General features: G+C 39.3%; 1 protein-coding gene across 2 annotated transcripts; it reads left to right on the top strand.

Annotated features, from left to right (window-relative positions):
• The first annotated feature begins 3,807 nt into the window (after positions 1-3,807).
• On the top strand, positions 3,808-115,304 carry SMIM3 (small integral membrane protein 3). Of its 2 annotated transcripts, none has more exons than XM_053718670.1 (2): positions 3,808-4,005; positions 114,435-115,304. In XM_053718670.1, the coding sequence occupies exon 2, from the start codon at positions 114,461-114,463 to the stop codon at positions 114,635-114,637; it is 177 nt and encodes a 58-aa protein (XP_053574645.1). In that variant the 5' UTR covers positions 3,808-4,005; positions 114,435-114,460; the 3' UTR covers positions 114,638-115,304. The 2 variants fall into 2 exon arrangements, with proteins under 2 accessions (XP_053574645.1, XP_053574646.1); XM_053718671.1 differs by lacking the exon at positions 3,808-4,005 and adding an exon at positions 9,530-9,538.
• Positions 115,305-144,179: the final 28,875 nt, after the last annotated feature.

Consider the following 144,179-nt stretch of genomic DNA (forward strand, 5'->3'; position numbering starts at 1 on the left):
TTTTTTGTAATTTAGTGGGGTTTTTTTGTATTATAGATTAGTTTATTTAATTGTATTTTAGTTTAGCTAATTGTAGGTAATTTATTTAATTAATTTAATGATAGTGTAGTGTTAGGTTTAATTGTAACTTAGGTTAGGATTTATTTTACATGTAATTTGGTAATTATTTTAACTAGGTAGCTATTAAATAGTTAATACCTATTTAATAGCTATTGTACCTAGTTAAAATAAATGCAAAGTTGCCTGTAAAATAAATATAAATCCTAAAATAGCTACAATGTAATTATTAGTTATATTGTAGCTATATTAGGGTTTATTTTATAGGTAAGTATTTAGTTTTAAATAGGAATAATTTATTTAATTATAAGAATATTATTTTGTTTAATGTAAATTATATTTATTGTGTTAGGGTTAGAGTTAGGTTTAGGGGTTAATAATTTTATTATAGTTGCGGCGACGGTGCAGGCAGGAGATTAGGGGTTAATAATTGTAGGTAGGTGGCGGCGATGTTAGGGAGGGCAGATTAGGGGTTAATACAATTTATTATAGTGTTTGCGAGGCGGGAGTGCGGCGGTTTAGGGGTTAATACATTTATTATAGTGGCGGCGAGGTCCGGTCGGCAGATTAGGGGTTAATAAGTGTAGGTAGGTAGCGGCGACGTTGTGGGGGGGCAGATTAGGGGTTAATACATATAATATAGGTGTCAGCGATGTTAGGGGCAGCAGATTAGGGGTTCATAGGGATAATGTAGGTGGCGGCGGTGTCCGGTCGGCAGATTACGGGTTAATAATAAAATGCAGGTGTCAGCGATAGCGGAGGTGGCAGATTAGGGGTTAATAAGTGTAAGGTTAGGGGTGTTTAGACTCGGGGTTCATGTTAGGGACAATGGGGCTGCGTTAGGAGCTGAACGCTGCTTTTTTGCAGGTGTTAGGTTTTTTTTCAGCCCAAACTGCCCCATTGTTTCCTATGGGGATATCGTGCACGAGCACGTTTTGCCAGCTTACCGCTACCGTAAGCTACGCTGGTATTGAGGGTTGAAGTGGAGCTAAATTATGCTCAACGCTCCCTTTTCTGAGCCTAACGCAGCCACTCCAGCGTTGTCTTAAGGGTGCGCTGGGAAAAAAGCAGCGTTAGCTATGCGGGTCTTTACCGACAAAACTCTAAATCTAGGCGTATGTTTCTTGGCAGAGAACAATATATAATGCATGAAAAATGCAATTCTTTTCATAATGTAAACCAAAGATCTTGCTTTAAGACACTAACATTTTCTTTGCTTCCAAATCTCTTAAAGTGATGAGTTTTGAAAGGCTAGGATTTACCAGTGCTATCAGTAATGGGGAATGGTTGCCCACGGCAAATCACTATTTTTTCAATGAGGTGAAGTTTCCACCTGTAAACCAATAGTCATGCTAGCCGATTGGCATTATGCTGAACAACTAGTATGCTATTGACTAAAAGGTGGAAATTACACCTCATTGAGAAAATAACGTTTTGCCATGGGCGGCCGAAAGCATTCAGCTTGGGATATACTTGCGGCAAATAAAGGTACTTTTAGCATGAAGTTGTTTTATACTTAAAGGAATAGTCTAGTCAAAATTAAACTTTCATGATTCAGATAGAACATGCAATTTTAAGCAACTTTAACATTTACTCCTATTATCAATTTTTCTTTGTTCTCTTGGTATCTTTATTTGAAAAAGCAAGAATGTAAGCATAGAAGCCGATCCATTTTTGGTTCAGCACCTGGGTAGCACTTTCTGATTGGTGTCTAAATGTAGCCACCAATCAGCAAGAGCTACCCAGGTGCTGAACCAAAAATGGACTGGCTCCTAAGCTTACATTTTAATAAAGATATCAAGAGAACGAAGAAAAATTGATAATAGGCGTAAATTAGAAAGTTGCTTAAAATTGCATGCTCTATCTATAAGTTACATTTTGGCTAGACTATTCCTTTAATGACTGAAAGTCCCCTTTAATACAGCACTAGCAAATCTTTGCATTTCAAAAACACTAGGATTTACCATCACTTTAATTTTATCTTTCAAATTTTCATTACATTTCTGAAACCAGTACAAAGGAAAAGACCTAGTAATTGTAATTTGTAATTGTATTTTAAGGTCTCTTTTAATATAAAGAAAGAAGGGAAAGTGAACTTCAAATTAATTAGCTACTATTGCCTCTAATATTTTTACAAATCTCACTAAACTAGAATATGTCATTCTAAAAAATAACTTTTCCATTACGTTATATCTTATGGTAAACTAGAATAATTGCAGTTTAAATCAATTATATCAACAGCAGGTGCAGATGCCTGTTCTTTGTGAAGAGTTTACATCTGTTTTGCTTATTTGAGAATATATTGCTAGATAAAAAGGAACAGGCTTTAGATGTGAGCCAGAAATGCATGGTCGTTTATCATAACAAACACTTAACAGTCATCAAAAGTTTTTTTTGAGTGGGAATTAATAAAATATATTTTAGGTGGATTTAAAGACATTTTTAAAATGCTTCTCAAACAATGTCCAATAAACTAGAGTAATTTATTATTATGCATAAAGTGCTGCCATAATGTTTGTCAGTGAGTAAATGATGAGTGGATATACAAATTCATGAAATCTTTACAAAGCAATATAGATGCAATACATGCAATGCAATTCTAAAGGCACTTTTACATAACTACATAAACTACTGCAGTAAAGTGAGGGAAGCTTTGTCCTCAGAGCTAACAGCCTACACAAACTGACACATTTCAGTGATAGTACTGCAAATTAAAAGGACATGAAAGTCAAACTTAAAGGGATAGTAATGTCTAAATTAAATTTTCATGATTCAGATAGGGCATGCAATTTTAAACAACTTTTATAATCAAATTTGCTTTGTTCTCTTGTTATTCTTAGTTGAAAGCTAAACCTAGGTAGGCTCAAATGCTAATTTCTAAGCCCTTGAAAGCAGTCTCTCATATGAATGCATTTGAGATGTTTTTTTAACAGCTAGATGGTGTTAGTTCATGTGTTTCATATAGAAAATGTGCTCACACACGTGAAGTTATTTAAGAGTCAGCACTGATTGCCTGAAATGCAAGTCTGTCAAAAGATCTGAGATAAGGAGGCAGTCAGCAGAAGCTTAGATACAAGGTAATTACAGAGGTAAAAGGTATATTTCTATAACAGTGTTGGTTATGGAAAACTGGGGAATAGTAAATAAAGGGATTATCTATCTTTTTAAACAATAGCATTTTTGGTGTTTACTATCCCTTTAAAATGTAATGGTTAATTTTATAGTCAGATAGATTGTGCAGTATTAAGAGACTTTTCAATCTAATTATTTGTTCTCTCTGTAGTGTATCCTTTGTTGGAATGTATACCTAGGTAGGCTGATATAATTCAAATATGATGACAGCACTCACTGGATATGAAAAAGTAAAAATTTAATTTTATTGAGAGACATAGGTGTTAAAAAAGGTGAAAGTCCATGAGGTTTCGATGCCCAACTGGCATCTTTATCAAATGTTCCCAGAATCCCAAAACTTTATTTTATTAGTTATTTTTTAAGAAGTCAAGAGAGTGCAGATAACTTTTCATATCTGGATATCCTTGGATTGATCCTGATACCCTGACAGCTGTTCTATTGAACTGCAAACACTGTACCTATTGGTGCAAGTACGATTGGTGCAAGTACGTGGTGTTATTAAATGTATGTGTACTTCATTTTCTTCACTAGGTGGCTTTCTACCAAGACGAGAGACTTTCAGTGCTTTGTTTGTTGAGGGAGTGTGTAAGACACTTCCCCCCTCCCATCATGGTCAAAGACACTTCCCTTCTGTGATAAAGACAGACAGGGAGAAGAAGCTTTATAGGCAGCACGTCCAGTTTTTCATGAGGAGGTTTTAATGGGAACAGTCTTGGTGCTAAACCACGGAGGTCCCTCTATTTCTACCATCTCTACATAGACTAAAAGTCACACAATCCTCTGCACTCCCAGGGCACATGGAGCACCAGTAACCAGGTATGTGCGTGCCTCTAAGTACTCCTGGAATCACAGGGTATTTCCCTTCTCATTTCATATAGAGAAGACAGTTTGCTTTTAGTGAAGATTCTGCACACACGCAGATTTTGTTAGACTAAAAACTTACAAAGTAATATTTGCTTACCTCACTGGAGTTGTTTCAAAAAGAAAAGGGAAACTAAAAAGTTTGTGTAACATAATCCCATTTATTTTCTAAACAAGTAATTTGTCCTGAATTAGGATAAATGTGTTCTCACACTCCTCTTGCACTTATCAGGCACAATGTTATGAGTTTAAATAAATGAATGCTATGTGCAGTAGTATGTTTATATTAGACACAAAGAGCTTTTTTTTTCTTTTATAATACTTACATTATGGGTATTTATATTGCTTTTTATTATGGGTATTTATATTGCATTATGTTTTTTTTATGGGTATTTAAATTGTTTTTTAATGCCAAGTGATATTATTTTCTAAGTACAGGAACATACCAGTGGAGGTGATATTTAATAGCATGTATGAAAAGGAAATTGAAATTATTCATTAAATGGATAATTAACAGAAAATTATTATTACAAAATGTTTAAATATTATGTTTAATAATGGCACAAAGGAAGTAAGATAATCATATTTAATAGGCTTTTTTTTAAAGTGTTGCAGGATTGCATCACAAATAAATGCTGCAAAAATGACTGAAATGCTTTTAAAACCTGTATTTTCCAATGCATTGTTTAATTGACCTAAGCACTATACAAGTTTGTAAAAATAAAAAAAAATTACAATGATTTCCCTATCCCCTTATTACTTTTTGTTCAAAATATGTCTGTACGTTGTTGTTATGCATAACTGTTTTTCATGTTGAGCATCCATTAAAAAGGGACATGAAATCCAATTTCTGTTTCATGATTCAGGTAGAACATTCAATTATAAAATACTTTACAATTTCCTTCTACTATCTAATTTGATCCGTTCTTTTGGTATCCATTGTTGAAAAGCATACCAAGGTAGGCTCATGAGCAGCAATGCACTACTGGGAGGTAGCTATTGATTGGCAGCTGCACATATATGCCTCTTGTCATTGGCTCACCCAATGTTTTCAGCTAGCTCCCAGTAATGCATTGTTGCTCCTTCAACAAAGGATAACAAGAGAATGAAACTTTTTTAAAATAGAAGTACACTGGAAAGTTGTTTAAAACTGTTTGTGGTGTCTGAATCATGGAATACACATTTTTAGTTTTAAGTCCATTTAATTATTTATGGATAGATTGCAAGTGGAGCGCTAATTTATGGCACACCCAAAAATCGGCACATTTGCCTGTTTGCAGCAGTGCAATAAATAACCAGCCATTACAAGATCAGATCTCTGGTTAATTTTATAAATATGCCCCATATGCCCCCAAAATACAGTGTAGTGAAAACATTTTTTTTTTTGCATTTTTATTTTTTAATAAAATAACTGCACTAGGCAGTATTTTGGTGGTAAGGTTAGCAGGAGTGGGGTGTTAGAAAAAAAATGGCATTGAAAAGTTCCTTTACATTGCGGTTTATGGGAACTGTGTGCCCAGTAAATATATATATATATATATATATATATGCTTATATACATATATATTTATGTGTTAATATGTATATGCACATAACTATATATATATATATATATATGTATATAGTTATATACATATATATTTACATTTGCTTCCATCGCTGTGCTACTTAACCCTTTCGCTGAGCTTAGGTTCTGATGTCGTCTCTTACGGCATGAGAAGGAGGCTTCTATCGGAGCCTATAGAAGCGAGCTCATGTGAGCGCAATGCTTCCTAGCAATGTGAATGTGAGCTCGTGTTTGCATTGTGCTTAACTTGTAATACCAGCGCACATTAGCTTGTGCTTGTATTACTCAGTGGAGCGCCAATATCTTTTGCGTGCAAGCAATAATTAGCGCTTCACTTGTCTATCCCTTAATGTGATAGCTATAAGGTCATGAAACCCCTTATTTGAATCATAGAATCTCTCTATTTAAAACTAGGGGTCCTATGATATATTTATATGGTGAGGAGATAAGCAAACTCAACAGAACCCCCAAAATAGAACCAGTGTTGTGAGGTATTTGTCATTGTTCTGACAATCCCCTTGCAGTTGCCTAAACACATAAGCACTCATTTTATAAAGAAGGTTTTGCTGCTTTCAAATAATAGGTCTCATGTTTGCCTATGTATTGTTTAGGGCAACATAGGGGATATCACATGCTCTTGATTTGTTCCATATTTCTATTGTTCTGTCAGGTGAACATTATTTTCATGGTGACCTGCTAAAAACCACATTGGCATGCGACCCTCTATAATAGCTAACTTTCCCTGCCACTAGAAATTAACTGGTGATCAGCTTCATCCAAGGAAAAAAAAAAAATAAATTTGCAAAAGTGCATCCTCCTCTTTTAAATAATGTCAGGGGCGAAACTACAGGGGGTGCAGAGGTTGCAATTGCGACTGGACCCCCAAGGGTGGGGGCCCAGCTTAAAAAAAAAACGTTGACCTGCCACTGCCTGCACTGATGATATGTGAGTGTAATGTGATGCTTCACTGGTGTCTTTGTCTCTGACTACAGGGGTTAGTGTTTCTGTTTCACCCATTGGTGTTTATGTGTGTATGTATGTATGTGACTGTGTGTGTATTTATGCATGTATGTGTGTATGTTTGTGGAACCAGCAAATTACAGACCTTGTTACTACAGCATGGGGGGGCAGGGGGGTAAACAGTGTTACTATACAGTACCACTATATACAGTACGGGGGGGCTGGACCATGTCACAGATCACTGTGGTCACTTTATAAAGTACTGGGGCGGGTAGGGTCAGGCCAGCCATCTCACCGGCAGATTACAGACTGTGTCACTAACTCACTATATACAGTACTGGTGGGTTAAACAGTGTCACTATATACAGTAATAGGGGGTCAGATAATCTTACAGACTGTGGGCACAGGGTACCTCCTTTTGCAGACATGTAATCTGATACACATTTTTTTCTGTATTAAATGTTAAACATAAATAATAATAATAAAAAAAAGATATGTATCAAATTCACCTTTTTTGGGGGGGTGGGGTTGGCCCTTCTTAGATTCTTGCACCTGGGCCCTGTGGTTTCTAGTTACGCCTCTGAATAAGGGTTCCCTCTAGGAAAACAGTGGGAGATGATGGCACTGTAATAGCTCCCCTCTCCCCTCAGGGTAAACAGATCTTAAAGGGTCGCTGCACATTATTGTCATTTTCACCCCTTTCACATAAGGGCCCCAGACTCACTAGCAAGAAAATCCCTGCATTTGCAAGGACTTTTTTTGCTCTGTGTGATGTTATCATGCATGTACATGGGGACATCACTTGGTGTTCCAACCTCAGCTTGCGAGGGAGAAGGAGACGGCAGTCTATATTCCCCATTGCAATGCAGTGATTCTTCAGGATCTTTATTGGAAGGGGGTCTGCCAGAGGGATGACGATGTGTCTTTCTTTGCACTTAAAGGGACATTATACACTCATTTTTTCTTTGCATAAATGTTTTGTAGATAATCTATTTATATAGCCCATAAAGTTTTTTTTTTTAATTAATGTATAGTTTTGCTTATTTTTAAATAACATCGCTCTGATTTTCAGACTCCTAACCAAGCCCCAAAGTTTTATGTGAATACGCTCGACTACCTACTCCAGCTTGCTCCTGTTTGTGTAAAGGGTCTTTTCATATGCAAAAGAAGGGGGGGGGGGGGGGGGTCTTATTTCCCACTTACAGTGGGCATTCCAACTACCTTTTCAATAGAGCTAAACTGACAGCTTCTAAGTAAGTTTTTGAACTGTTTTATACTGGATTTTTATATCAGTATCTGTGCATCTTATTCTTTATAGTAGTGTCTATTACATGCAGTTATATGAAAATGAGTGTATACTGTCCCTTTAAAGGGAAGTTTGGATTGGGACAAAATATAATAATATGTACTTTAATTCATTTACCTGCAAATTTATACTGCAGTACCTCACTATTAACCCTTTCTTTTAAGTTTCTGACTTGCACAGCTCTAACTCCCCCCACACAATTCATTATATGGCTGTATCTATCTCCACCTTTGCTTTGGTAGAATACAAGACTTTAACACTCATTCATTATGTACTGGAGCATGCCTAGAAGCAAATAAGCTGCTGTGAACTCAGTGGAAATACAATGCCCGTGTTAAACACTGATAAGGAGGGGTGGATCAGACAAATCCAGACAGCATGTCTATATACTAATTTTGCTTATTTTTGAAAATTATTTTAAAATACTTAGCAGCAAATTTTTTTAAACTTTTTTTTTTTAATGCAAACTATTTTTTACTTAAAGGGTCAGTAAACCTTAAAAATAATGTTATATAATTCTGCACATAGTGCAGAATTATATAACATTACATTAGCCAAACTTTTTAAATCATAATATTCACTTTTTATTTTGTAAAAATATCGCTGTTTTACAGACCCTCTCTCTGTACTCTGCTGAGCGGGTCTGTTGTTTTTACTGAGCGCATCGGGCCAGCTGTATAGTCACAGCCCGGCCCGACCGCGCCATTAGACACAGTGCAGCTCGCTCCTGCTCTGTCTGACAGCGGGAGCGAGCTTCACTTAATGTTATGGTGCGGTCGGGCTGTGACTATACAGCTGGCCCGATGCGCTCAGTAAAAACAACAGACCCGCTCAGCAGAGTACAGAGAGAGGGTCTGTAAAACAGCGATATTTTTACAAAATAAAAAGTGAATATTATGATTTAAAAAGTTTGGCTAATGTAATGTTATATAATTCTGCACTATGTGCAGAATTATATAACATTATTTTTAAGGTTTACTGACCCTTTAATTAGTCCTTTTAGGATATGCACAAATCTCAACCTGTTTTATGGTACTTTAAGATATTAAATGAAAGATGAAATATGTGTTTTATAATTGGTATAAGAGTAAATAAAAGAGAGGGCAACAATTGTGAAGAACTGGATCGAGAGGATTAATAGTAAGATTGCAGGAGTTAGAAAGTATATCATACATACAAAGTACGTATTATGGTTATTTCTGCAGCTTGTATCTTTTTGTGAGATGTGGCCATCACTGGTGTAGTGGATAGCTGTTTTGTACCTAGTAGAGTCAGTTTTGTTTTAGATGTGGGTTGCAAAGTTTAGTGCTGAGAGGAAGAAGGTGATAAGAAATACAAGTGGGTAGAGAAGGACATTAAAAGTGGAGAGTAAATGTTTAGAGTTGACATGAGAGGTAAAACGTAGCTTAGAGATGATGTGGGTAAAGAAGTAGGAGTGTAACATAAACTTAGCAGCTAAGATGGGAGATTTTCTTCCAAAGTTTCTCAGTAGTGTGGGAAGATTCCTGCAAGTAATGTGTTAACTTAATATTTCTCAGCTTGCCATAAGTACATAGGGTGAAGGATGTGCTGGGAGGGGCCAGTTTCTCAAGGCTGTATAAAAACAGATTGCTCAGGACTGGATAATGATCAGATGGTAAGGAAAAGGGATCTTGGTGAGTATTTTAGTTATTGTGATTTAGCCTTCAATATTAGGCGATGGGAGATCAGTTGGTGTAATGATTGCTACATGTTAAAAATGATTGATAACCTTGATATTTTTATTAAAAATGTTCAGTTATGCCTAATGAGATAACTTTGCAATATATTTTAATTATTTATTTTGCTCACTTTTCATGTAAATTAGCAATAAAAATTGTGCAATTTCCATGACACAGAACTTGAAAAAACACCCTGCAAATTTCTCAAGGCTAATTGTGCTACATATCAGTCTCTAACTGTTTTTTGTTTTAGATAAAAACTGCTAAACAATGAATTGTATGTTAATTTTATGACCATGACTAGCCTTGTTGTCTGTGGACTAAAGCGCAGATTGGCTCCTCCAAATAAAGCAAATGTTGGGTGGAGTTTGGCTATTGAAAAATATTTACAGTAAAATGTTTTAAAGTTATTAAGACTTGGCTGATGTGATTCTATAGCAACACAACAGAAATATCTTGTATTTTATAAGTTGTTCACTGTCTATTTAATACAGTGTAATTTAAAAAGTCCATATTACCTAAATTCATATATATATATATATATATATATATATATATATATATATATATATATATATATATATATATATATATATATATCTTTATAACAATATTATTCAATAAATATATATTTTTAAAGGTAATTATTACTTTCTTTCAAGCTTCTAAATGCCCAAGTATAAAACACACTTTGATGATGTGGGTGTACTGCCCTCTCCATAGCTGTTAATGGTAGCAAAATCCTATGCCTCTTTAGGGAAATCCTTCACCATTCCCCTAATATTCCTATTACTACAGGGGCATGGGAAATTGCTAACTTTGGGCTAGATTACAAGTGGTGTGCTAATTTATTGCTTGCTGTAAATGGGCAAATTTGCCTGTTTACAGGCGCACGATAAATAAGCAGCCATTGCAAGTGGCTAGTTATTGCTACCGCTAGCTCATAGTAGCAATTAGCGCTCCGAAAATTAATTTTCAAAATGTGCCATAATTGCCCCCAAAATTGTAGTGTGGATTTTTATTAAATAAAAAAATATAAGCATTTTTATTTTTTATTAAAATAGCTGCAATAAGCAGTTATGAGTGGTTAAAGTTGGCGGGTGTGCGGTGTTAGAAAAAAAACGGCACTGAAAAGTGCCTTTACATTGTGGTCTATGGAGACTGTGGTATTCCTATAAATATTTGTACAGATGTATGCAAAAGTTTAGGCACCCCTGACAATTTCCATGATTTTCATTTATAAATAATTGGGTGTTTGGATCAGCAATTTCATTTTGATCTATCAAATTACTGAAGGACACAGTAATATTTCAGTAGTGAAATGAGGTTTATTGGATTAACAGAAAATGTGCAATATGCATCAAAACGAAATTAGACAGGTGCATAAATTTGGGCACCCTTGTCATTTTGTTGATTTGAATACCTGTAACTACCTAGTACTGATTAATTGGAACACACAATTGGTTTGGTGAGCCCATTTAGCCTTGAACTTCATAGACAGGTGCATCCAATCATGAGAAAAGGTATTTAAGGTGGCCAATTGCAAGTTGTTGTTCTGTTTGACTCTCCTCTGAAGAGTGGCAACATGGGGGCCTCAAAACAACTCTAAAATGACGTGAAAACAAAGATTGTTCAACATTATGGTTTAGGGGAAGGTTACAAAAAGCTATCATAGAGATTTAAGCTATCAGTGTCCACTGTGAGGAACATAGTGAGGAAATGGAAGACCACAGGCACAGTTCTTTTTAAGGCCAGAAGTGGCAGGGCAAGTAAAATATTGGAAAGGCAAAGGATGGTGGTGAGAACGGTCAAAAACAGACCACCTCCAAAGACCGACAACATCATCTTGCTGCAGATGGTGTCACTGTGCATCGTTCAACAATTCAGCGCACTTTGCACAAGGAAAAGCTGTATGGGAGAGTGATGTGGAAGAAGCCTTTTCTGCACACACGTCACAAACGCTCATTTGGACAAGCCAGCTTCATTTTGGAAGAAGGTGCTGTGGACTGATGAAACAAAGATTGAGTTATTTTGTCATAACAAGGGGCGTTATGCATGGCGGCAAAAGAACACAGCGTTCCAAGACAAACACTTACCCACGGTAATATTTGGTGTATGTTCCATCATGCTGTGGGGCTGTGTGGCCAGTACCTGTACTGGGAATCTTGTTGAAGTTGAGGGTCGCATGGATTCCACTCAATATCAGCAGATACTTGAGAATAATGTTGAGGAATCAGTCACAAAGTTGAAGTTACGCCGAGGCTGGATATTTTAACAAAACAACGACCCAAAACACTGCTCAAAATCTATCTGGCATTTATGCAGAGGAACAAGTACAATGTTCTGGAATGGCCATTCCAGTCCCCAGACCTGAATATCATTGAAAATCTGTGGGGTAATTTGAAGCGGGATGTCCATGCTTGGCAACCATCAAACCTAACTGAACTGGAGATGTTTTGCAAGGAGGAATGGTCCAAAATACCTTCATCCAGAATCCAGACACTCATTACAGGCTATAAGAAGCGTCTAGAGGCTGTTATTTCTGCTAAAGGAGGCTCTACTAAATATTGATGCAATATTTCTGTTGGGGTGCCTAAATTTATGTACCTGTCTAATTTCGCTACTGAAATATCCTTCAGTTATTTGATAGATCAAAATGAAATTGCTGATCCAAAACACCCAATTATTTATAAATGAAAGTCATGGAAATTGTCAGGGATGCCTAAACTTTTGCATATGACTGTATATGCTTATATACATATATGTGTTAATATGTGTATACACACACATATAAACACATAAATATATATGTATTTATTCATATACATAAATATTTAAATCTGCTGCCAATCACTGCTTTCCCATTTGGAGCCTAGGGAAACCATGCAATGCGAAAACGAGGTTGCGTTCCTATTGTGGGCCACTTCAAGTACCAGCACACAATTGCGTGTGCTGGTATTATGAGGGGAGCACAAAAATCACGCTCGTAATGTGGCCCTTTGAAAGGTGTGGAACTGATGGCACAGCTTTGCATTGGCTGTACCACACACATTGTCATGGAATTAAAAGTGTGTTTTATACAGGTCGTCCAGCAGCTTGAAAAAAATATATACGTTTACTGATCACATTTTTAAAAAAATACTTATATTTATTGTATGTATGTAGAGTGCATAGAGTATTATGCACTCTTTAAAATACACTATGGTGTTTAAGAATCTGTACACTGGGGCCAATTTATCAATGTCTGTCCGACATGATACCCTGTAGCGTATCATATCTGACAGGCATCGCTGATTGCCGACAGCATATGTTGTCGGCATTTAATATTGCACAAGTAGTTCACTAGAACTGCTTGTGCAATGCCGCTCCCTGCAGATTCACGGCCAATCTGCCGCTAGCAGGGGGTGTCAATCAGCCCGATCAGAGGTGGCGGACTAGTAATGGAGCAGCGGTCTTAAGACCGCTGCTTAATAACTGCTGTTTCTGGCAAGCCTGAAGGCTCGCGCGGAAACAGGGGCACCAAGCTCCATTCGGAGCTTGATAATTCAACCCCACTGTGTGAGAAAAGGGAGAGTAATCTGGAGAAGTTTGGACATTCCAAAATTATATTTTACATAAAAATAAAGATCAAATGAAAAATATTTATTTTCACTTTGAAGCAAATAGAGCATCCATGTACACAATTTATAATTTTTTTATGGAAGACTAAATGATAATATTTTACTAATATACTCCTTGAGACCATACTTAATACATTTCTAAAAGTTTCTGCTTTTAGATGTAGATATTTCTATCAGCATTGCAGGCGGTAGCATATTGTTTACCCACGGATGTTTGCTGTTTTTTTCCATGCTTCAAAAATCCTGTATTCCCTAAGCAATATCCATTGATATGTAACATCTGGAAGAGACTAAAAGACCAGAAATGTTCTCTGTAGAATAAGAATAATTCGCTTCACATAAGTTTCAGAACAATTAAGGCTTTGTTACATCTAAAAGAGAGCCTATTGAAATATATTACATGTAATGAAAAAAAGAAATGCTTCTGTTTGTGCGACTTCTCTGCACTCATAACCTAAGCTATAGGTAGGGTTGCCAGGTGCCCAGAATTCAACTGGACAGTCCTGTATTTTAGCAGGCTGCTCAGTAAAATGTTCATAAATATACTGCACACTTAATTGTCCATTTTTTTTAAAGGGACATGAAACTCAAACTTTTCCTTCCTGATTTAGATAGGGCATATGTTTGTAAACAACGGGCGAGATTACATATACGGCGCGGGTTGCAGCGCTTGCACCCTTAATTTCACCTCACACGTCGGGGTATCCAATAAACCCCGCCAGCAGCTCATAAAGTGCCGTAAGTCTGATAAACTAACGATGTCCAGAAATAAGCGTAAATACACATTTCTGGAGTCGCTAGTGACTTACGGCACTTTAGAAACTGGCAGCGCCTAAGAAAAGTAAAAAAAATATCTAATCTCCCGTAAAAGTCTAACACGCCTCCCAAAAATAAGCCCGACACATAAAACCCCTATATCCGCAATCCCCCCTCTCACAACTAATAATAAATGTATTAACCCCTTAACCAACAACTCCCCACAACGCAAAATGCCTAATTAAACTATTAACCCATAATCCGCAATTAACCCACAACTCAAACTACCTATTAAAGTATTAACCCCTAAACCGCCAAAGCCCACAGCACAATAAGCCTATCAAAGTATTAACCCCTAAACTGCCAAAGCCCACAACGCAATAAACCTAACACCCCCTAACCTAAACCCCCTAAATTACAAAATACTAAAGTTACTATTAAAATAAAAAAACTTAGCACTATTTTAAAAATAAAAATAAGCTAAGTATAAATTAAAGGGTCAGTCTAGTCAAAATTAAAATTCTGGTGCATACTGTCCCTTTAAGCTACAATTACAAAAAATAAAAAAACAAAATTACCAAATTTTAAAAAATGATGCCTAATTCCTATGAAAATAAAAACGCCCCCCAAAATAAAAACGCCCCCTACTCTAAGAATAAATTACCAGTAGCCCTTAAAAGTGCTTGTTTTTGCAGGGCATTGCCCCAAGATAATCAGCTCTTTTGCAACAAAATACACAAAGTCCACCCTTACAGTAAAAATCCCCCACCCACAAAACCCCCCAAAATAAAATAACCTAACACTAAAAAACCTAAACTACCCATTGCCCTGAAAAGGGCAATTGTTGGGCATTGCCCTTAAAATGGCATTTAGCTCTTTTACTGCCCACCCTAAACTAAATAAAACACCCCCAATTTTAAAAAAACAACAAAAAACCTAAGTCTAACCCCCAGGTTGATATTTACCATTCCTGAAGTCCGGCGGAGAAGGTCCTGTCCCATGCAGTGAAGTCTTCTTCCAAGCTGCAACCTCTTCTTCCAGGAACAATACGGCGTGGAGGGAAGGGCAGAGACCCTGGAACTGAAGACCGGCGACCCTGGGACTGTAGACCGGCGAGCCTGGAACTGAAGACTGGCGACCGCTGAGCCATGGAGCTTGGAAGATCCTCTTCGTACGATTGCCGCCGTACACTGGATAGAGAATTCTGTTTTTACTGTTAGGGGGGACTTTGTTGTAAAAGAGCTGATCCATCAGTGCGCTTATACCACCACCAGCCATGCACTATCTGTAAGAGTGAAAATAAAAATAAATTGTTAAACATTAAAGGTATATGAAACCTTAAGAGCATACCATTGTAAAACAAGTGTCTAATTTACTTCTATTATCAAATTTGCTTTGTTCCCATGGTATTCTGTGTTAAAGAGATACCTAGGTAGTTATCTCTAGACCACTGCATGGCAGGAAATAGTGCTGCCATTTAGTGCTATTGGAAATGGATAACATTCTTGCAAAACTGCTGCCATATAGTGCTCCAGAAATAGGCCAGAACCTAAGCATACATACCTACTCTTCAACAAAAGATACCAAAGAACAAAGCAAAATGATAATGAAAGTTGTTTAAAATCACATTCTCTATCTGAATCATTTTTGTTTTCATATCCATTTAACTGTTCTAATCCAATAAATAACTAACAAACATTTTATTTTTTTTAGATTGCTTTTAGAGGGGACAGAGTTATGGACTGGAAGGCTGCAGTGGCTCATATATGTAATTGCTAGAACCTGGGGGAGAAGTCAGTACTGGCCAGGGATGAAGCTGGCCATGTAGTGTGGGAGGGGTTAGACATACCAAGGTTTGTGTATTAATATGTCAAAATGTAATGTGGAAAGCAGTTCAGCAAAAAGTACAGAAGACCTGAGCTCTAAACTGTGTTATACAGAAAGCATTTCAGTATAAACCACAAAGATTGAAAACAGAATAGACTGCGCTAAAGAATATGACTGATAAAAATCCTTATTCTATATTATTGTATCAAAACATATACACACATAGTATATCTTGCTAATGATAATTTTAAAATGTAACAGAAAAAATATTAATAACAAGGTAAAAATCACAGGATAGAAAAATATATGGGCCGTTGCAAACAGTTGCAGAACAAAAAACAAATTTCAGCCTATTTACGTTATCCCTTTAAATGGTATATAGTACCTTACAGTTACTGAGTGAGTCCATACAATCAAATAATGTTCTGATTGAATCCAATCCAATTATGTTCTTTTATTGGATATTCCAAAAGTAAAAGAAGGAGAAGAGTGTATGTTGCTTTCCTTAATTTAACAATTTGTTGGATAGCTGTTTCCGTGCTGCCTGTAATCAGCTGGGCAATCCAATCCTCAGCTCCAATGCAGTACCATGTAAAAGAAAAAGACAGAGGCGCACAGGGCCAACTCAAGTGAAATATTGTATTAACAGTGAAATACACACATAAAAACTAACACTTACAAGATTCGTAAGTGCTACAAAGCACATCTGTTGAGCACTGTGTAAGTACAGCTGCTGCTCCTCCACACCAGGTTTAAGATGGAAATTTTCAGGCACGGTATCCGGAACCCCTGCTCTGATAACCGTGGATAGGATTCTAGGACAGCTGGCCAAACGCTTGCTCCTTAATAGCCTAACGCGTTTCCCCCGATCAGCGGCCGGGCTTCTTCATGAGGCAGTAGTGACGTATGTGTTTGGAATTGCGCCTGGTATTTCCCCTCTGGAGATGGACTTGTAGTAAATGTTTTCTCCGTTTTCAGTGTCGCTGTGCTTTGGAATTCCGAGAGACACCAGATGCTCTGCCCATTTTTGTGCTGAAGTACAGAGTTCCCTGCTTAGCTGAAGAGGAGGCGAGCCATGTAGCTTGCGATAAGCATTATGTGCAGACAGGAAATCCTTCTGAAACTGCTCTAAATTGCCACCTTGTCTTGTCCAGTAACAAGTACAGACTGGCTCCACCACACTGGCATTGAAAATCAGTTGCAGCAAGACGTTAATCTGTACTGAATATTTTAACACAGTTAATATATTTTATATTTTACAATAGCCTGAGGAAACAGCCCTGTGGTGGCTGAGAAAAGCGTCACTTTTATTTAAGTTTGTTTTTTATACTATACACTTGCTGCTGTTTGGAATGCACTTTTTATCCTCACAGTAGTGCAGTGTAAATCACAGCAGGGCAGAGCTCCCAGTCCCAAACTGTGTTATACAGAAAGTAATGCAGCACAAACTGCAGCAGGGCAGAGCTCCCAAACTGTGTTATATAATCAGTAGTGCAGTGTAAATCGCAGCAGAGCAGAGCTCTAAACTGTGTTATACAGAAAGTAGTGCAGCACAAACTGCAGCAGGGCAGGGCTCTAAACTGTGTTATACAGAAAGTAGTGTAGTGTAAACCTCAGCAGGACAGAGCTCCCAAACTATGTTATACAGAAAGTAATGCAGCATAAACCACAGCAGGACAGAGCTCTAAACTGTGTTATACAGAAAGTAGTGTAGTGTAAACCTCAGCAGGACAGAGCTCCCAAACTGTGTTATACAGAAAGTAGTGCAACATAAACCGCAGCAGGACAGAGCTCCCATACTGTGTTATACAGAAAGTAGTGCAGTATAAAATGCAGCAGGACAGAGCTCCTAAATTGTGTTATACAGAAAGTAGTGCAGCATAAACCACAGCAGGACAGAGCTCTAAACTGTGTTATACAGAAAGTAGTGCAGCATAAACCACAGCAGGACAGAGCTCCCAAACTGTGTTATACAGAGAGTAGTGCAGTGTAAACCGCAGCAGGACAGGGCTCCTAAACTGTGTTATACAGAAAGTAGTGCAGCATGAACTGCAGCAGGACAGAACTACTAATCTGTGTTATACAGAAAGTAGTGCAGTAAACAGGACAGAGCTCCCAAACTGTGTTGTACAACATAAACTGCAGTAGGATAGAGCTCCTAAACTGTGATATACAGAAAGAAGTGCAGCATAAACCACAGCAAGACAGAGTTACTAAACTGTGTTATACACAAAGTAGTACAACATAAACCACAGCAGGACAGAGCTCCTAAACTGTGTTATACAGAAAGTAGTGCAGCATAAACCGCAGCAGGACAGAGCTACTAAAGTGTGTTATACAGAAAGTAGTGCAGTATAAACCACAGCAGGACAGAGCTCCTAAACTGTGTTATACAGAAACTAGTAAAGCATAAACCACAGCAGGACAGAGCTTCCATACTGTGTTATACAGAAAGTAGTGCAGTATAAACGGCAGCAGGACAGAGTTCCTAAACTGTTTTATACAGAAAGTAGTGCCTCAAAAGCCACAGCAGGACAAAACTCCTAAACTGTGTTTTACAGAAAGTAGTGCAGCATAAACTGCAGCAGAACAGAGCTCCTAAACTGTGTTATACAGAGAGTAGTGCAGTGTAAACCACAGCAGGACAGAGCTACTAAACTGTGTTATACAGAAAGTAGTGCAGCATAAACCGCAGCATGACAGAGCTCCTAAACTGTGTTATACAGTAAATAGTGCAGTATAAACTGTAGCAGGACAGAGGCTAGAGCTCCTTAACTGTGTTATACAGAGAGTAGTGCAGTGTAAACCGCAGCAGTACAGAGCTCCCAAACTGTGTTATGCAGAAAGTAGTGCAGCATAAACCACAGCAGGACACAGCTCCTTAACTGTGTTATAGAGAAAATAGTGCAGTATAAACTGCAGCAGGACAGAGCTCCTATAATGTGTTATACAGAGAAAGTAGTTTAGCATAAACTGCAGCAGGACCAAGCTCCTAAACTGTGTTATACAGAAAGTAGTGCAGTATAAACCGCAGCAGGACAGGACTCCTAAACTGAGTTATACAGAAAGTAGTGCATCATAAACCGCAGCAGGACAGAGCTCCTAAACTGTGTTTTACAGAAAGTAGTGCAGTATAAAATGCAGCAGGACAGAGCTCTAAACTGTGTTATACAGAAAGTAGTACAGCATAAACCACAGCAGGACAGAGCTCCCAAACTGTGTTATACAGAGAGTAGTGCAGTGTAAACCGCAGCAGGACAGAGCTCCTAAACTGTGTTATACAGAAAGTAGTGCAGCATAAACCACAGCAGGACAGAGCTCTAAACTGTGTTATACAGAAAGTAGTACAGCATAAACCACAGCAGGACAGAGCTCCCAAACTGTGTTATACAGAGAGTAGTGCAGTGTAAACCGCAGCAGGACAGAGCTCCTAAACTGTGTTATACAGAAAGTAGTGCAGCATAAACTGCAGCAGGACAGAACTCCTAAACTGTGTTATACAGAAAGTAGTGCAGCATAAACCACAGCAGGACAGAGCTCTAAACTGTGTTATACAGAAAGTAGTACAGCATAAACCACAGCAGGACAGAGCTCCCAAACTGTGTTATACAGAGAGTAGTGCAGTGTAAACCGCAGCAGGACAGAGCTCCTATAATGTGCTATACAGAGAAAGTAGTTTAGCATAAACTGCAGCAGGACCAAGCTCCTAAATTGTGTTATACAGAAAGTAGTGCAGCATAAACCACAGCAGGACAGAGCTCTAAACTGTGTTATACAGAAAGTAGTACAGCATAAACCACAGCAGGACAGAGCTCCCAAACTGTGTTATACAGAGAGTAGTGCAGTGTAAACCGCAGCAGGACAGAGCTCCTAAACTGTGTTATACAGAAAGTAGTGCAGCATAAACTGCAGCAGGACAGAACTACTAATCTGTGTTATACAGAAAGTAGTGCAGCAAACAGGACAGAGCTCCCAAACTGTGTTGTACAACATAAACTGCTGCGGTTTATACTGCACTACTTTCTGTATAACACAGTTTAGGAGCTTGGTCCTGCTGCAGTTTATGTTGCACTACTTTCTGTATAACACAGAAAAGTAGTGCAACATAAACTAAACTGTGTTATACACAAAGTAGTACAACATAAACCACAGCAGGACAGAGCTCCTAAACTGTGTTATACAGAAAGTAGTGCAGCATAAACTGCAGCAGAACAGAGCTCCCAAACTGTGTTATACAGAAAGTAGTGCAGTATAAACCACAGCAGGACAGGGCTCCTAAACTGTGTTATACAGAGAGTAGTGCAGCATAAACTATAGCAGGACAGGGCTCCTAAACTGTGTTATACAGAAAGTAGTGCAGCATAAACCGCAGCAAGACAGAGCTCCTAAACTGTGTTATACAGAAAGTAGTGCATCATAAACCGCAGCAAGAGAGAGCTCCTAAACTGTGTGATACAGAAAGTAGTGCAGCATAAACCGCAGCAGGACAGAGCTGCTAAACTGTGTTATAGAGAAATTAGTGCAGCATAAACCACAGCAGGACATAGCTCCTAAACTGTGCTATACAGAAAGTAGTGCAGCATAAACCGCAGCATGACAGAGCTCCTAAACTGTGTTATACAGAAAGTAGTGCAGCATAAACCACAGCAGGACAGAGCTCCTAAACTGTGTTATACAGAAAGTAGTGAAGCATAAACCACAGCAGGACAGAGCTCCTAAACTGTGTTATACAGAAACTAGTAAAGCATAAACCACAGCAGGACAGAGCTTCCATACTGTGTTATACAGAAAGTAGTGCAGTATAAACGGCAGCAGGACAGAGTTCCTAAACTGTTTTATACAGAAAGTAGTGCCTCAAAAGCCACAGCAGTACACAACTCCTAAACTGTGTTTTACAGAAAGTAGTGCAGCATAAACTGCAGCAGAACAGAGCTCCTAAACTGTGTTATACAGAAAGTAGTGAAGCATAAACCACAGCAGGACAGAGCTCCTAAACTGTGTTATACAGAAACTAGTAAAGCATAAACCACAGCAGGACAGAGCTTCCATACTGTGTTATACAGAAAGTAGTGCAGTATAAACGGCAGCAGGACAGAGTTCCTAAACTGTTTTATACAGAAAGTAGTGCCTCAAAAGCAACAGCAGGACACAACTCCTAAACTGTGTTTTACAGAAAGTAGTGCAGCATAAACTGCAGCAGAACAGAGCTCCTAAACTGTGTTATACAGAGAGTAGTGCAGTGTAAACCACAGCAGGACAGAGCTACTAAACTGTGTTATACAGAAAGTAGTGCAGCATAAACCGCAGCATGACAGAGCTCCTAAACTGTGTTATACAGTAAATAGTGCAGTATAAACTGTAGCAGGACAGAGGCTAGAGCTCCTTAACTGTGTTATACAGAGAGTAGTGCAGTGTAAACCGCAGCAGTACAGAGCTCCCAAACTGTGTTATGCAGAAAGTAGTGCAGCATAAACCACAGCAGGACACAGCTCCTTAACTGTGTTATAGAGAAAATAGTGCAGTATAAACTGCAGCAGGACAGAGCTCCTATAATGTGTTATACAGAGAAAGTAGTTTAGCATAAACTGCAGCAGGACCAAGCTCCTAAACTGTGTTATACAGAAAGTAGTGCAGTATAAACCGCAGCAGGACAGGACTCCTAAACTGAGTTATACAGAAAGTAGTGCATCATAAACCGCAGCAGGACAGAGCTCCTAAACTGTGTTTTACAGAAAGTAGTGCAGTATAAAATGCAGCAGGACAGAGCTCCTATAATGTGCTATACAGAGAAAGTAGTTTAGCATAAACTGCAGCAGGACCAAGCTCCTAAATTGTGTTATACAGAAAGTAGTGCAGCATAAACCACAGCAGGACAGAGCTCTAAACTGTGTTATACAGAAAGTAGTACAGCATAAACCACAGCAGGACAGAGCTCCCAAACTGTGTTATACAGAGAGTAGTGCAGTGTAAACCGCAGCAGGACAGAGCTCCTAAACTGTGTTATACAGAAAGTAGTGCAGCATAAACTGCAGCAGGACAGAACTACTAATCTGTGTTATACAGAAAGTAGTGCAGCAAACAGGACAGAGCTCCCAAACTGTGTTGTACAACATAAACTGCTGCGGTTTATACTGCACTACTTTCTGTATAACACAGTTTAGGAGCTTGGTCCTGCTGCAGTTTATGTTGCACTACTTTCTGTATAACACAGAAAAGTAGTGCAACATAAACTAAACTGTGTTATACACAAAGTAGTACAACATAAACCACAGCAGGACAGAGCTCCTAAACTGTGTTATACAGAAAGTAGTGCAGCATAAACTGCAGCAGAACAGAGCTCCCAAACTGTGTTATACAGAAAGTAGTGCAGTATAAACCACAGCAGGACAGGGCTCCTAAACTGTGTTATACAGAGAGTAGTGCAGCATAAACTATAGCAGGACAGGGCTCCTAAACTGTGTTATACAGAAAGTAGTGCAGCATAAACCGCAGCAAGACAGAGCTCCTAAACTGTGTTATACAGAAAGTAGTGCATCATAAACCGCAGCAAGAGAGAGCTCCTAAACTGTGTGATACAGAAAGTAGTGCAGCATAAACCGCAGCAGGACAGAGCTGCTAAACTGTGTTATAGAGAAATTAGTGCAGCATAAACCACAGCAGGACATAGCTCCTAAACTGTGCTATACAGAAAGTAGTGCAGCATAAACCGCAGCATGACAGAGCTCCTAAACTGTGTTATACAGAAAGTAGTGCAGCATAAACCACAGCAGGACAGAGCTCCTAAACTGTGTTATACAGAAAGTAGTGAAGCATAAACCACAGCAGGACAGAGCTCCTAAACTGTGTTATACAGAAACTAGTAAAGCATAAACCACAGCAGGACAGAGCTTCCATACTGTGTTATACAGAAAGTAGTGCAGTATAAACGGCAGCAGGACAGAGTTCCTAAACTGTTTTATACAGAAAGTAGTGCCTCAAAAGCCACAGCAGTACATAACTCCTAAACTGTGTTTTACAGAAAGTAGTGCAGCATAAACTGCAGCAGAACAGAGCTCCTAAACTGTGTTATACAGAAAGTAGTGAAGCATAAACCACAGCAGGACAGAGCTCCTAAACTGTGTTATACAGAAACTAGTAAAGCATAAACCACAGCAGGACAGAGCTTCCATACTGTGTTATACAGAAAGTAGTGCAGTATAAACGGCAGCAGGACAGAGTTCCTAAACTGTTTTATACAGAAAGTAGTGCCTCAAAAGCAACAGCAGGACACAACTCCTAAACTGTGTTTTACAGAAAGTAGTGCAGCATAAACTGCAGCAGAACAGAGCTCCTAAACTGTGTTATACAGAGAGTAGTGCAGTGTAAACCACAGCAGGACAGAGCTCCCAAACTGTGTTATCCAGAAAGTAGTGCAGCATAAACCGCAGCAGGACAGAGCTACTAAACTGTGTTATACAGTAAATAGTGCAGCATAAACTGTAGCAGGACAGAGGCTAGAGCTCCTTAACTGTGTTATACAGAGAGTAGTGTAGTGTAAACCGCAGCAGTACAGAGCTCCCAAACTGTTATGCAGAAAGTAGTGCAGCATAAACCACAGCAGGACACAGCTCCTAAACTGTGTTATAGAGAAAATAGTGCAGCATAAACTGCAGCAGGACAGAGCTCCTATAATGTGTTATACAGAAAGTAGTTTAGCATAAACTTCAGCAGGACCAAGCTCCTAAACTGTGTTATACAGAAAGTAGTGCAGTATAAACCGCAGCAGGACAGGACTCCTAAACTGATTTATACAGAAAGTAGTGCATCATAAACCGCAGCAGGACAGAGCTCCTAAACTGTGTTTTACAGAAAGTAGTGCAGTATAAAATGCAGCAGGACAGAGCTCCTATAATGTGTTATACAGAGAAAGTAGTTTAGCATAAACTGCAGCAGGACCAAGCTCCTAAACTGTGTTATACAGAAAGTAGTGCAACATAAACTGCAGCAGGACCAAGCTCCTAAACTGTGTTATACAGAAAGTAGTGCAGTATAAACCGCAGCAGGACAGGACTCCTAAACTGTGTTTTACAGAAAGTAGTGCAGTATAAAATGCAGCAGGACAGAGCTCCTATAATGTGTTATACAGAAAGTAGTTCAGCATAAACTGCAGCAGGACAGAGCTCCTAAATTGTGTTATACAGAAAGTAGTGCAGCATAAACCGCAGCAGGACAGAGCTCCCAAACTGTGTTATACAGAGAGTAGTGCAGTGTAAACCGCAGCAGGGCAGGGCTCCTAAACTGTGTTATACAGAGAGTAGTGCAGTGTAAACCTCAGCAGGACAGGGCTCCTAAACTGTGTTATACAGAAAGTAGTGCAGCATAAACTGCAGCAGGACAGAACTACTAATCTGTGTTATACAGAAAGTAGTGCAGCAAACAGGACAGAGCTCCCAAACTGTGTTGTACAACATAAACTGCAGTAGGATAGAGCTCCTAAACTGTGATATACAGAAAGAAGTGCAGCATAAACCACAGCAGGACAGAGCTCCCAAACTGTGTTATACAGAAAGTAGTGCAGTATAAACCACAGCAGGACAGGGCTCCTAAACTGTGTTATACAGAGAGTAGTGCAGCATAAACCGCAGCAGGACAGAACTACTAATCTGTGTTATACAGAAAGTAGTGCAGCAAACAGGACAGAGCTTCCAAACTGTGTTGTACAACATAAACTGCAGTAGGATAGAGCTCCTAAACTGTGATATACAGAAAGAAGTGCAGCATAAACCACAGCAGGACAGAGCTCCCAAACTGTGTTATACAGAAAGTAGTGCAGTATAAACCACAGCAGGACAGGGCTCCTAAACTGTGTTATACAGAGAGTAGTGCAGCATAAACCGCAGCAGGACAGAGCTCCTAAACTGTGTTTTATATAGAAAGTAGTGCATCATAAACCGCAGCAAGAGAGAGCTCCTAAACTGTGTGATACAGAAAGTAGTGCAGCATAAACCGCAGCAGGACAGGGCTCCTAAATTGTGTTATAAAGACAGTAGTTCAGCATAAACTGCAACAGGACAGCACTCCTAAATTGTGTTATACAGAAAGTAGTGCAGCATAAACTGCAGCAGGACAGAGCTCTTAAACTGTGTTATACAGAAAGTAGTGCAGCATAAACCGCAGCATGACAGAGCTCCCAAACTGTGTTATACAGAAAGTAGTGCAGTGTAAACTGCAGCAGGGCAGGGCTCCTAAACTGTGTTATACAGAGAGTAGTGCAGCATAAACTGCAGCAGGACAGAACTACTAAATTGTGTTATACAGACAGTAGTTCAGCATAAACTGCAGCAGGACAGAACTCCTAAATTGTGTTATACAGAAAGTAGTGCAGTATAAACCGCAGCAGGACAGAGCTCCTAAACTGTGTTATACAGAAAGTAGTGCAGCATAAACCGCAGCAGAACAGAGCTCCCATACTGTGGCTACAGAGCCGCGAATAGTATGTGCTGGGATGTACCTAATTTTATCCATTTTTATGACTTTTATTGTGAATCAGTGGCATTTGAACATATTGACTGTCTGTTACTGTAGTACATCCGCTGCAGATGTGAAAGCAAATGTATGTTCCCTTTAAAGGAACAGTCAAACAATTTCTATCATAGAAAAGAGCAGAGATTGTTTGTATGAAAAGTTAGAGAGTCAAAGCTAAACTTTCATGATTCAGACAGGTAAGGCAATTTTAAAAAACGTTACATTTTACTTTTGCTATTAAATGTGCTTTATTCTCTAGGTATTCTTGACTGTAAAGTACACCTTGGTAGGCTCAGGAGCAGAAAACACTACTGGCAGCTAGTTGGTGATTGTTGGCTTCATACACATGCGTCTTGTCATTTGCTCAACAAATGTGCTTAGGTTATACTCTAGTAGTGCATTGTTGCTCTGGAACTGACTTTAGCGTTCTGTACTTTTCAGTTCCTTTAAAGGGACATAAAACCTAAAATGTTTCTTTAATGATTTAGGTAGTACATACAATTTTAAACAGCAACAATTTGTTTCATTCACTTGGTATCATTTGTTGAAGGAGCAGCAATGCACTACTGGTTTCTAACTGATCACATGGGTAAGCCAATGACAATCGGTATATATACTAAATGACGGTTCCTTTAAGTGACGTCATCCAAGATGGCGTCCCTTAGATTCCGATTGGCTGATAGAATTCTATCAGCCAATCGGAATCAAGGTAGAAAAAATCCTATTGGTTGATGCAATCAGCCAATAGGATTGAGCTGGCATTCTATTCGCTGTTCCAATCAGCCAATAGAATGCGAGCTCAATCCTATTGGCTGATTGGATGAAGATAGAAGATGCCGTCTGGATGAAGACTTCTGCCCGTCTGGAGGACCACTTCGCCCGGCTTGGATGAAGGCTTAACTTGAAGGTGTATTGGGTGGGTTTTATTTTTAGGTTAGGGACTTTGGGCTTGCAAAAGAGCTAACTGCCCTTTTAAGGGCAATGCCCATCCAGATGCCCTTTTCAGGGCAATGGGGAGCTTAGTTTTTTTTAGTTAGTATTTTATTTGTGGGGTTGGTTGTGTGGGTGGTGGGTTTTACTGTTGGGGGGGTTGTTTGTATTTTTTTTTTTCAGGTAAAAAAGCTGATTACTTTGGGGCAATACCCCGCAAAAGGCCCTTTTAAGGGCTATTGGTAGTTTAGTTTAGGGGGCTTTTTTTATTTTGATAGGGCTATTAGATTAGGTGTAATTAGTTTAAATATCTTGTAATTTGTTTATTATTTTCTGTAATTTAGTGGGGGTTTTTTTGTACTTTAGCTAATTTAATTTATTTAATTGTTTTTAATTTAGTTAATTTATTTAATTATAGTGTAGTGTTAGGTGTTAGTGTAACTTAGGTTAGGTTTTATTTTACAGGTACTTTTGTATTTATTTTTGCCAGGTAGTTATTAAATAGTTAATAACTATTTAATAACTATTCTACCTAGTTAAAATAAATACAAACTTGCCTGTAAAATAAAATAAACCCTAAGCTAGCTACAATGTAACTATTAGTTATATTGTAGCTAGCTTAGGGTTTATTTTACAGGTAACTATTTAGTTTTAAATAGGAATAATTTAGTTAAAGGACACTGAACCCACATTTTTTCTTTCATGATTCAGATCATGAAATATTAAGCAACTTTCTAATTTACATCTATTATCAAATTTTCTTTGTTCTCTTGGTATCTTTATTTGAAATGCAAGAATGTAATTTTAGATGCCAACCCATTTTTGGTGAACAACCTGGGTTGTTCTTGCTGATTGGTGGATACATTCATCCACCAATAAAAAAGTGCTGTCCAGAGTTCTGAATTTAAAAAAAGCTTAGATGTCTTCTTTTTCAAATAAAGATAGCAAGAGAAGGAAGAAAAATTGATACTAGGAGTACATTAGAATGTTGCTTGCTTAAAATTGCATGCTCTATCTGAATCACAAAAGAAAAAAAAAGGGTTCAGTGTCCCTTTAATGATAGGAATTTTATTTAGACTTATTTAAATTATATTTAAATTAGGGGGTGTTAGGGTTAGACTTAGATTTAGGGATTAATAACTTTAAAATAGTGGCGGCGACGTTGGGGGTGGCAGATTAGGGGTTAATAAATGTAGGTAGGTGGCGTTGATGTTAGGGATGGCAGATTAGGGGTTAAAAATATTTAACTAATGTTTGCGAGGCGGGAGTGTGGCGGTTTAGGGGTTAATATGTTTATTATAGTGGCAGCGAAGTTGGGGGCGGCAGATTAAGGGTTAATAAGTGTAGGTAGGTGGTGGCGACATTGGGGGCGGCAGATTAGGGGTTAATAAATATAATGTAGGTGTTGACAATGTTGGGGGCAGTAGATTAGGAGTTCATAAGTATAATGTAGGTGGCGGCGGTGTCCGGAGCAGCAGATTAGGGTTAAAAATTTTATTATAGTGTTTGTGATGCGGGAGGGCCTCGGATTAGGGGTTAATAGGTAGTTTATGGGTGTTAGTGTACTTTTTAGCACTTTAGTTCTGAGTTTTATGTTACGGCGCTGTACCATAAAACTCTTAACTACTGACTATTAAATGCGTTAGGACTCTTGACAGGGTAAGGTGTACTGCTCACTTTTTGGCCTCCCAGGACAGACTCGTAATACCGGCGCTATGGAAGTCCCATAGAAAAAAGACTTTACAAAGTTTCCGGAAGTCGTTTTGCGGTAAGGCCAAAAAAGTGTGTGGTGACCCTAAACCTGCAAGACTCGTAATAGCAGCGGTAGTTAAAAAGCAGCGTTAGGACCTCTTAACGCTGCTTTTTTACCCTAACGCACAACTCGTAATCTAGCCGCTTGTTTCCTAACATATTGCTGCCCTAAGTATAGAAAGCCAGAGTTGGTTACTCTGTTCTTTCTTTCTTCCACAGGTCTCTGTTAGGAGTTTGTGTCCTTTCACGCCTGTGAGCTGTCTTCCTGCCGGACAGCTAGACTGCAGGTAAGTGCTTTTTTGTCTTCTAGGCATAGGAGACTGCACTTTTAAAAGATTAATTATTTATATTCTGCAATTTTTCTTTCTGGGGTTTAGTAATCCTTTAAATAGGATTCTATAGAGAGTATGCAGGCACTATGTGATTTGGAATTTGCACATTAGGACAGGGTGTTGCTAAATTTTAATTTTTTGCAAATGTTTGTTTTGTTTGTGTAGTAACGGCTGTTGCTATGTCTGTTTCAAATTTCGCGCCTTTTTTCTTGTATGCGCTTTTCCGGATGTGCTGGTCATGTGATTCTTGTGTTTCAGTTTTATAGAGCGGATTGGCGTCTCTGTGTTGTTGCTGCAGTCTATCTCAGTTTATGTGCAGTTGCCTGTCATTCTCTGTGTCCTCTTCAAGTCTCCTGGAATTGCGGTAGGCACCTCAGTACTGCTGAGGTGTAGAGGTTGTCAAAGTTTTTAGTTTTTTTGATAACGTTTTTTGTTTAAGTTTTTCTTAAAGTGACAGTTGTCCTTTATTCAAATTTATTTCCTGGGGCTGATTTTTCTTAGCTATGGACATGGATAATGATGATATTGTTTTTAATACATGTTTATTATGTTTAGAGGCACAAATTGTTTCTCCTTTGCAATTTTATACTACTTGTTTAGCTAGAACACTGCAATGTAAAGAAAAATTATTGCCTTATGAGCCTAATGTCTCTCAGGATGATGTTGTCCAGGCAATGCCGCAGCCTTCTCCTCAAACATCCCAAGCCTCTATGGCGTCACATGCAGTGCCCTGCAGTTCCTCTCAACCTCCTTTTGGGGTATATTTGCCTGCAGATTTTGTTTCTCAGATATCTTCTGCTGTATCTGAAGCTTTATCTGCCTTTCCTGTTTTAGGAAAACACAAGAGAAAAACTAAACACTTAATAGATTGTAAAGTTCATGTTCCAGCAGTTTCTATACAGGTTGATCCTCCTTATAATTTGACGGAGGATGTTACCACAGATCCTTCTGAGGGTGACATTTCTGATTCTGACAGTGTTAATCTTTTATCTAAAGTGGAAGAAGTAAGCTTTAGGTTTAAGCTTGAACACCTTCATGTTTTATTAAAATAGGTTTTGGCTACTTTGGATGATTCTGACTCTCCGGTTAGTTTATCCTAAGAAATCTAGTAAGCTTAATAGATTCTATGATGTCTCTTCCTCTTTGGAAGTGTTTCCTGTTCCAGATCGTGTGACGGAGATAATTGCACAGGAATTGGAAAGACCAGGGATTCCATTCTCCCTGAAATGTTTCCTATTGCTGAATCCATTAAGGATTCTTGGCGCATGATGCCTAAAGTAGAAGGGGCTATTTCTTCTCTGGCTAAGAGAACTACGGTCCCTATAGAGGATAGTTGCTCTTTTAAGGATCCGATGGATAAGAAGCTGGAGGAATATTTGAAAACGATGTATGTGCATCAGGGTCTTCAATGGCAACCTGCATTTTTTATTGCCACAGTGACAAGTGCAGCATCTTATTGGTGCAATGCTTTATCTGAATCTATTTTAGAGGAAACTTTGTTAGAGGAAATTCAGTATAGGATTAAGGCTCTTAAGCTAGCCAATTCTTTTATTTCTGATACTAATATGCAAGTTATTAAACTGAGGGCCAAGCTGTCTGGTTTCTCTGTCTTGGCTCGCAGGGCTTTGTGGCTTAAGTCTTGGTCAGCTGATGTTTCCTCCAAGTCTAAGCTTTTGGCGTTTCCTTACAAGGGTAAGACTTTGTTTGGGCCTGAATTGGCAGAAATAATATCTGATGTTACGGGTGGAAAAGGTTCTTTTCTACCGCAAGACAAGAAGATTAGATTTAAGGGACGTCAAAGTAATTGTCCTTCTTTTTGTAATTTCAAAGGTCAAAAGCCTTCCTCCTCTGCTTCCAAACAGGAACAATCCAAGTCATCTTGGAGACCCAGTCAGTCCTGGAGCAAGAGGAAACATTCTAAGAAACCCTCAGCTGAGCCTAAATCAGCATAATGGGTTGGCCCTCGGTCCAGAGTCGGATCACGTGGGGGGCAGACTTTCAATGTTTTTTCAGGAGTGGTTATGAGTTATCCCAGATGCTTGGGCTGTGGAAATTGTTTTTCAGGGTTACAAGATAGAATTCAATTTTCTCCCTCCTAGGGGCAGGTTTCACCTCTCAAGGTTATCTGCAGATCAGGTAAAAAGAGAGGCATTCTGGAAGGATCTTTTCTCTCTGGGAGTGAATGTTCCAGTTCCAGTAAAGGAACAGGGTCTAGGATTCTATTCAAATCTGTTTGTAGTTCCCAAGAAAGAGAGAAGTTTTCGTCCCATTTTAGACTTAAAGTGTCTCAAAAGGTTTCTCAGGGTGCCGTCCTTCAAAATGGAGACCATTCGGTCCATTCTTCCTTTGGTTCAGGAAAGGATCATGTTGCTATGCACATGGATCATCACAAATTTCTTAGATTCGCTTTTCTAGACAAACACTTTCAGTTTGTGGCTCTTCCGTTCAGCCTTGCCACAGCTCCCAGAATTTTCTCAAAAGTTCTGGGGGCTCTCTTGGCAGTGATCAGGTCTCGGGGAATTGCAATGGCACCTTACTTAGATGACATTCTGGTTCAGGAGCCATCTTTTCATCTAGCAAGCTCCCATACAGAGATCTTTTTATCTTTTCTACGTTCCCATGGATGGAAAGTGAATCTGGGAAAGAGTTCCCTTGTTCCAGCTACAAGGGTGGTGTTCTATGAAGATTTTTCTGACGGAGGTCAGGAAATCCAAAATTCTCTCTGTTTGCCTCTCTCTTCAGTCTACTGTTCGGCCATCTGTAGCCCAATGTATGGAAGTAATTGGTTTGATGGTCGCTTACATGGACATCATTCCTTTTGTACGATTCCATTTGAGAGTTCTGCAATTATGCATGCTCAAGCAATGGAACGGAAACCATTTGGATCTGTCCCAGAGGATAGATTTAGACGTGTTAACCAGAGACTCTCTTCCATAGTGGATTTCTCAGGAACATCTGTCTCAGGGCACATGCTTCCGGAGACCTTCTTGGGTTATTGTGACCATGGATGCCAGCCTGTTAGGTTGGGGAGCAGTCTGGGAGTTGGCAAAGGTGCAGGGATGATGGACTCGGGAGGAGTCTGCTCTTCCCATAAACATATTGGAGTTGAGAGTGATTTACAATTCTCTGATAACTTTGCCTCAGTTGGCTTTAGTCTGATTTATTAGATTTTAGTCAGACAATATCACCTCTGTGGCTTACATCAACCCCCAGGGAGGAACTCAGAGTTCCTTAGCCATGAGGGAGGTAACTCGGATTATTCAGTGGGCGGAAGTTCACGATTGTTGTCTATCTGCAATCCACATTCCAGGAGTGGACATTTGGGAAGCAGGTTTTCTAAGCAGACAGACTTTTCATCTGGTCTAGTTTATCTGTTTCCTCTTCTTCCACGAGTCATTGCTCGCATCATAACAGGAGAGAGCATTGGTAATTCTAATAGCTCCTGCATGGCCTCGCAGGATCTGGTATGCAGACCTAGTGAACATGTCATCTCTGCCTCCTTGGAGGCTGCCTCTGAGGAAGGACCTTCTAACTCAGGGTCCTTTCTTCCATCCAAATCTCGTTTCTCTGAAACTGGCTTGGAGATTGAATGCTTAGTTTTGTCTAAGCGTGGTTTTTCTGAATCGGTCATTGAGACCATAATTCAATCTTGCAAGCCTGTTACTCGGAAGATTTACCATAAGGTATGGCGTATTAGTGTCAATATAAGGGCTACTCTTGGAGTAGGGTTAGGATTCCTAGAATTTTGTCTTTTCTCCAGGAAGGTCTGGAGAAGGGGTTGTCAACCAGTACTCTGAAAGGTCAGATTTCTGCTTTATCTATTCTATTGCATAAGCATTTGGCAGTCATGCCAGATGTTCAATCTTTTTGTCATACCTTGGTTAGATTCAAGCCTGTGTTTAAGTCAGTTACTCCTCCTTGGAGTCTTAACCTTGATCTTAAGGTTTTGCAGCAGGCTCTGTTTGAGCCAATGCATTCCATAGATATTAAATTGTTATCTTGGAATGTTTTGTTTCTTGTTGCCATCTCTTTTGCGAGGAGAGTTTCTGAACTCTCGGCTTTGCAGTATGATTCTCCTTACCTTATCTTTCATGCGGATAAGGTGGTCCTACGTACTAGGTTTGGTTTTCTTCCTAAAGTGGTTTCATTTAGGAATATTAATCAGGAAATTGTTGTTCCTTCTCTCTGTCCCAATCCTTCTTCTCATAAGGAGCATCTGTTGCACAACTTGGATGTAGTGCGTGCTTTAAAATTCTATTTACAGGCGACTAAGTCTTCTGCCCTTTTTGTTTGTTTCTTAGGAAAGCGTAAGGGTCAGAAGGCTACTGCTACTTCTCTTTCCTTTTGGTTGAGAAGTATGATTCATTTTGCTTATGAGACTGCTGGACAGCAGCCTCCTGAGAGAGTTACAGCTCATTCCACTAGGGCTGTCTCATCTTCTTGGGCTTTCAAAAATTAAGCTTCTGTGGAACAGATTTGCAAAGCTGAAACTTTCCTCTCTGCACACTTTTTCTAAATTTTCTAAATTTGATAATTTTGCCTCAGCTGAGGCTTCTTTTGGGAGGAAGGTTCTTCAAACAGTGGTGCCTTCTGTTTAAGTCCACCTGTCTTTTTCCCTCCCTAGTCATCCGTGTCCTCTAGCTTGGGTATTGGTTCCCACTAGTAATTGATGACATTGTGGACTCGCCACATCTTAGGAAAGAAATTTTTTACTAAACCTCAGGCACCTCTGCACCTTTATATTATTCCTTTTTCCATTTCCCTTTGGTCGAATGACTGGGGATTATGGAAAGGGGAGTGGTATTTAGCAGCTTTGCTGTGGTGCTCTTTGCTGCCTCCTGCTGTACAGGAGGACAGGAGAGATATTCCCACTAGTAATTGATGACTTCATGGACTCACCATATCCGGAAATAAATAAATTTATCAGGTAAGCATAAATTATGTTTTTCTTGTGTTCAGTACAGTGAAGTGATGAGTTCTCTGGCTGCTGTCAACAAACTTTGTGGCAAGCTTTGGTATTTTGGAAATTGTATACAAAACTCTGCAGTACATAGCAAACCTTTTAAGTCATTTCTTAATTTGTGTTAAATTGGTTTAAGATTAAGCAAGTAAATGCTAACACATGTCATATTGCATAACATGAAATCCAAAATTTTTCTTTTGTCATTCAGAAAGAGCAATTTTATTTTTAAAAAGTTTCCAATTTACTTCTAATATCAAATTTGATTCATTCCCATTGTATTCTTTGTTGAAGAGATGCCTAGTAAGGTGTCTGAAGAATTACATGGCAGGAAATAGTGCTGCAATCTAGTTCTTTTGCAAATGGATAAACAGCTCCCATATAGTGCTCCAGACACCAGCCCGCTCCTAAACTTTTTTCAACAAGGATACCAATAAAACAAAGAAAATTTGATAATAGAAGTAAATTGGAAGTTATCTGAATCATGAAAGACAAATTTGGGGTTTCATGTACCTTTTAAAAAAAATGTTGCTTTCAAAGGAACATAAAGCTACATTAAAAATGTTTTGCTTTCAATTCGCTCTCTTGCGTCACCTCACCTACATCACACAGGGGTTTGTGTTTCAGGGCACAATGATCTAAAGGTCTCTGGGCTGGCGAGATTATTTCAGAATGCTCGCTATTACTTCTATTTCCCTGGTGGCATGATCTATAGTCACTTTTTACCCTGAAAACAGGGTGTCTAACTAAGGGGCGTATACTGCATTTTCGTATGGGAAGGAGGTGCATACAATACAAAAGTGCAGAAATTAAAATTGTTAAGTTACATCAAAATTCATAACAAAATTGTTCGCCAAAAATCATATTTTATCAAAAATGTAAAATTTGTATGTAAACTACATAGGGATAAAACATATTAAATATGCACAGTGTAAATTGTAATTTAAGTACACTGGATGTGCAAACAATTTAAATTAGTGCTTATAAGTACAAAATACAAAGCAAAATTTTTTCCCCCCCGTAAAATCGGTTGATCATGTGCGTTCCATGCATGGCTTGAATTATATTATCTCTCGAATCCCAGTGTAATTATCTAAACATTTCTAAACATTTCCGCCTTACAGATCCCCCTGTTGTTTCTCGCAACTTAAAAGGAGGCAAAGTTTTATTAAAATACTCAAAATACTAATTACTCTTAAAGGAAAACCTATGCATATGAAAATAACAGTAAATTTTAAGGTACAGTACACTGAAAATAGGGGATTTTGATTTATATTAGGCGTAATATTAACGTTTAAACATACGCTGATTTCTTCCTGTGTACATCGTCAACCATTGTGAACTTTTTCTCATTATTTCTATGTGGGACAGTTTGCAACTCGCAGAGACAGCCCAATTTTTTTATATTTTCACAAAGACTGTCCCTGCGAAGGCTAAGGGGCCGATTCATCAAGCTCCAAATGCAGCTGTTTTTTGCGCGAGCCTTCAGGTTTGCCGGAAACAGGAGTTAAAAAGCAGCGGTCTAAAGCCCGCTGCTCCTTAACTCGTCCGCTGCTTCTGAGGCGGTGGACAGCAATCCGACCGATTGCATACAATCGGGTTGATTGACACCCTTTGCTAGCAGCCAACTGGCCGCAAATCTGCGGGGGCGGCATTGCACAAGCAGTTCACCAGAACTGCTTGTGCAATGATAAATGCCGACAGCATATGCTGTCGGCATTTATCGATGTGTGGCAGACATGATCGCTACAGCGAATCATGTCCTCGCTACAGCGAATCATGTCCGTTCGCACTTTCATAAATCTGCCCCAAATGTGTTTTTTCATGTTTTTGTGATCGTAATCAGCCGTTTTCAATGTTTTATGCAACTCCTTTTTCCTTATTGTTTTAGTGCAAAATATCCTTATACCTAATGTGCCAGTTCTTTTTTCTGATCACAATCCAAATTTTCAATAAAGAATGACATTTATGGGGCCTTTTTTCACTTAGTGTATTCTATAGCTAAAAGAACTTGATAAACCCCCGGACAACACTATGGGCCCCATTTATGAAGCTGCAGATATAGCTCTGAGGCACCAGCCCTTAAAACTGAAGCTACTTAGCATATTAGCCACCTCTAGGCTTGTGGAGTTAAAGGGACAGTCTACACCAAAATTTTTATTGTTTTAAAAGATAGATGATCCCTTTATTACCCATTACCCAGTTTTGCATAACCAACACAGATAAATACACTTTTTACCTCTTTGATTACCTTGTATCTAAGCATCTTCTGACAGCCCCTTGATCGCATTACTTTTTATTTATTTATTATCTATCGACTTTTGACATTTTTTTACATTTTAGCCCATTAGTGCTGTGTTGTGCTGACTCTTAAATAACTCCACGGGCGTGAGCACAATAGTATCTAAATGGCCCACATGAACTAGCAGTCTCCTGTTGTTAAATGCAAATAAAAAAGCATGTGATAAGAAGCTGTCTGTAGCGGCTTAGAAACAATCAGACATTTAGAGGTTTAAATGTTATAAAGTGTATTAATATAACTGTGTTGGTTGTGCAAAGCTGGGGAATTTGTAGTAAAGGCGTTATCTATCTTTTTAATAACAATTTTAGTGTTGACTGTCCCTTTAAATCATACAGCTCTTATTGGGATGACTGACAATTGGATGTGCTAGAGCAGGGAGGCGGATGCACAAGTAATTGTTGTGCAATGGTAAATGCAGGCAGCAGATGCTACCCTATCAGTGCAATGACGGGTGAACAACGTTCTGAGAGCGAACCTTGTCAACCTGGCAATTGGGGCTTTTGACTTTAATTAGTACCCCAATTGTTTTAACACTGGTTTTGTGCATGGCCTAAAGACATATGATTCCCCGTCATATTGAATATTAGTCGCTTCTTGCATCTGCCAAGAACAAGAGCAAAACTGTGATCGACCCCATAAGAAAAATGAATTTGTTAAAAAATAAATTCACATTACTTATGATCCTTTTATCTCCCTAATTTTAGCTTCATTTTGCTACATTTTAACTTTAATCCATCACTCATATTGATTGTGGATAAAATGTTTCAAGTGTGGCATTTTCAAGCAAGATAATATGGAGCATTTCATGCCTTGGATCAAACTAATGTTTTAACAGCTTATCAGTGCGACTATGTTCTTGACAGATTCAGTTACACCTCATATAATTATCTACGTTTCATGAAAATGAATATACTTTTATTTTTTCCTGAGCTTGCTCAATTTACCATATCAACAGCTTTTATTTATCTGCTTGACTCTTTATTGCCTCTGTAATTGCTGAGCAAACACTGGAAAAACATTAGGAGCCATCACTTCTCACTTTAATTTGCGTCTCACATATTTACTGAAGCACGTCAACTGAAGCTCAAAATATTATGCTCTTTTATTTTTTATTTTTAGATAAATTTATGTGCTTTAGAAAGCAACATTTAACTTATGCTTATGGTGTTGTCCTTAATTAGCTTTTACTTTCCTGGGCAGAATGCCCGTTTAGATATACCAGTGATCCTGCCTGTGTAAATAATGTTATCGCTGTACCTCTGGACCTAAACATTAGATTCATTTTGTTTCTGAGCTTATATTTTTCTTTGCATGTTAAAAAATTTTTTTGAGTGTTTAATTGGTTTATATTTTTTCACAAAGCAAGTTTATTTGGTCTAGTAGAGGACTGCACACACAATGTCCTGAAAGACATAGCAGGAGGTGTCTCATGGTGCAGTACAGTAGATATTCCAAATAGAAAGCAATAAGGAGACAAGTGGAAACTCACAGTTGAGAAAACACATGAAGTGCAAGTCAAACAGACTGAGACTGCAGAGCCGCTCGGCTGACTCACTCTCTTGCCTGTAAGTTCCGATGGAGCACCCGCGACGACGTCAGTCGCTATGTCACTGGCCTCACACAGGATACCAAACCCAGCTGTGGCTCGAAAGCAATTGACTTCCTTACTGTCTAAGTATCAGGAGAATTAAGAGGCACAAATACTCCAAGTGGAAAAAATCATGCAGAGCAAGGATAAATGTAAAAGGTTTAATAAAAACATATGTTAACAGACACATCCCGTGAAAACATACAGCAACGCATTTCTCTGCACAAACTGCCATTTCATCAGGCTGTAACGATTAAAAATTCAACAGAGAACAAAAAGTGCAGGCACTCCCATGTGTGATAAAGAATAAAAAATAACTTTTATTATCAAAAGGTTAAAAAATAAACTTACAAACAGACATGATAGCCTAGCAGAGGATGGTAGTCTGACGCGTTTTGCACCCCCTAGAGGCTCTTATTCATAGACTGGGGAATTGCTTAACAAGCAGCACAATTTATAGGGCTCATTAATCCTTTCATTAACACTCATTAAAAACAAACTTACATGTTAAAAACAAAACTATTTGAATTCATACTGGACAATAAATAATGGCAATTTAATATAAAGTGCAAAAATGATCACTAAAAAAACACAATAAATCGCAATCATGATTGATAATGTTAGATCATAAACACATATATATTTCATACTATGTTCATCATTTAGATTACTAAATTAGCTGGATTTTATTAAACTCTGATCCAATAGATTATCATCATCATTTATGTTTTAACCTTTTGATAATAAAAGTTATTTTTTATTCTTTATCACACCTGGGAGTGCCTGCACTTTTTGTTCTCTGTTGGATATTCCTGGCTGTTTGAGCTACCGCAGCTACGGCACTCCGGATTTGGAGAGAGTTTTCTGGGCTGCCTTTAGTTTCCCTTCCAGTGCACCCGGATGTGCTACCTTGCCTCGTGGGACTTGTGTTCATTGAGAACGATTAAAAATTCCCAGCTCTATTTAAGATTCTTTGAAGCCAATCACAATAGGGCACATGAAAACGCCCCTTTAAAATGAACCCATCAATCATTTAAAACAGAACCAATATGATTGATGGGTTCTGTTTTATGTTTTATATTATTGATTCTGTTTTATATGACTGATGGGTTAGTTTTAAGGGGCGTTTTCATGTGTCCTATTGTGATTGGCTTCATAAAATCCTAATTAGAGCGGTGAATTTTTATGGGCATATTTATCAAGCTCCGTATCAGGCTCGCCGGAAACAGAAGTTATGAAGCAGCGGTCTAAAGACTGCTGCTCCATAACTTTTCCGCCTACTCTGAGGTGGCAGAATACGATCGGGTTGATTGACACCCCCTGCTTAGGGTTGCCACCTCAGCCATGTTTTCCTGGACACTTATGAGTTACACATGCTGCAGGGTGTGCAGGGAGGAGCATGTATTGTGTTTCTGGACAGCACTATTCATATTCCTCCCTACAGCATGTGTAACTTATAAGTGTTCTGTATTTTAAGGGACGGGTGGCAACCCTACCCCTGCTAGTGGCCAAGAACTGCTGGTGCAATGATAAATGCCGACAGCGTATGCTGTTGGCATTTATCGATGTGCAGCGCACATGCTACGCTACTTCGTATCGAGTACGCTCGCACATTGTTAAATATGCCCCTATATCTGTTTGACTTGCACTTCATGTGCTTTCTCATCTGTGAGTTTCCACTTGTCTCCTTATTACTTACTGTCTGTAATATCTGCTGAACTGCACCATGAGGCAAATCCTGTTTTTTTCTTTCAGGACATTGTTTGTGAAGTCGTATCTACCTTTTGGAGAGCTACCGCAGATCCGGAATTATTTGGGACTTTTTATATAGTTCATTGGTGTTATTTATCACTAGCATATTCACATAATTTGTTATATTTTTAGAGCACCTCTTCCTTGTTAGCGATATTATTTGGTGCTCTATAGGATTTGCACGAGATGGATTCCCATTTTTGTATTTGTTCAATGTTTGTTACTAATAAAGGTTTTTAATGGTCTCCAGTCTGGCGTTTAGCTACCATCTTTGTTTTCTCATGAGCAGTTTTTTTTTATCATTAGTGCACTAATGCAGAAGCAACAAGGATAGCATTTTAAAGGGATTTATTACATTTAAAGGTATATGAAACCCATTTTTTTCTTTCATTATTCAGAATGTAATTTTAAATAACTTTTCAATGCATTTCGTTATCAAATTTACATTATTGCCTTGGTATCCTTTGTTGAATAAGCAGCAACAAACCACTGGGAGCTAGCTGCACATATCAAGTCAGCCAATGAAACATATATGTACAGACACCAATCACCAGCTATCTCCCAATAATGCATTGCTGCTCCTACGCCTACCTAGTCTGCTTTTCTACAAAAGATACCAAAGTAACAAAGCACATTAGGTAATAGAAGTAAATTGGAAAACTGTTTTATGTTGCATGCTCTATCTGAATCATGTTAGTTAGTTTTGACTTTACTGTTTCCTGTCTGATCTAATTTTGCCCCTTTATAATAACAATTGTTTTAATTGTACTTCATACGTGATGAAACAACTTTACATTTAGAATGGCTGAGAAATGCATTGCATGTTTTATGTATGAATTGTTTTGAATATGTTATTCAGTATTATTATACATTGGAGTTTGGAACCATCTAAAAGAGCTTTAGTAAAGTCGAGTCAGCAGGGGCCCCAGTTAATGCATAGGGACCAACAATTTGAAGCTCTTCACTCTTGCAAGATAATTAAAGCTATCAGCTCTGGCAAAATGATCTAAAACTGCCAGCTCTGGTGACATTATCTAAAGCTCTCTGCTCTGGTGTGAGATGATCTAAATCTCTCTGCTCTGGTGTGAGATTATCTAAAGCTCTCTGCTCTGGTATGAGATGATCTAAAGCTCTCTGCTCTGGTGTGAGATGATCTAAAGCTCTCTGCTCTGGTGAGATGATCTAAAGCTCCCCTCTCTCGCAATATGACCTACAGCTCCCTACTCTGGCAAAATGATCCAAAACTGGGAAGTATGAATACTTCTTTTACTATCTATTTGATTCTCTGGGCCCGATGATAAAAAAAAATCACTAGCATGGAAAGAAATCACACAACATCTTTGGGATTTTATTTAGATGTTATATTTTAATATAGGAGTCTCTCCTTCGCATACAGAACCCTTCACAGTGAGATAAGCTTCTCTCAAGGTAAAGTATGTGTTTCTTAAATTCTTTGAGGGACCTCGCCATACAGACAAGATGATCTCACCTGAGAGGAGAGCTTTATATCACCGGTTGAGTTGTTTTTAATTTGATCTAATATATCAAAAACAAAATCCTATATAAAAAAACCCCCATTTAAAAATACTTTAGATACAACAGAGAGAGACAAACCTCTAAAAGCATTTTTTCAAAAAGTAACAGACTGTAGTTAGAATTGTCCTCTTTTAGATGTAACAAAGTGCAATATTCCTTTAAATTCTTAGGCAAGCAAAGAACAATATTTGCGCTCCTTTCAGTACTACCAGGGCATCAAATGTTCCGCTGGTATTACAAGTAAAGTAAAATGTGAATGCGTACTCACGTTCACATTGCTGGGAAGCCTTGCGCTCATGAGTTTGCGCTTCCATAGGCTCCAACGGGAGCCTCGTTTTCATGCCGTCACACGCGGCTGAGAACCTAGCGCATCAAAGAGGGTAAGTTGCCCAGCGATGGGCAGCAAATATTAAATATAAATGAATATATATATATCTATATATATATATATTTATGTGTTTGAATGTGTATATACACATATTAACACATAACTATTTATATGTATATAAGCATATACATATATTTCTCCAACATAGGTGTGTCCGGTCCACGGCGTCATCCTTACTTGTGGGATATTCTCTTCCCCAACAGGAAATGGCAAAGAGCCCAGCAAAGCTGGTCACATGATCCCTCCTAGGCTCCGCCTACCCCAGTCATTCTCTTTGCCGTTGTACAGGCAACATCTCCACGGAGATGGCTTAGAGTTTTTTAGTGTTTAACTGTAGTTTTTATTATTCAATCAAGAGTTTGTTATTTTAAAATAGTGCTGGTATGTACTATTTACTCTGAAACAGAAAAGAGATGAAGATTTCTGTTTGTATGAGGAAAATGATTTTAGCAACCGTTACTAAAATCCATGGCTGTTCCACACAGGACTGTTGAGAGGAATTAACTTCAGTTGGGGGAACAGTGAGCAGTCTTTTGCTGCTTGAGGTATGACACATTCTAACAAGACGATGTAATGCTGGAAGCTGTCATTTTCCCTATGGGATCCGGTAAGCCATTTTTATTCACACAGTAAATAAGGGCTTCACAAGGGCTTATTAAGACTGTAGACATTTTCTGGGCTAAATCGATCATATTTACACATATTTAGCCTTGAGGAATCATTTAATCTGGGTATTTTTTGTAAAATAATATCGGCAGGCACTGTTTTAGACACTTTATTCTATTGGGGCTTTCCCTAATCATAGTCAGAGCCTCATTTTCGCGCCGGTATGGCGCACTTGTTTTTGAGAACAGCATGACATGCAGCTGCATGTGTGTGGAGCTCTGATACATAGAAAAGTCTTTCTGAAGGCATTATTTGGTATCGTATTCCCCTTTGGGCTTGGTTGGGTCTCAGCAAAGCAGATTCCAGGGACTGTAAAGGGGTTAAATATAAAAACGGCTCCGGTTCCGTTATTTTAAGGGTTAAAGCTTCCAAATTTGGTGTGCAATACTTTTAAGGCTTTAAGACACTGTGGTGAAATTTTGGTGAATTTTGAACAATTCCTTCATACTTTTTCGCAATTGCAGTAATAAAGTGTGTTCAGTTTAAAATTTAAAGTGACAGTAACGGTTTTATTTTAAAACGTTTTTTGTGCTTTGTTATCAAGTTTATGCCTGTTTAACATGTCTGAACTACCAGATAGATTGTGTTCTGACTGTGGGGAAGCCAAGGTTCCTTCTCATTTAAATAGATGTGATTTATGTCATAATAAATTTAGTAAAAATGATGCCCAAGATGATTCCTCAAGTGAGGGGAGTAAGCATGGTACTGCATCATCCCCTCCTTCGTCTACACCAGTTTTGCCCATACAGGAGGCCCCTAGTACATCTAGCGCGCCAATACTCCTTACTATGCAACAATTAACGGCTGTAATGGATAATTCTATCAAAAACATTTTAGCCAATATGCCCACTTATCAGCGAAAGCGCGACTGCTCTGTTTTAGAAAATACTGAAGAGCATGAGGCCGCTGATGATATTGTTTCTGAAGGGCCCCTACACCAGTCTGAGGGGGCCAGGGAGGTTTTGTCTGAGGGAGAAATTTCAGATTCAGGAAAAATTTCTCAACAAGCTGAACCTGATGTGATTACTTTTAAATTTAAGTTGGAACATCTCCGCGCTCTGCTTAAGGAGGTGTTATCCAATTTGGATGATTGTGATTATCTGGTCATTCCAGAAACACTATGTAAAATGGACAAGTTCCTAGAGGCCCCGGGGCCCCCCGAAGCTTTTCCTATACTCAAGCGGGTGGCGTACATTGTTAATAAAGAATGGGACAGGCCCGGTGTACCTTTCGTACCTCCCCCCATATTTAAAAAATTGTTTCCTATAGTCGACCCCAGAAAGGACTTATGGCAGACAGTCCCCAAGGTCGAGGGGGCGGTTTCTACTCTAAACAAGCGCACCACTATACCCATAGAAGATAGTTGTGCTTTCCAAGATCCTATGGATAAAAAATTAGAAGGTTTGCTAAAAAAGATGTTTGTTCAGCAAGGTTACCTTCTACAACCAATTGCATGCATTGTCCCTGTCACTACAGCCGCGTGTTTCTGGTGCGATGAGCTAGAAAAGGCGATTATTAGTAATTCTTCTTCTTATGAGGAGATTATGGACAGAATTCGTGCTCTTAAATTGGCTAATTCTTTCACCCTAGACGCCACCTTGCAATTGGCTAGGTTAGCGGCGAAAAATTCTGGGTTTGCTATTGTGGCGCGCAGAGCGCTTTGGTTAAAATCTTGGTCAGCGGATGCGTCTTCCAAGAACAAATTGTTTGACATTCCTTTCAAGGGGAAAACACTGTTTGGCCCTGACTTGAAAGAGTTTATCTCTGATATCACTGGGGGCAAGGGCCACGCCCTTCCTCAGAATAGGTCTTTCAAGGCCAAAAATAAACCTAATTTTCGTCCCTTTCGCAGAAACGGACCAGCCCCAAGTGCTACGTCCTCTAAGCAGGAGGGTAATACTTCTCAAGCCAATCCAGCCTGGAGACCAAGGCAAGGCTGGAACAAAGGAAAGCAGGCCAAGAAACCTGCCACTGCTCCCAAGACAGCATGAGATGCGGGCCCCCGATCCGGGACCGGATTTGGTGGGGGGCAGACTCTCTTCACTCAGGCTTGGGCAAGAGATGTTCTGGATCCTTGGGCGCTAGAAATAGTCTTCCAAGGTTATCTTCTGGAAGTGATTCATCCTGTTCCATTAAAAGAACGAGGGATGGGGTTCTACTCCAATCTGTTCGTAGTTCCCAAAAAAGAGGGAACGTTCAGACCAATCTTAGATCTCAAGATCCTAAACAAGTTTCTCAAGGTTCCATCGTCCAAAATGGAAACCATTCGAACAATCCTTCCATCCAGAAAGGTCAATTCTTGACCACGGTGGATTTAAAGGATGCGTATCTACATATTCCTGTCCACAAGGAACATCATCGGTTCCTAAGGTTCGCATTCCTGGACAAGCATTACCAGTTCGTGGCGCTTCCTTTCGGATTAGCCACTGTTCCAAGGATTTTCACAAAGGTACTAGGGTCCCTTCTGGCGGTGCTAAGACCAAGGGGCATTGCTGTAGTACCTTACTTGGACGACATTCTGATTCAAGCGTCGTCCCTTCCTCAAGCAAAGGCTCACACGGACATAGTCCTGGCCTTTCTCAGATCTCACGGATGGTAAGTGAACGTGGAAAAGAGTTCTCTATCTCCGTCGACAAGAGTTCCCTTCTTGGGAACAATAATAGACTCCTTAGAAATGAGGATTTTTCTGACAGAGACCAGAAAAACAAAACTTCTAAACTCTTGTCGGATACTTCCTTCCGTTACTCTTCCTTCCATAGCACAGTGCATGGAAGTGATAGGTTTGATGGTAGCGGCAATGGACATAGTTCCTTTTGCGCGCATTCATCTAAGACCATTTCAATTGTGTATGCTCAGTCAGTGGATTGGGGACTATACAGACTTGTCTCCGAAGATACAAGTAAATCAGAGGACCAGAGACTCACTCCGTTGGTGGCTGTCCCTGGACAACCTGTCGCTAGGGGTGACCTCCCGCAGACCAGAGTGGGTCATTGTCACGACCGACGCCAGTCTGATGGGCTGGGGCGCGGTCTGGGGATCCCTGAAAGCTCAGGGTCTTTGGTCTCGGGAAGAATCTCTTCTACCGATAAATATTCTGGAACTGAGAGCGATATTCCATGCTCTCAAGGCTTGGCCTCAGCTAGCGAGGGCCAAGTTCATACGGTTTCAATCAGACAACATGACGACTGTTGCGTACATCAACCATCAGGGGGGAACAAGGAGTTCCCTGGCAATGGAAGAAGTGACCAAAATCATTCAATGGGCGGAGACTCGCTCCTGCCACCTGTCTGCAATCCACATCCCAGGAGTGGAAACTTGGGAAGCGGATTTTCTGATTCGTCAGACATTGCATCCGGGGGTGTGGGAACTCCATCCGGAAATCTTTGCCCAAATCACTCAACTGTGGGGCATTCCAGACATGGATCTGATGGCCTCTCGTCAGAACTTCAAGGTTCCTTGCTACGGGTCCAGATCCAGGGATCCCAAGGCGACTCTAGTAGATGCACTAGTAGCACCTTGGACCTTCAACCTAGCTTATGTATTCCCGCCGTTTCCTCTCATCCCCAGGCTGGTAGCCAGGATCAATCAGGAGAGGGCGTAGGTGATCTTGATAGCTCCTGCGTAACCACGCAGGACTTGGTAGGCAGATCTGGTGAATATGTCATCGGCTTCACCATGGAAGCTACCTTTGAGACGAGACCTTCTTGTTCAAGGTCCGTTCGAACATCCGAATCTGGTCCTACTCCAGCTGACTGCTTGGAGATTGAACGCTTGATCTTATCAAAGCGAGGGTTCTCAGATTCTGTTATTGATACTCTTGTTCAGGCCAGAAAGCCTGTAACTAGAAAAATTTACCACAAAATATGGAAAAAATATATCTGTTGGTGTGAATCTAAAGGATTCCCTTGGGACAAGGTAAAGATTCCTAGGATTCTATCCTTTCTTCAAGAAGGATTGGAGAAAGGATTATCTGCAAGTTCCTTGAAGGGACAGATTTCTGCCTTGTCTGTGTTACTTCACAAAGAGCTGGCAGCTGTGCCAGATGTTCAAGCCTTTGTTCAGGCTCTGGTTAGAATTAAGCCTGTTTACAAACCTTTGACTCCTCCTTGGAGTCTCAACTTAGTTCTTTCAGTTCTTCAGGGGGTTCCGTTTGAACCCTTACATTCCGTTGATATTAAGTTATTATCTTGGAAAGTTTTGTTTTTGGCTGCAATTTCTTCCGCTAGAAGAGTTTCAGAATTATCTGCTCTGCAGTGTTCTCCTCCTTATCTGGGGTTCCATGCAGATAAGGTGGTTTTACGTACTAAACCTGGTTTTCTTCCAAAAGTTGTTTCTAACAAAAACATTAACCAGGAGATAGTCGTGCCTTCTTTGGGTCCGAAACCAGTTTCGAAGAAGGAACGTTTGTTGCACAATTTGGATGTTGTTCGCGCTCTAAAATTCTTTTTAGATGCTACAAAGGATTTTAGACAAACATCTTCCTTGTTTGTTGTTTATTCTGGTAACAGGAGAGGTCAAAAAGCAACTTCTACCTCTCTCTCTTTTTGGATTAAAAGCATCATCAGATTGGCTTACGAGACTGCCGGACGGCAGCCTCCTGAAAGAATCACAGCTCATTCCACTAGGGCTGTGGCTTCCACATGGGCCTTCAAGAACGAGGCTTCTGTTGATCAGATATGTAGGGCAGCGACTTGGTCTTCACTGCACACTTTTACCAAATTTTACAAGTTTGATACTTTTGCTTCTTCTGAGGCTATTTTTTGGGAGAAAGGTTTTGCAAGCCGTGGTGCCTTCCATTTAGGTGACCTGATTTGCTCCCTCCCTTCATCCGTGTCCTAAAGCTTTGGTATTGGTTCCCACAAGTAAGGATGACGCCGTGGACCGGACACACCTATGTTGGAGAAAACAGAATTTATGTTTACCTGATAAATTACTTTCTCCAACGGTGTGTCCGGTCCACGGCCCGCCCTGGTTTTTTAATCAGGTCTGATGATTTATTTTCTTTAACTACAGTCACCACGGTATCATATGGTTTCTCCTATGCAAATATTCCTCCTTAACGTCGGTCGAATGACTGGGGTAGGCGGAGCCTAGGAGGGATCATGTGACCAGCTTTGCTGGGCTCTTTGCCATTTCCTGTTGGGGAAGAGAATATCCCACAAGTAAGGATGACGCCGTGGACCGGACACACCGTTGGAGAAAGTAATTTATCAGGTAAACATAAATTCTGTTATTTATAGAGAACACACAGTTCCCTAGAGACCGCAATGTAAAGGCACTTTTCACCCCACACCCGCTCACTTTATCCCCTCATAACTGCTTATTGCAGTTATTTTATTAAAAAATAAAAATGCTGGGGGCGGAGCCTATAGCTGTTGCGGCAGGACGTGTTTGTTGGGAGCTCCTGCATTTAATCTACAGTTAAGCTATATTTAAGAACTTGTTTCAACTTTTATTTCTACCTTTCTTGCTGAGGAACCCAAGATAAACAATCTTTAATTATTGAAGAGAGTTTCAGGAATCTACGACATTTCTCGGACCTGCCTATGCTCCTCAGCTTACTCCACTACAATTAGCCACGAGGTCGAAAGGCCTCTCCTGTCTGACTGTTAGTGCTGTAGGGGCTTCCGCACTAATACCCCCCCAGGTCACTGGGTTACCAAACCAGTTTCTATATAACTGGACAATTATTATTTAGTACCGTACATGCTATATGCTTCTGATAGAAGGGGAATTGAGAGCTTTTTTAACTACACAAGCACCTATTAAAGATGGCATCTGGCGCCAACATACTTCTTGAGGCTGTAGCAAGCTTACTGCATGCGCACCATGAAAGGATACTACAATCCTGGTCTGCCGAGTGGAATGCCCTCCGTGCCCTAACTCAGCAAATTGGACATCCAAGAGAGTCACCTGAGCAACCCGGCAAAGCTTCAAGTGTTCAGGAGCTCATCCCCGGCCTGCTAAGCCCTCCACCCCAAGCCCAGGTTCCGGTTAAAGCAACTCAGAATCTGAGCGTACCCGCAAACAACCATCTAGCTGCTCACCCAGATAGTAATTTCTACAAGAGAGTGTTAAAGATACACCCCTCCACGAAGCAACTGAGGACAGGGGAACCGCAGACTGATGCCAGAGTGGGTGCGGGTGTCACATCCCTTGACCTGAAGGTGACTCACCATTCCCTGAACTTTAGAGACAATGCCAAGCTGTTGGAGAGGCATGAGGACTGGGGGGCCGATGGTCCTGCAGAGCTGCGGCCCATGGTCGAGCAGTCCACTGTTACGGAGCAGAGGATGGTGGCCAGGAGAGAGAGCCCCGTAGGGTTCGCTTTACATGAGATGGAAATGGCTTTTGCCCTGCAGCGTCTCAGCTGGTACACGCTGGAGAATGCTGGCCAGATGGCTGTGTATGGCCCCCGGGAGTTGATCCGGATCCTGGGAGAGAGCCCACAGGAGTACCTCCTTAGTGCTGGGTGGTTTGCGGAGGGATCATTTTTTCAAACGGACCTGCGGGATTGTGTTGAACTTCTGCAGTGTAGAGGGGTCGGCTGGACAACGGGTGGTGAGTCGGCCCTTGAAGACACATTTTGTGGATGCCAGCTTGACTCAGAGATGCGGAGTCGGTTGAGACATACACATTCTGAATGCTAAAACTTTTGTATCTTCATAAGGGACATGAGTCAGACGGCTCCAGTTAAAGTTTATGTCTATATATATATATATATATATATATATATATATATATATATATATTTATATATATATTATTTTCTTTAGACTCTCAATTTCCTGTCTGGTGTTTATGTTCATATTACTCAGATGTGTTGTTTAAATTCTTGCCGCTAGCACTTATACTATTAGCTGGGCTGTATACAATTTACATGCAGCTATTTAACACTCCAAGCAGAGCCGTGTTAACTTTTAGCCATATTAACTAACTCCAGAACACGTGGATAGGTAGGTATATGCAATGGTAACCTAAGGCTGGGCTTGTATGCCACTCATTATATACAGGGAAATAGTCTATGTGCAAGGGTATTACAGTAATCCTATAAATACGCTACTGAACTGCCTGTGGCCGAGGCAGTCATACCAGCTAAAGATTTTAAGCTCCCAACCCGAGAATAAACTAATGAATAATGCCCCCGTATACTTAACATATTTGTAGCAGATGAGGCGATCTTATAACATATTTATGAGTGTCCATTACTAATGTTTGACTCCAATGTACATGACTTTATTTTCACACTAGCCTGCCCACCTACTTAGCCTAGAAATGTGGTCCGATATAGCTCATCATAGTGCATTTTAGCAGCCACGGCTAAGATATTTGATCCTAATGTACCCTTGACAGGGAGAGGGAAAATAATCTTTAACTATTTTTATTATGTTACAGAGCTCCCCCCCCCCCTAGGGGTCAGCAAAGATTTCCCCTACTTTTGGGTAAGGTCTGTGAGAACTTTTTTAAGGTAGCGCTCACTATGTATATAATGTGCTGCATGGGTACTTAGTCCTTCCACTAGATGACAATGTAGTTTCAATTATAAGATTTGCCAGTGAAACAATGTTTATCTAGCCTTTACGAGACATAAGATTTGCATATTCCTAACAGACCTGTGCTGATATCCCCACATACTCTTTTCTTTCATTTACTAATAGTTCAGAACATATTCTCAGGCACTATCCTTATTTCTGGCTTGAAAACAACTGGTACCTGTTTTAGTAACTCACCATACTTAAGTGCTGGTTAATTACCATTCTAAATCACATTTCGGGCTCAAGAGTGGCCCATTTTATTATTTTCCCTCCTCCCCAGTGCCCTCCACTATGTTATACTAATATTTCAGGGGGTCCAAGAGTGACCTCTATATTCCTTTGGGGGTAAACGTTATACTTCGTATATTCTATTATGTTCTAAGGGGAACCCACTATAACATAAAGCATGAGGTTATAATTATTTTCTTATTTACATTTCTACACCTTAGTCATTGATATGATCTCTTCTTCTTGTATTTACATGTCATGCAAATTATTGCTTATTGGTTATTGTATGTATTAAATCTCAATAAAATTGTTTAAATAAAATATAAAAATAAATAAATAAATAAAAAAAAAAATGCTACAATTTTTTTTTATTAAAAACTACAACACAACTTGTGTTGGGGCAATTGGGGCACATTTTGAAAATTAACCAGAGATCTAATCTCAGGCTAATTTTCAGAATGCTAATTGCTACTGTGAGCTCACGGTAGCAATAACCAGCCACTTGTAATGGATGGTTATTTATTGTGTACCTGTAAACAGGTGAATTTGCCCATTTACAGGCTCACTTGTAATCTAGCACTGAATCTGTTAAAGCCAATATAATAACATAATTGATTTTTACTTTAATTAACCTGGCCTATTAACCTCACAGAAGCTAAAGGTACATTAAGGGCTCGATTTTTCAAGTGAGGGTGGAGAGGGGCGTACATATTCGTCCTTGTCCGCCCCAGTTTGCCTCTGGCAGGCATCAATCTGCCTCCGGAATTTACCATTGCATGTGAGCACTATTTTGCACTTGCGTGCTATCCTGCCCCCTACCCATGCACAGCTAACCACTTGCAGGCAGGAGCTGTCAATCTCCCTGGTTGGAGGAGACTAGGGAGATTAAAATTCTCCACCCAAGAGGTGGAGAAGAGGGTAGGAAGCAGCGATCTGATGACCGCTACTTGATAACTACTAACTGCAGGTTCTCTTGTGATTACAACATTGTTTTGTAATAGTGACAATGTAATTAATGTATTCATTCCTTGTTTGCTGTATTTCTTTTACAATCGCCAAACTGCACCAACTATTTGCTTGTTTGGTGGAGCCAATCCAGAGTTGCTTCTGTATAAGATTCATCTAGTACCATCCATTTTATTAGTAAGAAATGCTTTATTTTGCAGTTCTTATCTTATCCTCTTATCCTCTCTGTTGAGCACACTTAGGTGCATATATGTGGCAGGGCTAGGCTTATGCAATTTTGCAATTTTGTTGTACTATACATTGGTAAACATTTTATATTACAAGCGCAATGTTTACAATCCCTTTAATGCTGATACATACCTGATAATCAGCTGATGATGAGATATGTTATGAGATATTATGCATAAAGTCATACATAAAGTCATACAAATACAAGAGAAAGGTCATGCCAGGTAAAGCAAAATTATATTATTTTTCTATGTTATTTACATAAACCAGGGTGGAACATTATAGAGCTTATCTATATTTTACTAAACTATTTGATTCTGTTTTGCACAGCCACAGTGAGCTAATTAATAAACTTAATTATCATTGTATGTAAAAAAAAATACCATTGTATTGTATGCTTAAAATGTATAAGTGCTATTGCTGGCAGAATGTCCTGCCCCTCACAGCTCTTACTCTCTCTCTCTCTCTCTCTATCTCTATCTCTCACCTCACTCCTCCTGTCCTGCCCCTCACAGCTCTCTTACAATCCTTTCCCTCATTTCTCTTACTCCACCTTGGCATTTTACCATGTGTCTTACAGCTCCCAGTTTTCATGCATCCTGCAGGATTGTCATGGATTGGAACTTGTGTCCTGCTTTTCCTATTGTTGCCCCAGTTCATCTAATAAAATTCTAAGACTACCCAAACACTACAGAATTTATAAACCTTGCTCCTAGGCTAGGCTGTTCATACCCCACTGCCAGGCTGCCTAGACTTGAACCTACCTGTACCAGATGCCACAAAAAATACATTGGGAGGGATGATAGATTTTTCCTACTCAAATTTAATCACATTTTTATGATTCATGCTTTTTGTTTTCCCTCAGTAGCCTAACAGGAAATTTGTAATGCTAATATTTTATGAACATCTATCATGTTATACATATTAGTTCATATTCCCATAATAACAAGAGGCTGTGGGCAGAGTGAGCTTGAAAAGGACTGATGAGCTATAATTTAAGTGTTGCAAATTGTTAAAAAACATATTTTAATATTAACTGGTGGGAATAGTATTGATGCCTCACTTCTATAACCTTTTAAAGTGAGAGGGATATTTAATACAGATATAGCAACTTGGATACTGCTCTATATTTTTGTCTTCTGGCTATTTTCTATATCTCTTCTTTCTGTACTGTACAAAGCGGCATTAATTTTGTATTATTATCAGCTAAAAACAGAGATCATTTTTATTAAAGATAACGGTGAATGTTCATGCATGTACACAAAGAGATTACTGTGCCTCTCAGCAGTATTACCAATATGTCATATCTAAAGTCATTGTTTGTAACAATATTACAATGTTACTATGTGGATTATAATTCTTAAAGTGAAGGTGAATTTAGATGAATCGGTGCCCGGTTTTTAATAATACTATTAAAAACAAGGGCAATTTAATTCATCAAAATTGACATTTCACTCGTTTTCATTCAAAAACGTACCTTTTAATCCTGACAGCCGCTCCAGCGATTTCCCCGGCCATCGGAAGCCTCTTCATACTTCAGAAATCATGAATCGGTCATCCTCCAATCACGGATTCATCATTTTGGACCCGCGAAGAGGGCTTGCGACGGGCGGGGGAAGCGCTGCAGCGGCTGTCAGGATTAAAAGGTAAGTGTTTATATCCCACATGAATTTTACTACAATAATCTGTAGTTAGCCAGAAATATTAACCAATTCAATACATAGCTTATTTAACAACTTTATATCAAATCTCACAGTAAAATCTTAGCTTAACTCCCACAAATCTAATGTGATTTCCAGGGAAGATAATTCACTATATTGCCCAAAATAGTCCTATAATACTTTAAATATATTTAATATATAAAATACCCTGATCTATTCAGTGTTAATTTATAAATACAAAATACTCTTTTAAATCACTGCTACAATTTAACTATAGCTATAGAAACTATCTTTGCTATAAAACCTTAAAATATAAAAGCATCAAACCGCTTAATACATTACCAGCTCCAATGAGAGTTCAGCTTTTCCAATCAGAGTTTTTCCAAAGTCATATGTGAAGGTATCGCTATTTTGCAAACAGGTATATATCTCTTTTCACAGAGAGTTGTTTAAAGTCAGGCCCCAAAAACCAAAGTGTGTTTGTGTGTACCTTGCAGAGTGATTTTCTTGTCACAGACTCCATCTTCATTTCTAATTATTCCCATGGAAATTCTCTGGGTACCCACTTTTAGGGGCCTATCTATCAAGCTCCGTATGGAGCTTAAGGGCCTGTGTTTCTGGAGAGCCTGCAGGCCGCTGCTCCATAACCCTGTCCGCCTGCTCTGATGAGGCGGACAGGAATCGCCGGAATTCAACCAGATCGAGTACGATCGGGTTGATTGACACCCACCTGATTGGCCACGAGTCTGCAGGGGGCGGCGTTGCAATGTTGAATGCGGAGAGCGTATTGCTCTCCGCATTCAGCGAGGTCTTGCAGACCTGATCCGCACTGTCGGATCAGGTCCGCAAGACCTATGATAAATAGACCTCTATGTCTGAGCTTAGCTCTCATTGGCCACTGGGAATTGCCATTTGGTTATCCAATCCTCATGATTGAATTTCTTTGGCTGCAATTATCGTATTGAACACCGGGCGAACAACAGGAATAGGAATGAGACAATTACTTATATTTTTATAAGATGTCTATTTAATGCACTCATAATTTCCTAGCCTTAAAAAACTATTTGTTCAGTATATGGCCCATCTAACTGAGCGTGTGTTTTCATTACCAAATATGGGTATATTTTGATATCTATCAAATATAAGTATATATATATATATATATATATATATATATATCATATTTCTATTTGGAGATAATGGGTATAACTCAATACTTTCAGTATTGTTTTACCAAGTAGTTATACTATTAATTATTTGATCTTAATAGAATCATAGCATTTATTATTCTGCTATATATATATATATATATATATATATATATATATATATATATATATATATATATTAATGTAGTATATTTGGCATTTCTCCCAACCTTATATACATATTGGTGCATTCACCCAATCCTGAGTATATATTACAAATATCTGCAAATCACAGATATAAGTTAAACTTAAAATTTCAATTCTTGTGCTTTTCAGATTACACAAAATTAAATACATTCTTTGCTATATCCAATAGAGGCGCAACATCTGGATTTTTGTGTTTTTAATTCAGTGTGTACTAATTAACACTTAGATTATAAGGGCTACATTCCCTGAGATTCTGCTATATTTCGGAGGTCAGTTTAGACTGAACGTTTGCTGTCCCCGCATGGGGTCTAGTGATCTGATAGGAAATACATCTCTTAAACTGTGGTTCAAAGGTCCCTTTGTAGTTTGAGACATCCTGTCTTTGAGGTGTATCTGGTCATAGTGGGCAATCTGAAATGTATGCTAATCAGTAAGGGGTTTTGTGTCAATTCTTGACATCAGAATTGTAATACAAATGAATGTATTTAGCAATGGTCAAAGCATATCCAAGTTTAATATTTCATATATAAATTGTTTTATTTCATCATATATGTATATATATATATATATATATATATATATTTGTGTGTGTGTGTGTGTATATATATATATATATATATATATATATATACACACAAACAGTCCATGTAGAATGGCACACGCCAACCATCAATAGCAGCCCGGTGCACTACTAAATAGACATCCAATGACTCCCAAGTGTATCTAGGATCATCAGTTTCCTCAATGGGTACACAAGCAGGCAACACAGGCACAGGTTCTGTAAAAAAGCCTTTTATTTACAGGTACAATATTTTCCCAAAACCATAATGTTTCAGCTCCCGATGGAGCCTTTATCAAACGGAGGCAAGAGTAGACTTAAATTATTGCACAAGAAAACCCCTTAAAATACCCAACACCCACCAGTGATAATCAGTGATCATCTATAACAGCTGTGCCTCGCATCAGACCAAACGCTGTAACCGCAGCAAATACAGATACATATTATAAAACTACATATAGAAATTGAAAAAACTTTATATAGAAGAAAGGAACACATCACAATACCAAGGTATATAGTTAGTTAGTGACAGCTGCTAAGAAGCTAGCATATATTTAGTCAATTTGTGACAATTTAAAGCAAAAATACTTCCTACTTCGCAAAATATTCCCATCAAGATAGCCTAATGTGGTAATCTATACATTGTTGTATCAAAACCACTACCGACATCTTCTAATACGAAGAGTATATACAAAACTTTCAACTAAGTGTCTCAAGAGTATTGTAGAAATTTATTTATTTATGGAGTCAGGATATAGAGGAGGATAATACCTGGACATCCTGGGGCAAATCAGTCCCCCTGCTTCAGAGGTGACATGCTGATGGTGTACGCCACCATTCACAATTTCGCAGACATTCCATGGGTCCAGGAGCTCCACTGATAACATCACAATGCTCCTATACATCCAGATTAGTGGTAGCAACAGGCAAAATCCACCATCCTGTTCAGGCCTCTAGGTGAGACTGTATCCAATGAAAAAATCCATCTTACTTACAGTTTTAGTAAAGCTTTAGCTCTATCTCCCCTCGTTTCAAGGGCGGTAGATGGTCGATTAACATAGTCCATAGTGATGATATAGGGTGGCCTTACTGAAGCACTTAACCAATTAGTTGATGGGGTTACATATCGAAAATTGCCTTCCAACCCTAAGAGTATATTTAAGAAACAGAAAGATGAGGTACTGAGTGTGGCTTATTTGGCTAACATTATTGATGATGATGCATATAATTTTCTTACAGCTGACAAACCTATCTGTCCTGTTTTATATCTATTTCCAAACATCCACAAGTTTTTTCCCCTTCCTTCTTGACGGCCTATAGTTTCTGCACGGGGTTCTTTGCTTCAGCCGCTAGCAAAATTTATGGACCACTTTTTGCAACCAGTTGTACAGTCTACTCACTCATATCTTATAGATTCATTAGAACTAATCCATTTACTCAAGGCAGAATCTGACATCTCTGAGTCGGATTTACTCATTACCATGGATGTGGTAAGTTTGTATAATGTAATTCCACACCGATATGGTATTGATATGGTACGTTAGATACTTATTAACAACCAACAGTATAACGGACATCCTAATTACTTTATTGTTCAGTTATTAGAGTTGTGTCTGGAGAAGAATTTTTTTTCGCTTTGAAGAAACGTTTTTTCTGCAAACACTGGGAACGGCTATGGGGTCGAGTATGGCCCCTGCATAAGCCAATATTTATATGGCAATGTACAAACAATCGAATGTCTGCTTTTCCACACACACACATCTATTCGCTTTTACCGCCGTTATATTGATGATGTGTTTTTAATCTAGAGGGGTACTTCTGACTCATTGATGGTTTGGTTTGATGCCTTGAATTCACAAGAGTCTACCATTAGATTTAAGATAGTGATACAAAAATGGTTCATTTTCTTGATCTTGAGATATACAAGGAGTTTACAGCAGAGGAATGTTTTGCATCATAGCAGTTTTTATCCCCGTTTTCAGAAAGACGGGGTCAGTTCTTCTCAGTTCCTGCAGGTGGTGCGTAACAACACCGATAATACCCGGAAAATATTACAACTTGATAAAATGTCTATGAAATTCCTGAACAGAGGGTACCCGCATTCTCTTATTTTCCAACAATGTAATAAAGCTAAAGGCCTGATACAGGCACACACCACCATCAGAAGAGCTGATGTTGCTCCTGATACCTATACTCCAGCAACTAGGTTGGTGATGACAGCATTTAAGGATAACTAGCATATTGTAGCATGGATAATAGTTTTTCCTTTGGTGGTATGCCACCTTCCCGAATGGTATATGAGATCTAAAAATCTACGAGATCTTCTGGTACTGATGGATCCAGTCCATTGTTACCGTAAAGAGACATGGTTGCCCAGAGGTAAAAAGGGATGCTTTCGTTGTGGAAACTGTGTGACTTAAAATAGTCTGATTACAGGCAGCACATTTCATCATCCACACACGAATAAGCTATATCAGATCAAACATAGACTGACCTACCTCTCTGAATATGTGATTTATATGATCATCTGCCCATGTTCTCTGTTATATTGGAAAAACGATCACTACCTTCAGGGAGTGCCTAGCCAATTATAAATCAGCCATTAGACAGGCAATAAACAAGGGTGATTCTGATCAGCCAGTGGCCAGGAACTTTGTGAAAGCAGGTCACCCTATATCATTACTACGGACTATGTTAATCGACCATCTACCGCCCTTGAAGCGAGGGAGCTAAATCTTTACTAAAACTGTAAGCAAGATGGATTTTTTTATTGGATACTGTCTCACCTAGAGGCCTGAACAGCATGGTGGATTTTGCCTGTTGTTACCGCTAATCTGGATGTGTAGGAGCATTGTAATGTTGTCAGTGGAGCTCCTTTACCCATGTAATGTGTGCAAAATTGTAAATGGAGTACACCATCAGCATGTCACCTTTGAAGCAGGGGGACTGGTTTGACCCAGGATGTCCGGGTATTATCCTCTTCTATATCAGGACTCTATAAATAAATTAATTTCTATCATACTCTTGAGACAGCAATGTATAGATTACCACATTAGGATATCTTGATGGGAACATTTTACGATGTAGGAAGTAATTTTGCTTTAAATTGTCACAAATTGACTAAATATATCTTAGCGGTTGTCACTAACTAACTATATACCTTGATATTATGATGTGTTCCTTTCTTCTATATAAAGTTTGTTCAATTTCTATATGTAGTTTTATAATTACTCCTAACAGCTGTTGACCGCAACCTGTGAGTGCTGTTTGTTGTTGTATACACGACTGTTGTGTATGTGTTGCCATGGCTACGTCGGAACTTCCCGATGACGTTATCGCGATGCGTGGTTAGTTTGTATCTGTTTTTGCTGCGGTTACAGATTTCGGTCTGATGCGAGGCACAGCTGTTATAGAAGATCACTGATTATCACTGGTGGCTGTTGGATATTTTAAGGAGTTCTCTTGTGCAATAATTTAAGTCTATGGGGCCTAGTTATCAAGCCGTCAACCTCAAATACGCTGGAATTCCGCAGCGTATTTGTGGCGAGGCTGATTCGCCTTAGTTATCAAAGGCTAGAGACCGGCAAAAGTAGAATTTTGTGACGTAAGCTTCGATCCGCCGGACTCAGTCCGACACAGATCGATTCTTACGTCACTCCAGATGTTACGCACACAAGTGCGGCACAATCTGACTACTTTTGCTAGTTATCAAAAAACTAGCAGGTACGCTCGGCACTTTTACGGCCCAGCGTACCTGGTTTTCAATCCGCCGCCCTGGAGGCGGTGGATCCCATAGGAATCAATGGGAGTCTGACCATAGCGAAAGTACAAGTTCGCTGCTGCCAGACATCCCATTGATTCCTATGGGAGATGTCTGCACCTAACACCCTAACATGTACCCCGAGTCTAAACACCCCTAATCTGCCCCCCCTACACCGCTGCAACTAAATAACTGTATTACCCCCTAAACCGCCGCTCCCGGAGCCCACCGCAAGCTACTCTATACATATTAACCCCTAAACCGCCGCTCCCGGAGCCCACCGCAAGCTACTCTATACATATTAACCCCTAAACCGCCGCTCCCGGAGCCCACCGCAACCTATATTAAATTTATTAACCCCTATCCTGCCCCCCACTACACCGCCGCCACCTATAATACATTTATTAACCCCTATCCTGCCCCCCCTACACCGCCGCCACTGTAATAAAATTATTAACCCCTAAACCTAAGTCTAACACTAACCCTAACACCCCCCTAACTTAAATATTAATTAAATAAATCTAAATAATATTTCTATTATTAACTAAATTAATCCTATTTAAAACTAAATACTTACCTTTAAAATAAACCATAATATAGCAACAATATAAATAATAATTATATTGTAGCTATCTTAGGATTTATTTTTATTTTATAGGTAACTTTCAATTTATTTTAACTAGGTACAATAGCTATTAAATAGTTATTAACTATTTAATAGCTACCTAGCTAAAATAAACTGAAATTTACCTGTAAAATAAATCCTAACCTAAGTTACAATTACACCTAACACTACACTATACTTTAATAAATTATTTCTAGTTAAAACTAAATACTTACCTGTAAAATAAACCCTAAGATAGCTACAATGTAATTAATAATTACATTGTAGCTATTTTAGGATTTATATTTATTTTACAGGTAACTTTGTATTTATTTTAGCTAGTTAGAATAGTTATTAAATAGTTATTAACTATTTAATAACTACCTAGCTAAGAGAAATACAAAATTACCTGTAAAATAAATCTCAACCTAAGTTACAATTAAACCTAACACTACACTATCATTACATTAATTAAATAAATTACCTACAAATAACTACAATTAAATACAATTACATAAACTAACTAAAGTACAAAAAATAAAAAAAGCTAAGTTACAAAAAAAAATACAAACATTTAAAAAATATTACAACAATTTTAAGCTAATTACACCTACTCTAAGCCCCCTAATAAAATAACAAAGCCCCCCAAAATAAAAAAATTCCCTACCCTATTCTACATTAAAAAAGTTCAAAGCTCTTTTACCTTACCAGCCCTTAAAAGGGCCTTTTGTTGGGCATGCCCCAAAGAAAACTGCTCTTTTGCCTGTAAAAGAAAAATACAACCCCCTCCAACATTAAAACCCACCACCCACATACCCCTAATCTAACCCAAACCCCCCTTAAAATAACTTAACACTAATCCCCTGAAGATCATCCTACCTTGAGTTGTCTTCACTCAGCCGAGCCACCGATGGAACTGAAGAGGAGATCCGGAGCGGCAGAAGTGATCCTCCAAGGGGCGCTGAAGAAATCTTCCATCCGATTAAGTGATCCTCCAGGCGGCGCTGAAGAAGTCTTCCATCCGGGCGATGTCATCTTCCAAGCGGCCCTGAAGAAGTCTTCCATCCGGGCGATGTCATCTTCCAAGCGGCGCTGAAGAAGTCTTCTATACGGGCGATGTCATCTTCCAAGCTGGGGTCTTCAATCTTCATTCCGCCGACGCGGAACATCCTTCTTTACCGACGGACTACCGACGAATGAAGGCTCCTTTAAGGGACGTCATCCAAGATGGCGTCCCTTCAGTTCCGATTGGCTGATAGGATTCTATCAGCCAATCGGAATTAAGGTAGGAAAAATCTGATTGGCTGATTGAATCAGCCAATCAGATTGAAGTTCAATCCGATTGGCTGATCCAATCAGCCAATCAGATTGAGCTCGCATTCTATTGGCTGTTCCGATCACGTAAATAAAAGCTTCTATTGCTTATCCTTAAGCCCAGCGAGTGCTGTCTTCTATCACTTTTATCTCTACCTGCATTCAGCACCCTGGCAACTGGACACCTGTTTGTGCGAGTGCACCAGCCTCTGTGAATATATATATATATATATATATATATATATATATATATATATACATACATATATATAATCTAATGTCACTCAGCAATACCCTGACACATTTAAGCCACTAAATGTCTGCCTGTTTGTAAGCCACTACAGACAGACTATTATCATATGCTTTTTTATTAGCTTTTCACAATAGAAGACTGCTAGTTTATGTGGACCATATAGATAACATTGTGCTCATGCCCGTTGAGTTCAGCACAACACAGTACTAAAGGGCTAAAATGCTAGCCAATAGATAATAAAAAAAAAGTTATGTGATTAGGGGGCTGTCAGAAGATGCTTAGATACAAGGTAATCACAGAGGTAAAAAGTATATTAATATAACTGTGTTGGTTATTAAAAAACTGGGGAATGGGTAATAAAGGGATTTTCTATCTTTTAAAACAATAAAAATTCTGGTGTAGACTATCCCTTTAACTCTGAAAAATAAGAAATTTCTAATTCTCAGAAGTTGAAATTCACCTGCTAACTTTCTAAGCCTAACTCTGCTACAAATCTGTCCCTAATTGGGATAGACGATAGTCGAAAATCCACGTTTAGCATTAATGCTAACTTTTTACTAGATCTAGATAATGTGTGTAAATAATAGTTATGTTATCACATCACCCTGTTGTAAACTACGACACATTATTTAAAAAAAATTTTTTTAAACAAAGCTTACATTTTTTAGACTTAACCACTTTTCCATTTGTTGACCGTTTGGGACCAGGGCTATTTTTACATTTCTGTGGTGTTTGTATTTAGCTGTAATTTTCCTCTTACTCATTTACTGTACTTGTCAGCCATTTCGGAATCAGTCCAGGGTTTAACCCAACTTCTAGCGTGAAAAATAAAACACACGCTAGCACACTGAGAAATAACCAGGACGTGACCCACTCAGGAAACAAATAAGGTAGGATACTAAAATAATAAATGTTCTTTTAAGCAGAATAGCAATAAAAGAGTAGAGTCCCTTTAAGTATATTTGAATCCAACTGAAAACTAAGTTCCTTTAAGCAGGTTTGAAGACAATGAAAAGAAATGTCCCTTTAAGCAGATTTGCAACAAACAAATAATAAATGTTCTCTTTAGCAACTTGTAAAAGTAAATGTCCCTTTAAGCAGGTTTGCAACAAACAAATGATACTGTTCTATTTAGCAGCTTGTAAAAGTAAATGTCCCTTTAAGCAGGTTTGCAACAAACAAAAGATAATGTTCTCTTTAGCAGCTTGTATAACTAAATGTCCCTTTAAGCAGGTTTGCAACAAACAAATGATTAATGCTCACTTTAGGCAGGACTGTAGCAAGATTTAAGACTGTAGCAGACTTAGACAGGCAAAGGAAAATATATCCAGGCGTCAGTTTGAGGGTCAAGGCATAAGCAAGGTCAGGCAGGCAATAGTCGGTATCCAGGAGACAGTTGAAGGGTCTAGGCATAAGCAAGGTCAGGCAGGCAATAGTCGGTATCCAGGAGTCAATATAGGGATAAAGGAGAGCAAGGTCAGGCAGGTTCAGAATAAGTACTCACAACACCGGAGTTAATCCAACAAACGGGCCCCGAGTAAGATCTCCCGCCGTGGTTTAAAGGCAGAGGCGGCGACGTCATCAGAGGGAGTGTCAGAGGACGCGTCATGTTGCTAGGCAACGTGACGTCATTCACACAGAGTAGATCCGGGAGCTGCGGCGACATGGCGATGAACGGAAGGATCGTGACAGTACTCACACATATTATATACCGTTTTTCTTGCCATTAAATGGACTTTCTAACAATACCATTATTTTCATTATATCATAACTTACTTTAAGTGTTTTGTAAAATATGATGAAAAAAAGGAAAAAAACACACTTTTTCTAACTTTGATCCCCAAAATCTGTTACACATCTACAACTACCATAAAACACCCATGCTAAATAGTTTCTAACTTTTGTCATGAGTTTAGAAATACCCAATGTTTACATGTTCTTTGCTTTTTTTGCAAGTTATAGGGCCATAAATACAAGTAGCACTTTGCTATTTCCAAACCATTTTTTTCAAAATTAGCAATAGTTACATTGGAACCCTGATATCTGTCAAGAATCCCTGAATAACCCTTGACATGTATATATTTTTTTAAAAGAAGACAACCTAAGGTATTAAACTTTTCATGCAACCATTTTACCACCAATCTATGCCAAAGTTTGAAAAAAGTGGTGATATTTTGACAAAATAGCAATTTAAGAATACATTTACTGAGAATGTTAAGGTTTACTGCCAAATAACACCCCAATATGTGTTTAGCAACATCTCCTGAGTACAGTGACACCACCCATGTATAGGTTTGTCGGGTTCTCTGGGGGATAAAAAGCCTTATTTTTAGGGGGCACATTCCAGTTTTCCAACTTGGAGTCTTCACATCTGTCATCATGCACCCATATCCTATTTGGGACATTTCTGAAGCCGGCCAATGTAATTTACCCCATCAAACCATATATTTTTGAAAAGTAGACACCCTAGAGTATTTGAAATGCTGGCATTTTAACACTTTCCATGCACTAATTCAACCACCAGTCTTTAAAAGTTAAACTTTTGGGTAGTCATTTTTTTGTGTTATTTTTCACACACATTGTACTTTAGGCATGGATTCTCAGTTCCTGTTATGTGTTACAGGAACACCTCAATATGTGTTCAACAACATCTCCTGAGTACAGTGAAACCACCCATGAATAGGTTTGGGTTCTCAGGGGGCTAAAAGGCCTTATTTTTAGGGGGCACATTCCAGTTTTCCAACTTGGCATTTTCACACCCTAGGGTATTTGAAATGCTGGTATTTTAACACTAATTCAACCACCAGTCTTTGTCAAACTATTGGGCAGTCATTTTTTTGTTTTATTTTTCACATGCATTGTACTTTAGGCATGGATTCTCAGCTCCTGTTATGTGTTAATGCCAAAGAAGACCCCAATATGTGTTCACCAACATATCTTGAGTACAGTGATACCACCTATGCATAGGTTTGTTGGCTTGTTTGGGGGGTGCAATGCCAAACGTCTGACATGTGTTTGTGATTTTTTTTCACATTTAACATATCTTCTTTGCCTATTGTCTTTTTGGGGGCCTTTTTACATACCCCAATTTATTTGCTTGCCATGAATGTGCATATGTTTGAAAAGTTGACACCCCAAGGTATTACATATGGAGTGCTTTGATGCCTTTAATGCAACTGTTTTAGCCAAAAAATTGTATGGTAGTAATTTTTCAAAAATTTAATTTTACACACACTTACACCTAGGGGTCCTAACGCTGCTTTTTACCGCCCGCTGGTATTTAGAGTCAGACAGGAAAGGGTCTACCGCTCACTTTCTCACCGTGATTCCAGGCTACCGCAGATCCCCTTACGCCAATTGCGTATCCTATTTTTCAATGGGATCTGCCTAACGCCGGTATTTGGAGTCTTGGGAGAAGTGAGCGGTAGAGCCTCTACCGACAAGACTCCTACCGACAAAAAAAGTCAGTAGTTAAGAGCTTTATGGGCTAACGCGTGAATATAAAGCTCTTAACTACTGTGCTACAAAGTACATGAACACCCATAAACTATCTATGTACCCCTAAACCGAGGCCCCCCCACATCGTCGCCACTATAATAAAAAATTTGAACTCCTTATCTGCCGACCGGACACCGCCGCCACCTACATTATACCTATAAACCCCTAATCTGCTGCCCCTAACACCGCCGACCCCTATATTATATTTATTAACCCCTAATCTGCCCCCCCAATGTCGCCGCTACCTAACTACACTTATTAACCCCTAATCTGCCAACCGGACCTCGCCGCCACTATAATAAATGTATTAACCCCTAAACCTCCGCACTCCCGCCTCGCAAACACTATAATAAATAGTATTAACCCCTAATCTGCCCTCCCTAACATCGCCGCCACCTACCTACAATTATTAACCCCTAATTTCCTGCCCGCAACGTCGCCGCTACTATAATAACGTTATTAACCCCTAAACCTAACCCTAACCCTAACACCCCCTAACATAAATATAATTTAAATGAAACGAAATAATATTCCTAAAATTAACTAAATTAATCCTATTTAAAACTAAATACTTACCTAGAAAATAAACCCTAATATAGCTACAATATAACTAATAATTACATTGTAGCTATTTCTCCAACATAGGTGTGTCCGGTCCACGGCGTCATCCTTACTTGTGGGATATTCTCTTCCCCAACAGGAAATGGCAAAGAGCCCAGCAAAGCTGGTCACATGATCCCTCCTAGGCTCCGCCTACCCCAGTCATTCTCTTTGCCGTTGTACAGGCAACATCTCCACGGAGATGGCTTAGAGTTTTTTAGTGTTTAACTGTAGTTTTTCATTATTCAATCAAGAGTTTGTTATTTTCAAATAGTGCTGGTACGTACTATTTACTCAGAAACAGAAAAGAGATGAAGAATTCTGTTTGTATGAGGAAAATGATTTTAGCAACCGTAACTAAAATCCATGGCTGTTCCACACAGGACTGTTGAGAGCATTAACTTCAGTTGGGGGAACAGTTTGCAGTCCTTTGCTGCTTGAGGTATGACACATTCTAACAAGACGATGTAATGCTGGAAGCTGTCATTTTCCCTATGGGATCCGGTAAGCCATGTTTATTACGATTGTAAATAAGGGCTTCACAAGGGCTTATTTAGACTGTAGACATTTTTTGGGCTAAATCGATTGATATTAACACTTATTTAGCCTTGAGGAATCATTTATTCTGGGTATTTTGATATAATTATATCGGCAGGCACTGTTTTAGACACCTTATTCTTTAGGGGCTTTCCCAAAGCATAGGCAGAGTCTCATTTTCGCGCCGGTGTTGCGCACTTGTTTTTGAGAGGCATGGCATGCAGTCGCATGTGAGAGGAGCTCTGATACTGATAAAAGACTTCTGAAGGCATCATTTGGTATCGTATTCCCCTTGGGTTTGGTTGGGTCTCAGCAAAGCAGATACCAGGGACTGTAAAGGGGTTAAAGCTTAAAACGGCTCCGGTTCCGTTATTTTAAGGGTTAAAGCTTCCAAAATTGGTGTGCAATATTTTCAAGGCTTTAAGACACTGTGGTGAAAGTTTGGTGAATTTTGAACAATTCCTTCATGTTTTTTCGCAATTGCAGTAATAAAGTGTGTTCAGTTTAAAATTTAAAGTGACAGTAACGGTTTTATTTCAAAACGTTTTTTGTACTTTCTTATCAAGTTTATGCCTGTTTAACATGTCTGAACTACCAGATAGACTGTGTTCTGAATGTGGGGAGGAGTGGAAAATTGGGAAGCGGATTTTCTGAGTCGTCAGACATTGCATCCGGGGGAGTGGGAACTCCATCCGGAAATCTTTGCCCAAGTCACTCAACTTTGGGGCATTCCAGACATGGATCTGATGGCCTCTCGTCAGAACTTCAAAGTTCCTTGCTACGGGTCCAGATCCAGGGATCCCAAGGCGGCTCTAGTGGATGCACTAGTAGCACCTTGGACCTTCAAACTAGCTTATGTGTTCCCGCCGTTTCCTCTCATCCCCAGGCTGGTAGCCAGGATCAATCAGGAGAGGGCGTCGGTGATCTTGATAGCTCCTGCGTGGCCACGCAGGACTTGGTATGCAGATCTGGTGAATATGTCATCGGCTCCACCTTGGAAGCTACCTTTGAGACGAGACCTTCTTGTTCAGGGTCCGTTCGAACATCCGAATCTGGTTTCACTCCAGCTGACTGCTTGGAGATTGAACGCTTGATTTTATCGAAGCGAGGTTTCTCAGATTCTGTTATCGATACTCTTGTTCAGGCCAGAAAGCCTGTAACTAGAAAGATTTACCACAAAATTTGGAAAAAATATATCTGTTGGTGTGAATCTAAAGGATTCCCTTGGGACAAGGTTAAGATTCCTAGGATTCTATCCTTCCTTCAAGAAGGATTGGAAAAAGGATTATCGGCAAGTTCCCTGAAGGGACAGATTTCTGCCTTGTCGGTGTTACTTCACAAAAAACTGGCAGCTGTGCCAGATGTTCAAGCCTTTGTTCAGGCTCTGGTTAGAATCAAGCCTGTTTACAAACCTTTGACTCCTCCTTGGAGTCTCAATCTAGTTCTTTCAGTTCTTCAGGGGGTTCCGTTTGAACCCTTACATTCCGTTGATATTAAGTTATTATCTTGGAAAGTTTTGTTTTTAGTTGCAATTTCTTCTGCTAGAAGAGTTTCAGAATTATCTGCTCTGCAGTGTTCTCCTCCTTATCTGGTGTTCCATGCAGATAAGGTGGTTTTACGTACTAAACCTGGTTTTCTTCCAAAAGTTGTTTCTAACAAAAACATTAACCAGGAGATTATCGTACCTTCTCTGTGTCCGAAACCAGTTTCAAAGAAGGAACGCTTGTTGCACAATTTGGATGTTGTTCGCGCTCTAAAATTCTATTTAGATGCTACAAAGGATTTTAGACAAACATCTTCCCTGTTTGTTGTTTATTCAGGTAAAAGGAGAGGTCAAAAAGCAACTTCTACCTCTCTCTCTTTTTGGATTAAAAGCATCATCAGATTGGCTTACGAGACTGCCGGACGGCAGCCTCCCGAAAGAATCACGGCTCATTCCACTAGGGCTGTGGCTTCCACATGGGCCTTCAAGAACGAGGCTTCTGTTGATCAGATATGTAGGGCAGCGACTTGGTCTTCACTGCACACTTTTACCAAATTTTACAAGTTTGATACTTTTGCTTCTTCTGAGGCTATTTTTGGGAGAAAGGTTTTGCAAGCCGTGGTGCCTTCCATTTAGGTGACCTGATTTGCTCCCTCCCTTCATCCGTGTCCTAAAGCTTTGGTATTGGTTCCCACAAGTAAGGATGACGCCGTGGACCGGACACACCTATGTTGGAGAAAACAGAATTTATGTTTACCTGATAAATTTCTTTCTCCAACGGTGTGTCCGGTCCACGGCCCGCCCTGGTTTTTTTAATCAGGTCTGATAATTTATTTTCTTTAACTACAGTCACCACGGTACCATATGGTTTCTCCTATGCTATTATTCCTCCTTAACGTCGGTCGAATGACTGGGGTAGGCGGAGCCTAGGAGGGATCATGTGACCAGCTTTGCTGGGCTCTTTGCCATTTCCTGTTGGGGAAGAGAATATCCCACAAGTAAGGATGACGCCGTGGACCGGACACACCGTTGGAGAAAGAAATTTATCAGGTAAACATAAATTCTGTTTTTAGGATTTATATTTATTTTACAGGCAACTTTGTATTTATTTTAACTAGGTACAATAGCTATTAAATAGTTAATAACTATTTAATAGCTACCTAGTTAAAATAACTACAAAATTACCTGTAAAATAAATCCTAACCTAAGCTATCATTAAATTAATTAAATAAATTATATACAATTAGCTAAATTAAAATACAATAAAATAAACTATTCTATAAAACAAAAAAACAAACACTAAATTACAAAAAATAAAAAAGAATTACAAGAAGTTTAAACTAATTACACCTAATCTAAGCCCCCTAATAAAATAAAAAGCCCCCAAAATAAAAAATGCCCTACCCTATTCTAAACTACCAAAGTAATCAGCTCTATTACCAGCCCTTAAAAGGGCTTTTTGCGGGGCATTGCCCCAAAGTAATCAGCTCTTTTACCTGAAAATAAAAATACAATACCCCCCCAACATTACAACCCACCACCCACATACCCCTACTCTAACCCACCCAAACCCCCCTTAAAAAAACCTATCGCTAACCCCCTGAAGATCTCCCTACCTTGAGTCATCTTCACCCAGCCAAGCCGAATTCTTCATCCAAGGTGCGCAGAGGAGGTCCTTGATCCGGTAGAAGTCTTCATCCAAGCGCCAAAGAAGAGGTCCTCCATCCGGTAGAAGTGTTCATAGAGGCGGCATCTTCAATCTTCATCCATCCGGAGTGGAACAGAGCCATCTTCAACGGAGCTGACGCGGACCCATCCTCTTCAACTGACGACTTCCCGACAAATGAAGGTTCCTTTAAGGGACGTCATCCAAGATGGCGTCCCTTCAATTCCGATTGGCTGAATTCTATCAGCCAATCGGAATTAAGGTAGAAAAAATCTGATTGGCTGATGCACTCAGCCAATCAGATTGAAGTTCAATCCGATTGGCTGATCCAATCAGCCAATCGTATTGAACTCGCATTCTATTGGCCGATCGGAACATGTGGGTGGTGGGTTGTAATGTTGGGGGGTATTGTATTTTTATTTTCAAGTAAAAGAGCTGATTACTTTAAGGGCAATGCCCCACAAAAAGCCCTTTTAAGGGCTGGTAATAGAGTTGATTACTTTGGTAGTTTTGAATAGGGTAGGGCATTTATTTATTTTAGGGGGCTTTTTTATTTTATTAGGGGGCTTAGATTAGGTGTAATTAGTTTAAACTTCTTGTAATTCCTTTTTATTTTTTGTAATTTAGTTTAGTTTGTTTGTTTTTGTATTATAGAATAGTTTATTTTATTGTATTTTAGTTTAGCTAATTGTTAGGTGTATTTGTAACTTAGGTTAGGATTTATTTTACAGGTAATTTTGTACTTATTTTAACTAGGTAGCTATTAAATAGTTAACTATTTAATAGCTATTGTACCTAGTTAAACTAAATACAAAGTTGCCTGTAAAATAAATATAAATCCTAAAATAGCTACAATGTAATTATTAGTTATATTGTAGCTATATTAGGGTTTATTTTCTAGGTAAGTATTTAGTTTTAAATATGATTAATTTAGTTAATTTTAGGAATATTATTTTGTTTCATTTAAATTATATTTATGTTAGGGGGGTGTTAGGGTTAGAGTTCGGTTTAGGGGTTAATAACTTTATTATAGTAGCGGCGACGGTGCGGGCGGGAGATTATGGGTTAATAATTGTAGGTAGGTGGTGGCGATGTTAGGGAGGGCAGATTAGGGGTTAATAAAATGTATTCTAGTGTTTGCGAGGCGGGAGTGCGGCTGTTTAGGGGTTAATACATTTATTATAGTGGCGGCGAGGTCCAGTCGGCAGATTAGGGGTTAATAAGTGTAGGTAAGGTAGCGGCGACGCTGGGGGGCAGATAAGGAGTTAATAAATATAATATAGGGGTCGGCGGTGTTAGGGGCAGCAGATTAAGGGTTCATAGGGATAATGTAGGTTGCAGCGGTGTCCAGAGCGGCAGATTAGGGGTTAATAATATAATGCAGGTGTCAGCGATAGCGGGGGCGGCAGATTAGGGGTTAATAAGTGTAAGGTTAGGGGTGTTTAGACTCGGGGTTAATGTTAGGTTGTTAGGTGCAGACTTATAGAGTGTTTCCCCATAGGAAACAATGGGGCTGCGTTAGGAGCTGAACGCTGCTTTTTTGCAGGTGTTAGGTTTTTTTTCAGCCCAAACTGCCCCATTGTTTCCTATGGGGATATCGTGCATGAGCACGTTTTTCCAGCTTACCGCTACCGTAAGCAACGCTGGTATTGAGGGTTGAAGTGGAGCTAAATTAGGCTCAACGCACCCTTTTTTGAGCCTAACGCAGCCCCTCAGACAACTCTAAATACCAGCGTTGTTTGAAGGGTGCGCTGGGAAAAAAAGCAGCGTTAGCTACGTGGGTTTTTACCAACAAAACTCTTAATCTAGCGGATTGCTTTTTGACTATGATTTAGGAGAGCTTGTTGTAAGTTATTGCAATAAAACACTCCAGGTTGTTTTCAGCAAGACCTCCTGAGTACACCTATGCCCCCATGCTTTGATGCAACCGTTTTAGCAAAAAAAATTGGAGAAAGTGTATGGTGGTTATTTTTCAATTTTCATTTTTACACACACATTTCTTTTTGACTATGTTTTAGGAGAGCTTGTTGTAAGTTATTGCAAGAAAACACTCCAGGTTGTTTTCTGCAAGACCTCCTGAGTACACCTATGCCCCCATGCATAGGTTTACCAGGATTTTGGGAAGGTTCAGTTAAATTTGTATAACTTGTAATTTGAGTTGAAAGTGAGAGTATTTCTTCTGATAGGCCTATCTTTAGTTTGGGGCCTATTGCATACCCCAGTTTTATTTATTGCCATGAAAGTGTATATATTTAAAATGTTGACACCCCAAGGTATTGTATATGGAGTGCTTTGATGCCTTTGATGCAACCGTTTTAGCCAAAAAAAAATTGGAGAAAGTGTATGGTGGTAATTTTTCAATTTTAATTTTTACACACACATTGCTTTTTGACAATGATTTAGGGGAGCTTGTTGTAAGTTATTGCAAGAAAACACCCCATGCCCACCACGCATAGGTTTGACAGGGGTTTTGGTAAAATACAGCACCAATTTTAGAACTTATAAAAAATAGAACAGTGAAATGTAAAAATCTGGCACAGTAAAAGTAAAAAACAAAACCAAACAAACTCAGTAACAGTAAATGTAACCACCCCCCCCAAAAAAAAAAAACACAACAGCAAATGTAATTTTTGTTTTTTTTGTTTACCAGTGTGTGATACCGCTTGAAGCAGTCCTCAATGCAAAGTTCATTCTGTCCAGGGAAATCAGGACAGTAAAAGCTGGTGTCCCTTCTCTGCCACTGCATTTCTTTGGAGGATTCTGCTTCGCCGCAGTAGGGGGGATTTTGAAAATAAAATGATTAGCCCCAACTCTGCTCTCTCCCATCACCACCCGGGAAGCAGGTGCATCTTGGTACAAAATCTGGAGCTGAAACTGTAAAAAAGTCAGTTTCATTCCAGGGTATTCTTTTTTGAACAACAAAAAAGCATTGTGGGTTTCATTCTGCATTAAGTAAATTGCAACCTTTTTGTACCAGGCCATTAGGTAGGGCTGCAGCAGCTGATCTGCCAGATCAACCCCACCCATATGCCGATTATAACGCTTGATGCACACTGGCTTCCTTATGCTCCACAGTCCTATCATTGTGGATAAGTGCCAACAGCTCCTTTTGGTGCAGAGTTGAGGTCTCCCCCCTTTGTAGCCGGGTGCGTGCAAGTTGTCCTGGTAAACCTGCATGGTTCTTTTTAATTTTACCGCAAGCTACTGTATCTAAGCAATACAGTAGCTTGAACAAAAGGACACTTGTATAAAAATTATCTAAATACAAGTGGTACCCTTTGTTCATTAGGGGTAATATCAGGTCCCAGACAATCTTGCCAGTGGTTCCCATATGTTCTGGGCAACCTTGAAGGTCAAGATGGCTATCCTTTCCCTCATACACCCGGAAAGCCTGAATATACCCAGTCTCGCTCTCACAGAGCTTATACAAACTTTACTCCATATCTGGAGCGCTTGGAAGGAATATACTGCTTGAATCCCAGCCTTCCCTTATACTTCATCAGGGATTCATCCACACATATATTCCTTAGAGGTGCATAAGCCTCTGCAAACCTGGCAGCAAAGTGGGTAATCAGGGTGCAGATTTTATACAGCCTGTCAAACTGGGGATGCTCCCTAGGGGGGTACAGGCTGTTGTCGCTGAAGTGCATGAAATGTAGAATCATTTCATACCTCTTCCTCGACATACACTGGGAGAAAATGGGGGTAGAGCAGAGGGGGTTACTGCTCCAGTAGGAGCGGATAGAGGGTTTCTTTATTATGAATAAACAGCAAACAGGGAAAGAAAGTTTTAAGGGAGAGTAACCACGGCTCAGTATGTCAAGCAACTTGAAAGCGGTGTAACAACCAACTAGCTCTCAACTCAAATATGTCCCGTATGTGAGTGTGCTGACAAGTAATAATTTCTCAGTCCAGATGGGATTCCCCACCCCAATCCCGGACCGGCGAGGCTTGTATCCCACCGCTCCTGCGATGCACAGCAATTAGGATAAGCGTATGACAGAAATAACTTAAATAGCTAATATTGCTGTAGTAACCAAAAGTTCATAACTCATACCTTATGTCCTTGCTGGAGTGAGAAGGCAGTCTCTTGCGATCGTGTGACCGCTCTCCTTCCCTGTACCAAGAGACGTCTTATTCAGCTTGTGCCCAGCTCTTGCGGTATGTCGAGTGAACTCCAAAGGCTGCGGTAGGTAACTCCTCCTTCCGTCGGCGTCCCGGGTGTGAGTGTGTGATGCGGTCAGGTCAAATGTGCAATACCCGGCTGCTGTGCTACACTACTGGCCCATAAGATAAATGAAAAAAGAAATAAGGAGCACAAGCAGCGGTACGATGCACTTGAAATATTTATTTACAAATGTAGCGCCCAAGCGACAAGAGTGAAAAAACAAATACACGTATGTCTATGACAAAAAGTAAAACGTGTGAGGGGATAAACACCCCGGCGTAAATACTGATTAGAAAATCAATCTAGACAAGCTGCAAACTAACAGGTATACGCGTTTCAGCTTACAGCCTTACTCATTACCTAGTTTAAACAGTTGTGAAGTGTGCTTTAAAACTGGCAGCCTGTCCTCCCATTGGTAGTTGGGACACTCCCCTCAATAATCCTCCAATGGGTGTTTGATTGTGTAGCTACTATGACCTCAAACAGCAAAGGCAAATAATAGATAACAACACACAGTGAATGTGCAAATAATACACACAGTCGTATTACATAGCTGACAAAAAATATACTTATAATTATTATAAAACATAAATAGGTATAATGAAAAGGAGAGGTGAAGATGGAGGGAACTCCGGACTCAGTAGGATATCATGCAGTGCAGGGGAACCATTCCACGCTTGCTGAAATACAGTAATAATATGCACCAATTACTATGCGTATAATGAGTGATTAAAGATAAGCTAAATTGATAAATTTAAGCTTGAGGAGTTTAGTAAGCTCCCCCAAAGGAGGGTATAGGTATCACAGACATGGTAGGCTGGGTGGGGGAGAGAGTGAGGCCTCACCAAAAATTGATGAGATCATACTCCGAGTTAAAACCTTCTGGAACTCTAGTCCTGAGCTTAAAAATCCAAAACGCCTCTCTCTCCCCCAACCTGCGAACCCTGTCAACATTTCCTCTGCATGGGGCAACTTTCTCAATGATGGTCCAGGTGAAGGAACTTGTATTTTTTAGGTGTGTGCCCGCAAAGTGTTGTACCAGTGCTGTGGTTAATACACCTGCCCTTATATCACCAAGATGCTCCTTAATGCGGGTTCTGGCCTCTCTAGTGGTGAGGCCTACGTACTGGAGGGAACATTCCCTACAAGAAATGACATAGACAACATACGTAGACCTGCAATTAAGGCAGGAATTTATCTTGAAACTTTGACCCGTCATAAGTGAGCTGAATTGATCACCAGGGGCTAACTTTTCGCATGCCACACATGTGCGATGGTGGCAGCGAAAGGTGCCCTTGCAATTTAGCCATGATGAAGTAGGTTGTCCTGTCCTCTTGATTTTAGTAGGTGCCACAATATTGCCTATTGTTCTATTCCTTTTATAGGAATACCTAAGGCCTTCTGCAACCACTTCTTGGAGTTTATCATCTGCAGATAGCATGCTAAAGTTATCCCTCACTATCTGACAGATTTCCCTGTACTGTCTCGAGTAGTCTGTCAAGAAGACAACCTTGTTGTCTTTCCCGTCCAGAGTGCTGGACTTAGATCTAAGAAGTTTATCTCTAGGTATACCTCTCACGGAATTCCTGGCTTTGGTGATGACAGAGCTCCTATAGCCTCTCTCTTTCAATCGCCTGGCCAGTTCATTCGCTTGTTTCTCATAAACGTCTGCATCACTGCAGTTCCTTTTAAGCCAAATGAACTGACCCTTGGCTACTCCTTTAAACACTCCTGGCGGATGGCAACTATTCGCATGCAGCAGTGAATTGCCAGAGATTGGTTTGTGATAGGCCTCTGAACTGGTCCTGTCTGCCTCTCAAAGTCACGTCCAAGAAATTGATAGTGTCACTTTGTATCTCATTGGTAAAGTGAATCCCCAAAGAATCATCATTTAGGCTCCCTATGAATGTTTTTAATTCAGATTCACTGCCTCCCCATATAAAGAGGAGGTCGTCAATGAAGCGACCATACCAAACCACTCCAGTCTTGTGAGGATTTCCATCTCCATAGACGTGGGACAGCTCCTACCAACCCATTAAATAGGTTGGCATAGGAGGGGGCAAATTTTGCCCCCATCGCTGTCCCACGTCTCTGGAGAAAGAAATCCCCCTCAAATTCAAAGTAGTTATGACTGAGAAGGAAGTTTGTAACTTCCACCACAAAATCCACAAAGCCAGATTCTGGTCCGTGTTGTTTTTCCAAGAAGAACCGAATAGCTTATAGCCCCTTTCCATGTGGAATGGAGGTATACAGGGATTTTACGTCAGCTGTAAGCCACACGTAATGTTGCCTCCAGATTACTTGTGAGAGAAGATTAAGTACATGTTTGGTATCCGATAGGAAGCTCCATAGAGCACTCACCATCGGCTGCAAAACATGATCCAGCCACTCTGACAGGTGCTCCAACAGGGAACCAATACCACTCACAATTGGCCTCCCCTGTACATTATCGATGGACTTGTGGACCTTAGGTAGGTGGTTGAATGTAGGAATAGTGGGATTAGACACTATGAGAAACTCACGTGTCTTGGCATCCAATATAGCCTAACTCCACACCATCATCTACAAGGGAGGCCAACTGCCACTGGAATCCCCTTGTTGGATCACCCGGCAGAGCAGCATAATCGTCAGTGTTTCTTAATTGTCTATATGCCTCCTCCCGGAAGCTACTGGCATTGAGCACCACTATGGTGCCCCCCTTGTCTGCGGCCCTCACCACTATGTTCTCATTTTTAGCCAGGCTGTCTATTGCCCTTTTCTGTTGAGTCGAGATGTTGTTGTGCTGACCCCTCTCTGACCTATAATACAACCTCGTGAGATCCTGCTCAACCCTCCGTTGGAATTTCTCAAGGACCTGTCCTCTGCTTTGGATAGGATAGAATAAGGATTTACATTTAAAGGACGGTACTTGTATAGACTCTGCCCCACTAGCCTCATCCTCTAGTGTCTCCAAAGACCTAATGTCACAGAGTTCCTGGAAACTCAATTGATTGTCGGTCCCTAGACCTGTCAATCCCCCAGACCTAATTCTAGGAATGGGTACGTGGCTCTCATCACCCCCTGCCTCTTGGGAATGGTAAAACTTTCTCAATGTTAATTTACGGATAAGCTTGTTAACATCAAGTAATGTCCTGAACAAGTTGAAATCCACAGTCGGTGTAAAGGATAGTCCCAGGCTCAATACCTCTAATTCGTGCTTATTCAGCACCATATCCGAGAGGTTTAAAACATTCTGTAGTTTCCTCGCCCTCGACCCCTCCTCTGGGGATATCTCCTCTGATCTTTGTACTGGTGGCCTTGATCTTTGTTTTCGCCTCCCCCCCTTTCTGGTGTTCTTTGGGGGACCTGAAAAACCTGTTCTAGTTGGACTTTCTCCACTTCTCTGGCCTCTAAAAGGTTCATCTCTGCACATCTTGGTTCTTCTCTATAGTGTGAGTGAGGCTGTGAGGCTTGTACTTTCAGTATAGAAGGTGGTAATGAGGATGAGTTGTCCTTCGGTCTGGTAACCTGTGTCCTGGGTGGTATCTCTTCCCCACCAGATCCAGAGCCCTCATCACATGATTCACCTATTATTTGCCTTTGCTGTTTGAGGTCATAGTAGCTACACAATCAAACACCCATTGGAGGATTATTGAGGGGAGTGTCCCAACTACCAATGGGAGGACAGGCTGCCAGTTTTAAAGCACACTTCACAACTGTTTTAACTAGGTAATGAGTAAGGCTGTAAGCTGAAACGCGTATACCTGTTAGTATGCAGCTTGTCTAGATTGATTTTCTAATCAGTATTTACCCCGGGGTGTTTATCCCCTCACACGTTTTACTTTTTGTCATAGACATACGTGTATTTGTTTTTTCACTCTTGTCGCTTGGGCGCTACATTTGTAAATAAATATTTCAAGTGCATCGTACCGCTGCTTGTGCTCCTTATTTCTTTTTTCATTTATCTTATGGGCCAGTAGTGTAGCACAGCAGCCGGGTATTGCACATTTGACCTGACCGCATCACACACTCACACCCGGGACGCCGACGGAAGGAGGAGTTACCTACCGCAGCCTTTGGAGTTCACTCGACATACCGCAAGAGCTGGGCACAAGCTGAATAAGACGTCTCTTGGTACAGGGAAGGAGAGCGGTCACACGATCGCAAGAGACTGCCTTCTCACTCCAGCAAGGACATAAGGTATGAGTTATGAACTTTTGGTTACTACAGCAATATTAGCTATTTAAGTTATTTCTGTCATACGCTTATCCTAATTGCTGTGCATCGCAGGAGCGGTGGGATACAAGCCTCGCCGGTCCGGGATTGGGGTGGGGAATCCCATCTGGACTGAGAAATTATTACTTGTCAGCACACTCACATACGGGACATATTTGAGTTGAGAGCTAGTTGGTTGTTACACCGCTTTCAAGTTGCTTGACATACTGAGCCGTGGTTACTCTCCCTTAAAACTTTCTTTCCCTGTTTGCTGTTTATTCATACGTTTATACGTGGGGTCAATGCCAGACTCCAGGGAGAGTAATTGAAGTCCTTGGTGTTTATTTCATTTAATCTATTTTTATACTTGGTTGTATTTTGTATATTCATACACCATTTATATATAAATACATATTTTTTGGGTGTGTTTTTGCGGTCAGGTATGAGTGAAGGGGTAATACTGATGTAGCTCTACTTTTTTCACTGAGGACTGCACAGGCGAGGGACACGGTATCTGTGGATTACAATAAGGTGTTTTCCACCGACAAATCCCATTATAGCCTGATTGCCCTGTTTGAAGAGTTAGAATTCCTCCTTCTGAAAGAAAACAAGCTTATATGGGATATCAAGACATTAACTAAATATCAGGAATTGGGCATTGTACCTAGGGGATTGAGGCTAAATAAATTTCCTACGTTTATCACAGATGATAAGATATTCATTGATCTGTGGAATGGCCACCTGACTACTTGCTCATTGAAACTTATGCAGTTGATCTGCGAATTTAAACAGAAATCCCTGGAAGAGCTAACATTAAAAATCAAAGAGGTTCAGAGGGAACTGAATAACAGGAGCAAGGAACCAAGCTATCTAAAGTTTGATAGCATACTACAGCAAATAATAGCGGAGGCAAAAACATTGCTATTGGAAGTTAAACATAGCAAATACCTTAGAGACCAGCAGGACTATGATCTTAATCGTGTCTATGTATGGAACAAAAAGGATAGACACACTCTAAGGAAGGAACAAAATAAAAACACATTTTTTCCCAAACAATCACGAGGGAATAACAGACACAGGCAACACAGAAGGAGAGTTAACTTTTTTAAAAGTGAAGGTGAATCATGTGATGAGGGCTCTGGATCTGGTGGGGAAGAGATACCACCCAGGACACAGGTTACCAGACCGAAGGACAACTCATCCTCATTACCACCTTCTATACTGAAAGTACAGGCCTCACAGCCTCACTCACACTATAGAGAAGAACCAAGATGTGCAGAGATGAACCTTTTAGAGGCCAGAGAAGTGGAGAAAGTCCAACTAGAACAGGTTTTTCAGGTCCCCCAAAGAACACCAGAAGGGGGGGGGGGCGAAAACAAAGATCAAGGCCACCAGTACAAAGATCAGAGGAGATATCCCCAGAGGAGGGGTCGAGGGCGAGGAAACTACAGAATGTTTTAAACCTCTCGGATATGGTGCTGAATAAGCACGAATTAGAGGTATTGAGCCTGGGACTATCCTTTACACCGACTGTGGATTTCAACTTGTTCAGGACATTACTTGATGTTAACAAGCTTATCCGTAAATTAACATTGAGAAAGTTTTACCATTCCCAAGAGGCAGGGGGTGATGAGAGCCACGTACCCATTCCCAGAATTAGGTCTGGGGGATTGACAGGTCTAGGGACCGACAATCAATTGAGTTTCCAGGAACTCTGTGACATTAGGTCTTTGGAGACACTAGAGGATGAGGCTAGTGGGGCAGAGTCTATACAAGTACCATCCTTTAAATGTAAATCCTTATTCTATCCTATCCAAATCAGAGGACAGGTCCTTGAGAAATTCCAACGGAGGGTTGAGCAGGATCTCACGAGGTTGTATTATAGGTCAGAGAGGGGTCAGCACAACAACATCTCGACTCAACAGAAAAGGGCACTAGACAGCCTGGCTAAAAATGAGAAAATAGTGGTGAGGGCCGCAGACAAGGGGGGCACCATAGTGGTGCTCAATGCCAGTAGCTTCCGGGAGGAGGCATATAGATAATTAAGAAACACTGACGATTATGCTGCTCTGCCGGGTGATCCAACAAGGGGATTCCAGCGGCAGTTGGCCTCCCTTGTAGATGATGGTGTGGAGTTAGGCTATATTGATGCCAAGACACGTGAGTATCTCATAGTGTCTAATCCCACCATTCCTACATTCAACCACCTACCTAAGGTCCACAAGTCCATCGATAATGTACAGGGGAGGCCAGTTGTGAGTGGTAATGGTTCCCTGTTGGAGCACCTGTCAGAGTGGCTGGATCATGTTTTGCAGCCGATGGTGAGTGCTCTATGGAGCTTCCTATCGGATACCAAACATGTACTTAATCTTCTCTCACAAGTAATCTGGAGGCAACATTATGTGTGGCTTACAGCTGACGTAAAATCCCTGTATACCTCCATTCCAAATGGAAAGGGGCTACAAGCTATTCGGTTCTTCTTGGAAAAACAACACGGACCAGAATCTGGCTTTGTGGATTTTGTGGTGGAAGTTACAAACCTCCTTCTCAGTCATAACTACTTTGAATTTGAGGGGGATTTCTTTCTCCAGAGACGTGGGACAGCGATGGGGGCAAAATTTGCCCCCTCCTATGCCAACCTATTTATGGGTTGGTGGGAGCTGTCCCACATCTATGGAGATGAAAATCCTCACAAGACTGGAGTGGTTTGGTATGGTCGCTTCATTGACAACCTCCTCTTTATATGGGGAGGCAGTGAATCTGAATTACAAACATTCATAGGGAGCCTAGATGATGATTCTTTGGGGATTCACTTTACCAATGAGATACAAAGTGACACTCTGAATTTCTTGGACGTTACTTTGAGAGGCAGACAGGACCAGTTTATTAGTTCAGAGGCCTATCGCAAACCAATCTCTGGCAATTCACTGCTGCATGCGGATAGTTGCCATCCGCCAGGAGTGTTTAAAGGAGTAGCCAAGGGTCAGTTCATTTGGCTTAAAAGGAACTGCAGTGATGCAGAAGTTTATGAGAAACAAGCGAATGAACTGGCCAGGCGATTGAAAGAGAGAGGCTATAGGAGCTCTGTCATCACCAAAGCCAGGAATTCCGTGAGAGGTATACCTAGAGATAAACTTCTTAGATCTAAGTCCAGCACTCTGGACGGGAAAGACAACAAGGTTGTCTTCTTGACAGAGTACTCGAGACAGTACAGGGAAATCTGTCAGATAGTGAGGGATAACTTTAGCATGCTATCTGCAGATGATAAACTCCAAGAAGTGGTTGCAGAAGGCCTTAGGTATTCCTATAAAAGGAATAGAACAATAGGAGTATGATCTCATCAATTTTTGGTGAGGCCTCACTCTCTCCCCCACCCAGCCTACCATGTCTGTGATACCTATACCCTCCTTTGGGGGAGCTTACTAAACTCCTCAAGCTTAAATTTATCAATTTAGCTTATCTTTAATCACTTTACTCCAGTATGGAGACTAGGTCATTTGACCCACCCTAAGCCAGGGTTTAACATTTAATTAGAGGGACATACAAGCCCCCCCCCCCCCCAGTTATGGATGGGTTGCCTATTTTTGCATTAACAGTATATGTATTTGTAATTGACTCAGTATTTCTGGGCTTACATAATATTGAATAAATAATTTGTTAATTCGCAATTTATGTCCTTTTGCATTATATTCAACCCACCCATGGATGCAGGGTATTGGCGGTGTACATAATTTCCCCACTAACAATACTCCAGAATAGTGTTGGGTTGCTCTAGACCCCACACTCCCCTAGCAGTTTTTACCCTAGGTGGGTTTCCTTGTACCTCACCCGTATGGCTAATTCCACTCTAAAGTAGGGCTTTTTCTATGTAGTAGATCTAATTATACGCATAGTAATTGGTGCATATTATTACTGTATTTCAGCAAGCGTGGAATGGTTCCCCTGCACTGCATGATATCCTACTGAGTCCGGAGTTCCCTCCATCTTCACCTCTCCTTTTCATTATACCTATTTATGTTTTATAATAATTATAAGTATATTTTTTGTCAGCTATGTAACACGACTGTGTGTATTATTTGCACATTCACTGTGTGTTGTTATCTATTATTTGCCTTTGCTGTTTGAGGTCATAGTAGCTACACAATCAAACACCCATTGGAGGATTATTGAGGGGAGTGTCCCAACTACCAATGGGAGGACAGGCTGCCAGTTTTAAAGCACACTTCACAACTGTTTTAACTAGGTAATGAGTAAGGCTGTAAGCTGAAACGCGTATACCTGTTAGTTTGCAGCTTGTCTAGATTGATTTTCTAATCAGTATTTACCCCGGGGTGTTTATCCCCTCACACGTTTTACTTTTTGTCATAGACATACGTGTATTTGTTTTTTCACTCTTGGCGCTTGGGCGCTACATTTGTAAATAAATATTTCAAGTGCATCGTACCGCTGCTTGTGCTCCTTATTTCTTTTTTCATTTCTTTATTATGCCCATCATCATAGTCAATGCCCAGAATTTTTTCAATTCTGGCACATTGATGGAGGCCCATTGCTGCTTTGCCAAATATGAGTCAGGCTTTGCAGCATGGAACTCATGGGCATATAAATTAGTTTGGGTGAAAATGTTCCCCAATACATCAACGCCCAGAAACAGCTCCATAAACTGTTGGTGGCTAAATCCTGCCACATCCACATTGATGCCAGAATTTGCTGTGAAGGGTGGGATATCTGGCTTCTGGTGATGAGGCATTACCCACCCTTCAGCAGCAATGGCAGCTGGAGCAACACTAAAAAAAAAAAATCAACACTAAATTTAAATTAACTAAATTAACAAAATGGTTCTGAAAAGAGCATTTGGGTCTCACAAAAAATTACTAAAAAAAAGATTAACCTCTAAGAAATGCACAGAGCAAAAAAGTGCTTATGTGCAAGAGCCAGTGATTTATAGTGATCACTGGCAAGCTATGGGTTAATTACTATAAAAAATCAGCACAACATTTAAATTAACTAAATGGCTCTGAAAAGAGCCTTTGGGTCTCACAAAAAATTACTAAAAAAAATTAACCCCTAGAAAAAGGCACAGAGCAAAAAAGTGCTTTTGTGCAAGAGCCAGTGATTTGTAGGGTTCACTGGCAAGCTAGGGGTTAATGGCTCTGAAAATAAACTTTGGGTCTCACAAATTTTAAACTAATATAAGTGAATAAATCTCTCAACACAAATTTCTCTCTCTCTCCCACAAAAAACCAAGTTAGGAGAGGGAGGGAGATCCACACTGATCATTGTCAATATTTACCAATATTGACTTGATCAGACAAATTGGATTTTTTATTATTATAAATTAAATTATAGAGAAAGCTTAGATTGGCTGACCCCAGCATGCTCCTATGATGACACCCCCAGAAGCCCCATGATGCACTGGGCATCACCATCTTGAAAGCCACATGGGGAAGTGAGATGGGGGCTATATGGGGCTATTTTATTCAAAAATAAATATATATATATATATATATTTTTTATGTATGTGATTTTACTAAGTGCTTCGACCCACCGAGGCACTTAACACACTTACAGAGCATCAGAAGCCTGCCCGATGGCTTCTGATGCTCTGCCTGACTGCTGGGCTCCACGTGGAGTCAAACCAGAAGTGATCACTCCATGGGAGCGATCAAAATGGAGCCCAGCAGTCAGGAACAGTATTGCAGGATGCCTCATCATCAAGGCATCACTGCCATACTGTTTAAGTGGCTTCCATTGCTCAGATTTACCAGATTAACCTCTCCCTACCTCCATCCATTACACTTTATGTTCCATAGTGTAGCGGTCCCACCCGCTACTACCCCCGCCCCTGTGTGCGCTTCCGCCCCATGCGTGCTCCCGGCACCCCTGCACATGATTCCGCCCCCTCTGACGTATATCTCCCAACGATGGGCCACCCACCCGCCTCCCTGCTGCTGCTCCCACCCACCAACGATCGGCTCCATCACTGGCCGATGCAGAGAGTGCCACAGAGTGGCCCTCGCTGCATTGGTGGGTAAAAAACGTATTGCAATGATGCCTCAATATCGAGGCATCACTGCAATACCTTGAAAGCGGCTGGAAGTGTAAGGTTTATCCAATAAAGGAACACAATTACAGATACTGTTTGTAATATTATGTAAGGCAATATATAACGAAAGCAAGTTATGGATGAATTATAATATGTATGTCTCACTGCTGGTAATGAATACCCAATAACTGTAAGGCAATCTGATCCAGCAGTGAATTTATCTAGAATGATTGTGAAATAAAACCAAACTTTATATGGTTTAATAAAGAGTTAAATAAGAATGTGCAGCAAAATTATTATGTAGCAGGAAAAAGGTCAATCATCAGAATTGAGAGGCAAGAGGAAATGCAGTATTGATAACTTTTGAGGAGTTCAATATTGCAGAGGTAACTTCGATAACCACAATTGTTATAATTAGAAGGCAGAGACAAGATTATTAAAACTACGAAATAGCGAAATAAGAATATGAATGTTATTCCCCAGCTAAGTATGGTACTTCCAGAGATTAGTCACATTTACTACCTTATCCCATAGAGAGTTCTCCCTTTTGCCTGTCAGCAATGCGGTTTAGTGCTGAGCTGAGATGCTGAGTAGTGTAAACAGGAAGTTCCGGTTTCAGTCCGGTGGAATTCTGGGAGCTGTAGTTCAATTGCAGAAAAGAATAATAATAACGAAAAAACGGGTAAACACTTGCTGAAGAAATAATAAAGTTAGTTAAAGCTTGCCAGGTCAGTATACTTATAGTTGTTAGATGGAGGATGACTGGAAGGAATCCTGTCCTGGGAAGGAGAGCTGAGAATGGTGCAGCTTACTCGAGCAGCGATGAAAGTTTCACCTTGCAGGTATGAGAATGAGGCTTGGTACTCAGGTGTTCAAAGGAACGGATTAGAATAACTAAGCAATGATGCTTAGTTGTTCTAACTATTTAAAGGGGAAGTACCCAATCAGAAGAAAGAACGAATTAAAGGCACAGTAACCCTTACAGGAAGTGATCACGATCGCTTCCACTGCTTGAAACCCCGGAGGACGTGTCGGGCGCGTCCTTGGTCCTTAAGGGTATTTTTTTGTAGGACGTGCCTGACACGTCCTTGGTCGTGAAGGGGTTAAAGGGACATGAAACCCAAATTGTTTATTTCATGATTCTGATAGAGAATACAATTTTAAACAACTTTCCAATTTATTTCTATTGTCTGAATTGCTTCATTCCAATGGTATTGGTATTCTGTGTTAAAGAAACGGCAATGCACAAGGGTAAGCCAATAACATGAGGCAAATATGTGTAACCACCAATCAACAGTTCCCGAGTCTACCTAGGTATGCTTTATAACTAAGGATACTAAGAGAACAAAACAAATTAGACAATAGAAGTAAATATGTAAAGTTGTTTAAAATTGCATTATTTATCTGAATCATGAAAGAAAAATTGTGGGTTTCATGTTCCTTTAAGTAAATACTGAAAAGTACCAAGCAAGCAACAAATAATATAGCATTTTAAAAATAATACATGCTAGATTTGAGTTAGGTTTGCCAGGTGTCCAGTATTTAACCAGGAATATATGCTAAAAAACTGACATTTAACTGACTGGGTGAGCATGTGAGGTCTGATGTAAGATCTGATCATGACCACCCTACACCTGATCACCCACTGGTCAGCCAGTGTTTTTTTGGAGGACAACTGACACCCCTTACTAGATGTGTAATAGAATAAATGGCCTGATCTCAATGTGCTCATATGTTTGTCAAGAAGATCTTTTACCAAAATATTTTTACAAGTCCTTTATACAAGAAAATCCAGCCCATTTGGATCACAAGCTTTTTGAGGGAATAATTAGCATAACATGTTATTCTGCTAAAACATGTTAAGTTCTGTTTTAGGACCATTATTTGTTGACTGTTTTTATGTAGTAAGAGCAGGAAAGTCTTAGTAGATAGTCCTAAAGTTTCCATGGAGAAAAAAATACACAGCCATCTGGATGAAATTATGTGATGTAAATCCTGCTTAGAATAAGAATTATATTGGATCATTTCCAACATAAACTCACACCCCATATTGGCCTGGATTGTAATCAATCAGTGTCCCAGTGTGACAAAATTGTATTGCAGCTTGGATTCATTTTTTCCTTGTTTTTCTAATCTGTCCCAATTGAATTAAAAAATGAAACCAGCACAGTCTATTGAAACACACAAATACTAATTAAAAACTTGAAGAAATAGGGTATTGCAGTATTTTCAAGATTTTTTCTTTTTTTTTTCATACTTCTTTTTATTAAGATTTAATTAAAGGCATACATACAATATATGTCAACATAAAACATAAATAAATTTTGTTTCAAGGTATATACCCAACATGATCTAAACCAAATATATAATAATAAATAAATAACAAGTCTCAAATTGCATACCTTTTTTTTTTTTTTTTTGCAATAATTGTCTGTTTTATACATATGGAACAAAAAATCCTAATCTACTTCAAACCGTACTAATTAAGATCAGCAGTAAATCGGTTTAAATGAGTGACAAAAATGAGAGAAAAAATAAATAAATTTAAAAAAATAATAAAAGAAGTTTTCTCTATATCCCACTCCCTCCATTGTCCCCTCTACGCTCATCCAAAAAGGTCCATTGACAACGGAGCATATATTCCATCAACAATATGGTATTTAAAAAGGGGGATAAAACTTGTTTCTGAAAGCTTATCTCCTGAGCTATTATAAATTTTTCCCACTTCTGTATAAATGCTTTCAATCGTTTTTCTGTAAAAGATAAAGTATCTATTAGTTCTAATACTAGGAGATTGCATAGATCTAATTTTAATTTCTCCAACATGGGAGCTTTTTGAGACTTCCATAGTTTTAATATCATTTTCCTGCCCAACAGAATGGATAGGTTTAAAATATTACGCCTAGATTTAGAGTTCTGCGTTAGCCGTCCAAACCAGCGTTAGGGGGTCCTAACGCTGGTTTTGGCCGCCCGCTGGTATTTAGAGTCAGTCAGGAAAGGGTCTAACGCTCACTTTCCAGCCACGACTTTTCCATACCGCAGATCCCCTTACGTCAATTGCGTATCCTATCTTTTCAATGGGATCTTCCTAACACCGGTATTTAGAGTCTTGGCTGAAGTGAGCGTTAGAACTCTAACGACAAGACTCCAGCCGCAGAAAGAAGTCAGGAGTTAAGAGCTTTATGGGCTAACGCCGGTTTATAAAGCTCTTAACTACTGTGCTCTAAAGTACACTAACACCCATAAACTACCTATGTACCCCTAAACCGAGGTCCCCCCACATCGCCGCCACTCTAATAAAAATTTTTAACCCCTAATCTGCCGAACGCACACCGCCGCAACCTACATTATCCCTATGTACCCCTAATCTGCTGCCCCTAACAATGCCGACCCCTATATTATATTTATTACCCCCTAATCTGCCCCCCCCCAACGTTGCCGCTACCTACCTACACTTATTAACCCCTAATCTGCCGACCGGACCTCGCCGCCACTATAATAAATGTATTAACCCCTAAACCGCCTCACTCCCACCTCAAAAACCCTATAATAAATAGTATTAACCCCTAATCTTCCCTCCCTAACATCGCCGACACCTAACTTCAAGTATTAACCCCTAATCTGCCGACTGGACCTCGCCGCTACTCTAATAAATGTATTAACCCCTAAAGCTAAGTCTAACCCTAACACCCCCCTAAGTTAAATATAATTTAAATCTAACGAAATAAAATAACTCTTATTAAATAAATTAATCCTATTTAAAGCTAAATACTTACCTGTAAAATAAACCCTGATATAGCTACAATATAACGAATAATTATATTGTAACTATTTTAGGATTTATATTTATTTTACAGGCAACTTTGTATTTATTTTAACTAGGTATAATAGCTATTAAATAGTTAATAACTATTTAATAGTTACCTAGTTAAAATAATTACAAAATTACCTGTAAAATAAATCCTAACCTAAGTTACAATTAAACCTAACACTACACTATCAATAAATTAATTAACTAAACTATCTACAATTATCTACAATTAAATCAACTAAACTAAATTACAAAAAAAACAAACACTAAATTACAAAAAATAAAAAAAGATTACAAGAATTTTAAACTAATTACACCTTCTCTAAGCCCCCTAAAAAAATAAAGCCCCCCAAAATAAAAAAATGCCCTACCCTATTCTAAAATAAAAAGTTAACAGCTCTTTTACCTTACCAGCGGGGCATGCCACAAAGAAAACAGCTCTTTTGCATTTAAATAAACATACAATACCCCCCAACATTACAACCCACCACCCACATACCCCTTATCTAAACCAAACACCCCTTAAAAAACCTAACACTAAGCCCCTGAAGATCTCCCTACCTTATCTTCACCATGCCGGGTATCACCGATTCGTCCAGAAGAGGGTCTGAAGTCTTCATTCTATCCGGCAAGAAGAGGTCCAGAAGAGGGTCCGAAGTCTTCATCCTATCCGGCAAGAAGAGGACACCCGGACCGGTAGACATGTTCATCCAGGCGGCGTCTTCTATCTTCATCCATCCGGCACGGAGCGGGACCATCTTGAAGCAGCCGACGTGGATCCATCCTCTTCTTCCGGCGACTCCCGACGAATGAAGGTTCCTTTAAGTGACGTCATCCAAGATGGCGTCCCTCGAATTCCGATTGGCTGATAGGATTCTATCAGCCAATCGGAATTAAGGTAGGAAAAATCTGATTGGCTGATTGAATCAGCCAATCAGATTCAAGTTCAATCCGATTGCGAGCTCAATCTGATTGGCTGATCCAATCAGCCAATCGGATTGAACTTGAATCTGATTGGCTGATTCAATCAGCCAATCAGATTTTTCCTACCTTAATTCCGATTGGCTGATAGAATCCTATAATCCTATAATTGAAGTCAAAATCTTATAGTCTATATTAAAGGGACACTGAACACAAATTTTTTTCTTTCTTGATTCAGAAAGAGCATGCAATTTTAAGCAACTTTCTAATTTACTCCTATTATCAAATTTGCTTCATTCACTTGGTATCTTTATTTGAAAAGCAAGTATGTACGTTTAGATGCCGGCCCATTTTTGGTGAACATCCTGGGTTGTTCTTGCTGATTGGTGGATAAATTCACCCACAAAAAAAAAAAAGTGCTGTCCAGTGTTCTGAATCAAAAATTATCTGGCTCCTTAGCTTAGATGCCTTCTTTTTCAAATAAAGATAGCCATAGAACGAAGAAAAATTGATAATAGGAGTAAATTAGAAAGTTGCTTAAAGGGACACTCAGGTTAAATTACATTTTCATGATTTGGATACAGCATGTAATTTTAAACAACTTTCCAATTTACTTCCATTAAAAAAAATGTGCACAGTCTTTTATATTTACACTTTTTGAGTCACCAGATCCTACTGAGCATGTGCAAGAATTCACAGACTATACGTATATGCATTTGTGATTGGCTGATTGCTATCACATGGTACAAGGGGAGTGGAAATATACATAACTTTGAAATATGTTATAAACAAATCTAATACTCATTTGAAGTTCAGACTAAGTGCTATTGCATTGTCTTGTTATCTTGCATTTGTTGATTATGCAAATCTAATTTGATGACTGGTCCTTTAATATTACATGTTCTTTCTGAATCATGAAAGAAAAGAATTTGGGTTCAGTGTCCCTTTAAGTAAGGCACTGGGCCTATAGGACCCCATATTTTCCGGATTTTTATCTGGTTTCTGTATTAAAGTGAATGTAAATTTTCTCTTAATTAGTACTCAATATCAATTCACAATCATTGCATTAGTTAAAACGCATTATTTTTTTTACAAAAAATTCAAAATATCTATTTATATTTTATATGTAAACTTAGCTGCGTTTTCGTTTCTAACTCCTCCCATCCATTTCTTCCGGTATTTCGGCCACATTACATATAGAGCGGCCCCTCCTGCTCTATTACGTATTTGAAAAGCTTGTTCAAGATTATTAGTTATTTTGCGCATGCGCTTAACACTAATGTGTCTAATATGCGCATGCGTTAGTACTGTTTACTAAATCTCTATCGGCACTGATGTATTATCATCTAAACAAGTGCTGGGAACGCATGCGCATAAAGAATTTCTGACGTCTCCGAAAAGGGGCTGGATGCCACGGGGTGTGAAATATTATTAGTAGAATAGAGTGTCAATCAACGTTGGATATGCGGTCCAAAATGGCGGGCGGAGGAAGCGAGTAAGACAATTCCGAATAAATAGGTTTATATATCGATTAAATGGTAGATTAAAAAAAAACGATGAATTAAAGTCCACTTAATTTTGATTGTTAAACAATATGTGATTGGGCGATAGCATTGACTTTACATCCACTTTAATGATGTATATGACTGTAGGAAATTTTTAGATGGTTCCTTCCCCTTTATAAGATAATAATTATAGAGACTTGATAGAGTGGGACCGATTGAGTCTTTTAAAATTTTTAAAAATGTATATGGCAAGCTGTCAGGACCCGCCGCTTTATTAGTGGCAGATGTTTTAATAACAGCTTAAATTTCCTCGATTGTTATGGGGGTTTCCATTATTTTTAATTGTTCTTCACTTACCTGCAATATTCTAACTTTTTCCCAGAATATTTTTTTTTGTAGTTCATCTATTTTTGGCTCACCATATACTTTTTTAAAATAGGTTAGGAATTCTCGTATAATTCCATCAGTTGTGGTAATAGCTTTGCCCTCTTTCTTGATTATAGAGATATGATTATTTTGTTTTTGATTTCTGGTCAAATTAGCAAGATAATTCTCAGACTTATTTCCATATCTAATAAACGTGCTCTTTGATTTCCTTTCGGCCAATTGCATATGTACCAATAAAAAATTATCTCATCAGCTTTTGCTTCAATATATTTGTTCCAGTTTCCAAGGTTTCTATTTGTTAAATATCTATTATATGCATGAGATAGTTGGTGTGCTAATTGTTCTGATCTAAGTCTTATCTTTTTTTTTTTTTTAGCTATCATATATGCAATTATAACTCCACTAATCACACATTTAAAAGCCTCCCAAAAAAATTATTTTTTTCATAATAATCTTTATTAAAGTGTGAAAATTCTTCCCATTTTTAAAATTTTTGCAAACTTAATATCATTTATCAGGTATCATGGGAACCGCAGCCCTGAGTTTTGGATTTGTTTATTTAGTGTGAGTTCCATAGTGATTAGGGAATGATTTGACAGAGTAATTTCTTTTATTTCTACGTTTTTTATCCTATCTGTCAGCGCTAGGGAAATAAAAAAATTATCTATGCGTGAGTGTGTCTTGTGAGCTTTTGATAGACACGTATATTCTCTATTGTTTGGATTTTTCAGCCTCCAGATATCTTTAACATTCAGTTGTTTAAGTATATGTTTATACAATTTAGTCTCTCTAGAATTTTCCCTATTATCAGCTGATTTCCCCATCCTGTCCAGATTGGCCAAGGGAGCAATATTAAAATCCCTGCCAACTATGATGTTAGTATTTAAGTTAGTAATTATTCTATTTTGTATTTTGTCCCAGAAAGATCTTTCTCTATTATTAGGACCTTAAACATAACACAGTGTAAATATTTGATTATAAATTTTGATCTGAAGAATATCTCCTGTGATAATGAAGTAAAATTCAGTGACTTTTTAAACATGATAGCTATTATAGTTCACCTACCCAGCCAGTCGTTAATTTCTCAGATTCTAAATGCTATATCAGCACGCAAATGTTTGATATGTTTTAATATTGTTTTCCTCTTAATGGGGGATGTTACTCCACTTATATTACATTAAATTATTTTTAGACTCATTTATTTTATATGGGAAAACGTAACAACCAGCATCAATGAGGAAGGAGGGACCAGGAAGAAAGAGAGAGAAGGAAAAACAAACAAAAAAAAAGGAAAATTAAAAACATACACCTAGATTACGAGTTAGCGCTGGTATCACGGGTTTTTACAAACCCGTCGTTAAAAGACAAGACGTGAGTGTTGAGCAAAATTTTGCTCAAAATCTCACTCCAATACCAGCGCTGCTTACGTTAGCGGTGAGCTGGTGTAACGTGCTCGTGCACGATTTCCCCATAGGAATCAACGGGGAGAGCCGGCTGAAAAAAAGTCTAATACCTGCAATAAAGCAGCGTTTAGCTCCTAACGCAGCTCCATTGATTCCTATGGGGAAATAAAATTTATGTCTACACCTAACACCCTAACATGAACCCCGAATCTAAACACCCCTACTCTTACACTTATTAACCCCCAATCTGCCGCCCCCGACATCGCCAACACCTACATTATATTATTAACCCCTAATCTGCCGCTCCGGACACCGCCGCCACCTACATTATACTTATGAACCCCTAATCTGCTGCCCCTAACATCACCGACACCTACATTATATTTATTAACCCCTAATCTGCCACCCCCAATGTTGCCGCAACCTACCTACACTTTTTAACCCCTAATCTGTCGCCCCCAACGTCGCCGCCACTATATTAAAGTTATTAACCCCTAAACCTAAGTCTAACCCTAAACCTAACCCCCCCAACTTAAATATAATTTAAATAAATCTAAATAAAATTACTATCATTAACTAAATTATTCCTATTTAAAACTAAATACTTACCTGTAAAATAAACTCTAAGCTAGCTACAATATAACTTATAGTTACATTGTAGCTAGCTTAGGGTTTATTTTTATTTTACAGGCAAGTTTGTATTTATTTTAACTTGGTAGAATAGTTACTAAATAGTTATTAACTATTTAATAACTACCTAGCTAAAATAAATACAAAAGTACCTGTAAAATAAAACCTAACCTAAGTTACAATTACACCTAACACTACACTATAATTAATTTAATTCCCTAAATTAAATACAATTAAATACAATTAAATAAAATTAGCTAAAGTTAAAAACAAACAAACACTAAATTGCAGAAAATAATAAACCAATTACAAGATTTTTAAACTAATTACACCTAATCTAATCCCCCTAACAAAATAAAAAAGCCCCCCCAAAATAAAAAAGCCCTACCCTACACTAAATTACAAATAGCCCTTAAAAGGGCCTTTTGTGGGGCATTGCCCCAAAGTAATCAGCTCTTTTACCTGTAAAAAAAATTACAAATCCCCCCCAACATTAAAAGCCACCACCCACACAACCAACCCTACTCTAAAACCCACCCAATCCCCCCTTAAAAACATAATTTATGCTTACCTGATAAATTCCTTTCTTCTGTTGTGTGATCAGTCCACGGGTCATCATTACTTCTGGGATATAACTCCTCCCCAACAGGAAATGCAAGAGGATTCACCCAGCAGAGCTGCATATAGCTCCTCCCCTCTACGTCACTCCCAGTCATTCGACCAAGAATCAACGAGAAAGGAGAAACCAAGGGTGAAGTGGTGACTGGAGTATAATTTAAAAGATATTTACCTGCCTTAAAACAGGGCGGGCCGTGGACTGATCACACAACAGAAGAAAGGAATTTATCAGGTAAGCATAAATTATGTTTTCTTCTGTTATGTGTGATCAGTCCACGGGTCATCATTACTTCTGGGATACCAATACCAAAGCAAAAGTACACGGATGACGGGAGGGATAGGCAGGATCATTATACAGAAGGAACCACTGCCTGAAGAACCTTTCTCCCAAAAATAGCCTCCGAAGAAGCAAAAGTGTCAAATTTGTAAAATTTGGAAAAAGTATGAAGCGAAGACCAAGTTGCAGCCTTGCAAATCTGTTCAACAGAGGCCTCATTCTTAAAGGCCCAAGTGGAAGCCACAGCTCTAGTAGAATGAGCTGTAATTCTTTCAGGAGGCTGCTGTCCAGCAGTCTCATAGGCTAAACGAATTATGCTACGAAGCCAGAAGGAGAGAGAGGTAGCCGAAGCCTTATGACCTCTCCTCTGACCAGAGTACACGACAAACAGGGAAGACGTTTGTCGAAAATCCTTAGTTGCCTGCAAGTAGAACTTGAGGGCACGAACTACATCCAAATTGTGTAGAAGACGTTCCTTCTTGGAAGAAGGATTTGGACACAAGGATGGAACAACAATCTCTTGATTGATATTCCTGTTAGTGACTACCTTAGGTAAGAACCCAGGTTTAGAACGCAGAACTACCTTGTCTGAGTGAAAAATCAGATAAGGAGAATCACAATGTAAAGCTGATAACTCAGAGACTCTTCGAGCCGAGGAAATAGCCATTAAAAACAGAACTTTCCAAGATAACAATTTTATATCAATGGAATGAAGGGGTTCAAAAGGAACACCCTGTAAAACGTTAAGAACTAAGTTTAAACTCCATGGCGGAGCAACAGTTTTAAACACAGGTTTAATCCTAGCTAAGGCCTGACAAAAGGCCTGGACGTCTGGATTTTCTGACAGACGCCTGTGTAACAAGATGGACAGAGCTGAGATCTGTCCCTTTAATGAGCTAGCCGATAAACCCTTTTCTAAACCTTCTTGTAGAAAGGACAATATCCTAGGAATCCTAACCTTACTCCAGGAGTAACCTTTGGATTCGCACCAGTATAGGTATTTACGCCATATCTTATGGTAAATCCTTCTGGTAACAGGCTTCCTAGCCTGTATCAGGGTATCAATAACCGACTCAGAAAAACCACGTTTTGATAAAATCAAGCGTTCAATTTCCAAGCAGTCAGCTTCAGAGAAGTTAGATTTTGATGTTTGAATGGACCCTGTATCAGAAGGTCCTGTCTTAGAGGTAGAGACCAAGGCGGACAGGATGACATGTCCACTAGATCTGCATACCAAGTCCTGCGTGGCCATGCAGGCGCTATTAGAATCACTGATGCTCTCTCCTGTTTGATTTTGGCAATCAATCGAGGGAGCAGCGGGAAGGGTGGAAACACATAAGCCATCCCGAAGTTCCAAGGTGCTGTCAAAGCATCTATCAGAACCGCTCCCGGATCCCTGGATCTGGACCCGTAGCGAGGAAGTTTGGCGTTCTGGCGAGACGCCATGAGATCTATCTCTGGTTTGCCCCAACGTCGAAGTATTTGGGCAAAGACCTCCGGATGAAGTTCCCACTCCCCCGGATGAAAAGTCTGGCGACTCAAGAAATCCGCCTCCCAGTTCTCCACTCCCGGGATGTGGATTGCTGACAGGTGGCAAGAGTGAGACTCTGCCCAGCGAATTATCTTTGATACTTCCATCATTGCTAGGGAGCTTCTTGTCCCTCCTTGATGGTTGATGTAAGCTACAGTCGTGATGTTGTCCGACTGAAACCTGATGAACCCCCGAGTTTTTAACTGGGGCCAAGCCAGAAGGGCATGAAGAACTGCTCTCAATTCCAGAATGTTTATTGGCAGGAGACTTTCCTCCTGATTCCATTGTCCCTGAGCCTTCAGAGAATTCCAGACAGCGCCCCAACCTAGTAGGCTGGCGTCTGTTGTTACAATTGTCCAGTCCGGCCTGCTGAATGGCATCCCCCTGGACAGATGTGGCCGAGAAAGCCACCATAGAAGAGAGTTTCTGGTCTCTTGATCCAGAATCAGAGTAGGGGACAAGTCTGAGTAATCCCCATTCCACTGACTCAGCATGCACAATTGCAGCGGTCTGAGATGTAGGCGTGCAAAGGGAACTATGTCCATTGCTGCTACCATTAAGCCGATCACCTCCATGCATTGAGCTACTGACGGGAGTTGAATGGAATGAAGGACACGGCATGCATTTAGAAGCTTTGTTAATCTGTCTTCTGTCAGATAAATCTTCATTTCTACAGAATCTATAAGAGTCCCCAAGAATGGAACTCTTGTGAGAGGAAAAAGAGAACTCTTCTTTTCGTTCACTTTCCATCCATGCGACCTTAGAAATGCCAGAACTAACTCTGTATGAGACTTGGCAGTTTGAAAGCTTGAAGCTTGTATCAGAATGTCGTCTAGGTACGGAGCTACCGAAATTCCTCGCGGTCTTAGTACCGCCAGAAGGGCACCCAGAACCTTTGTGAAGATTCTTGGAGCCGTAGCCAATCCGAATGGAAGAGCTACAAACTGGTAATGCCTGTCTAAGAAGGCAAACCTTAGATACCGGTAATGATCTTTGTGAATCGGTATGTGAAGGTAAGCATCCTTTAAATCCACTGTGGTCATGTACTGACCCTTTTGGATCATGGGTAAGATTGTCCGAATAGTTTCCATTTTGAACGATGGAACTCTTAGGAATTTGTTTAGGATCTTTAAATCCAAGATTGGCCTGAAAGTTCCCTCTTTCTTGGGAACCACAAACAGGTTTGAGTAAAACCCTTGTCCTTGTTCCGACCGCGGAACCGGATGGACCACTCCCATTAATAACAGATCTTGTACACAGCGTAGAAACGCTTCTTTCTTTATCTGGTTTGTTGACAACCTTGACAGATGAAATCTCCCTCTTGGGGGAGAGAATTTGAAGTCTAGAAGGTATCCCTGAGATATGATCTCTAGCGCCCAGGGATCCTGAACATCTCTTTCCCAAGCCTGGGCGAAGAGAGAGAGTCTGCCCCCCACTAGATCCGGTCCCGGATCGGGGGCCCTCGGTTCATGCTGTCTTTGGGGCAGCAGCAGGTTTCCTGGCCTGCTTGCCCTTGTTCCAGGACTGGTTAGGTTTCCAGCCTTGCCTGTAACGAGCAACAGCTCCTTCCTGTTTTGGTGCAGTGGAAGTTGATGCTGTTCCTGCTTTGAAATTCCGAAAGGGACGAAAATTAGACTGTCTAGCCTTAGCTTTGGCTTTGTCTTGAGGCAGGGCGTGGCCCTTACCTCCTGTGATGTCAGCGATAATTTCTTTCAAACCAGGCCCAAATAAAGTTTGCCCCTTGAAAGGTATATTAAGTAATTTGGACTTAGAAGTTACATCAGCTGACCAGGATTTTAGCCACAGCGCCCTACGTGCCTGAATGGCGAATCCTGAGTTCTTAGCCGTAAGTTTGGTTAAATGTACTACGGCCTCCGAAATGAATGAATTAGCTAGTTTAAGGACTCTAAGCCTGTCCGTAATGTCGTCCAGCGTAGTTGAACTAAGGTTCTCTTCCAGAGACTCAATCCAAAATGCTGCCGCAGCCGAAATCGGTGCGATGCATGCAAGGGGTTGCAATATAAAACCTTGTTGAACAAACATTTTCTTAAGGTAACCCTCTAATTTTTTATCCATTGGATCTGAAAAAGCACAGCTATCCTCCACCGGGATAGTGGTACGCTTAGCTAAAGTAGAAACTGCTCCCTCCACCTTAGGGACCGTTTGCCATAAGTCCCGTGTGGTGGCGTCTATTGGAAACATCTTTCTAAATATAGGAGGGGGTGAGAACGGCACACCGGGTCTATCCCACTCCTTAGTAACAATTTCAGTTAGTCTCTTAGGTATAGGAAAAACGTCAGTACTCGCCGGTACCGCAAAGTATTTATCCAACCTACACAATTTCTCTGGTATTGCAACAGTGTTACAATCATTAAGAGCCGCTAAAACCTCCCCTAGTAAAACACGGAGGTTTTCCAATTTAAATTTAAAATTTGAAATATCTGAATCCAATCTGTTTGGATCAGAACCGTCACCCACAGAATGAAGCTCTCCGTCCTCATGCTCTGCAAGCTGTGACGCAGTATCAGACATGGCCCTAGTATTATCAGCGCACTCTGTTCTCACCCCAGAGTGATCACGCTTGCCTCTTAGTTCTGGTAATTTAGCCAAAACTTCAGTCATAACAGTAGCCATATCCTGTAATGTTATCTGTAATGGCCGCCCAGATGTACTAGGCGCCATATTATCACGCACCTCCCGGGCGGGAGATGCAGGTACTGACACGTGAGGCGAGTTAGTCGGCATAACTCTCCCCTCGTTGTTTGGTGAAATTTGTTCAATTTGTACAGATTGGCTTTTATTTAAAGTAGCATCAATACAGTTAGTACATAAATTTCTATTGGGCTCCACCTTGGCATTGGAACAAATAACACAGGTATCTTCCTCTGAATCAGACATGTTTAACACACTAGCAATAAACATGCAACTTGGTTACAATCTTATTTAACAAAAACGTACTGTGCCTCAAAGAAACACTAAACGATTAAATGACAGTTGAAATAATGAACTGAAAAACAGTTATAGCATCAATCCTTAAAAACAACACAACTTTTAGCAAAGGTTTGTTCCCATTAGTAAATTAACAATAATTAAATTTGAGACATAAAAATTACAGATCAACGTTTTTAATCACAGTCAATATATAAATCTCACAGCTCTGCTGAGAGAATCTACCTCCCTCCAAAGAAGTTTGAAGACCCCTGAGTTCTGTTTTAGAGATGAACCGGGTCATGCAGGAAATACAAGAGTAACTGACTGGAAATTTTTGATGCGTAGCAAAGAGCGCCAAAAACGGCCCCTCCCCCTCACACACAGCAGTGAGAGAGAAACGAAACTGTCACAATTAAAACAAGCAACTGCCAAGTGGAAAAATAATGCCCAAATATTTATTCACTCAGTACCTCAGAAAATGCAAACGATTCTACATTCCAGCAAAAACGTTTAACATGATAAATACCTATTAAAAGGTTTAATGTACTTTTAACAGAGTAATTCCGGTGAAATACCATCCCCAGAATACTGAAGTGTAGAGTATACATACATGTCATTATAACGGTATGGCAGGATTTTCTCATCAATTCCATTCAGAAAATAAAAACTGCTACATACCTCAATGCAGATTCATCTGCCCGCTGTCCCCTGATCTGAAGCTTTTACCTCCCTCAGATGGCCGAGAAACAGCAATATGATCTTAACTACTCCGGTTAAAATCATAGTAAAAACTCTGGTAGATTCTTCTTCAAACTCTGCCAGAGAGGTAATAACACGCTCCGGTGCTATTGTAAAATAACAAACTTTTAATTGAAGTTATAAAAACTAAGTATAATCACCATAGTCCTCTCACACATCCTATCTAGTCGTTGGGTGCAAGAGAATGACTGGGAGTGACGTAGAGGGGAGGAGCTATATGCAGCTCTGCTGGGTGAATCCTCTTGCATTTCCTGTTGGGGAGGAGTTATATCCCAGAAGTAATGATGACCCGTGGACTGATCACACATAACAGAAGAAAAACCTAACAATAACCCCTTGAAGATCACCTTACTGGGAGAAGTCTTATGTGGGTGGTGGGTTTTAATGTTGGGGAGGATTTGTAATATTTTTTACAGGTAAAAGAGCTGATTACTTTGGGGCAATGCCCCGCAAAAGGCCCTTTTAAGGGCTATTTGTAATTAAGTGTAGGGTAGGGCTTTTTTATTTTGTGGGGGGGGCTTTTTTATTTTGTTAGGGGGATTAGATTAAGTGTAATTAGTTATCTTGTAATTTGTTTATTATTTTCTGTAATTTAGTGGGGGGTTTTTGTACTTTAGCTAATTTTATTTAATTGTATTTAATTTAGGGAATTAATTTAATTATAGTGTAGTGTTGTTAGGTGTTAGTGTAACTTAGGTTAGGTTTTATTTTACAGGTACTTTTGTATTTATTTTAGCTAGGTAGTTACTAAATAGTTATTAACTATTTAATAACTATTCTACCTAGTTAAAATAAATACAAACTTGCATGTAAAATAAAAATAAACCCTAAGCTAGCTACAATGTAACTTTAATATAGTGGCGGCGATGTTAGGTGCGGCAGATTAGGGGTTAATAAATGTAGGTAGGTGGCGTCGATGTTAGGGCCGGCAGATTAGGGGTTAATAATATTTAACTAATGTTTGCGAGGCGCGAGTGCGGCGGTTTAGGGGTTAATATATTTATTATAGTGGCGGCGATGTCCGGTTTGGCAGATTAGGGGTTAAAAAATGTATTTTAGTGTTTGTGATGTGGGGGGGCCTCGGTTTAGGGGTTAATAGGTAGTTTATGGGTGTTAGTGTACGTTTTAGCACTTTAGTTAAGAGTTTTATGCTACAGTGTTGTAGTGAAAAACTCTTAACTACTGACTTTAAAATGCGGTACCAGTGTTGACAGGAGAGGGTCTACCGCTCACTTTTTGGCAGACTTGTAATACCGGCGCTATGCAAATCCCATTGAAAAAATAGGATACGCAATCGACGTAAGTGGATTTGTGGTATTTCCAAGTCTGGCCAAAAAAGTGAGCGGTACACCTGTACCTTCAAGACTCGTAATACCAGCGGGCGTTAAAAAGCAGCATTGGGACCGGCCAACGCTGCTTTTTAAGCCTAACGGACAACTCGTAATCTAGCCAATAGTACTTTATGAGTACGGTACCCAGCCGAATCGCGTAAAACCTGATACTCTTACTGTGTGTACCATGTTAACTTTTTAATGTGAAGAAATAAAGGCTGTTTTTATATATAAATGGATACTGGGATCGCCTGCTTTTTTCCTCTTTTGATACTTATATTCAATCAGCATTAATCACTTATAAGATGATTTTCCCGTACATTAATCAGATTAAAACTTTATCTTTTTTTCAACTAAGTACTCTTGAGCTGAGACTAGATTTCCAAACATTTGAGTTTCATCTTCTATTGTGATCTTTAGTTTGGCAGGATAAATGATAGTGGCATTAATTCCAGCCTTGAAGTCTAGTCAAAATTAAACTTTCATGATTCAGATAGGGCATGCTATTTTAAACTACTTTCAAATTTACTTTTATCATCAAATTTACTTTGTTCCCTTGGTGGTATTTTTGAAAAGCTAAACCTAGGTAGGCTCAAACTGATTTTTAAACCGTTGAAAACTGCCTTTTAGCTCAGAGCATTTAGAAAGTTCATGTGTGTCATATAGATACCATTGTGCTCACTCCTGTGGAGTTATTTAGGAGTCTGCACTGATTGGCTAAACTTCATGTCTGTCAAAAGCACTGAGATAAGGGGGAAGTCTGCAGAGGCTTAGATACAAGGTAATCACAGAGGTAAAAAGTAAATGAATATAACTGTGTTGATTATGCAAAACTGGGGAATGGGTAATAAAGGGATTATCAATCTTTTTAAATAATACAAATTCTGGTCTAGACTGTCCCTTTAATAAGCTGGGTACAGGTCGGAATCAGCATCTTTCTCTTATTTACTATGTCAATACTAGAGAAATCTTGGGAAAAAAAATCCCCTCAATAAGTGGGGTATTTAGTAAGCTTTTTTAAGCTATCAATATTTTGGGGCATATTTATCAAGCTCTGTATGGAGCTTGATGCCCTGTGTGTTTGGCGAGCCTTCAGGCTCACCGGAACACAAGTTATGAAGCAGTGGTCTAAAGACCGCTGCTTCATAACCTGTCTGCCTGCTCTGAGGCGGTGGACAGACATCGCCAGAAATCAACCTAATCGAATATGATCGGGTTGATTGACACCCCATGCTATTGGCCGATCACAAGAACTGCTGGTGCAATGATAAACGCTGACAGCATATGCTGTCGGCATTTATCAATGTGCAGCGGACATGATCCGCAATATCGGATCATGTCTGCTCACACAATGATAATTCGGCCCCTTTGACCTTATCCGGGTAGTCTAAGCATCTCATTATCACTGTGAGTTATTTCTAGTTGTTCCTATTCTATGTATTCTTTCGATAGTAATATTAGTCTCAGTTAAAAGACCTATTAATTTAGGTAAACAGTGTGTTTAAATTATTTTGTCTAGAATGATTTTCAAGATCTTCCATTTAAATTTGTAATGCCACATATTGTTTTTTTTATTCAGTTATATCTATTTCTTGCGTATTTGCCCTATCCTCCACATCAGATACTCTCTGTTTCACTTCAATGATACGATTATGGAAGGTTTTAACTTCCACAGATAATGAATCGAATCCTTGTCTAATTTGTGTAAATTGGGGCATGAATATATCAGTTAGTTGTTTTATAATAGTTTCTGAATCGGTTGAATTCTGCATAGGGGTAATCTCTTCTGAACTGCTTCTAATGGATTCAGACAATCTTTTGCTTATTTTCCTTTCTTGCCTACTTTTTGAGGCCATTGCAGGGGATTTATTCTTAACAGAGGTAACAATTTTTTCCATACGTGATGTGATACATATTGTTTAGAAGTATTTAAGAAAGCAAAAGGGAGTGTATTTAAATATTAAGAGGAAAACACCAGTAACTATATTTTATGGAAAAGTGTGTAAGGAGGAGAAAAAAAAAGAAGTGTTTTAAGTGTTCTAATGTGTCCTTAAATCATTATTAAGTGTCTAAATGCCTTTTAACTTTTGTTTTGGTCTAAATTTTTGTAGGCAACAGATATGTGAGAATCTCTCACGACATGACATTATATAGCAAGTTATGTAATTCTAATAGAATTAATAGCCCTAGCTAGACATGCAAATCTTCATATCACAAAATATAATTATTTATCAAGTGTCAATTTTCTAGAGTAAATAGTAGGAGGGAGGACAAGGCTGAGATAACTGGTTTACAAAACTTTACATGGACACAGCTCTAAATTATAATATATGGTTATAGATTGAATGTCACTTAGCCCCTATCTTATTATGTCAATCACTGGTAATAATTAGGGTTGCACCGATACCGATACTAGTATCGGTATCGGTGCCGATACCACGTATTTGCATGAGTACTTGTACTCGTGCAAATGCACCAATACTTAAACCGATACCTCCAATTCCTACCCATACGCCATCTTGTGGCATTTTTTAAATTGCATGTTCCTATTTCATTTTAAGCTGGACTGGAGACTTAACTAAAAATTGTTCTGCCAATACAAATTGCTGTTATTTGTATTATTGTACATCAGAGCAGTCATTCAGACAAACCCCTGAAGTACTGGGCAGTTAATAAACTGAGATTTAATGGCCCAAAAATATCTTTCTAACCCATGCAGTAGTGTGAAAAGTGAAAGACTGTTCAGCTTAGCGTCAAACGTCCTTGCTGTTAGCAGAAACAGACTTATAGCTGAACATGCAGAGATGCTTCTGTTCCTTAAGAACTTGCCACTAACTTTTGAAAAAATATTCTAATTGCTAGATTGCCTGTTATACTGCTAGTTCTCCTCTTGCACAATTATGCTCAAAACATACTGTACTCTGAGGAACAACCTTAGCCAGGGCTGGACTGGGAATAAAAAGCAGCCCTGGAAAAATATGAAGACCAGCCCTATTTTCTGTTGAGTCAGTAGAATGCAAATGCCCCATTCTTCTCAAAGAGGATTACTGGGATACTCCTTCCTTAATATTATTTTCAGAATTAAATTATATTACTTTGTATTAAATACAAATGTTAGATTTATGAGTTATATAGGCACACTACAAGCCAATTGGATCCAGTAATCCCGCCTTTAAATTGTAGCTTTCCAGCCCTAGCTGCTGCAGCTGTTATTTATTGTTGTTATTATTAACATGTTATTGTAATATTTTTATTTATAAACATGTTCCGTAAATTTTGTGACCACAAGCACATAAAACTTTTTTTTTATTATTTCAAAATGTCTTTTGATATGCAGTTCATAATTATAAAGAAGTGATCTTAAATCATTACTCTGTAATGTGCTAGGTAAACTGTCATGACATAAAAAGTATCGGTAATTGGTCTCGGTCTTAAAAAAATGGTATCGGTGCAACCCTAGTAATAATATATACCTTTCACTGTAATTCCCTAAATTTCAATAATAAGACTGTTCAATAGTTGCTCTAAAGCCTTATAGTGAAAAGATCATGAGCTAGAATTACAAGATAGATGTTATACAAGCTTTTCTGAGGAGAAGTGTTATTCTAGGATTTAATAGATTTTTAGATGTTTCTCTGTTTAAAAGATATGTCAATTTACCACTCCAAAAAAAGTATAACCAACCAAATGTAATGACTTGATTAGAAATGTGTTTAGTTTGTTTTAAGATAAGATATTAATAGTCATTCATCTCAGACAGAGACTATTTAATCAAGTATTTATCTACCTTTGATGTTCGTTGTCTAACCCTTTGAGTGCTAATGACAGCTCTGAGCCGTCACAGAGTTTCTCACTCTGGTGTTAATGACGGCTCAGAGCCGTCATGAGCACTCTCCTACCTTAAGGGAGACCTGGCGGCTCCTAACCGCTCCTACCCTGGCGATCATGCCTATATAGTGACAGGCATCGCCGGGGATTCACGTGATGCGCAGTGATGTCACGCGCAATGACGTGATGACGTCACCGCACAACTTTATTTATATTTAACAATGTTAAGTATAGGAGGGGGCATGCTGCTTAGAAGCCTGTATCTCAGGCATATAAGCAGCTACAGACCCCCAAGACCCACTTTTAAGAAGGTAATCGCCTAACCTTCCCAACAGTGTAAGGAGTCTGTAAAAAAAAAAAAAAGTTAATTTTTTTTTCAAAAATAAAAAAAACTTAGAAAATATTAGCACCCAGGTGGGAAAGTGCTTAGCACTCAAAGGGTTAAGGGATACTGCCTGGTACTAAAAACTCTGTATTCAGAGAGCAATGCCTATTTACAACATTTATGACAACCTATTTCAATTTTACACAGAAATAGCCATCCAGACCTCTCAATAATAGATTTATGACAGAGAGGCTCTTATACCGAAAAATAATGCTCAGATAATTTGCCCCAGATATACAATTATTTTACATAGGTCTAATACAGGCCATTAACTTCAACTGGGTACAGATTTGAATAGGTTAGAGAGGGCTTATGTTGATTTTATGTGAATGATGTCGTCCTTATACTTTAGCAGATAGTCCCAAAGAAAATCTGTTAGTAAATACCGTCCTATCTGGCGCTTATGTGGAGGGTGTTATTGGCAATCAACTATTTTTTTGAGTCAATTAAGCATCCATATAGAAAACCTTACAGTGTAGACCCTCAGTATACTTAAGTCTCACACCAACAATTTTAACTAGCCCTCCACTCTTCAGCCAAATGTTTGTTTTTCCCTCTGGTTGTAGTTAATATATGTCTAGTGCTAAGTAGATGGTCTCAGATAGCTGTTTATGTTCTTATATGTCCTAGCTAGAGAACCACTAGTCTTCAGCCGACATCATAATTAACATAATACCATCCTTGTTCAGTCACCAATAATGTATAAGCCAAAAAGAAATTCCAGAATCACCTATCTGACACTTATATGGAAGGTGTTAATAATAATCAAACACTTGGAAAAGTTCAAATAAGTACCTTTTCTAAGAGAATGTTACTTAAGTGCTTAAGTCCCAGTTCAGTTTAACTAACCCCCATTCTTCAGCCAGATAGATTTTATAATATTTTCTTCTGTTGATAAATGGTATGTATCTGGCACTTAAACAGATGGTCTCAGATAGGGAATTTGTATTCTTATACAACATAGCTTGAGAAACCACTAGTCTTCAGCCAGCGTAATAGTTAAATAAATATCCAAAAAGAGTCTAAAGAATACTATACTAATGCTTAGATCAGCGGTAGTGTCCTGGCCAGAGGACAGTCTGGCTATGTATGGAGATCTGGCCCCATTCTGGGGAAATTGACAATCGCAGCTTTGTCTCCAAACCTTTCAATACCGTGCTCCAGTTCTCAATGTGGGACAGTAATTAGCTGCGTCTCTTTTCCCCCTTCATAGGCTGTGCTGCCTGCAAAATTTGGTGTTGTAGCAGGTTGTCCCGGCGAGGAAAGAATTTTCCCCTCACCTAGGGAATATACAGGCTGGTTGCTTGTTTGTCGGGCAAGAGATCCGTGATCCGTGCTCAGTATCTCAGCGTTGCAGCGTTACAGCGTTTGGATTGTTTTTGTGCCCGCATCCAAGCTCCACCTATCGGAAGCCCCGCATCCAAAAAAAACATTTTCAAGGTTTATTCTTAAGGAATTTCACAAATCTTCCCTAAAGTAAAAGATACGTGGCCAAATTAAAAGTAAAACAGAGTTAAAGTGATGGTAAACTTTCCCCTTTGTATAAACAGATCCAGAATGTTAGAGGTATTTTAGATGTAGTTTAATTCATGTGTTGTCATCAAGGTACACTTTAACTTACTTTCTCCAACATAGGTGTGTCCGGTCCACGGCGTCATCCTTACTTGTGGGATATTCTCTTCCCCAACAGGAAATGGCAAAGAGCCCAGCAAAGCTGGTCACATGATCCCTCCTAGGCTCCGCCTACCCTAGTCATTCTCTTTGCCGTTGTACAGGCAACATCTCCACGGAGATGGCTTAGAGTTTTTTAGTGGGACCAGGTTCATACGGTTTCAATCAGACAACATGACGACTGTTGCGTACATCAACCATCAGGGGGGAACAAGGAGTTCCCTAGCGATGGAAGAAGTAACCAAAATTATTCTTTGGGCGGAGTCTCACTCCTGCCACCTGTCTGCTATCCACATCCCAGGAGTGGAAAATTGGGAAGCGGATTTTCTGAGTCGGCAGACATTGCATCCGGGGGAGTGGGAACTCCATCCGGAAATCTTTGCCCAAGTCACTTGGATCTGATGGCCTCTCGTCAGAACTTCAAAGTTCCTTGCTACGGGGCCAGATCCAGGGATCCCAAGGCGGCTCTAGTGGATGCACTAGTAGCACCTTGGACCTTCAAACTAGCTTATGTGTTCCCGCCATTTCCTCTCATCCCCAGGCTGATAGCCAGGATCAAGCAGGAGAGGGCGTCGGTGATCTTGATAGCTCCTGCGTGGCCACGCAGGACTTGGTATGCGGATCTGGTGAATATGTCATCGGCTCCACCTTGGAAGCTACCTTTGAGACGAGACCTTCTTGTTCAGGGTCCGTTCGAACATCCGAATCTGGTTTCACTCCAGCTGACTGCTTGGAGATTGAACGCTTGATTTTATCGAAGCGAGGATTCTCAGATTCTGTTATCGATACTCTTGTTCAGGCCAGAAAGCCTGTGACTAGAAAGATTTACCACAAAATTTGGAAAAAATATATCTGTTGGTGTGAATCTAAAGGATTCCCTTGGGACAAGGTTAAGATTCCTAGGATTCTATCCTTCCTTCAAGAAGGATTGGAAAAAGGATTATCTGCAAGTTCCCTGAAGGGACAGATTTCTGCCTTGTCGGTATTACTTCACAAAAAGCTGGCAGCTGTGCCAGATGTTCAAGCCTTTGTTCAGGCTCTGGTTAGAATCAAGCCTGTTTACAAACCTTTGACTCCTCCTTGGAGTCTCAATTTAGTTCTTTCAGTTCTTCAGGGGGTTCCGTTTGAACCCTTACATTCCGTTGATATTAAGTTATTATCTTGGAAAGTTTTGTTTTTAGTTGCGATTTCTTCTGCTAGAAGAGTCTCAGAATTATCTGCTCTGCAGTGTTCTCCTCCTTATCTGGTGTTCCATGCAGATAAGGTGGTTTTACGTACTAAACCTGGTTTTCTTCCAAAAGTTGTTTCTAACAAAAACATTAACCAGGAGATTATCGTACCTTCTCTGTGTCCAAAACCAGTTTCAAAGAAGGAACGTTTGTTGCACAATTTGGATGTTGTTCGCGCTCTAAAATTCTATTTAGATGCTACAAAGGATTTTAGACAAACATCTTCCTTGTTTGTTGTTTATTCAGGTAAAAGGAGAGGTCAAAAGGCAACTTCTACCTCTCTCTCTTTTTGGATTAAAAGCATCATCAGATTGGCTTACGAGACTGCCGGACGGCAGCCTCCCGAAAGAATCACAGCTCATTCCACTAGGGCTGTGGCTTCCACATGGGCCTTCAAGAACGAGGCTTCTGTTGATCAGATATGTAGGGCAGCGACTTGGTCTTCACTGCACACTTTTACCAAATTTTACAAGTTTGATACTTTTGCTTCTTCTGAGGCTATTTTTGGGAGAAAGGTTTTGCAAGCCGTGGTGCCTTCCATTTAGGTGACCTGATTTGCTCCCTCCCTTCATCCGTGTCCTAAAGCTTTGGTATTGGTTCCCACAAGTAAGGATGACGCCGTGGACCGGACACACCTATGTTGGAGAAAACAGAATTTATGTTTACCTGATAAATTTCTTTCTCCAACGGTGTGTCCGGTCCACGGCCCGCCCTGGTTTTTTTAATCAGGTCTGATATTTTATTTTCTTTAACTACAGTCACCACGGTACCATATGGTTTCTCCTATGCAAATATTCCTCCTTAACGTCGGTCGAATGACTGGGGTAGGCGGAGCCTAGGAGGGATCATGTGACCAGCTTTGCTGGGCTCTTTGCCATTTCCTGTTGGGGAAGAGAATATCCCACAAGTAAGGATGACGCCGTGGACCGGACACACCGTTGGAGAAAGAAATTTATCAGGTAAACATAAATTCTGTTTTTTAATGTAGCGCTGAAGTTCAAATACGCCCACTTCAAAAGTATTTTTTTTTGTGACCTAACGGTTTGAATTGTTTGGAGAACTGTTCAAACCATTAGCTCACCAAAAAAAATCACTTTTGAAGTGGATGGCCGGAGCATGGGGTATTTGAATCTCAGCACTATATTAAAAAGTAAGTTATAGCGTATCTTAAAATGGATTTATTAAAGTCCATCTAAAATATTGTTTCCATTCCAGATCTAATTATATGAATTGGAAACTTTACCATCACTTTAATGAACTCAATATCAATGTTGATGACAATTGCCTTATATGTTAAACATGGTTTTTGTCCATTAACTATTAAAGGGACAAGTAAAAAATAAAGTTTGATGATTCAGATAGAGCACACAATTTAAAAAAGCTTTCCAATATATTTCCATTAGTAAAGCTTGCACATTCTTTTTATATTTATAAGGCACCAGCTCCTACTGAGCATGTGCAAAAGTGTACAGCATATGTGTATTTGCATTCTTTGATTGGCTGATGGCTGTCACATGATACGGGGGAAGGAAAATTGGATTAACTTGAAAATTTGCCAGAAAATATTCTACTTCTCATTTCAAATTCAAATGAAGTGTTTTTGTTGTGTGCTCTAAAATGCAATGCTAGTCTATATTTATTTAAAATAACAAATATTAACTTTCTGATTACAGTACCATACTATCTGTTCTGAAATTCAAACCTTTTCCCATCCCAGGCAGTTTGGATAAAATGTTTTGTACCTACATTGTGCAATTTGTATACTTCTCAATAACATATCTTGAATAATAGCTTTGAGCTTTACATCCTGTAAGCATTTCTTTATCTGTGAAATTCTGATTCACTACTGTATGGTTTTGATGATTTAGCTTTGCTATGAGAAGAAATAGCCAGTTAGTGTACATAAGGAAAAGTCAGAGGAAGTTTGTAACCCAAGCATCTGCTATGCTTATATTGTGCACATCTAAAGCTCCAAGGCAGATAGCAGATTGCTTATTCTCTATGGTGAAAATAATACACAGTAAGCACGCTATGCATTTTTAAAAATACATTTTAAGTGCTTGCAATCTTTCAAAGTAAAAGCATCAGAAATGTTAGCTATAGTGCATTACACATTAGTACTATAGTTCAATAGGGAAATTAATGAATATTGGGCCCCAAAGTAATAAAATATTTTGGGGCCCCTATGTAGCAAACAATTTTATATAACAATAATAAAATAATTGTGATAATATCAAAAATAATGCTTCACATAGAAAAAATATAGAGGGGGTATCTATTCACCAAACATAGAAACAACATTATTCTAACTCTTTGCCCAAATAATACTTAATTTCATCAGATGTCCCTGCCCATTAGAAACAATATATGTCAATGTTTGCAAGGCTATAGATTGTTGAAAACACTTTTGCCATATAGGGCCAGATTTATCAAAGTCCGGGGGGACAGGTGTGTACATTTTTGCCCTGTCCAGCCGCATCGCTTCCCCGTTTTTGTAATTGCACACTATGGCAAGTTTGCAATGCCACCCCTGGTAACACGCTGCCAATCGTGTGCGATCAGGGGCTGTTAATCTCCCTGGTCGCAAAAGTCCAAGGGGATTGAGATACGTCACATAACAGGGGGCAAAGTGGGTTAAGAAGAAGCAATATGATGACTGCTGCTTTTTAAATGAATAGCAAAGTCCAAATTAAACTTTCATGATTCAGATAGGGCATGTTATTTTAAACAACTTTCTAATTTATCATCAATCATCAAAATTGCATTGTTCTCTTGTTATTCTTAGTTGAAAGCTAAACCTAGGTAGGCTCATACGCTAATTTCTAAGCCCTTAAAGGCCACCTCTGCATTTAACATTTTTTCCCAGCTATAGGGCGTTAGTTCATGTAATTTATATAGATAACACTGTGTTCGTGCACATGAAGTTATTTAAGAGTCAGCATTAATTGCCTGAAATGCAAGTCTGTCAAAATATCTGAGATAAGGAGGCAGTCAGCAGAAGCTTAGATACATGGTAATTACAGAGGTAAAAAGTATATTTCTATAATAGTATTAGTTATATAAAACTGGGGAATGGGTAATAAAGGGATTATCTATCTTTTTAAACAATAACATTTTTGGTGTTTACTATCCCTTTAACTCTCAGCTGAAAGCTCGCTCATGCAAGCCTTCAGCCAGAACTATTGATAAATCTGACCCATAGTGCTCAATACATGAACACCTAGGTATGCTCTTTAACCAAAAGTTATTAAGAGAACAAAGTAAATTTGATAACAGAAGTAAATTATATACGGCTAGATTATGAGTTGTGCGTTAGGGTAAAAAAGCAGCATTAAGAGGTCCTAACGCTGCTTTTTTACGCCCGCTGGTATTACGAGTCTTGAAGGTTTAGGGTCACCGCACACTTCTTTGGCCTTACTGCAAAACGACTTACATAAACTTCGTAAAGTCTTTTTTCTATGGGACTTCCATAACGCTGATATTACAAGTCTGTCCTGGGAGGCCAAAAAGTGAGCGGTACACCCTACCCTGTCAAGAGTCCTAACGCATTTAAAAGTCAGTAGTTATCAGTTTTATGGTACAACGCCGTAACATAAAACTCATAACTAAAGTGCTAAAAAGTACACTAACACCCATAAACTACCTATTAACCCCTAAACTGAGGCCCTCCCGCATCGCAAACACTATAATAAAAATTGCAACCCCTAATCTGCCGCTCCGGACACCGCCACCACCTACATTATATGTATTAACCCCTAATCTGTTGCCCCCAACATCACCAACACCTACATACTATTTATTAACCCCTAATCTGCCGCCCCAATGTCGCCGCAACCTACCTACATTTATTAACCCCTAATCTGCCGCCCCCAACATCGCCGCCACTATATTAAAGTTATTAACCCCTAAACCTAACCCTAACACCCCCTAACTTAAATATAATTACAATAAATCTAAATAAATATTACTATCATTAACTAAATTATTTCTATTTAAAACTAAATACTTACCTATAAAATAATCCCTAAACTAGCTACAATATAACTAATAGTTACATTGTAGCTAGCTTAGGGTTTATTTTTATTTTACAGGCAAGTTTGTATTTATTTTAACTAGGTAGAATAGTTATTAAATAGTTATTAACTATTTAATAACTACCTAGCTAAAATAAATACAAATTTACCTGTAAAATAAAACCTAACCTAAGTTACACTAACACCTAACACTACACTATAATTAAATACATTAACTAAATTAAATACAATTACCTAAATTAAATTAAATTAGCTAAAGTACAAAAAAACACACTAAATTACAGAAAATAATAAACAAATTACAGATATTTAAACTAATTACACCTAATCTAATAGCCCTATTAAAATAAAAAAGCCCCCCCAAAATAAAAAAAAACCTAGCCTAAACTAAACTACCAATAGCCCTTAAAAGGGCCTTTTGCGGGGCATTGCCCCAAAGTAATCAGCTCTTTTACCTGTAAAAAAAAAATACAAACAACCCCCCAACAGTAAAACCCACCACCCACACAAACAACCCCCCAAATAAAATACTTTCTAAAAAAACCTAAGCTCCCCATTGCCCTGAAAAGGGCATTTGGATGGGCATTGCCCTTAAAAGGGCAGTTAGCTCTATTGCAGCCCAAAGTCCCTAACCTAAAAATGAAACCCACCCAATACACCCTTAAAAAAACCGTAACCCCCTGAAAATCGACTTACCAGGAGAAGTCTTCATCCAAGCCAGGCCAAAGTCCTCAACGAAGCCGGGAGAAGTCTTCATCCAAGCTGGGCGAATTGGTCCTCCAGACGGGCAGAAGTCTTCATCTGGACGGCATCTTCTATCTTCATGCATCCGGCGCAGAGCGGGTCCATCTTCAAGACATCCAACACAGAGCATCCTCTTCATCCGACGACTAAAGCTGAATGACAGTACCTTTAAGTGGCGTCATCCAAGAAGGCGTCCCTTAGATTCCGATTGGCTGATAGAATTCTATCAGCCAATTGGAATTAAGGTAGAAAATATCCGATTGGCTGATGCAATCAGCGAATAGGGTTGAAGTTCAATCCTATTGGCTGATCCAATCAGCCAATAGGATTGAGCTAACATTCTATTGGCTGTTCCAATCAGCCAATAGAATGTGAGCTCATCCTATTGGCTGATTGGATCAGCCAATAGGATTGAACTTCAATCCTATTGGCTGATTGCATCAGCCAATAGGATTTTTTCTACCTTAATTCCGATTGGGGTTCATGTTAGGGTGTTAGGTGTAAACATAAAATGTATTTCCCCATAGGAATCAATGGGGCTGCGTTAAGGAGTTTTATGCTGCTTTTTTGCAGGTGTTAGACTTTTTCTCAGCTGGCTCTCCCCATTGATTCCTGTGGGGAAATTGTGCACGAGCATGTATGACCAGCTCACTGCTGACTTAAGCAGCGCTCGTATTGGAGTGTGGTAATGAGCAAAAGTTTGCTCAACGCTCACTTCTTGTCTTTTAACGAGGGGTTTCTGAAAACTCGTAATACCAGCGCTGTAGGTAAGTGAGCGGTGAGACAAAACTGCTTGTTAGCACCGCACAGCCTCTAACGCAAAACTCGTAATCTAGGCCACTGTTTGTATTCTCTATCTGATAATGAAAGTTTAGTTTTGACTTTAATGTCTTTTTAAAGGGATAGAAAGGTGAACATTGAAATGTGCTTGGGTACATTTCAATTTTAAATAGAAGCATCTTTACAATACACTTTCATTAGCAAAAATGCTTCTAGTAAAAGTTATTGCTGTTTTTCCGTGGCATACGCACATATGCTGTGAGTGCCCTCTGCACCAGTATTTAACACCATATCTGCTCAGAGAGTCAGCAGTGGCTTGTATTACACAAATGAAGTCTTTACAGACTCAATACACAGCACCGCCAGCTCTCTGAGCAGACATTGGGATCCATTTATTAAGCTGCGGATGATGCTTTGGAGATGAGCCTGAAACGGAAATTAAGAAGCGGCGGTCATAAGATTGAATTCATCCCGATATGATACAATTGGAATGATTGACAGCCTCTGCTAGCGGCTGATTGTCCGCCAGTGAGAGGGGGGGCATTGCACGTGCATTTCTGATTAAATGCTTGTGCAATGTTAAATGCGGACATCTTATGCTGTCCTCATTGATACTATAGTGAATCATGTGCGCTCAACACTTGTTAAAACTAGCCCATAGTGTTTGAATGCTGGTGCAGACACCCTCACAGCAAATCTGCATATGCCATTGTAAAACAGGTAACACTTTTTTCTGGAAGTATTTTTGCTAATGGAAGTAAATTGCAAAATTTTTCTATTTTAAAATTGAAATCCACCCATGCATATTTTAATTTTGACCTTTCTACCCCTTTAATGAAATGCACATTTGCAGTATAGATTAATATTTCACAGAACATTCAGGACTTTTATAACAGATATCTGTACTGTATTTGTCTTAGAGGTTTCAACATGCAAGAACATCAGGAGTGCCACACACACCCATTATTGCCTGAAGGTGCTGTCTGTAGATCACTGGCAAGCTTAAGTTTAATAAAAACAATCTTTAGCAGACTTATCCAGCCATAAATGGTGCTGTGCTTGGCAGCATGTTGCTAACAGGTGCTTGATAAATAGTGGGGTTGTTACGGTAGCACAGTTATTTGCACAGATGATGAAAATTCAGTCACTATAAAAATAAAACATTAACAATTCTTTTCTATTTTTTAAAGGATTACTTTCTGTTATAATTTTTAAGCTAAACAACTAACATATTAAAGTTAATAAACATTAATTAAAGCCTACTGACCTATATTTTCTCCAAAACAAAGTTTCATAACGTTCTAAAAGTTATATCTTTTATTCGCCGATGATGTCACGTTATCCTGCCCACTAGTGTTCAAAATACTTAAACCAATAACTTTGTGCTTAAAGCGCCATTTTGAAACCTAGGTATTGTAAACTTATTGGTACAGAGCAAAGGATACCCACGGAGTGGGTTTGGAAAACAATTAAATTTGCAGACAAGATTTCTGATATACGGTAGAGATATGTTAATGAAATGCTATTGATAAAAAGCGTATTTGGGGTAGTTAGTTAGTAACAGGCATAGAAAAGATTTACTTACAGTGGCCCTTTAAGGAGCATATTATAAACATTACATTTTGAGAAATGTGTGTAATTTACAAAAGTAGCACGGAAAGAACCCTAAAGACTATTTTATAGCACATAAAAAGAGACAATTTTATAAAGTTTTTTTTAAACATATTCTCCTGTGCTAAAATAAACTTTCTTTTCTTGCATTTCACTGTCTGCTAATGTACAGTAGCTGCCTGTGTCAGTTTTGTCTTTATGAAAAATTAAGGAGTTGATCACAATTCTTTAAAAAAGTTTTTCTACTGAATTTGCTATTAAAGTTTATGGAGATTTTTGCAGGCATCATTTGATGAGCTTTTCCTTTGCGATTAACCCCTAAGTTCCCATGGACAGGTTGGGCACAAAGATACATTTTTTACAAGTTAAGCGCAAAATATCGATTCACCGAAATCGATATTTGCTCTCAACTTAGCAATACCAGAGCACGCAAATTGCACAGAAGAATTGTACTCACGAGAGCGCACTTCAATAGACTCTAATGGGAGCCTCGTTCTCATGCCGTGAGACATGGCTGCAAATATGGGATGTTTGGGATGTTTGAGCAAGATTGCCAGCTTTGCTGAGAAAAAACAAAAAACTATGTATAATAATTAGCATCAAAAGGACAGTAAAGTTTTTCCCATAGATTTGTAATAAATAAACATACTGTGTGAGTGAATTGTTTATTGGAATGCTTTAACACCTTGTTTGCTGCAGTTGTTTTTTTTTATAGCCAAACTCCACCCATCACTTGACTTATTTGGAAAAGCGGATTCAGAATTGTTACTAAAAAAGCCAGTGATTGCCACTGGCATTTGTTAGCAAAATCGCCATTATTTTGCTGTTTCATTATAGAACAACTCTGCAGAGGCCACTTAGGGACAGGCATATAGCATTATAGGCTTGTGTAGTCTGCCATGTGCACCTCCAGTTCTCAGAATTGGAAAACCCACAATTACAGGAAAAGGGGGAAAAAAAAGAAGAAAATATATTGCAAAACTGTTTTACTGCACATAATGAAACATTTTACAATCTCTTAAGAATGGCACCACCTGGAAACCACACACACACATATATATATATATATATATATATATATATATATATATATATATATATATATATATAATACTTGCTGGCTGACAATGTTATACAAGATAGAGATGGAGAATGTTAAAGGGACAGTTCACCCAAAAACTTTCTCCCCTTTAAATTATTCCCAATGATCGTTTTTACCTGCTAGAGTGTATTAAATTGGTTGCAAGTAGCTCCTTTACTCATATTTCAGCATTTGAAATAGCTGATTTAGCTTGTGGTTTCCCAACCTATACTGAAAGTTTTGATACTGGCGTATATGCTATTGACAAGACAAAGTAAACACAGCCAGCAGAAGAGATTACACCCTCAGTGGGGGGCATGATAGTTAAGTAATAAAATGATAATTTTCCATTGTTCTCTCTATGTATTGAGCTTTGGTGTTCCAGACAAATATAAGATAAGGAAGCAAGTCTGTGTACATAAAAGTGATAACATAATGAGATCTGATATTACCTGAAGCTCAACCCATTGTAATAGGCTGTGGTTTCAAAGCATAAAACCTGCTACTTCAGATACACAAATAAACCCGAAAATGCAATTTCTCAAATATTTTATACTCTGCAGTTGGTATAACAAGTCATTTAAAATACATTTATGGAAAAACTATTTTACAGTGTACTGTCCCTTTAATCATTTTTGGGTGCATAAATAAATAAGCAAACAATTAAATGGTTGAATATATTAGAAGTCAAAACAAAAATATGCTCTTTATGTTTGAAAAAGTATGTTTTTTTTGTCTGTTTAATCCAGCAGTGTATTACAATAAAATACTTAAAATCTTTATAGTTAATTTAATATTAATTTATTTTTATTTTTGCAGAAGGCAGTGAGTTATTGGAAGACAATATGAGTGATCTTGTGACTCCCACAGCAGCAGTGCTTCCCAAACATATTCTTGATGTCTGGGTGATTATCCTAATAATACTGGCAACCATCCTGGTTATGAGTTCATTGTTGCTATTACCAGCAGCAGCCGTGATTATCTATAGAGTACGAACACACCCAATACGAACCACAAGATAGTGATGTGGATCCATCATGGAGCAGCCAATGCTTCATGTTTCTCCATCAAGATCATGATCACATGCTCACACAGAGAGGACATATGTGACTTTCAAAAGAATTGGACTTCTTCATAGAAGAATAAACTATTGTCCGGACCCACTTTATGTTGCAGAAGACAATTGGTTACAATGGATCCATTGGTTAACAAACCTGGAATATAATGGCTGTCACTGTGATGTCCTACATGGTTTGGACAGTATTTCACCAACAAGTTGTACAATTTCAGCTTCTGTCTGTAAATGAGCAATGAAACCAGTGTGCCAACGAGGAGAGTTCATTGTCCGGTCTTGAATGTAGAGTATACAGAGTATTACATGGCATAATTATCTGGCATGCTATCTATAGTCAGGAGCATGTTCAAATTATGATGAGCAAACAGTTTATCACCATAACTGACTGTTCCATTTTAATATAGCTTTATTTTACAAAGATATGACAGAGGGCCGAGTTCCTGCCAGAAAGATTCACCGTAGAGCTTTGTAATGTTTGCAGCACTGGATTATAATAAAGAGGTTGAGATGCAATATAAATAGCACAGTAATTTATTGTTGAATTCTGACATTTGTAAAGTAATTAGCTTTTTCATACATAACAGCTGAATCCCAATAAACTAGTAACCAACTGATTTCTCTTGTAGACTTTGTCTTGAAACATGCTTTTTTTCTCAAGTCCTAGATATTAACTCATAACATATTAAAGGGGCATGATACCCATATGTTAAAACACATGAAAGTGATGCAGCATAGCTGTAAAAAGCTGACTAGAAAATATCATCTGAACATAGCTATGTAAAAAGGAAATATATTTTACCTCAAAATGTCCTAAGTATTCACATCCCATTGTAAAGGACTTTAAGCAGCAAATCAGTATGCCTGTCCCAGGACCTGCAAGGGAGCGTGCCTCATGCACACTCATGTTATTTCCCTATACAGTTTTACGGAGGTTTACTATGAAATCTCATGAGATCACAGTTCATGACCTCAGCACTGCCGATGCTGATTGGCTGTTGTTTATTTCTTCCTTTTTTTGTTCATTCCTGCAGCTGGGCAGTAACTGAAAGATAACTTTTTACAGAACACTTACTCTGGTGAGCTAAGGAAATGGTGAGGTAAAATATCTTCCTTTTTTTACATAGAGATGTTCAGGTCATCTTTTTACAGTTATGCTGCATCACTTTCACGTGATTTAGCATATGAGTATTATGTCCCTTTAAACACCAACAAATAGTGTTAATGTAAATGTGTTGTGATTCAGAAAAATATATATTTTTTAACATTTCTGCTGCCAATCTACCTAAAGTAAAGAAATTGGTGAGGGGTAAAAATGTCTGACCCATATTGACATGAATGTAGGCAAATACAATATTGATTAACCTGCATCTTTCATGTGAAATATTTGATACATTTTACATTGATCATATGATATACAAAGCCATGTGATCCATTATTTGAAAAGGTTACTGTGCTTTGAATAATGAGAGGTCACATAAACATTGTTTTCTTTTTGGTGCTGTAGCGATCATGTCCGCCAGAGATCGATAAATGCCGACAGCATACCCTGTCGGCATTAGCGGCCAATCGGCTGCTAGCAGGGGGTGTCAATCAACATGATCGTATAGGATCGGGCGGATTGCTGTCCGCAGCCTCAGAGCTGGCGGATGAGTTAAGGAGCAGCGATCTTAAGACCGCTGCTTCTTAACTCCTGTTTCCAGCAAGCCTGAAGGCTTGATTGGAAACGGGTATACGGTGCCATTCATGATAAATCACCCCTATGAGTTCAGTAAAGGCAATATCTTATTTCCTTATTACACAACTATTTGGGAAACCAGCTTACTAGAACATATTCTACATGTACTTGATTTTTACTCCCACAACTTATTAGAGGTATCTTTGCTGTCTACCATCTCCTCCTTCTCTTGCCCTGACCAATCTATCTGTCACTACAACTCCACTCTTACATGAGCCTTTGATAATGTGGCCCCTGCTACCATAGCTTGCAAATCCCTCACTGATTGGCCCATAGTTGCCAACAGTCCCTGATTTCCAGGGACACTCCCTGGATTTTGTTATATGTCCCTGGAAATGTTAATGACTGTCAAAAGTAAAAGATTTCTAAATATATGTGCACATGTATTATTTGATTTAGAAAGAACATGCAGTTTTAAGACACTTTCCAATTTACTTTCATTATCAAATTTTGCACAGTCTTTTTATAGTCACACTTTCTGGTTAACAAGATCCTACTGAACATGTGCACAAGCTCACAGGTTATAGGTATACTAGTCTGTGATTCGCTGATGTCTGTCACATGATTAATGTGTCTAAAAAAAATATACAGCTTATTTGAAATTTAGTGAAGGTGTTATTGCTATGAGGCTCATTTATCAAGCTCCGAATGCTGGTGCAATGCTGAATACGGAGAGCGTATTGCTCTCCGTATTCAGCGAGGTCTGTCAGACCTGATCCGCACTGTCGGATCAGGTCCGACAGACCTTTGATAAATAGGCCTCATTGTCTTTTTATTATGCACTTTAATACCTTTAATACATTTTGACTAGTGATGCAGACTGTTTTCTATTTACTAGTACAGATTCTAAATTAAATTCTTTAACATTTTTAAAAGACAGTTTTTGCATACTGCTTTACTTCATGTGACATTTCTTCCTGTGATGTCTCTTACTGTGATGTCACTGAATATGAAAAATTACCGCAAATGATGAGATTTAAAGTTGGCAGGATTGTGCTTTCTATGGTTGGGAGATGTCTGTATTTGCAATACAGTTCTATCTAGGAAGCTTTACCACTTATTAAAATGGTATACATTAAAATTTTTGTATTGCTGTATTATTAACCCTCTACTGGCTAGACAGCCATATAAAATTCTACCTTTTGGGCATAACATTTCGTGTGTGAGTGTGTGTGTGTGTATATATATATATATATATATATATATATATATATACAGTATATACTGTATATATTTATATATAGTGTATTATTTAGATATAATATAACTCCAACTCCTCAAATATTGTTATTATTATTATTAAATGGATTCACATATTATTTGCATAATTTTGATGCTGTGTTGTACCAATAACCATATGCAGAATGTTTCCCAGAGACTAGTATTATCAATATTATGGGGTAGGTGTAAGAGCTTAGTGCTGTGATCTGTATAATAAGCTACTATTATCAAATGGGTGTGTTTTGATCGCAGAACTGAGTGGACGGAGCAGTTGAACATTAGGTCATCAATACTTCGGTAACCTGCTTGCTTGTACTGCTCCAAAGTATCCATGGCAATCTACCTATGCAGATGTTCCCGCACTGCGGAGCAACATTTGTGAAAGTCTCACTGCTCTGCAGACTTTATTCCCTGCAAGTTAATCTTGAACTCCTACTATTCTGCCCTTATCCATTCTAATCAGAATTACTTCTCTACTCTTATCTTAACTCTTTCTTTAAACCAAAAATGTCTGTTCTCCACTTTCAATACCCTTCTCTGTTCCCCACCACCTCTTATTACCAGTTCTCTTTTTCGGCTTAACATTTTGTTCTCAGTTCTCACACATGTCTTTAATCTCTCCCTCAGCACTGGTATATTTTGCTAATCCCTTAAACATGCACTAGTCACACCTATCCTCAAAAATAATTTCTTCTGATCCCAACTCCCCCTACAACTAGCACCCTATTTCCCTACTCCCTCTTATCTCAAAACTTCTGGAAAGACTTGTAGATATTTATACTTTTATCACATTCCTCACATCAAAGTCCCTCTGATTCATTGCAATCTGGATTTCACCCCCAACACCCCACAAAGACTAATTACCTACTAACAACAAAATCTAAAGGCAATTTCTCTTTGTTAATCCTTCTCTGTCTGCAGCCTTTGATACTGTTGACCACCCTCTCTTGCTCTAAACCCTCTGATCCGTTGGCATTTATGACACAGCCCTTTTGTTGTTCTCCATCTATCTGTATTACAGTACTTTTTGTATGTTCTTCTCTGTTGCATCTTCTGCACCTCGACCACTTTCTGTCAAGGTACCACAAGGCTCTGTTCTTGGTCTTCTTCTCTTCTCAAAGTTTAAGAGATACATCAGAAGCAATAAGGAGTAAGTCAGTTGAAACCTTAAAGGGACATGAAACCCAAATTTTTTCTTTCGTGATTTAGAAAGAGCATGTAATTTTAAACAACTTTCTAATTTACTTCTATTATCTAATTTGCTTCATTATCTTGATATCACTTTGCTTAAAAGCATATCTAGATATGCTCAGAAGCTGCTGATTGGTTGCTGCACATAGAGGCCTTGTGTGATTGGCTCACACATGTGCATTGCTATTTCTTCAACAAAGGATATCTAAAGAATTGAACAAATTAGATAATAGAAGTAAATTGGAAAGTTGTTTAAAATTGCATGCCCTATCTGAATCATGAAAGTTTAATTTTGACTTGAGTGTCCCTTTAATCTTTAACATGGAGGTGTTCTGTTCATAGAGGTAGCAATGAGATGTTTTAAATGAACTTCAACAGTTCTAGATGCAATTTATATCTGTCTTTAGACTAAACTTTATCATAGAAAATTATTCACTTTATTGTGTGTAGGATTTAAAGAATACAGAGGGCCATTTTTTGCTACAGATTCATTATTTACTTTTGTTGGGCAAGGAAAATATAAGAGTATTCAGTAGAAGACCTCATTTGATGATTATTCTTGTAAAGAGATCCTGTACATTTCTATAAGTAAAGAATATGGATTTCTAAAGAACAAAAAATGTTTTCTTCATGTCAATTACACAACTTTGCATTGCATGTGATAAATTCCTTTATTCTCACATTGTAACCAATATTTTTTATATTGTACAGACTAGGGGGCCGATTTAACATCTGTCGGATGGACATGATATGCTGTAGCGATCATGTCCGCCCGACATCACTGAATTCCGACAGCGTAAAATTGCACAAGCAGTTATGGTGAACTGCTTGTGCAATCCCGCTCCCTGCAGATTGGCCGCTAGCAGGGGGTGTCAATCAACCCGATCGTACACTATCGGGCGGATTGATGTCTGACTCCTCAGAGGAGGCATATGAGTTTAGAGATCCAATATCCTCTGGCTATCTGTAAAATATACTACATCCATCGAGAAGGTCTATTCCACAATATCATTCTTTTATATGCTGTATTTACACCACCTCAGTAAATGTGATTACTGATATGTTCTTATGATTATGTTTGAATTTGGTATTGGTGACTCATTATCTGCTTTTTTGTCCATTAGATATGTTGCAATTTGTTTCAATTTTATTAATAATTTGTTTCAATTTTATTCATATTTTAATGTTTATGTACTGTATATCATTACACTGGCAATTATGGTAAATTCAACTCTTTGCTCAGTGTTGTTTGCTCAGCCACATTGTACACCATTTCCTAGTTTTAATTTTACATCTAATGTGTGGCTTAGATTGCTTGCTAATAACCATTGACACTGTTAATATTTTTAATAACTATTGACACAGGTACACATTAATGGGATATTGTCCCTGGTTTTTACATGTGTTAATGTCATGTGTTGCTATGGCAACCGCTCATGCTATCACTTGAGAAGTCTGGCTTATTTTGTGGGAGCAATCGTTTAAACAGCTGTTATACCCAATATGGTTCTATTGCTGTGGTTTGTTGAGTCTATTACATTAATGCGATTTTTAGCGATTTTTTTATTTACTATTTATTCTTTAAATGTGTGCCACTCTCCCTGTTTGACAGTGTTTTTCAGCTGTTTTAATACTTTTTCACAGGTGGCACAGCGTGAGGGCGTTGATAGCGTTCTGTAATCTGATTAGCCCCTTGTGATAATACACAGTAGTTTGCTTATCAGTGTACACGCTAGTTACTCCCCAAATCAGATTGACTGTCTGTATCACCCGTGCTACACCCGACATGTCATATGGGCAGAGATGTAATGCTTTGGTTCCATTGGAGCCCAGCTCAGTAGCTGTATTTTTGCACACGGTATGCACTGATTTGTTAAATGATTTTACAACAGGCCTATATATGTTTGCACTTTACAATATTTGATTGTCAGAAGAAGGGGTTATACTACCCCGAAACATCACTCTAATAAATTCCTTTTGCACAGTTGACTAAACTCTGGTGAGTGCTTTATACTCTTTCAAAAAAAATAAAAAAAAATATATATATAAAAGTCCAAGGCAGAAAAGGAAAAAACAGGCAATTGTCAATTACCATTTACTAATCAGGAAAAAGAGACCAAGAAAATATACTGATATTGCTTTGAGCTATAAACCTAGCTCAAAGTATACATGTTCATTGAGACCCTATCACAGGTTAAAGGATAACAGGCTTGATTAAAATAGTTTTATTATAAAAAGGACAATCACTTTGGTCATTAATTGACACAAAAACATTGCATAAATGTAACAATATAAGACGCTGTTACACCAGCATCTCTAACTATCAGAGAAAAGCAGCTTGTGTATAGTCCTGCACACTGCACTCCTAGTGATGTCTTGTTCAATAAAAACATGAAACGTACGTCGGATAGAACTCTGTATACATTGTATGACTAAAAAAGGAAAATGCCCACAGCATTTTCCTTTTTTGGTCTTACCTATTAGGAGCCTGGGCAGAGGCTCCTGTCCTACGTGCACTACCGCTGATGAGAGGTACAGGTGCTGAGCTTTATCTTCTATTTGTTGCATACATTTTATGCAATCCATAAATCAGTATTTATACTTGTACTATTATATTAAGAAACATAGTTCTATTTAACAATGTGTTATTGCTAAAATTTGTGCTGTCAGTATGAGTTTCTATCAATTCTTCTCTTTTTTCCCTTACCTCTTCTGATAAGTTTTGTCTGCGTGTCCTCTCCGACCGGCTATTTTACTACTTCTAATGCCATGTGGAAAATTCGAATAGGAATAGTACATTTTCAAAACACACACAGACTCACCAGTTTCAATACAAATATTACAAATAACAAGTTTGCACATAAGATTGTATTCCTCTAGACGTATCCTCTAATGGTATAATATTATTTTACTTTAAGTAAAACGTGTATATATAAATATATATATATATATATATATATATATGTATGTATGTGTGTTTTGTGAATCTGCTGAAAAAAAGTACATAATAAGTAAACCCTAAAGCTAAATGTAACTGTTGCATCACCAATTCAACATATGGGACCAGATTATAATACCAGTCACAATCAGGAGCCATTAGAAACCTGTGCTTAGTAGGTACTTACGTCAGGGTTTGACATATCTGTTTAAAAGTTAGGTGCCAGTATGAATATTTAGGAACCAGTCAAACTTTTAGGAGCTAGACAGTGGTATTTGTGTATAGATATATGAAGAATAACCCAAGAAGTTAGTAGCTAGGGATAAAATTCTAGGAGCCAATGGTTCCCTGGCTCCTGGTTTTGTCGAGCCCTGACTTAGGCTCTATGTTTGTGCCTTCTTTATATTAATTTTGCATGGATATGCTAATAACTCTCTGCAGGCAAGCAGCTTTGCTTGCATGGACCTGTAGTATTTTTTTTTATTATTACTTTATTTATAGTAACAGGATCCATTACACTCATGACAGGTCGTACAGAGAAAAAATAAGTACATATACTGTAATAATAAGTACAATGACCAAGTAAAGCAAATTCTGTGCATCATGTTTTCAAGCAGTAAACTCTTTCTTAAGCAAGGCAAGTAAAGTCCGGAAAACTGGAGACAGGTCCTCAAGCCAGTCAAATAGTGGTCTGAATCCATTTTTCCAATACAAACAACAACAACAATAAAACAAAAAGAAAATAAATAAAATAATGTAAACATATACATATTATGAGCAGATAAATAATAACTTACCCAAGGTACCTCCAGATCACCCTCCACAGACCAGAACCCAAGAGCGGGAAAAGGGGATGTGTGAAGGGGGAGAATCCCACTGTCCACTGGCTCAGGCCCAGTCAGGATGTAATTAGTTAATACGACTAGAGAGACACCAATTTACCCCTAAGGTTCTCATTTAAGATAAAGAGACTGTTTCTGAATGGGTAAACAATGTCATCTCTAACAGTGGCCGGTAGATATAGTAAACAGGCCTCCCATTTATGCATAAACCTTTTGATCCTTCTCTCCGGGTCTCCCTTAGCGTCTGCCTGTTCTATCAACATCTGGGAATGAACCTTTTTTTTAATAAAATATTGGAAGGGGGAAGTTTTGTTGTTTGCCCAACCAGATAGGATCAGCTGCCTTACCAAGACAATAACTGTGGAAATAAAGGTTTCAGAACTATGTTTCCTTTCTGTTGGTATTAGAAAAATAACATGCTGAGGTGAAAGGCATATCTGAGTTTTAATCAATTTGGAAAGCCAGTAAGAGATTTTATTCCAAAAACTGGACAGTTTGGGACAGTCCCAAAACAGATTAATCCAATCCGGCGAGGCAAAGCTACATTTCGTACAAATATTCTTAGCCCCGGGTACCCATTTGGAGCGGAGACTGGGAGTTATATAAGCCTGCTGTAGGATTTTCAGATGTGATTCTCTCAAGTTTGCAGAGATAGTTATTGACTGTGTCTTATTCAAGCTAGCCTCAATAAGTTCCTCATCCACCACTAAGCTAGCAAAACCAGACCACTTAGATAATATCTGTTGCCTGGTGGGGCCCTTGTTGTTGCACCATAAGATATTTGGGAGGCGAAGCCCACCCTTGTTTGGTGGCATAAAAAGAAAGGTTTTCCCTATTCTATGCTTTATTCCCTTCTAAATGGCTTAGTGTCCTGTTGTGAAAGGAGAAGGGGGAGCATCTGGAATTGATAAAGAAGTTTAAGCAACGCCACCATTTTAAAAAGATGGACCCTACCCGAGAGGGAGACTGGGAACCTCGCCCAACCCAAAAGCAGCTGGTTGATATTCTTACCGGTTCCCCTAAAGTTCAGACGATGGCCTCTATTTACCAAAGTCTGGCGGACCTGATCCAACAGTGCGGATCAGGTCCGCCAGACCTCACTGAATACGGAGAGCAATACGCTCTCCGTATTCAGCATTGCGCCAGCAGCTCACAAGAGACCAGCAGCCCCCTGCAGACTTGCGGCCAATGGGCCACCAGGAGGGAGGTGTCAATCAACCCGATCGTACTCGATCGGGTTGAATTCCGGCGATATCTGTCCGCCTGCTCAGAGCAGGCGGACAGGTTATGTAGCAGCGGTCTTTGTGACTGCTGCTTCATAACTGCTGTTTCTGGCGAGCCTGCAGGCTCGCCAGACACACGGGGCATCAAGCTCCATTCAGAGCTTGATAGAAAGGCCCCAATATATTTTGTTGGGGTTGACATGTATGTGGATACCTAAATACTTAAAAGAGCCATCCGTGATTTTAAGTTCCATATTTGGAAGTGTGGCGTTTTGCAGGTTTTGTAACCAGGTGACCTCAGATTTATCAATATTAACCCTGTAACCTGAGAAGGTACCAAAATCATTGATAACTTTCAGGAAATTATTTAAAGAGACAGTCTAGGCCAAAATAAACTTTCATGATTCAGATAGAGCATGTAATTTTAAACAATTTTCCAATTTACTTTTAGCACCAATTTTGCTTTGTTCTCTTGGTATTCTTAGTTGAAAGCTTAACCTAGGAGGTTCATATGCTAATTTCTTAAACCCTGAAGCCCACCTCTTTCAGATTGCATTTTAACAGTTTTTCACCACTAGAGGGTGTTAGTTCACGTCTTTCATATAGATAACACTGTGCTCGTGCACGTGAAGTTATCTGGGAGCAGGCACTGATTGGCTAGACTGCAAGTCTGTCAAAAGAACTGAAAAAAGGGGCAGTTTGCAGAGGCTTAGATACAAGATAATCACAGAGGTTAAAAGTATATTATTATAACTGTGTTGGTTATACAAAACTGGGAAATGGGTAATAAAGGGATTATCTATCTTTTAAAACAATAACAATTCTGGTGTAGACTGTCCCTTTAAGTTGGTGTGCAAATTACCTATAAAGAGCAACAAATCATCAGCGTATAACAAAAATGTTCTGTATGGTCAAGCAATTTTAGTCCCTCACAATTCTGTCTAATATAACAAGCCAAAGGCTCTATGGCTAGATCAAATAACAGGGGAGAAAGGGGACACCACTGTCTTGTGCCCCTCTGCAACTCGAAGGAGGGGCAGAGCCACCATTAACTATTAGAGCATCCCTAGGAACCCTGTACAGTCTCTGAAGAAAGTCTGTAAAATGGCCTGCAAAGCCAAACCATTCTAGAGAAGTATGCAAATGGTCCCACTCGATCCTATCAAAAGCCTTTTCCGAATCAAGAGCTAAAAGGCAGGCATCTAGAAGATTTAGGGGAGTGAGTGTTATACCAATAATGAGAAGTAATTGCTAAAGTTTTTCTTATATTAGTTACCAACGAACAGCCCTTGACAAATCCTGTTTGATCAGAATGTACAATTGAGGGCAAAACCTGAGACAACCTATCTGCTAAGAGTTTAGTTAACAGCTTATAGTATCTATTTAATAAGGAGATTAGATGATATGAGGAGGTTTTGGTGGGGTCCCTATCATGCTTAAGCAGTAAGGAGATATTTGCTTCTGAAAATCTATAATTAGTTGGCGTGTCTCATAAATAGGCAGTATAAAGAGAGGAAAGAGCTGGCGCTATGTTGTCACCCAAGAGTTTGTAGTATTCTGAGGGCAATCCATCTGGACCCGTTACCTTCCCCAGCTTGGCATTACTTATAGCCCTAGCGACCTCATGCATGCTTATACTAGCATTAAGAAGCTATTTTTGCTCATCTGACAGATTAGGGAGTTGTATGGAGTTCCAGAACTGCTGCTTTTTTTCTATCTCTACCCTCTGGCTAGTATAGAGAGAGGTGTAGTAATTCACAAATTCTGCCATAATGTCCTTAGTATCTGAGGTTAGGTGAGACTGAGAATTGATAGCTAATATATAAGATTTCGGGTTGTAGGCTTTAACTGTGTTCGCCAAGAGTTTGCCTGACTTATTAACATGTCTAAAATATCATCCCTGTCTATAAATATTACATTTATAGTCTTGTTATGTCAGGAAAGTGTCTCTGGCTTGTTTTAGGTCATAATATTTACGTCTAGCTGAGGGCGTGGGGTCAGAAAGATACCTGTAATAAGCTTCTGTTAGGTTCGAGAGAAATTAATTGTCTATCCATTTAAGATGTCTATTATAATGCGCAGTGAAGGATGTTATACACCCCCTCATCACCGCCTTCCAGGCATGCCAAAACAAATCAGGTTTATTGAGGTGCTGGGCGTTATCCAAAGTGTAATGTGTCCAGGAGGATTTAAGGTGCTGATGGAAGTCCACATTACCATAAAGGTAGGAAGGAAATTTCCATGCTCTGTCTGGGGCCGTAATAGGTGCTGGATGCATTATAAAGGCAATCGGGGCATGATCTGAGATCGTTACTTGACCTATAGAATGGTGGTGAATTTGAGGCGTAAGTGTCGGAGAAGTTAAGAAGTAATCAATCCTTGACAATGAGTTATGTGATTTAGACAGACAGGTAAAATCTCTGGTGTCAGGGTTTTGCGCTCTCCACAAATCTATTAGGTCTAAAGTGTCTTTAAAAGATTTAATCAATGTGACTTCTCTTTTATATCTAGCTAAATAGGTTTTGAAAGTGCTAGATGTGGTGGGATCTCTGAACCTATCTAAGGGTAAAGTTTGAGCTAAGTTAAAGTCTCCCCCTACGATAAAGGGCACGTCATATGTTGCCAATTTTGCCAGCAGGGAAGTCCAAAAATTGGAGCAATATTCATTAGGACCGTAGAGATTACATACAGTATAAGTAAGGGAGTTGACATATAAAAGACCCAGAATATATCTACCCCTCTTATCCACAACCACACGTGAAAAGGATACAGAGAGGCCCTTATGTACCAGAATGGCCACCCCCTATTTCTACCCTCTGTGGGAGAATACAATATCTGTTCTACCCGAGTGTTTAACTTCTCATGTTCCTCTGCAGATAGCTTAGTTTCCTGTAGGAAAGCTATGTCTGTATGTAGGTTTTTTTAGTTGTTGTAAAATAATTCTCTTTGCAGGGGACGTAATGCCCCCTACATTTCAAGAAGTCACTTTAAGGTGTTTAGCCATGTGGTAGCAAAATCAATGCAAAAGAGCATCTGTCATGGTGCCAGGAATCAGACTGAGACAAAATAATCACACCTTTATTAATAGCAAAAAATAATAAAAAGTCCGCAAGTCAAATAACAAGCCAGGAATCAAAACCAGAACTGGTAGTCGGACGAGCTGAGTCAGGAGCCATAGCGAATAGTCAGATGAGCCGGAATCAGGAACAAGGAGAACAGCAGAGTCAGGAACAAGCCAGGGATCAGGAACCAGGAGGGACGTCAGACAGCCAGGTAATACACAGGAGCTCTCACAAACAGATCTGAGACAACGCAAGGGCAAAGCATACTGAACAGAGGCCCTTTAAATAATAAGTGATGACATCACAATTCTGAGACTGCATTCTGTCTCACACGAATGATGTACACCAGTCTGGCCATAAAAGGAAGTGCAGGAAATGAGCAGCATCACACAGTATGCACCAGAGTCAGGAAGAGAGGTGAGTAAAATGGCTGCCAGCAGCACATGTCAAACAGATCAGGGAAAAAAACCTGACAGTGTCTTATATAACTATGGGGAGGCTTATGATTGCTAATCAGGGATTTTGGGAGGAGGATGTAAGTGGTATAACTTACGGTTGGGAAAAGGATATATAATAAAGGGAGGTCCTGGTCTGCAGAGGGCAAAACAGCAGGCATCTGGGAACCCTCCTGATATGAATTGAAAGAAAAAAACAATATATTGAAATAAGTACATAACTATCCACCATGACGTAACAATATTAGTGATACAATATAACAGGATTTGAATAAATCTGGCAGTACTGAGAATATCAATGAAAGGCACATATGTAGAGGAAGACAAGTAGACAATAGAAGGAAAAGAAAGAGAATATAGATCAATAACTGAGGGGGCATGAAAGGACTGCAGAGAATCAATAATCTGGGAATAGGAATCCGGCACCATCCAAGCACTATACGGATTAAGTAGGTAAAAGAAGGGGCCAAGGACAACTCGAGCACCTAAGGGGAACAGAATGGACAAAACAGCCAAAAAAGGACACCAGTCCTCCCCCTACATAAAATAAGAGACATAAAAAACTTGGATGGTGCAGGGTAAAACCCCCATAGAAATCCCAGGGCACATCTGAAATATGGATAGTGAGCATGTGATTAGGCCCCAGCCTGACCCAGGGATAATTAACTAGTGAGAGGTGTGTAGGGCATGGAACATTGTGCATGTATAACGAAGAACACAGTGGCTCCCCTAGGATAAGGAGTATCTGACATATAGGGGGCAGCAGATGCATTGAGAGCATGGCCCACATCATACAATATAAAAACAGTATTAAACTGTGCTTCTCATACAACTTATAAACATCAAAAGGGCAGAAGGTAAGTAAAGTGAATATTTACAGTTCCCCATGGTCCCAAAACAACTCACTATGTTCACTCCTTGGGTGGTATCAAACAGGTCAAAATCAGGTGCATATGCCTTATAAAATTTCTGAGACAACTCTAAGTCCCGAGTAAAAAGCTTGTGGTTGAGGTCAGGAAGTTCCCTTAGATAAACAGACATTTTGGTACGTAACAAACAAAGATATCCCATTGAAACAAACGGTAATAGGAAAAATAAGATTACCACCTGTAAGCAAAGGTTAATATACATTGTAAACCAATATATAGGCTAGGAAAGACAGGTACATATACTTATCAACCATTGTCCTGCCTCCTTTCAGAGGTCAAATAGGCTTAAACTGCTGCTGGGGAATGGAATATCTTGGAACCAGAGGCAGTTTGAAGCTTCAAATTTGGCTGTGTACAAGACGGCCCTGCTCATGGAGTTGCGAACAGAGAGGAGAGAATTCTTTTCGTCTTCTGGTTACCTCCATAGAAAAATCCTAGCAGGTGGCGATGATCTTCATACTTGAGCTCCTTTATAACTCTGTAAGCTCTCAATATGGCCAATTTGTCCTGATAGTTTAGGCACTTGAAGCTAACTTGGCGGGTCTCTCTTTCGAGTTTTCAAGAAACCTGACTGAAACTATACGATGTGACCTTTCAATGTCCAAAGGTAAGTATTCCAAAGACATCCCAAGCAGTTTAGGCAGTATAGAAGCTGTGAAGTGCAATATATCTTTCTCCTTGACTGTTTCTGGCACTCCTACTATACGCATATTGTTCCGTCTGCTGCGGTTCTCAAGATCCTCTACTTTATCTTGTAAGTATTGATTTTGATTCAAGAGGTTTTTAAGGGAACTATATGATTCCTGCTGCCTATCCTCCACTTTTGAAATTCTGTGCTCCGCAGCAGTGAGTTGTGTGGAGAATGCCCGTACCTCACTGGTTATCGTATCTACCAAAGCTTGTAAAGAGTCCATCTTTGGCAAGAAAAAAGCTTTGAGTTCTTGCAGTAAAGAACTATGGTCATCTGGAGGGCTATTGCCAGTTAGACTGGGAGGAATTTATAGCTTGAGTTTCTGCAGAGAGTTTAAGCTTCTTATCCTGTGTTCTAGATCGATGGCTCATGGCATCTTTTTTAGGCGGAGACAGCCTTGGGAAGTAATCGTTAACTTTCATAGAGCCCTTAACAAGGACTTGCAAAAAAATATTCTCAGATGCAGTGATATTTTCAAACCATTAGGTGGAGTTATAATGTTACGCAGAATTTAATGCCCACCAGTGATGGGAGGGCAAACCCCACACACAGGCACAGGCTGAAGTAGTTCCAGATATATAGTCTATGGGGAATTGTAGGTGCTCTGGGTGGTACAAAACAAAGTTAAGCGACTGGAAAGGAAACGCTATGTTACTGAGTGGGGGCTTCACCCCACCGCTCCACAAAATGGGAATGTAGCTGATATCAACTTGCAACCTATAATTATTGCATAAATGGCAGTTAAATATTAGTATCTGTGAGATCCCTTAAGCTCTAGCCGCAGTGTGTGGCAAAGTGAAAAATAATGTCTCTAGGCCTCTGAATAAAGGTGACCCCTAGTGCCTTGCTGGTAATTACAGGCTGAGCAGGATATCGTGCCCGGCTTACTCAGTAGCTTACCTGAACCAGCGTGGGGTATACAGGGCCGGCGGCTGAGACCGTGTTTCAAGATGGCATCCGTTTGCAGGGGCAGCCCTCCTTGATTTGGAGAACAACGTGAGTGCCGGCGGGACCCACCTAAAATATGCAGGCCGGACCACTGTTCCTCCTATGCAGAGCTGGGTTTGTAGGGTCAATGGGGATCCGGGCTGTGGAGAGGCCTGTGGCACCCCTTCCTAATATGGCGCCGTTCGTGCCTCTTCTCCGCTTCCTCCGTGGGCTAGGACCAGTAACAGAGTCTTGTGTGCGAGAGTTTCACTCTTTGTTTTCAGCCAAAGTGTGGCGACGGGGAATCCGACCGTCCACCAGGCAAGAACAAGGCACGGGGCAAGCTGGAAAGCAGTTTGTTATACTTTTTTGGAGGTGAAGTTGCAGAGCTCCGTTTTTCTGCTGCTTGCCAGATGCCCTGCCCACTGGAAGTCCGACCTGTAGTATTTATATACATCCACACTATCGATCTTCTAGGCTATCCATTGACACAGTACCTTTAACTGAATCACTTACTGGATTAATCAGGATTAATAATACCACAACCTCTTTCATTTGTATTAACCCTAGGCCTTACCATGTCTCAATAGCATTAGATCACTACCTGCTGCACCCCTATAATGTTACCCTTACTGTGATCTCTGCCCACCTCATTGACCCTTGGAGCAATGGTCCCCTATGTAATTAAAGGGACATAATACTCATATGCTAAATCACTTGAAACTGATGCAGTTTAACTGTAAAATGTTGACAGGAAAATATCACCTGAGCATCTCTACATAAAAAAGGAAGACATTTTACCTCACAATTTCCTCAGCTCACCAGAGTAAGTGCTGTGTAAAAAGTTATACTTCAATTACTGCCCAGCTGCAGGTAAAAAAAAAGGAAGAAATGAACAGCAGCCAATCAGCATCAACAATGCTGAGGCCATGAACTCTTTTACTGTGATATCATGAGATTTAACTTAACTCTCATGAGATTTCATAGTAAACTTCCTTAAACTGAATAGGGAAATAACATGAGTGTGCACAAGACTCATTCCCTTGCCTGTCCCGGGACAGACATACTGATTTGCTGCTTAAAGTCCTTTACAATGAGTTGTGAATAATTATGACATTTTGAGGTAAAAGATCTTTCTTTTTTTACAGAGAGATGTTCAGGTGATATTTTCTAGTCAGCGTTTTACAGCTATGCTGCATCACTTTCAAGTGTTTCAACATTTGGGTATCACGGCCATTTAAGAAACTTTTGTCTCAGACCTCTTATCATTACCTAAATCACAAGGGCATCACTCTCATCTTCCAGACCCCTCCCAGTACCCAAAGAATTGTAGCTGTGCAACTATGTCCTAGCACCCAAGATAACCCCAGAGTAACCAAGGGCCCTTCAGCACATAAAACAACTGTCTCTTAGCACAAAACCACAGTTAAAAACTTTTATCCTAATGTAACTCTTCCATAGTCCAATGCTAAAGTTGTTTTTAGTCTTTTGCACTTGTATTTAAACATCAATTCTCTTGCTCAGTGCTACTCAGATAAATCATATGATTTTTTTTCCACAGGACAAGAATTTTTATAGAATAATTTTGTTTACTATAATACACAAAAAGTAAAATGCAAAATATATCAAACACCAGAACGGGAGTTATTGTTTACTAAATATTAAAACACACATATATTCAGCATCAGTTTAAAGGGCCATAATAGATGAAAAATGACATGCTCTAATTCATTAAAGGGATACTGAACTAAACATTTTTCTTTCATGATTCAGATAGAGCATGCAATTTTAAGCAACCTTCTAATTTTCTCCTATTATCAATTTTTATTCGTTCTCTTGGTATCTTTATTTAAAAAAAGCAGGAAGCTTACGAGCTGGCCCATTTTTGGTTAAGAACTCTGGATAGTGCTTGCTGATTGGTGACTACATTTACCCACCAATCAGCATGCGCTACCCAGGTGCTGAAACAAAGATGGGCCGGCTAGTAAGCTTACATTCCTGCTTTTTCAAATAAAGATACCAAGAGAAGGAAGAAAAATTGATAATAGGAGTAAATTAGAAAGTTGCTTACAATTGCATGCTCTATCTGGATCATGAAAGAATTTTTTTTGGTTCAGTATCCCTTTAATGAATTAGAGCATTAGAAAAAATTGGGTCTCTTGGCTCCTTTAAGGGCTATATTAAACACCAAAAACATTTGTCAGACCCCGGTCCACAGAAAATGAGTTCATAAGAGAGGGTTAATTAACACACCTCCCGATCATGCCATACCTTTTTTGTGTAACATCCTCTCCTCGTGAGAGTGTTTAATCTTATTATAGCCATCTACTCCCCTCTCCTCTTCAGGGCTGACTCCGGTGCTCTAGCCTGCTTGCTGCTCCAGTACAAGTTTCACCACGATCCCAGTGTAGCCATATCCTACTGTGCTCTACCTGCACAGCATATAAAAGTAAAAAGTCCTTTATTCGGTTTGCATTTAAAATACGCTAGACAGCGTTTCCAAATAAACACATTCACTGATCATCAAGCACCCGGATGGTGCCGGCAGCATCACAGGTCCACTGACACGTTTCGGCCAATGGCAGTATTCACAGTTATGACTATGGCCATTGGCCTAAACGTGTCAGCTGATCTGTGACGCTGCCGGCACCATCCGGGTGCTTGAGCATCAGTGAATACGTTTGGAAAGGCTGTCTAGCGTATAGAATAGCATATCAGCCAAATAAAAATATATTTAAAACAAATTAACATCTTGCAATTCTTTTTTAATAACCGCATACCATTTACCTTATTTGGAGGAGCCAATCCGGGTTAGTTACTGCATTAGGTAAGGCTAGACATTATATTAGCAAAAACCAATCAGGATCAGGGAAGGCAATACTGCTTTATGTAGAAGGGTTAACCTAGAAACGTTTGCAGTGTACATTGCCAGTTCTGAGATTCATAAAATGCAGAATTAAATTGCATTAAAAGTATGCAAAATAAATAATTAGACTATATTGTTAAATTGTTTTACTATACATAAGATTTAGGGCTAGATTATAAGTGGAGAGCAAAAATATTAGTGCTACTGTGAGTTATCGCTTGAGTACAATCAATAGCGCTTTTAGTTTTGCATTTATATTAGTCCAAAGTTATTTTTTTTATCGCATAATGGATAACGCAGGCGTGCTCAATCCATGTTGAATATCGATATTTGTTCCAACTTTGGCCTTGATTACAATGTATCAGGAACTGCATTTTTGGATGTTTTTAAGGCCAAAATGCTACTTTTGGATTAGACACCTGTGATGTCAGAGGAACTCTGTTAAAGTAAGCAATGACTAAGTGTGAACCACAGTGGCTGAGATATGGTGAAATAATATTATGTTGCAAAGACTGAAATGGGAAGTAACATTAATTGCTAAAAATAGCAATGTGGAATCCCAAATACAGGTGTGAGCACATTGATATAATGGTATTGATATAATGGTAGTCTTTAACCAATTGTTCTACTGCTGCCACATGTGTATAGAACACTGAAAAGATGCAGCAGAACAATCTGAGTAAAAAAAACAATGAATAAACAGTGGATACAAAGAGAAACAAGCAGCTGACAAATAAAAAATAGAAGTTGCTGTAAAATACACACACTTAGTAGGAATATATTGGTGGAAACAGTTCTGGTGATATGAGTTTCAACTAGCGTGTGGAACAGCAGACAGTACACTTCAGAGCAAACAAGGAGTCAAGTGAAACACTGATCGTATATTTCAAGCTAATTGAGAGGTTAGGTTGTACCTGCTATCAGAGGAGAGGCAGAGGCTGAAATAAACGTGGCTCTTGTTCGGCAAGCAGAGAGGCTTCAGAGTGGCTTCAGTGAGGCTGTACAGCTGGTGAGCGGTAAGCGTGTTGGCGTGTGACGTCACCGCAAGAGATTCCGGTCCGTGGAAAATAGCTGATCTGCAGAGAGACACGCAGAGGCTGCGTCTGTGAGGAACAGGTCAGAGGTGCTTCAGAGGCGGAGTACAAGCGTCCAGTAAATTCCCAGGAGAGTGAGGAACACAATACCAGGCTTCAATACCAAGCAAAGAGGTGAGGTGGGAGGTGACCTTATATACGTGAAAAAGCTGATATTCTTAAAGGGGCAGCTACTTAGTGGATCTGGAAGTAATCTGTCAAGTGATGATGAGGAATAGGAGAGGTAAATGCATGACATGACACCCCCCTCAAGGAGCAGCCCTGCTGCTCAGGGATGAGGACGATCCGGGTTCCTTTGGTGGAAACGGGAAATAAGCGTGGGGGCAGAGATATTAACAGCCGGCTCCCAGCTGTTGTCATCGTCCGTATACCCTTTCCAGCATACAAGGTACTGCAGGACTCCCTTAGATCTTCTGGAATCCAATATGGAACGAACTTCGTATTCGGTGTTCGGGTCAATGGCGATAGGGGGTAAATCCTGCGTGGAGGTGGGTTCTCTCATAGATTTATATGGTTTCAGAAGAGACACATGAAAAGTTGGGTGTATTTTGAGAGAATCAGGTAACTTCAAACGAACGGCGTTAGTGTTAATGACTTTGTGAATTGGGAAAGGTCCGATGAACAAAGGAGATAATTTCTTAGAGGGAGTGTTAAGTCGTACGTTTTTTGTGGACAACCACACTAGATCTCCAACGGAGTACTTTGGAGCTGGAGTCCTCCTATCATAATAAGTCTTTTGTAATTTTTTGGCCTGTTCAATGGCTTGACGAACGGTATCAAAGTTAGTCGAGATGGTATGTGACAAATCCGTCACGAAAGGTGAAGAAGAGTCATTATTAGGGAGAATTTGGAAGTTAGGATGATATCCATAATTTATAAAGAATGGTGTTTGGTGGTTGAGTTGATAGTGTTATTAAATACAAATTCGGCATATGGTAAATGTTGAGACCAGGAGTGTTGATCTGAATGGCAGTAGGAGTGAAGGAATTGTTCTATCCACTGGTTACAGCGCTCAGTCTGACCGTTGGACTGTGGATGATAGGATGATGTCAGTCTTTTGTCAATTGAGAATGTTTTACAGAATTCCTTCCATAGAGAACTCGTGAACTGGGATCCACGATCAGTAAGTATTCTCCTAGGTAAACCATGAAGTTTGAATATATGAGTGAGCAACAATTGTACGGTTTCAGCGGCAGATGGCAGTTTGTGGAATGGTATGAGATGTAGCATCTTGCTGAAGAGATTGACGACTACAACGATGGTGGTGTAGTTGGCGGACCTAGGTAATTCCACTATATAATCTAGGGCTATGTCTACCCAGGGTCTGGTAGGGGGGGTAATGGGCAGGAGCAAGCCGTGCTTGTTTTAATCCTTTTGAGGTTGTACAGACTTGGCAACTTTTAACATAATCAGAGATGTCTGAAGACATGTTAGGCCACCAGTATGATCTCTTTACTAACTCTTGGGTCTTCTTAATCCCAGAGTGTCCGGCTAGAAGAGATTCATGTGCAGAATGAAGGAGTAGATTTCTGACTGAAGGTGGTACGTATATTTTTCCATTATAGCAATATAAGTTGTTTGCTGTTAATAGGCTATAGGATAAAGTAGTGGGTATCCTAGATAAGGCATCGGCTTTCCGATTCTTAGCAGCAGGTCTATAAGTGATAAGAAAGTTGAATCTAGAAAAGTACAAATTCCAGCGGAGTTGTCTGGCAGTAAGTGTTTTAGTTGACTTCAAATACTGCAAATGTCTGTGGTCCGTATATACAATGGTTGGAAAACTGGCTCCCTCTAGTAAATGTCGCCAGTTCTCGAAGGTTACTTTGATTGCCAGGAGTTCCTTGTCCTCGATTGGGTAGTGGATCTCAGAGTTGGTTAATGTTCTTGAATAGTAAGCAACTGGGTGAAGGAGTTGTTGAAGATCTTCTCTCTGTGAGAGAACTGCTCCAACTGCAAAGTCCGATGCGTCTACTTCGAGTACGAATTGTAGTTGAATGTTGGGGAACCCGAGTATAGGTGCCATAGTAAATTTTAGTTTTAGGAGGTCAAAAGCTTTTTGTGAGTCTTGTGTCCACTGAAATTTGATATATGATTTAGTTAGATTGGTCAATGGTTTTGTGAGAAAAGCAAATTTTTTAATAAACTTGCGCTAAAAATTAGCAAAGCCCATAAAGGTCTGAACCTGCTTTTTTTTTTTTTTTTTTTTTTTTTAAATAATTTTTTTTATTGAGACATTCGTCAAAAACACACATAAGCAGATGTCCAGTAATAAACAAAAAAGGAAAATTAAATTAATACAATGTAGATAATACAAGCGATAAATTTGGAGGTCTAGGCGAACATTGTTAATATTGCCTCAATCTAACTAGAGACATGCCTAAAAATGGTAAATATGCATATTTAAACACACTATGGATGGACCTGCTTTTTGTTGATAGGAATTGGCCAATTGAGTATAGTTTGGATTTTTGTATCATCCATACTGATACCCGATTCAGATATTATGTATCCTAGGAAGGTTATAGTAGGGGAGTTGAATATACATTTTTCTGCTTTAGCATAGAGAGAATAACTCCTGAGTCTAACATGGTTTTGATGTTCAGAGATGGTCAGAGATGGTCTTAGAAAATATCAAAATATCAAAATGTTGTCAAGGTATATAACCACATAGATGTCAAGGATATCACTAAATATCTCGTTAATAAAATGCTGGAAGGTGGCTGGTGCCTTACAAAGTCCGAATGGCATGACGGTGTACTCATATAACCTATAACGGGTACGAAACGCCATCAGCCATTCGTCACCAACCCTCATACGGATGAGATTATAAGCACCCCTCAAGTCAAGCTTTGTAAACACTTTAGAACCTACCAGCCTTTCGATCAACTCAGGAATAAGCGGTAAGGGATAGCGGTTTTTAATGGTAACCTTATTGAGTTGTCTATAATCGACTATGGGTCTTAAAGTGCCGTCTTTGTTGGTAACAAAAAACATACCCACAGCTGCGGGAGAGGTCGAAGGCCATATAAAACCTTTCCTCAAGTTCTCTTCAAGATAGGTTTTTAAATGGTCCAACTCTGGCTTAGATAATGAGAAAATGTGGCCACAAGGTATGACTGCTCCAGGTAAGATATCAATAGGGCAGTCATACTTGCGGTGAGGGGGGTAGATTTTCTGATTCCTTCTTACTGAAAACATCAGAGAAATCTCTGTATTCCACTGGAATAGAATCAGTCTAAGAGCTGATAGTAGGCTGTAGTAGTAGTGAAGGGAAGCAGGTAGTGGAGCAATAACTAGAATTAAATTGACGTGTGAGTGTTGACCAAGATATATCTGGGTTGTGCAACCTTAACCATTGTAGTCCTAGAATAAGTGGAAAAACAGGTAAACTTATAACGTCAAATATAATGTATTCCCTGTGGTGGTCTTGTGTGGTATCTAAGAGGGAATTGGTTTCATAAAGGACAGGACCTGATGACAAAACTTCCCATCAATGCCCCTTAAAGGTACAGGAGATGTTTTTTTGACAAGCGGAATTTTATTTTTCTTAGTGAAAGTTACATCAATATAAGATGCAGAAGCGCCTGAATCAAGTATCCCGGAGACAGTCACTCGAAGATGATCCCACTGCAAAATAAGGGGTAGATTACAGTAGTGTTTTGAGTTAGTATCAGCATTAAGAGTGAAATATGGAAAAATTCTCTTACCCTTGTTCTGGCGTTGAAGGAGGGGGCAGCCTTTTACAGTGTGATCGTCAGAAGCACAGTACATGTATAGGTTATGAGTGCGTCTCCTAAGTTTTTCCTGGTTGCTTAATGGGCCTTTTAGGAATGCTATTTCCATCGGTTCACTAGGTTTTGGATGTGTGGATGTGACAAGTGTAGGATTATGTTACTTATATGGGCCTTCATGAGATGTCCTTTCATGTTGTCTTTGCCTAAGTCGTCTGTCTATGCTTATGGTAAGGTTTATTAGCTCTTCTAAGCTGGGGGGTATCTCAGTGCGAGAAAGTTCGTCTTTAATTGCCTCTGATAGGCCTAGGCAAAACTGATTTCCCAGCGAAAGGTTATTCCACTGAGTATCTTTTGCCAATCTTTTAAAGACAGCGATCTAATCCTCTACATCCCTTTGTTTCTGCTTTAGTGACCTCATAGCATTTTCAGCGATTAGCTGTTTGTAAGGGTCGTCAGAAAGCTGACCTAAAGCAATAATAATGAATCCAAGGAGTTGAGGATGTCATCATTAGTTTCTTGGAAATTGTTTGCCCAGCTTCTAGCCTCAGCTCTGAGATATGAAATGGTAGTCATGACTTTAATTCTGTCATTTGAATAAGTGTAGGGTTTTAAGGTGAATAATAGAAAACAGGAATTCTTAAAATCCCTAAATTGTTTTCTGTCACCAGTGAAAACTTCTGGTAAACTGACTTGGGGTTCTAGGAAGTGTCTTTTGTTTTCTACAAAATCTAGGCCTTAAGAGCATCATTCTCTGCTTTTAAGCTATTTAACCCCTCAGTTAAATGATCCACTCTTTGATTGAGTGTCTGCATATGTGAAGTCATCTCAGCTGGGTCCATGACAACGGGCTTGGTATTCTGTGATGTCAGAGGAACTCTGTTAAAGTAAGCAATGACTAAGTGTGAACCACAGTGGCTGAGATATGGTGAAATAATATTATGTTGCAAAGACTGAAATGGGAAGTAACATTAATTGCTAAAAATAGCAATGTGGAATCCCAAATACAGGTGTGAGCACATTGATATAATGGTATTGATATAATGGTAGTCTTTAACCAATTGTTCTACTGCTGCCACATGTGTATAGAACACTGAAAAGATGCAGCAGAACAATCTGAGTAAAAAAAACAATGAATAGGTGTTACCACAAAAACAGTGGATACAAAGAGAAACAAGCAGCTGACAAATAAAAAATAGAAGTTGCTGTAAAATGCACACACTTAGTAGGAATATATTGGTGGAAACAGTTCTGGTGATATGAGTTTCAACTAGCGTGTGGAACAGCAGACAGTACACTTCAGAGCAAACAAGGAGTCAAGTGAAACACTGATCGTATATTTCAAGCTAATTGAGAGGTTAGGTTGTACCTGCTATCAGAGGAGAGGCAGAGGCTGAAATAAACGTGGCTCTTGTTCGGCAAGCAGAGAGGCTTCAGAGTGGCTTCAGTGAGGCTGTACAGCTGGTGAGCGGTAAGCGTGTTGGCGTGTGACATCACTGCAAGAGATTCCGGTCCGTGGAAAACAGCTGATCTGCAGAGAGACACGCAGAGGCTGCGTCTGTGAGGAACAGGTCAGAGGTGCTTCAGAGGCGGAGTACAAGCGTCCAGTAAATTCCCAGGAGAGTGAGGAACACAATACCAGGCTTCAATACCAAGCAAAGAGGTGAGGTGGGAGGTGACCTTATATACGTGAAAAAGCTGATATTCTTAAAGGGGCAGCTACTTAGTGGATCTGGAAGTAATCTGTCAAGTGATGATGAGGAATATGAGAGGTAAAGGCATGACAACACCATCACAATAGTGCGATTTTGGCTTATTTTTGCACTCGCAAACTTGTTTTTGGTAGCTAGGAAAAAATCATATTTACACTATGGAGTCGAAAACTTCTCAGAGATCACAATACGTTTTCAGCTCACTTTTCAAGCTAAGTTTTGTCTTATCAAATTTGACTCCTCAAGGTACTTAATTAGTTCTCGGAAGGGCTTTTCGGGCACCTGTTAGAAAATTTACAGCTAGTTCCAAACAGTCTTTTACCTATATACAATCTCCAATAGCCACCATAGACATTCTAGAGGTTTGTTAACATACATTGAACTCAGAGTCATGAATGCTTGTTCCAGATAACAAGTTCAATAATATCCAGACTCTTGTGAATGTGTTTGGCCTGCATAACACCATTACTGTTAGTGACAATCTCAGCAGTGCGAGGGAGAAGTACCAACAAATATTAAATATGAAATTTAAAATCACACCATTAATATATGTATCTATCCTGAAGTGCCTATAGAAGTATATCCATCCTGCCAAGATATGTATAGCATTCATATGGATACTATGGGGCTGATTTATTATATGGCGGTTTTGGCGCTGTCTGCATTTATCATTGCACAAGCAATTTCAAACCCTAAACTTTTGTTTTTTTAACTCATCTTTGAATTATCTCAGAGGACAGTGAACTGACTTTGCTGTGTATGCTATTTTAGCTATCAAGCTTTTGCAAAACTGGTGCCACAGCAACCACTTAAAAGCAAATCTTGGATTCTCTTCGCACTTCCCTTGTATGTACAGCAGCAATCCTTTTAATACCATCCTCTCATAATTTTTTAATAGATGACTATAAAACTGATGCAATTTGTTCAGAAAGAAAAAATTAGGAAGACTCATATATATATATATAAATACTTGCTCAGTGTATTTGACTTTGCAACAAAATTTTAATTTGGTAGTTCAACATGATTTAATATTATTTCAACATCTGCTTATTGAAACTGAAAATTACTGAATGTTTACCTTTTCTCATTTAAAATATCATACCTAGTTCTGTTAAAAGGTTCTACAGCATTTCACTATTTGTATACTTTCCATATTATTTTAAACAACGTTTTGATAGTGACATTGTACTATGAATAAAGGGACATTAAACAGATGGGTAAAACTACACCATGCTATTGTTTTCCTCTCTGTAACCTCAGCTCTCTTTAAAGCTCTTATTTTAACTCATTACAGGATCCAGCTGGTAAACCTCTGTATCTTTATACTGGGTGCCACCATCTTGTAGCACAAATATTGTTGCATCATGTGACCAAAGCAGTGCACTCTCACAGATCTGTGATGTTACTGGCATTTTGACAGCTGTACTTTTCACTTCAGTTTAGCTCACATAATAGAGAGGAGAAACGTTACATTTTTGCATTTTTTTACACAGTTTAAATGTTACACAACAAATATAAGCTCCAAGATGGCGGCACCCAGTGTAAAGAAGCTTTACTAATACTTGTAAGGGGTTAAAATAACTTTAAAGACAACTGCAGGCACAGGATGAAAAACAAAAATGTGGTGAGCAGTAACCCTAATACTGTAGTTATGCATTAAAATATGAATTATTATTATTATTATCGGTTATTTGTAGAGCGCCAACAGATTCCAGAGCGCTAATATGTAAAGTCTATTTTAAGGGATATGAAACCCAAATGTTTTCTTTCATGATTCAGATAGAGCAGCAGTTTTAAGGAACTTTCTAATTTACTCCTATTATCAATTTTTCTTTGTTCTCTTATATATATAATTGAAAAAGCAGGAATGTAAGCTTAGGAGCCAGCCCATTTCTTAAGCACCCTGGATAGTGCTTTCTGATTGGTGGCTACATTTAGCTGGGTAGTTCCACTTATCCTCATAATACTAATAGGTATCAGGCAATTTTTTAGGAAGTATCTACCAACCAATAACAATTAAAAGTAAGTACACAACTAATACAGCTATATTTGTTTCTAGTTCAAACATCTTTTACTTTACATTTTTTAGGCCTAAAAATAAAAAAAGATTTAAAATTAAATTCTGCTCCTCCATATAAATGATAGATAATCATTTTGAGTAAAATGTCCCTTTAAGCTTTGCGTTACCTTTTAACTGAACCTTTTTTTTGCTGTTAATGCTATCCTGCCTACCACAATTAGCACCTTCTCTATCCCCCTCCTATTGTTTTGTTTTGTGAATCCCAAAGGCACTTAAAAAAAATTATTTTATATACTATATGGCCAAAAGTATGTGTACACCTGACCATCACACTGCATGAGCTTTCTGGGCATTCCATTCTAAAACCATAGGCATTAATGTGAAGTTGCCCCTCTGCCCTTTGCAGCTATAACATCTGCACTCTTCTCTCCACCAGATGCATCTGTGGGAATTTCTGATCATTCAGCCAAAAGAGCATTTGTGAGGTTAGGCACTGTTGATGGGTAAAGTTCATCCCAAAAGTGTTCATTACTGGTGAGATCACAGCTCTCAGCTCTGTAAAGGCCACTCAAATTCATCCATACTCAAACCATGTCTTTATCAGCATTGCTTTGTGCACTTGGGCACAGTCATGCTTGGATTGGAAAGGGCTTTCCCAAAACTTTTGCCACAGAGTTGGAAGCACCCAACTGTCTAAAATGTGTTTGTATCCTGTAGCATGACCCTGCACTGGAACTAAGAAGCCTAATCCAAACCCTGGAAAACAGCCACCATTACGTTCCTCCACCAAACTTTACAGTAGGTACTATGCATTTCAGCATGCAGTTGTTCCTGACATCTGGCACACCTAGATTGTTCTAGAATGTTAGATAGTGAAGTGTGATTCCAATGGCAGCATGCTTTACACCAGCGTTTCTCAAACACGGTCCTCAAGTACCCCTAATAGGCCAGGTTTTCAATATAGCTGAACTAGAGCACTACTTTACACCACTCCAGACAATGCTTGGCATTGGGCATGTTGATGTGAGGCTTGTGTATAGCTATGGAAGCCCATTTCATAAAGCCTCTCACAAACAGTTCATGCTTTCAGAAGCATTTAGAGCTTTATGCAATACACGCTTCTGCACTGTTATTTGTCACTGCCTAATTGTGATTTTGTTGCTCCTAGATGATTTCATATCACAATAATAGCACTTACGGTTGACCGGGCAGACCTAGTAGGGCAGACATTTCACAAACTAACTTGTGGCAATGGTGGCATCCTATTATATTGCCACATTAAGGTTACTGAGCTCTTCAGTACAATCTATTGTACTGTCAGTGATTCTCTATGGAGATTTCATGGATATATGTGGGATTGTATGCACCTAGGAGCAATGAGTGTGGGTGAAACACTTTAACTCAATAATTACTAGGGGTGTTCACATACTTTTGCTATTTAGTGTACATATTACTATATTTCAGTTAAAACTTGCAAATTAATTTGAAAATTTATCTTGTACTGCCCTGTATATTGTTTTGGACTCTGTAGTCTATCCCTTGATATAGTATCTGTAATTATGTTTTATTGCTTCCAATAAATAAAAAAAGCTTACAGTAAACAAGACTGTAGCCTTTGATGTTATTCTCTGTAAATAGCAAGCTTGTGATGCTTAACTTTCAACTCGTGATATGGAGATAAAAATAGGAGAACTATTGATTAAGCTCTAGCAATGTTAGCGCCCCATAGCACTACCATTATTACACTCTGGGCCAACATCAATTATACTGTTGCTTGGAAAATTAGCTATATGATACAACATGCATGTTATTATAATGTGTATTTGAATGTAAAAACTCCATTAAAGTTAAATGAAAGAAAGACTAGAGAAGCATTTTTTGTAGAAGGATGCCACACACACACACACGCACATGCACACATACACACATACACACATGCACACATACACACATACACACATACACACACACATACACACATACACACATGCACACATACACACACACATACACACATACACACATGCACACATACACACACACATACACACATACACACATGCACACATACACACACACATACACACATACACACATGCACACATACACACACACATACACAAACGCACACATACACACACACATACACACATGCACACATACACACACACATACACAAACGCACACACATACACACACACACAAATACACACACACACATACACACACACACACACACATACACACACGCACACATACACACATACACACATACACATATACACACACACATATACACACACACATACACACATACACATACATACACACATACACACACATACACACACACACAAATACACACACGCACACATACACACACACATACACACACGCACACATACACAAACACACATACACACACGCACGCACACATGCACACATACACGCACGCACACATACACACACGCACACACATATACACACGCAGGCACACATACGCACACACACGCACACATACACACACGCACACATACACACACGCACACACACACGCACACACACACATACACGGACACACACGCACACACCACACACATGCACACATACACACACATACACACACGCACACATACACACACGCACACATACACACACGCAGGCACGCACACATGCACACACATGCACACATACACACACGCAGGCACACAAACACACGCACACATACACACACACAAACACACACACACACACCACACACATGCACACATACACAGACGCACACATACACACACGCATACATGCACACATGCACACACACACACGCAGGCACACACACGCACACATACACA

The sequence above is a fragment of the Bombina bombina genome, chromosome 6, assembly GCF_027579735.1.
Source record: "Bombina bombina isolate aBomBom1 chromosome 6, aBomBom1.pri, whole genome shotgun sequence".
In the NCBI taxonomy this organism is placed as follows: Eukaryota; Metazoa; Chordata; class Amphibia; order Anura; family Bombinatoridae; genus Bombina; species Bombina bombina.

Bases quoted from the DNA above. Each gene is read 5' to 3' on its own strand.
- SMIM3 (XM_053718670.1), top strand. From the start codon at position 114,461: ATGAGTGATCTTGTGACTCCCACAGCAGCAGTGCTTCCCAAACATATT.